Here is a 137,502-nt window from a genome sequence, read left to right as displayed (position 1 = left end):
AACTACGGTCAAGTTTCTCATTTTTTTTCCCAGTTATCCACTCCAGCTATCAGATAGTTCACCCATGTTTTGTTTTATATAGCAAAATTGTTATCTCGTTTTTGCATAAGTTTTGTTGGGAAATCTGCTCACTGGCATAAATTCAGTTGTCTGAGTTGACCTGAAAAATGGGTCATTTGTTCTGTCATTGTGAATCAGAGCAAAAATTACTGAGATTTCCATCCAGAAGATAAAAAGTACATTTGGAACAGATGGTTATTTTATTTGTTTCTTATACTAGGGCTCCAAAAGAGAGAGAGAGAGAGAAAGAGAGAGAGAAGGAGAAAGAGAGAATGTAGGTCATTCATCATCAACATAGTATACTATGAGTGACTTCAAATTGGGTAATCACCAGCAGGCTGTATTTCTGCATCTTAAAAAGAATTGTCACTTTAATTATTGTCATTCCTAGTCATATGGAATTAGGAACATAAGAAAAAGCCATCAGGATAACTCTTGTTTTCATTCTATCATCAACAAGGCCTTGCTTTCTACTGATTCTTAAGTACAGTACTTGAAATAATAGGTTCTTAAAGCCAGATCGATGTTAAACATTACCAAATCAAGATCTTAATAAAAGTCTGAAAAAATGCTTTGTTTGGAACTGTAGAAAGTTGCAATCATTTGGACATTTTAACAGATTGTTAGTTCACATTAAATTAAAGCAGTCAGCAGCACTTAAGCAGAGTCATTCATACTTTTTATCTAGTTTATTAAGGTCACATGCCAGTTTTCCCATGGAAATCCTATTACTGTCACCATAATTAATGTTTCTTTCTGAAGATGACATATGTAACAGACAGTATTTTGGAGGTCAAAGGCTAGCTGAAAAAATACAACATTATATATGAGGAATTAAAAATATACTTATCATTTTAATGTCTCTGTCCAAACATATTGTGACATTAGATTTAGAATGCCTTATGTAATGTTGATAATCTTGTTTTAAAACAAGAAAGATATATTGTACTTTAGGGGATAGAAAAGAACACCAGACATAGCCATCAAAATAAGGTTCACTATAACCAAAATGTGCATTTGGGACTTTTTAAACTTAGAAACCAAGGAATAATAATAATAATAATAATAATAATAATAATAATAATAACAATAACAATAACAATAACAATAACAATAACAATAACAATAACAATAACAACAATAATAATAATAATAATAATAATAATAATAATAATAATAATAGTTTATTAGAATTGTATGCCGCCCCTGTCCGAAGACTCGGAGGAAGTAAATGACCAGAGGGAATTTCTTCATTTTCCCTTGAAAGGCTAGAACTGGGAAGGCTCCAGTAAACATGAAAAGGGAAAATCAGGACAGAAAAACAGTACTACTTCACAAATCACAAAATTTGAACCAAAAGATATGATGGCCACAAACATGGACAGCTTTAGAAGAGAATTAAATAGATTTATGTTGAAGACTATCAAGAGCTATGAAGTTGAAACTGGATTATATTGCTCCAGGTTTAGAGAAAATGCATAACTCATTACTAGTTGCCAAGAACCCAATTATTTAGTCAATATCAATCTTGTTGAGATCTTATACATGGTCGGACACAGGATACTAGATAAGACTAGATTAGGGATGATTTTCTGTTTTTATATTTTACTGGAGGAAAAAAACTCTCCAAATTACCTTTGAACATGGCTTTCATTGAACTTTAGCATCTCATGTCAGTTATTATATTTAAGAGAATTGTGTCACCAAGCTGGAAAGCTATTACAAAGTAGAGATGAGCAATAATTTTATTTGTTTGTTATGAGATAAGAGTATATCTCACTCTAGTCTAGATCCCAATGAAATCCGTGGAAATCATTGCAACAAGCTTTGAAAGAATGAATAAGGAGAGGACAGAGCACCATTAATATTGATAACAGGAATCATTGTATCTCTCCATTTCTATGTTGTTCAGACTACACCCATAATAGTGCAACAAGTTCTGGCTATGACATTTAAAGAAAGCCACTGACATATTAACATGTCCACAGTAGAAAAAAGGTAGTATAAAGTATAAAAGATCTGGAAGAAAAACATATGAGGAATAGTTGGTTCACTAGATACATTGAGCTGGGACAAGAAAAGACTGCAGGGATGTATGACTGTTTTCATACATCTAAAGATCAGAAGATGTTCTAAGTTGTCCAAGAACACACAATTCAAGGTGTTGGTTATCACCAGACTATTTGAGGGACCGTCTTTGCCTACCCCCAGACTAGATGATCTTCAATCCCCCCCCACCCACCCCCACACACCAATTTTATTATAGTGGATTTGTTTGCATGCATATATCAGTTAGATGAACCATTATGCCTATCCACAGTGTTTCTAGGTGTGAGATTTCCTTCTATTATCTAGCATCGTAGTCTCTGTGGGTTCCATTGACAACCTGTTCAAGAGGGTGAAGCCAAATTTACTGCAGCCTCTAAAAGGAGATTCCTTGACAAGAAATGGCTACTTGCATGCACTTCTTCAGATTGAGCCAGGAGTGGTATGACTTCAGACCACCTCATCTGGCTGATTGGGTTACAGAAAGATAAAAGCAAATGGAAGAAAATGAGTTGAAAGGCAAAAAAAATGGGAGAAGATGGAAGGAAAGATAAAAGCAACAAGATCACAGAAGATGACTTAATAGAAAACAAGAAAAAAGGGGTCTCTATTGGTACTATCTTGTGCTGTGCTTTGTTACTGTATACTATATACGCATATCAAATAAACATCCTAATATTGGAGTAAAGATTGGCTAAGGTTTGTGCTAAAAAAAAACATCCTTTGCACTGTCCCTTTTGGAAAAGGGTGACAACTCCCCATATGCCACATGCCTTATAAATGACCTTTGTGTTGCAGCTCAGTCTCTTTCCCTGGGGATTATAGGCTTAATTTATTAGCATCTGCATACATTCAATCTCTATTTTTGTATTTGCTTTGGAAAGGGAAACAGCAATTTCAGAATGAGACAGGCTGGAACATAACCAGAAAAAAAAATATTCATTTTTTTTCACATCTCATTTCAACTGGAAGCCAATCCTGTTGCATTCCTCTGAGCTGAAATCCTTTTCAGTGGTGATATGTGGCCCAACACAATCTTTTTTTATTCCTGTTATCCAGGCAGAATGAGTAGATTCTGGAAGATTTTTAAGTCAGCAGAATAGGATACAGTTCTAGCGTCAGATGGAAACTGCATAATTTGGCCCCTACACACCCAAGAGAAAATGGCAGCCCTGGCCAAAATGCCAGGAGGCACAGCTATGGTCATTTGTCATCTATTAGCATGGAGGTCTTCAAAGTAGCATCTTGAGGTGCTTACCCAATGAATGTAAGATCTTAGTTGTGTGACTAACTTGAAGGAGGGCAAGTGGCTTGTGTACTCTTGTCTCAACCTATTGTTTTATTTGGTTTTTGTAATCTAACCAATTGTACCATTTCCCCCAGATCTTATAGAATTCCATTTCTTCCTTATCTTGTAGTTCAATAGTCAATTTATTCATTTCTGCGCATTCAAGTATTTTTGTAATTATTGCTGAGCTTGGAGGAACCTTTTCATTTTTCCAATATTGGTCGTAGCTGATTATAGCTGCTGTGTTATATTGAGAATGAGATATTGACTACTTTTGACTGCTTTTGTCCATTCCTATCGTACCCAATGATTTTCCAGAACCTCTGGTATGACATCAAGTGCACCAATCGCTATTGTCCTCTCTATTACTTTCTTCTTCCACAGTCATTCAATCTTTATTTCAAGCAGTTTTCCTAGTTCTTTGTTCGTTCCATCTCCAGCTCTTTCCACCTCAATTATACATCTGGTACTTACTTCTTTGTAACTATAATAGAATGATGTCTGGTTTACTCTGGGATAAACATTTATCAGCTTGTATTTGGATGTCCTAAGAATCTCAACCACTGTATTCTGAAACCCTTTTAATATTGTCTCTTTGCAGATTCTCAATCATCCAGGTCATAGTTGTCCTAAAGATGCTTTTCCAAAAGACAGCTGGACTTTCTGGGGGCTTTTCTTTGAAAAAGTTTCACTTTCAGAACTGAAGAATCTTCTTGGATGAGAAGTGAAACACTTTCAAATAAACAAACCAAGAAAGTCCAGTTCTCTTTTGAAAAAACACCTTGGGTTTGTTTTTTTAAAAAATATTGTGATTCCACCAATTATTTGATTGCGGGTGAATTGTTATTGCTATTAAAGGATGGTATATAAACATATAAATATAGCAGTCAATGATGGAATTACAGAGGGACATTTTTTGTCTTCTCAAAACACCTTTGTCTGCAAGTACCAGAAAAGCTGAAATAGTTATCAAGAACGATGATGTAACCTTTTTTAAAAAACAAAAAGCTTATGTTTTCATAACAATTCCTGATCCGCCTCTTGCTCTTTGTATTTTTTCCTTACTAGCAAGAAAACAAAAATTGAAGCATGCTATCCAGAATATAAGAGACGTGCACATAATATTTACAATATTGTAAATCTTGGAAGTAGTGGCTGTCTCTAAAGGAAGAAAATATACTGGGAACTGCACTTGTGTTTGCTGTGGGCCAATGTCTTTGACAATGAAAAATAATGCTCTTTCTTATAAGCTTGTTCTTGTTGCCATTTCTGAGGCTTTTCATTTCTCTGGAAATGACATGGAATTGATATTTTCAAGTAAGCCCTCAAAAGAGAACGAACATGCTTCATGTGTTGAAGTTGCAAAAGACATATTTTGAAGTGGGCAGCGAGCTATAGCAGAGCAAATTGATGCCTGGCTCCTGGGACAAAAACATGGAAAAATGTCTGCTGCTAGCTGACAGATCCCAGAGAAAAAACATCTGTTAAGGCTTCACGTGATTGATAAGTGCTATTCTGTTGGTAGGTTCCTTCGTGGGTATGTGCTCAGGCACTTCTTGATTCTGCCAGCTTGAAGGAAGAGAAGAGGAGAAATCAAGGGCAGCTAGTGTTAATGCAGGAAAATAAAAGCAATTATCAAATATGATGAGACGGATCTATGAGTTTTTCTCCTTATTTATTACTTATTACCTTATTTTCTTATTTCTTTTGCCACAAGCACCAACTCTTTTACATACAATCCATATATGACATGAAGGAGAGAGTGAGGTTATAGAGTTTTTTTGAAAAATTAAACTAATAAATTAGAATAGAATTTATTGGACACACAAGGAATTTGTCTTTGGTGCATATGCTCTCAGTGTACATAAAGGAAAATATACATTTGTCAAGAATCACAAGAAAATGTTCTTGCATCTAGTTGTCTTGGTGTACAGTGCTCTGTAGTGACGTTTTGAGGGTAGGAGTTGAAACAGTTTATGTCCAGGATGCGAGGGGTCAGTAAATATTTTCACAGCCCTCTTTTTGACTTGTGCAGTATACAGGTCCTCAATGGAAGGCAGATTGGCAGCAATTGTTTTTTTCTGCAGTTCTGATTATTATTATTAGCTTTCCAGCCAGGCAGAAAGAACGTTCAAGCGTGGAATTAGCCTGAAGTATTGCACAACTGCAAAAGAGCTAAATGGATTCATGCTCCCTCACCCCCACAAAGTTCCTTGGAGTCTTATCTAATTGTTCCCAGGAACAAGCTGCCAGGTCAAGGAGATTTCTGTATTATAGGCAGAGCACAATAAAACAGTTAACTCAAACTCTCTGTGTGGGTCTGGTTGTTTGTACTTCAGAGAAAAGACAGAAAAGCAACTAAATATTTTTCTTCTTAGTGTTTTCCTGCAAGTACAAGTTCCGATCCCCCCCCCCCCCAAATCAATCAGAGGTTGAATGGCTTAGTCGCACAATCCTGATGTTGTGGGCTGAAAGAATTATTGTCCCAAAGACAATAATGCCAGCTTCTATCGCTAAAGTGAGACTAGAACTCATCAGCTTCTAGTTTTAAGCCTGGTTCCTTAACCACTAACCCAAATTGGCTCTATGTAAAGGTTTCTATAAGTATATGTAAAGTCAAGAGTTCCATTTAAGGAGAAAGTTATTTAATTTTTAAGAAAGATATATAGACAAAAGTAATACTGTATGTATGCAGGCAGTTATATCTGGAAGATTATAATTTTAACTCCCCTAAATTATGAGACACGGCCAATGCCTATTCCTGAAACCAAGGAAAAGTGATGTTGTATTCCATAGGCAGGAAGAGATATTGTATAAAATGCACATTGTTGGAAATGAGGGACATTGCTTTTCTATGAAATCATATGAGCTGGAAATTGTTTTCCAGAGCCTGCATGTGGAAGCAATTTTATTTGTTATAAAAAGAAAAGATAAAGATATGCCTCTGGATACGCATTTATTTCACACGAGGGGTATAAAGATTTATCATGTGTGACTGGGCAGATGTTTTGCATTTGTGAATTAAAAGTGAATTGCCAGTCTCTCAAACAGAATTTGGCAGCTGTTTCAAGTGAATCTACTCCAAGTTCTTGCAAGATTTCATGAGAAAATGATACAGTCCTGTGAGACTTGAAGTGAGATATCTGTGCACTTGTGCAAGACCACTGAAATGTCAGTAATTTGGGGGTGTAGTCAGATTTTAGACATTCAGAAGTATTCTAAAAATTAAGACTGTGGTGGTGCAGTTGTTGACTACCAGCAATTTGAGTTTCCCCTGCTCAAGGTTGACTCAGCCTTCCATACTTCCAAGGTCGGAAAAATGAGGACACAGGTTGTTGGGGGCAATACACTGACTCAGTAAACTGTTTAGAGGAGGGTTTTAAAGCACTGTTTTTATTTATTTATTTGTTTGTTTGTTTGTTTGTCCAATACACAAATACATAGGAAGAAAAATAGACATGTGATAATATATAAGAGGGTGAAAGTGAACTTAGAGGAGAGGATATATGAAAGGAAGAGAATATATAAGATAGGTGAAAGAAAGGAAAGACAATTGGACAGGGGACAAAAGGCACACCAGTGCACTTATGTACGCCCCTTACTGGCCTCTTAGGAACCTGGAGAGGTCAATCATGGAGAGTCTAAGGGAGAAGTGTTGGGGGTTAGGGGTTGACACAAGTGAGTCAGGTAATGAGTTCCACGCTTTGATAACTCGATTGTTAAAATCATATTTTTTACAGTCAAGTTTGGAGCGGTTCGTATTAAGTTTGAATCTGTTGCGTGCTCTTGTGTTATTGCGGTTGAAGCTGAAGTAGTCATTGTAGGACATTGTAGCATATGATCTTGTGGGCAATACTCAAATCATGTTTTAGGTGCCGTAGTTCTAGGCTTTCTAGGCCCAGGATTGTTAGTCTATTTTCGTAGGATATTCTGTTTCGAGTGGAGGAGTGAAGGGCTCTTCTGGTGAAATATCTTTGGACAATTTCAAGGGTGTTGATGTCTGAGATGTGGTATGGGCAGGGCCGCCATCAGGAATTTTGGGGCTCCATACAGCCTAAGTGTCTGCCCCCCCCCGCCATTTTAAAACTACTTTTTTTAAGTTTTTAAGAAGATGTTAGATAATCATCTGAAAATAGCTGTAAATAAAACCCGATGTTCCCAGAATTAACTTTATTTATAAGATTATGATAGCAACAACTTGACCTTAGTTTTACTGGAACTATAGAATAATCATAATAACCGCTGATGTTACAGGCCGTATAACTATATAAAGAAGGAACTGTGAGGATAACAGTTCAAAAGGGACGGGGGTGGTGTTTGTTATGTTGTGTTGTTTTGTTGCTTGTCTTATAAAATGCAAATACAAAATTTAAACAAACAAATAAGTATATTGTAAAATGATAGATTATGTACTATCTTATTTTTTTAATGTTTACATAATAACTACTTTTTTAAAAAAAAATCATCTGTCTGAAGTAGTGTAGGATTCCTGCCTAAGCAGGGGGTTGGACTAGAAGACCTCCAAGGTGCCTTCCCATTGTTATTCTATTCTAATTATCCAGGGGGTTGTGTAGTTATCAGTGGTATTAAAATAGGAGCTGTTAAAAAAACCCCAAATACAATTTCATATTGCTTCACATCTCAATATCCTTTTCGATCTAGTTTTTACGCCCATCGGTGAACGCAGGTCTGAACGAGCCCGTGGTATCCAAGTTAATTTCAAAGTACACTGCTCAAAAAAAAGTGAAGGGAACACTTAAACAACACAATATAAACTCCAAGTTGTCAATCAGCGTTGCTTCCTAAGTGGACAGTTTGATTTCACAGAAGTTTGATTTACTTGGAGTTATATTGTGTTGTTTAAGTGTTTCCTTTATTTTTTTGAGCAGTGTAGATAGAGCAGGAGGTCTCCAATCTTGGTGACTTTAAGACTTGCGGACTTCAACTCCTAGAGTTCCTCAGCCAGCGAAGCTGCCTGGGGAACTCTGGGAGTTGAAGTCCGCAAGTCTTAAAGTCGGCAAGGTTGGAGACCCTCTGATAATACAGGGATTCTATCGTTGTATAAGTCAGTGTTTCCCAACCTTTTTTGAGCCGCGGCACATTATTCATATTTTCAAAATCCTGGGGAACATTGAAAGGGAGGGGCGGGGGGGGGGGCGGGCTAAAGAAAAGTTTGGACAAAAAACCCCTCTCTCTGCCTCCCTTTCGCTCTATTTCTCCCTCTTTCTCTCTTTTCCTTCCTTCCCTTCTTTCTCTCTCCATCCCTCTTTCTTTCTTTCTTTCTCTCTTTTTTGCTCTCTTTCTCTCTCCCTCCTTCTCTTCCTCTGTCTTTCTCTCTCCCTTGCTCTCTCTCTCTCTGTCTCCCTTGCTATCTCTTTCTTGCTTTTTTCTCTCTCTCTTTCACTGTCTTGCTATATGTCTCTTTCTTTCTCTTTGCCTCTCTTGCTATCTCTCTTTCTTTCTCTCTCTGTCTCTCTTTCTTTCCCTCTCTCTCTGCCTCTCTTGCTATGTCTCTCTTTTTCTCTTGCTATGTCTCTTTCTTTTTCTCTCTCTCTGCCTCTCTTGCTAAGTCTCTCTTTTTCTCTTGCCATGTCTCTCTTTCTTTCTCTCTCTCTCTTTTTCTCTTGCTATGTCTCTCTTTTTCTCTTGCTATGTCTCTCTTTCTTTTTCTCTCTCTGCCTCTCTTGCTATGTCTCTCTTTTTTTCTCTCTCTCTCTGCCTCTCTTGCTAAGTCTCTCTTTTTCTCTTGCTATGTCTCTCTTTCTTTCTTTCTCTCTCTCTCTGCCTCTCTTGCTAAGTCTCTCTTTTTCTCTTGCTATGTCTCTCTTTCTTTTTCTCTCTCTCTTTTTCTCTTGCTATGTCTCTCTTTTTCTCTTGCTATGTCTCTCTTTCTTTCTCTCTCTCTGCCTCTCTTGCTAAGTCTCTCTTTTTCTCTTGCTATGTCTCTCTTTCTTTCTCTCTCTCTCTCTCTGCCTCTCTTGCTAAGTCTCTCTTTCTTTTTCTCTCTCTCTGCCTCTCTTGCTATGTCTCTCTTTCTTTCTCTCTCTCTCTGCCTCTCTTGCTAAGTCTCTCTTTTTCTCTTGCTATGTCTCTCTTTCTTTTTCTCTCTCTCTGCCTCTCTTGCTATGCCTCTCTTTTTCTCTTGCTATGTCTCTCTTTCTTTTTCTCTCTCTCTGCCTCTCTTGCTATGTCTCTCTTTTTCTCTTGTTATGTCTCTCTTTCTTTCTTTCTTTCTCTCTCTCTCTGCCTCTCTTGCGATGTCTCTCTTTTTCTCTTGCTATGTCTCTCTTTCTTTTTCTCTCTCTCTGCCTCTATTGCTATGTCTCTCTTTTTCTCTTGCTATGTCTCTCTTTCTTTTTCTCTCTCTCTGCCTCTCTTGCTATGACTCTCTTTTTCTCTTGCTATGTCTCTCTTTCTTTCTCTCTCTCTCTGCCTCTCTTGCTATGTCTCTCTTTTTCTCTTGCTATGTCTCTCTTTCTTTTTCTCTCTCTCTGCCTCTCTTGCTAAGTCTCTCTTTTTCTCTTGCTATGTCTCTCTTTCTTTTTCTCTCTCTCTGCCTCTCTTGCTATGTCTCTCTTTCTCTCTCTCTTTCTCTATCTCTCTTTCTCTGCCTCTCTTGCTGTCTTTCTTTCTTGCTCTGTCTCTCTTTCTCTGCCTCTCTTGCTATGTCTCTCTTTCTCTCTCTCTCTGCCTCTCTTATATGTCTCTCTTTCTTTCTCTCTCTCTCTCAGCTGACTGCAAGCGGGAGCCCTGACGGCGGCAGCTGGACGTGCTACTGGACACCGTATATGCCAGGCCCGTAGCGCCAGCATGTACGACATCCAGCAGCACGTCCAACCGCCACGTCAGGGCTCCCGCTTGCAGTCAGCTGAGAGAGAGAGAGAGAGAGCGCTCCCTCTCGCCGCCGCCATCTCCCCGCGACTGCCTGCGGCCGCTGCAGCCACCCCCCTCCTACCGTCAGTGCCCTCCCACCGGGCCACAAAGGACACTTGCCACTGACACCAGGAAAGCTCCAGCTGGGCGGGGCGCTGCCGGTACTTCCGTCCTGGGGCTCCCGCTCGCAGCTGTCCCCCGGCTTCTGCTCGATGCCGCGGTTTTCGGCGCTCTCCTGCTGGGCCCCAAAGAAGGAAGGTGGGGAAAAGGCGCGAAGAATGAAGCTCTCCTTCTTCCTGCCTTCCTTCTTTGGGGCCCAGCAGGAGAGCGCCGAAAACCGCGGCATCGAGCAGGAGCGCACCGGTTGGGAAACGCTGGTATAAGTTACAACCGGGTTCTGAAGACCAGCCCCACACGACAACAAACCTCCCTTCTTTTGCTTTGGGAAGGCGCCTCGAGTTTCCCTCACGTCCATTCATCCGGGTTATTTTTCTTTTACCGAAGGGAAGCTCTGATTGACGGCGTTAACTCACTGCGGGGCCCCTCTAATCACCGGGCCCGGTACGGGACTTTCAGTAGTACCTGTCTATCGGCGGCCCTGGGTATGGGTTCCAGATGAGCAGTAGTCCAGGATGGGTCTGGCAAAAGTTTTGTAGGCTCTTGTGATTAATATGAGATTGCCTGAGCAGAAGCTGCGTAGGATCAGGTTAACAACTCTAGAAGCTTTTTTGGCGATATTGTTGCAGTGGCCTTTAACACTTAGGTCATTCGATAACCCCTGTGAAGCATTATATAAGTCTAAGTGCCATTGCTATTGCTATTAATGTTTTGAGTTTGCCAATGGCATTTTTAAAAGTGTCAGACAGCCCAGTGACCAAGGGTTACATATTTAGACCTTTAAAAAAAATTGAAAAAAGCTTTTTTTATTTTTCTCCACAAAGAAAACCATACATAGCAAAACGTATACCTTCAATAGTAAATCATATGTTTATACAATATCAAACTATCTTAAATCGCAATTCAAATGTCCAATTATTCAGTCTGTCCAAAAAAGAACAAAAATATATCTCAAAAACTAATTTTAATTAAACAGACTAGCCAATTTTTCTCTCTTTTCCTTTCTAGTAATCACATTCTTAAAACTTAATTTCTATTTTCACTCTATTTTAATTTCATTTTCAGTATATGTTATTTATTTAATGCTGCCTCCTTTTCTATATTTGTCACTGAGTTATCACAATCATATTTCTCATTTCTTTTTATTTTTTTTATATTAGTTTAACATTAAAAACTTTATCTATTTTCTTTTTCAACCAATTCATAAAATTTCTCCCAAAATTTATAAAACTCCGAGTCTTCCTTATCTTTAATTTTCATTGTCAATCTATTCATTTCCGCACAGTCCATTATCTTTTTTAATACTTCTCTTTCCACTGGTATTCTGCTCAATTTCCAGTTTTGTGCATATACAATTCTAGCGGCTCTTACTATGTGTACAATTAAATATGATTCTTCTTTATTAATTTTTTCTGGCAATATGCCCAATAAGAATATTTCAGAATTTAAGTCAATACTTTATTTTAGGATCTTTTCATCTGTATTTTAATTTCTATCCAATATTTTTTGGCTTCCATGCAAGTCTACCACATATGCTAAAAAGAGCTGGGTATTTGATTACATTTCCAGCACTTCATCAATTTGTTCTTGAATGTTTTGGCTATCCTCTCTGGGGACATAGGCCATCTGTAAAACATCTTTTACATATTTTCTTTAAATGCTGTTGCCATTGTCATTTTATAATTCCTTTCCCATAGTTGCTGCCACATATTTACATCTATTGTATGTCCTATATGTCTCATCCATTTTATCATCATCTCTTTCACTTGTTCAAATTCAAGTTCAATAAAAATAGTTATAAAGTTTCTTTATCAGCTTTTCATCTGTTGATGGCAAAATTCCATCTAATTCTGTCTTTTCCAAATTAATTCTTTCTATTTTATTTATTTATTTATTTATTTATTTATTATTCATTCATTCATTCATTCATTCATTCATTTTATTGTATTTATATGCCGCACACTCCAAAATGGACTCTGAGTGACTATTCTTTTTACTATCCTTTTCTAGTCTTGCTTGTAATTGCATCTTCAAATCCATTTTATGTCCTGATCCTCCAGTTCAGTTGTGGACTTCAAATATCATTCAACTTGGGTGCATCAAACTCTCTATTATAGATATTTTTGAACAATATTTAGATTTTATTTTTCCCAAACTAAAAATAATGAGTTCCTTATGTTATGTCTCTTTCCTCCCTACCAATTAAATGTGTGCCATCCAATTTGTAAATCATGTCTTCTAGTATTAAAAGTCTCTTGTTTCTAAGCAAAATCCATTCCTTAATCTACGTCATTGCTGTTGTCTGTTAATAATAATAATAATAATAATAATAATAATAATAATAATAATTATTATTATTATTATTATTATTATTATTAATTAGATTTGTATGCCGCCCCTCTCCGAAGACTTGGGGCAGCTCACAACATAACATCAATACAATATAAATACAAATCTAATGTTAAAAAATTAAAAAACTAATTTAAAACACATTGTTATAAAAAACTTATGTACTACACAATCATACACACTCAAACCAACTGAAAAAAGGAGGGGGAGATTAATCCCCCCATGCCTGGCGGCAAAGGTGAGTCTTCAACATTTTACTGAAGGCAAGGAGGGTAGGGGCAGTTCGAATCTCCAGGGGGAGTTGATTCCAGAGGGCCAGGGCTGCCACAGAGAAGGCTCTTCCCCTGGGTTCCGCCAGATGGCATTGTTTTGTTGATGGGACCCAGAGAAGGCCAACTCTGTGGGACGTAATCTAATACAGCTTCCAATTAGGGAGGCCAAAGCCACCTCTTATTCTTTCATCTTGTAACATTTTCAAGCTTATCCTCAGTCTTTTCCCTTGCCAAATAAATTTCATCATAATTTTATTAGTCTCATTAAAGAGACTTATCAGATACAGGTATTATTTAATGGTATTCAAACCCTTTTACAGGAAATTAAATGCATGGAGCTCTGCATTTTAGATGTCTAAATACAATTCATTAATTTTAGGAGGTATCCAGACCCTGGAACTTTTTGGCTAGCTACAACCAACTTAAGATAATTAAGTGGTGTGGAATTTAAAGAGGGATAAAGTAGAGAAAGATGGATAGACAACTAAGAGATGGATAACAAATGTCCAATCAATTATAAATGTGTTTTTAAAAAACCCTTTTGTATGTTTGGAGCTTCTGAGATTATCTGAAATTGTTTTGTATATATGAGTTCAACAATTTCTTCCTTAATTATGCTAGATAGGTTTTTCCCCTGAAATGGGTATTTTGAAAGCTGAAATGGACTGGAGATTGCAATGCATGATTACATTGTTTTTGAGTCCCAATGTTAAATTTGTGTACATTAATTCTTTTGCACAGTTTGGCCTATTTATCCCATGTAGAACCCAGAAGGTCTTTGCAGGGAGACTAGTACATACTTGGAACTCTTGAAGGATAAGTAGGAGGTCAGTGAAATAAATACCCAAGATAAGTGAAACTGTCCAAACATCTGACTATCTACAATACACCAGAAAAGGAAGGCTGGATATAATTTTTCTTCCTATCATCTTTTGTTTGCTTGCTGTGTGTCTAGATATGTGTTTTCCTAGAAATTGCTTCATTGAGAGGTGAACAGCTGGTTGCATGATACCCTGGACAAAAATTCCCCTGAGTTAAAATAAGGTTGTTTTTTAGGGTTTTAGAAAACTATGCAGTCTAGTTTAGATATGCCAGTTATTTGCTTGAGGGTTTATTAAGACAGTTTCTGTGGGCGGGTAGACAAGGAAAAATAGGGATTAAAATATACTGTTTCCTGTATCCTAGACTTCAACTTAATTTTAGTATACAGTATTTATCCCTATTGAGTAAATATAGCTTGAGCAAAATTCTTTGTGAGGGTTATTTAGTTGCAGCTTGATATTAGTTGATTGACTATGTTTCTCAGTGAAGTCGTTTCAGAAGGCCAGGGAGTCTTACAGTAATGTTGGGGGGTGCAAAGTTCAATTATTCTTTATTTCTTCTGAAATATCCAAATTGATTTGTCAAAATTCATTTCTATGATATCATTTATGTATGTATGTATGTATGTATGTATTTATGTATTTATTTATTTATTTATTTATTTATTTATTTATTTATTTATTTATTTATTTATTTATTTATTTATTTATTTATTTATTTATTTATTTATTTATTCAACTTCTATTATAGTTCTCAAAACCCTGTACAGCTACGTTTCTGTAAAACAATGTAGCTTTTCTGGCACACCAGACTGTACTCAAGCTTATACAAATAAATAGTGATACAATTTATTTATTTTAAGATTTACAAGGCAACCAAATAATGTGACTTTTGGCAATGTACCACATAAACAAACAAGTAATAAAATAAACAAAAAAGCTCCTCACTATATCACAGGATGCAATACAATATGGTAAATAAAAATCCAAAATAGTGACCAAGGACATACAAAACAGACAACAATGGACTCTTACTCCATTGGCTCCTTATGTTGGGAGAACAATCAGGTCTTAAAAAGCTTTCCTAAAGGTGAGCTGAGTTAAGGCCTGTTGTATATCTGGGGGAGATCTACTGTAGAAGACTTATGATAGTAACTTAAGTCACATAACATACTGCTCTAAGATGAATTAGTCAATGTAATAAGTAATTCAGCATCTTGTGGAACTCAGCCATTGTCTGTGAGATGAATCAGGGCAATATATTAAGCCATTTTATGATATAGTTGGACATAGGAATTGTGTCTTATTAGCCCAGTTATGAGTTATTGTGTTGTGTCAATTTGGCAGTGGGCTATCTGTATAGAAATGTAGTCACAAAATCAAACTTCCAAATAGGAATAGACAATCAAGGATCTCATTGTTGTACACTTGCCAGTGTCATGTTTTTTGGGAGATGTGCAGTCATATAAATATTATAAATAATTAAACAAACATTTCCAGTCCAAGGCTTTTCTAAAATGGACCTGGGAGTTGGAAGCCACATTCAACAAGCAAAGAGCTGCACTTAAAAGCTGGAGATGGCTAGAGAAAAGCAAGAAGGACAAAATAGCAAGTGAGGGGGAAAGGAGTGGTGGAGAACATAAGAATAATAATTTAATAATTTATTAGATTTGTATGCCGCCCCCTCTCTGAAGACTCGGGGCAGCTCACAACATTAACGGCAATACAATACAATATTACAATAATGTTTAAAAAATCAATAAACTAATTTAAAACACATTATCATAAAAAACCATCAACTACACAATCATACACACTCAGTCCAACTAGTCATAATACAGAAATCAGAAAGGGGGGGGCATTAATCCCCCCACGCCTGGCGACAAGGGTGAGTCTTCAGCATTTTGCAGAAGGCGAGGAGGGTACGGGCAGTTTGAATCTCCAGGGGGAGTTGATTCCAGAGGGTCGGGGCCGCCACAGAGAAGGCTTTTCCCCTGGGTCCTGCCAGATGACATTGTTTAGTGGACGGGACCCGGAGAAGGCCAACTCTGTGGGACCTAATCAGCCGCTGGGTCTCGTATTCTGGTCCGATGCCATGTAGGATTTTATAGGTCATTACCAACACTTTGAATTGTGACCGGAAACTGATCGGCAGCCAGTGCAGGCCGCGGATACATTGAAAGAAGCAGACAGCCATATGCCTCCAAAAGGTCTGGGAAAAGGGAAGGAAAATAACAGGCAGACTAGTATAAGGTTCTGTCACCATTTCCCAGTTCATATTTTTATATTATTATAATTCAAATCAAAGTTCAGTTGTTCCAGATCAGGCATATATCCTTTACATGGGGGTGGGAGGGAGGGGGGGAGAGAGAGAGAGAGAGAGAGAGAGAGAATGGGAATATGAATATTTTGTCAACATTCAGGGCACTTGAAAAGAACAAATAAATATACTTCAAAAGATGAAAGGATCAGTTCCAAAACATTTTACATGATAATATTCATTTTTAGTCTGAAATGCAAAACATACTAGATATTTTTCATTTGTTAATTTTATTTCCCTGCTCCCCCAATGCTAACCATTATCCATTCAGAAGACTGGAAATTATCTCTGAACAGTTTGCTACTATAGCATTTTGCATGACAAATAGTAAAGACATCCCTCCCTCAAAAAACTATTGGAGGGCCTGCACTGCCCAACATTTAGGCAATCAGAAGTAGCATCGACTGAGAGAAGTGAATCTCTCTCCCTCCTTCCCTCCCTCCCTCTCTCTCTCTCTCTCTCTCACACACACACACACACATACACCACATACAAGATTTTTCAAAGGCACTCAAAAGCACCTTTTGGAGCAGATTCTGAATATTTGAAAGGGTCGGCAGTGAGGAAATGAGTCATACACTGTTTCATTTCTTCTTAATAATCTCTGGGACATGAAAATGTTCTGTTACCCAAAGCAGTCAACATATTATTAGATAGTAGCTGGGGTAGAACTGAAACAGCAAAGCTGAATTAATTAATTAATCAATCTATCTATCTATCTATCTATCTATCTATCTATCTATCTATCTATCTATCTATTTATTTACTTGGTTGGTTGGTTGGTTGGTTGGTTGGTTAGTCCCATACATAATAATACACAATGAAGGTTATAGTGGATATACTTGAAATGAAATATATCAAGGAGAGAATAGAGGAGAAAATATAGGAATAAAATATATCAATGACAGCATAGAAGAATAGATATAGGGATAGAAGAGAAGAGATATGAGATACAGGAGGGACAATAGGACAGGGGATGGAAGACACACTAGTGCACTTATGTACGCTCCTTATTCCCAAACTTAGTTTATTAGTATCATATCAGTACTGTAATATACATACATAACATCACTACTGCACTACTCTAGTTGCTGGAGTAATTCCGGGTGTAATTCTGTTTTTAAAGCCCTGCATGACTCAGGACTGGGTTACCTGAAAGGCTCTCTTTTTTCAAGAGTTTCTACCTGTCCAATCTGATCCAACAGATTAGGCAGGCTGCATACCCCATCAGCCAGAGTGTCAACTTGTGAGAACTAGATGGGCTTTTTCTGCTGTAGCCCCTGCCTTATGGTATGCATTCCCCTTGGTGATTAGAATGACTCCAATCATCTTGACTTTTTGCAAAACTTTAAAAAACTTGACTATGTACCCAGGCCTGGGATCGGAATGTGCGAAGAGTCCAGTTAGTTGGCTTTATAATTTAGTTGATTTATCATCAAGGCTGCTGTTGGTACTTATTTATTTTGTGGGTGCTTTTATTGCTTTATTTTTTTTAATTTTTATTAAATGTTTTATAATTTTAGAATGGTGAGCTGCCCAGAGTTTTTGGGTTGAATTGGCTGGCTATAGAAATGGAATAAATACATTTGAACAAAAACTTTGCAATTTTGTACTAAATGTAAATTCAAAGGAGAAAGTGAAGCATACCCTGTGCTCCATTTAGCAGGGGCAATAACAACTGATTTCAGGATGATTGGTCTGTTCCTTCATAAGCTGAGAGATCTTTCCCAGCGTACTACTCTGCAAAGGTGTAGGGAGGACGGCTGGTCCCAAATGCAGGTGGGAATCCACTGGACCAATAGAGTGATCACCTCTTTAGCAAAAGCCACCAAGTTATGGTCAGCTAATCACCCTTCTATCTCAGTGTTTAACATGCAATCTAATATGAAACCTATATGAAAGCCTTGCAGAACAAGACATATAACATTGAATAGTCTCTTTTCACTGTTGTGACTTACATTTTATTAGGATTCTAGCAAACCCTCCTATAAGTGCTATATAATTTTATATTGTCATATAACATGTCATATAAAATTAGAATACGGACATATTTTTAAATATGCAGGAAAACAATAAAGAGGGCATGGGGAAATGGATGTTAAATATGAGATTGGGAGCAATCAAGTACACAAGAAAATATTTTCATTTAATAAAGACTCAGCTAGAATGTAGACTATTATTCCTCCCATCCATAAGACACCAATGGTGGTTCAGATTAGTAGTGGGCAATTAAATGTGCACAAAAACTTCTACAGCTTCTACCAGAGTCCCTGGAACAAAGGCAGTGAAGGGCTCCCAAAATTTTTACTACCACACTGTAAGCGTGGCTTATGCAGGATGCCCTGCATTTTCTTTCAACATCTTTCAGTGCAAATTGGGTGCTCTGGGATGGTGCTCCATTTTCATAACCCCACTGTGTTCCACTCCGTCCAGGCATCAACCCACCCCTGAACACAGCCCTTATGCAACCCAGGCAGTCTGTACTTCACAATGAAGCTGCCATCAGCATTTCATTAGCTCGCTCTTTTGAGAAGCTGATCAATGATGCCAACAGCTCCTGACAATTTGTCTCACTCAGATTCTTAAATTATCAACAATGAAAAATAATAATCACAACAATAGTGGGGGGGGGGAATCTCTGCCCCCGTGATGGCTACCTTTCCATCAGCAGGCAATTGTTAGCATAAACAAAAAGTGTTTGTTGATCATTTGACAAAGCAAATACTCCCAAGGTTAGGTAGGTTATGCAATGTATTTCTGAAGATAGCTGTATTTTGTTATCAACTCAGATGGCTGACATCGCACCTGTTGTTTCCAAAAAGCCATAGAGGAAATCCTATAATATTCTCAGCTATTGTATTACAAACCTTGAGATATGTAAGACCTCCATAAAGCCCCAATGACAGATTGTTGAATTAAAAATAGACTCAAAACCACATAACCCGACTAACTTATAAGTTGCAAATGGAAGACATTCATGAAGTGCATGGCAGTGATTGGTGTGACTGATAGTGGATGTCTGGCTGACCTTGCTACGCAGCTGCAGCTTGCTTTCAAGGAGTCAGCAAGAAAGACAAACAAATTAGTAGGGATCTAAAAACAGAAATATTATTTTACTAAGTGTATGTCCTCATGAGTGCTCCTTTCACTGATGCTTTAGTCTCCAACTAAAGATACTGAGAAGAAACAATAAAGATAAATCTTTGCTTTGTTGACTAAGGGTTATTATAGACATTTAGGTCAAATGAAACCAGATCCCATGATCTCTAAATCTGTTGTGTAAGCCGGTAGAAAACCATGGTCTTGGTTTTTTGTTTGGAACATTGTGCAAAATAAATTAGTTCACCTGAAGAGTACATTCTGCAAAGTTTTCTTTCTACTATTGTATAAAAAGGTCTAGCAATTACTAAAAATGCTTTCAGTGTAGGCCCTTCTCATACATCATTGGTTACACTTTATATTCCCATGTTCCTTGTACTGAACTTCTGGATCAACTGTGCTATAGCTAAACTGAGAACAGTTCTGCTACATTCAGTCCTGAGCGCCTACCAAGAAGATTTCTCATCTGGTTCTTCTGTCTAGATCCTCTGCTTATCACTCTTCTTATTGAAGCCAAAGTGACATGATTCATTGGGTTTCCGCTAACTGCATGAAGAAGCTATGTCATATGGGAGTGTGAGGTGAAAAAGGAGTCCCTGTGTATAAGTGCTCTCAGATGCATTTATACCATACCAAAGCTCATTGAAAAGAGGCTTTCTTTCACTGACTGCAGCAGAGATGTTGAAATAAGCTTAACGCTCACAAAATATTTATTGCTGCTTGTAATTGTAATCAGCAATTCTACTAGTTCCTTGTTGTTGTTGTTATTATTATTATTATTATTATTATTATTATTATTATTATTATTATTTATTAGATTTGTATGCCGCCCCTCTACGGAGATTCGGAGCGGCTCACAACAACAAAACAATGGTTAAAACAATTTAAAACCCTTAATATAAAAAAAATCATACGTCTCATACAAACCATACGTAAAGCGGAAACAGCCAAGGGGAATCAATGTTTCAATTGTTTCAATGTTTCAATCAATTGTTTTCAATGCTACCCCCAGCTAGTTCTTAAATCAAATTTAGAAATCCTAATTCCAATTGCAGTGGATGTGTAATAGGGCCAGGGTGATGCTTAGGGCCCCAGAAAACCAGATTAATTTTTCCTCTGTTCCTTGCCTTTCCCACCCCTACAAAGAAAGCAGGCTACACTGGCTGGTTCCCATGTGGACTGGTTTACAGTGTCTATCATTTCCCTTTAAGGTTTATTCCCTCCTCTCTAGACTCTGTGTCTTTCCTTTGCTTTCCTGGATGTTTGTTCAGTGTCTGCTCTGATAATGGGCCAAGCAGAAAATGCAGACCTTTCTTCACATAGGTACAGCTGGCAGAATACTTTTAAACTATCCTGTTTTATTTTGCTCTGGATATTCCTTTAATGTTATCCTGTGCTTTTTTTAAACTAGTGGCTAGTTTTATTTGGTTGTTCGACATGCTATGTTTGCCCTTGCTGCTTCTTTCTGTGTTTTTAATTCACTTTGTAAATTGCTGATTGAGCTTCAGCACGCTCAAAATAGAAATAAATGTTTACAATTAAAAAAAAAAAACAAGCGAAGTATGCCTGAGGCAGACCTTGATCAAGTATTGAAATTAAGCTAAAAATGAAACCTATCAAATTTGTATGTACAGTGTTCCCTCGATTTTCGCAGGAGATGCGTTCCGAGACCGCCCGCGAAAGTCGAATTTCCCGCGAAGTAGAGATGCAGAAGTAAATACGCTATTTTTGGCTATGAACAGTATCACAAGCCTTCCCTTAATACTTTAAACCCCTAAATTACCATTTCCCATTCCCTTAAGAACCATTTATTCATCATTATTACTGGTACTCACCATTGAATAAGACAATTAGTGATCCTGATATTTATAAACATAATTATTTATTAACAATAATTATTTTTTTGTTATTTGTTTGCAAAAATTATTAGTTTGGTGATGACGTATGACGTCATCGGGCGGGAAAAATCGTGGTATAGAAAAAACTCGCTAAGTATTTTTTTAATTAATATTTTTTTGAAAAACCGTGGTATAGGCTATTCGCGAAGTTCAAACCCGCGAAAATCGAGGGAACACTGTATACCACTTCTCCATATTATTACATACTCATCTTAATGTTCATGATTCTGAATCTTTTTTTTAATATTTATACTGGTTGATGCCTTCATTTTGCTGCATGTAGATACAAGGATAAAAATTAAATGAAATTACTATTAGGTTCATTTCTCCTTGGAAGACCTCTGCCCTTAAGCTTTGATAATGAAGAGTGTTTTTTTATTTATTTGTTTGTCTCCTGCCTTTATTAATTTTACAAATAACTCAAGGCAGCAAACATATCCCATGCATCTTCCTCTTCCTATTTTCCCCACAACAACCCTATGAGGTTGTACTAAGAATGAGTGGCTGGCCCATGGTCCTCCAGTTGCCTTACATGGCAAAGGCAGGACTTGAACTCATGGCTTCCTCCTGCTTGCTAGCCTAGTGCCTAGGCGGAACCAAACTGATTCTAATAAAGGATAAATATAGGATGATAATTTTGCCAACTATTTTGTATATAATAGAAAAGATGTATTTTCACCCAGTGATTTAAAAACCTACACAATTGGATTGTGAGAATTGTTTATACATTCTAGTGAGATGAGAAGTTAAACTATGAATGTTTATGGCAGTGATTAAAAATAGTCTAGGAAAAATAACAGAGCATCTGACGTCACAATAGGATTGCCTACTTCAAACAACGTACTGTCACTACTTTGCTAAAAGTTATGATTTATTAGAGATGCATCCCAGGCTGTTTTAGCTGTACACAAGATTGTAGGACTGTATGTAAGATTACATATACTTTGTTCACAATAATGAGGCAGAGAGAAAAAAGCTATTTTGCAATAAAGATGAGGTTCTTTTAAGTTCAAAACCAAAAATGATTCCTTCATTTATCATCTTATTAATTTTCTAGTGTAGATCTATAGAAACTACCACATATTTGCAATCTATAAGAGCTGTAATACCTATCTGAAGCCAGGGAATCTGATAATAAGAGCAATCTGATCTTTCATTTCTCCCAGATCCCAACTATCATTCTTGGTCACAAAAAAAACCCTTCTTCTGATTATGAGCTATAGCCATACTTTATTATGTCAAATCACTTGCAGTCTGCCTGTATAACAACTGGTTTGTGTATAATATGTGTTCAATTTCTTAAAAGCTAATTTCTCAGTATGTAATTTTCAAGGTACTTTTCAATATCTTTCCATTTCTGAAAATATCTTATTTCTCCAAAGCAATATAGGGTGTTGTCATTTTCCCTCATTGTATAACTCTCAACGATAGAATGAAAAGCATGACATATATACAAACTTCTTACCAACTTCTTCATGAAGAAGGCACGAGGCCACAACTCAGCCACTAAGATTCTGGCAGAAGTCTCCTTTTTGTAATGGCAGGTCCACGTTGATGCTGATGAGTCGGTAGAAAGGCTTTGTTTGTGTAACTGCTTTGTGTTGTGTGGTGTTTTGGGATGTTTTGTTAAAAGCAGTTTTAAGGCTTGTGAGAAGGACACTTTCCAACTATTTGCTTGAAACCAGGCAGCCACAACTGGTCTTTTTCTGATGAGCTGGGCCTTCTTTGCCTTAATTACAGAATGAGGAACACAAGTATTTGGACAATAATCCATTAAAGTTTGTTGCAGGAAAATCCAGAAGCACACACAGATTCAGCTGGATTCATTAACTTCATTGTAAAGATAATAATAGATGAATTTACAATACCATTAGTAGAGTTCTTCTTCAAGCAGTTACAGACAGCACAGAAGAGTTAGTTTCATTTCAGCAGTGTTCAGAATGGAAGAGTACAGAGTAAAGACTGAGCCTTGCCCAGCTTCAAGCTTCTCAGTTTCGATTCTCTGCATGGACTCAGAAATGGCTAGCTCCCACTGGCTGACTCAGTTGCTATGCCTATTCATTGGCAAACCTTGTTAACATGGCTCTCCCAGTCACAAATATTCTAACATAACCCCTGCTTATGGAAAGCTTGTAACATATCAATGGTCTTATGGAAAGAGATTGCTTAGTCTAATATAGTGTTACTTACAAAAGCACAATCAATACCCCAAATGCAGTTTTCTAAGAAATCCTTGGAATTGAACAAAAGAGGAAGAGAAACCATTAGACTCAAGTGCACCATATGATTTAACTTAGCAGTTGCACTTCCATTAAACCCAGGAGAGTGGGGTGGGTGCTTCTTTCTGGCCAGAGACAAAGCTTTATTTACTTATTTGGTTTCCAGGAGCTGCAGGGAATGTAGCATTGACACAAACAGGTCAGCAGCAGATGGGCAGTCAAAATGTTCAGTCTATTAATTATCTTTTTTAAAATGCAGGAAACTCATGCTGGCCCATTTCACCAGAGAAGTCCATGAGGATTTCAGCAGGGTGCAAAAAAGCACCAGGGAATCCTATACAGCTTTGGGTTGTCTCACTCCTTTGCTTTGACCTGAGGGCAAGGCTTCTTCTTCTTCCCTCTCAGATCTATATGCACTTTGCCTTTCCACTCCATCTGTCTCCAGTTTGGATGAACGCTCCAACAATGTAGCTGTTTAGGTGCCTTGCTTCATTGAGTATGACTCAGTGAAGCAAGGCACCTAAACAGCTACATAGCATCCACCTGATCATAGCAGCTTCTTGATTTCAGGAAGAAAAGCAGTTATCATATTAAGAACTAAACACAAAACCCTGAGCAGGTCACCTTACGCTAAGCATTATTCTGGCTGTTTTCCTTTCTTTTAATAACAGGAAATCTGTCCATCCTTTCCCCAGAATCATGAAAAAGCAGAGTCTGCTGGAGTTGGTTGGCTGATAAATTTAAAATAATAATTAAAATAAGTTATACCACTTAGATCTGTAATATACTATGCCAATACATGATGACATCATAGATTCTTGGGAAGAACTTGATCAGTATGAAGGTGAATATCAGCTAAAGAACTGACATCTGTGACTGCACATTGTTATGAAGAGAGAACTATAATACAAATGTTTGAACATTGGAAAATAATTTATCTATATTGAAATATCATTGAAAATGATTTACAGACCAAAGGGGATTCATTACCAGAAATAAAATATTCAGGGATTTAGAATTGGAAGAGATCAGAAAAAGATGTGGAAATGAGAGAAAACAATAGTAGAATAGTAGAAAAAAATTCAGATAATAATTGAAAAAAATAAAGAAGCTAATATGAACTATAGAAATTATAAGTTAGAAGATGTAATAACAACAGAACCAGGCCGGCACTGAAACAGCCAATGAACAGATTCCCCAACAAGAAAATTTAAAAGAGAAAATTATGCAGAATTATCAATAGAAAAGCAAAGCATTGGAAGCAATGCCTCAAGGACCTGGCACCTAATATATAAGAAAAATGTAAACAGAAAGAGCTTGGCTGCCATTATATCCTTAGGAGTAAACTGAAAGTAGGGGAGACAAATTCTTCCTTCCTTCCTTCCTTCCTTCCTTCCTTCCTTCCTTCCTTCCTTCCTTCCTTTCTTCCTTCCTTCTTTATCAAACATGTATAGGATAGCAGTTTGTATAAACATAATATAAGTAAAAAGTAATGATAAAAAGGACAATAGGACAGTAGGATAAGGACAGTAGGCACAATGGTGCGCATATGCATGCCCTTTACAGACCTCTTAGAAACGAGGAGCGGACAATTGTAGACAATCCAAGGTTAAAATTTTTGGGGTCAGGTAGTGCATTCCAGGTATTGATCACTCTATTGCTGAAGTCATATTTTCTGCAGGTGAGTTTAGAGTGGTTTACATTTAGTTTGAATCTATTATGTACTTGTGTATTGCTGCGGTTAAATACTGCAGGTGAAATGGTGTTGAATGCTTTCTGAGGCCATGATTTGAATTATCTGGATACTGTGTTGTCACTTGTCAGTAGGAGATATCCTCTAGATGGGCAAAAATGAGCAGGGGGTCGGTCCCTTTCAATTTAAATGAATGAATGAATTTATCCAAAGCATGATAATCTTGATCAAGAGGGCTCAATGAATGATGAATGGAGACGTAAGAACTTCAGATAAAGACCTATGCATTCTGCCAGGAAGAAGAGTGTTACTTTAATGAGTCCTGTTAAAATATCTTTAAAAAACCAAAACATTATCTCATACAGCTCATGGCCTTTATTTTCCATATACTGGCTGCACATTGAAGAAAAGATCCTCACAATAATTTCACAATAGAAGCAATGTATACAAAAAAGGTGTTGCACTAGGAAGGATGAGTTCAAGCTGAATGTTGAGAGCATTTTGTCAGGATTAATAAACTTCAATGTGTCCAGAAAAAGAAACCAGTCAGGAAAATTAAAAGTCTGGTACCACTAATTACTTTAGGAGGAAAAGATGGGTATGCATTCGTTTAGAGAAAAGGTGATGGCAGACAGATATGATCACATATGATATGATCATTCAAAGTGTTGGTTATGACCTATAAAGCACTTCATGGCATCGGACCAGAATATCTTCGAGACCGCCTTCTGCCGCACGAATCCCAGCGACCGATTAGGTCCCACAGAGTTGGCTTTCTCTGGGTCCTGTTGACTAAACAATGTCATCAGGCGGGTCCCAGGGGAAGAGCCTTCTCTGTGGTGGCCCCGACCCTCTGGAACCAGCTCCCCCCTGAGATTAGAACTGCCCTCACCCTCCTTGCCTTCCGTAAACTCCTTAAAACTCACCTCTGCCGTCAGGCATGGGGGAATTGAGGCATTCCCCCTCCCTCCCCCTGGGACTATATAATTTATGTATGGTGTGTCTGTGTGTATGTCTGGTTTAATAATGGGTTTTTAAAATGTTTTTTAAATTTATTAGATTTGTTATGAATTGTCTTATTGTATGCTGTGAGCCACCCCGAGTCTACAGAGAGGGGCGGCATACAAATCTAATAAATAAATAAATAAATAAATAAATCATCACTGTTTTCAAGGCCCGTCATATAGCAGACAGGGCAGAAGTGTTCAAAGATGTTCTTGAAGACAGGACAAGAAAGAATTTAAATTAAAAGAAAGTAGATTTCAGTTGTAAATCTAATGGTAAAAGCTGCTCAACAAAAGAACAGTCTTACTCTAGTGAGAGGGTGAACGTGTCCAGATATATGCAGAGCTGCACAGGAGGATTAGATAAGGCATACCAGAATATAATGTGGAAATTAATGAACCAGATAAAGGATGAAGACACGTTTGTAGAAAACAATGGTTTTACTCTTCAGTGCAAAATATCTTCTGCTTCAGTCTTCTATATACAGGAACTGTATTAGTTTATTTAGCCTCAGAGTCCAAAGCAATCGGGCATAGCTTACTTACAAGTAGATACTAAACCAATCCAGGTTTCTAACAGATACTAAACCAATCCAGGTTTCTTTGTATCACGGCTACTACTCTATTTATTTTACTTATTTATTTTTATTTATTAGATTTGTATGCTGTCCCTCTCCATAGACTCAATATTTAACTCATGCTCAAACTGTTCCCGCCAGCCAACTAACAACTACCACCATCAACAGCTAACAACAGCAGACAGAAAGAATGGTGAAGTTGATTTGAATCTTATAATGCTCTGGCCCAATCAGGTTGCAGTTCATGCCCTATGACTCAGCATTAACATGCTTACATTCTACTGTTTACCTTATATGGTAATACAATGAAATATCACCCAGGATTGCTAATCCTGACAGAACTCTCCTTAAATATTTCTACCCTCCCCCCCACACCAAAAATAAATAAATTAGCAATTATCGGGGGTAGAAGACTTTGCTCTTTCTTAAACTGTTGAAATTTGGTCTGTGAATTTAGTCTTCTGTGTCCGATTGCTTTGGACTCTGAGGCTAAATAAACTAATCAACATGCTCCTGGTGCTCTTGATATTCTGGCTCTCTAAAAACCAGCAAACTTCAGATTCAATGTTCTATTCCATTCTATTCTATTCTATGTTCTTGGCCACTTTAAGCCTGGCAGAATTAAACTCCCAGAATTCCTCATCCAGCAAAGAGTTCAATTCTGGGAGTTGAAGTCTGCCAGGCTTAAAGCGGCCAAGATTGGTAACCCCTGTTCTATTCTATAGTATGTTCCAAACATCACGTTCTTATGTTTTCATGGCCATCTCCAAATACTTGGAATGTTAGCAGTAAGTGATTCTTTTCATAATTCAACTGTGCAGTCTATTATTTATTTATTCTCCAAAAAGGAAGGCTTCTTAAATATTTGATGTCACAGGCTTCAGAATCTGTGCTGTCTCTAATGTGGTTGTCCTTGATTATTGCAAGATCCATGGTGGGCTGTAGCTACAAGGGTGTTTTAATGTATCTATCCTGGCTATAGTTCTCCACTGGAATCAATGCAACACTGAGATTAATTTTTATTGGGACATGATTTTATAGACCCTGATTGTAAGATGAAGTTCTCAGGTTCAGTCTTGGAGATTCCCAGCACATGAGAAAAAAAATTCTGCTTGACATAGACATTACTGGGTCGTTTAAACAAATGATAACATATAAGACATTCTTAATTCCAGGTCAGGTCAAAAAGTATTTTAATTTCAACAATTGTCCCTCCTATATCTCATACAGAGTCTACGGAGAGAGGCGACATACAAATCTAAATAATAATAATAATAATAATAATAATAATAATAATAATAATAATAATATATCTTCTCTTCTATACCTATATCTTTTTCTGCTATTCTCTCATAGTTATATTTCACTGCTTTATTTTCTCCTCTATTCCCCTTTAATACATTCTACCTGATTATATCCTCTATAACCCTCATTGTGTATTATTGTGTATTGGACAAACAAACAAACAAACAAATAATAATTTTTGATTGTCATATGGGATATTCCACAGGACTGATCACTTCTTTCAAATCTTCTCTACATCCCCTGGAATTTATGCATTCAAGAATAAACAATATGGTATTTTATCATCCTAGCAGGCAAAAACAATCTGTACTTTCACTGCTCCATAGGAGGACACGCTGTCCTGCTGATGACACAGTTAAAATAAAGGTGCCACCGAAACACCGAATGCACTGGAAATGCACTCAGGTTGAGCTGACCTACATCTCAGCTGGAATCAGTAGCTTTCCCTGCTTTGATCACCCTACTTTCAACTTCAAAAGAACAGCAGCAATGTTGTCAAAAAGCCAGAATAGAGGCAAGATTCTGGATCTGATTGCCATGAAATCTTTAGCATATATTGTATACATCCAGGGCATTTTAGTGCTCAAAACTGTAGGCTGTGCTATGTTTAGTTCCTAACTTTTCCAGATAGCGCAATCTCTCCTAACCTATCTCCCCCCCAGGACAGAATTATAATAACCCCACATTGACTGGGAATTAGGAGAGTCATAATCCAATGCAGGGATGAAATTCACCAGGTTCTAACAGATTCTGGAGAACCAGTAGCGGAAATTTTGAGCAGCAAATGCCACCTCTGGCTGGCCCCAGAATGGGGTGGGAATGTAGATATTGCAATATCCTTTCCCCAGGAGTGGAGAGGGAATGGAGATTTTGCAGTATCCTTCCCCTGCCATGGCCACCAAGCCACGCCCACAGAACCGGTAGTTAAAACATTTGGATTTCACCACTGATCTATGTATGTGGATAGCACAAGGTTGGAGAAGACTGGGCAAAGCTGGAGTGAGCACAAGGAGAAGGACAGACTTCAGTCAGGATTCTTGGAAATATATTAATATGTTTTTGTTAACTTCTTTGAATTTGGTTTGGAAAAAAAACCTACTAAAGGGTAAATTAGAACTAATAGTCTACTTAAAAGTAGAATATTTTTTAAAAACCAATAAGCATAAAGTTTAAAAAGTAAAATTGTTGAACATGAAATCTGATTATCTGTTTTAAAATTTGATGTTTGGGTTTATTGGATTACCTCCAGCATTGTCCACAAAACAATAAGATTAACAGCCAAAGTTAAAAGTAAAAGGTGGAATGGAGTTATTTTCACTCCATTCTGTTTTTCTGCTGCAACATTCCAGTACAGTGATCCCCCGGTTATTGCGTCCCCAACCATTGCGAACAGGGTAATTTGCGAATTTTGAACCCGGAAGTCAAAATACCATCTACGCATGCGTGCCCTTTTTTCTATGGGCACGCATGCGTAGATGGCGCCGGGCAGATCAGCTGCTGGGCGGCTTCCCTGGGTCTTCCCCCTCTTGCTGGCGGGAGGGTGAAGCCCCCCCCCCAGCACCCGCTCGCCCGCCCTTCGCCCGGCCACCCGCTCGCCCACCTGCTCGCCCTTCGCCCGGCCGGCTCCGATCGTTTTGAAGCAGGCGCGCCGTTCTCCGCTGACTCCTAGCGAACTTCCCCGCTTTAGAAGTCAGCGGAGAACAGCGCGCCTGCTTTAAAACGATCGGAGCTTTCCAATGAGTCCTGAAGACAAACGTCAAACTTCCGTGTTTGTCTTTGGGACTCATTGGAAAGCCGCGCCGGTGTTTTAAAACGTCGCCGCCGACATGGGGGGCTTGCTAGCACCCCCCCAAACCCGGGTTGGGGGTTCGGGGGGTGCTAGCGAGCCCCCCATGTCGGCGGCGACGTTGTAAAACACCCGCGCCCCCAATCTTCGGCTCCTCGCTAGCGCTGCGGAAGTTAAAAACACCATCTGCACATGCGCAGATGGTGTTTTTACTTCTGCAGCGCTACTTCGCGAAAACCCGCTCGTTGCGGGGGGTCCTGGAACGGAACCCTCACAACGAGCGGGGGATCACTGTATTCTGAAAGACCGGAAGGGTTCTTCAGTGGAAAGTAATTTTAAGCGTTTGTTGAGAAAATCACCTGCCATTCCCTTGTTGTGATAGATAGCATCTAATAGAGAGAGAGTCTGACCCTAATTCAACTTATTTGATAACAGGATTTCAAATTAAAAAATGCTTTCAATTTTATAAAAAAGAATAAAAGCAGAAGTGAAGCTAGAGTGCAGAGAAAAACGAAACAATATAAATACATAGCAATTGTACAGCCAAACATTTCCTAAGCCATAGTGAAGGTTATTTGGTTATGATTTAGTGTAATATGCAAATACAATCATGCAAAAGGAGGCAGGAATTTCTTCAGGGGGTCAAAATAGTCAAGATGGTGGGCCTGGCTGTGCAACGGAAGCCCCCCACTTTTTTTTTACATCCATCACATATAAATGCATGTTTTAAAAAAAGATCAGAACTTCAATTTTGCAGAGGTGACTGCTGTTTTTTTCTGCTCCTTTATTCCTGCAGATTCTGCCGATCGCCTCCGAATCTGCAGGAATAGCGCCGGCGGACTTACCCGCCGGCGGCGTTTGCGGGAGGGGCCGGGAAGACACCGGACCCCATGGCGGCCGCCATCTTTGTTCTCGGGCAAAGTCTCGCGACGCAAGACTTCGCCCGAGAGTTGGGCCTGCCTAGGCCCGGCTGCTGATTGGTCCGGGCGGGGTTTGCTCGCCCTATTTAAGGGCGGGCAGGCCCGAGGCTCTGCCTTTTCGCCCGGACCATCGCCCCGAGCAGACACCCGCCCGCCCTCCCTATTTTACAGTGTGCTAAGGTGGGTCGCCCCTAGGGGGGCCGAATGGGAATTTTTTGCGGTTCTGCCTGTTCGCAGGGCCGTTTTTTCGCCCATTCCACACTGGGATGATGGATGTGCGGTTAGGGGGTGCTTGCACTTATTAGGCTGATTGGCTTACCTTTGGTCATTTGGGTAGGCAGGTTAGGGGCGGAAAACTGGGTGGTGGTCTAGCAACTGGTGTTCTCCCTTGGGCATCTTTGGGGATGATTGACAGGTTCTCTCCAAGCTTGTGGTGGAAGCGACCTAAGCAGTTGGGGGGAACCTGTCTTTGGGTCACGCACCTTTAAGTCCCCTGTTAGGGGTTAGCCGGCGTGACCCCCCTCATGCAAGGCATGGCAGGGTCTCAGGTGAGGGAGGGGTCCCTCACCTGGACTAGCATCGAGCTACGGCCATAAGTTGCCCAGGAAGTTTATGTGACGTAACTTTTCCGCCCCGGAAGCAATTGTTTGACCCTGCAGGTCCATTGTTTGGGTCATAGTTGTTATGCAAATTTTATGCTAATTTATGCTAATTTATTTGAATAAATTATGCTAATTTAATTTAATAAAAATGACCCAGTTAAATCCAGCTCTTGTGTCCGTGTCGTTACTCCGCCTCTCCTGCAATAGGGGAGCAGGAAAAAACCCATAGCAGTCATCTCTGCAAGTCTGAAGTCCTGATCCTCCCCCCCCCTTCCCAAGGCGATAGACATAATGCCCCAGATGGATATCTATCGTATCTATGAGCTTGGACTCCCCACCATCAAAGACTGAAACCTAGAAGTAAGGAAGAACTTCCTGACGGTCAGAGCGATCAACCTGCCTGTGGAGGTTGTGAACTCCCCAACTCTGGACACTTTCAAGAGGAGATTGGACTGCCATTTGGCTGGGATGCTTTAGGATTCCTGCTCAGGCAGGGGGTTGGACTTGATGACCTGCATGGTCCCTTTCAACTCTAACAATAAATAAATAAATAAATAAAATTATATCCCCATATATTTAAATAGAAGCTACTCAGAAATTCTGACTTTTTCTTTCCATTCAGCATATAAATATCAGGAGATTGTCATAAGTTCAAATAGTATAATTGCCCAATATGTGTTCTAACAACTTCTTTAATACCTTTAATATCCGTAAACTTCAATGCCAAAATGTTAAGAAATCTCAGTAGGGCATATTCAGCACAGTCTCTCTCATATAAAGTCTGCAATGGAAACTTACCTTTTCCAAATACGATGAACACATAAGCCTAAGGACTGAATGCAGGATTGCTGAGATCAGGGCTATTCTAGGGTGGACAAGTTATGTCCTGCTGATAGGAAAGGATTAATGAGCTGGTCGGCTCATTCGTTGCAATTAGAAACAACACTCACTATTCTGGGGCTATTTTGATGGCAAGAAGCTCAACAACAGCTTATCAGAACCCATCTACTTGTAAGGCTTCATGTGAAATGAAGGGATGTTGTAAAAATATAGGATGATAAAATCAGGGACAAGCACTCAAGTGGTGGGTCTTCTTTTGGAAGGCAAATGGGTGTTGTATTAACTGGCACACAGGCATTTTCAGAGAGAGTAGATTTAGGAAACAGACCCAGCAGGAATTGGGGCTAGAGGCAGCTTGCACTAAGCTCAGGTTGCAGCTGTTATTTTGATTGCTACAGGGAACAAGAAGATCTATGAATTGGTATAAATGAGTAGTATGTGTGTTGTTTAAACTGTTTTTTTTTTAATTTTAATTTGGATTTTAGAATTTTTTTGGGTTTTCCCCCCCTTGACTTCTTTTTATTATTGTTATTATAATTTTATACTGTTGTGAGCTGCCCTGAGTCCTTTGGGATTGGGCGGCATAGAAGTCAAATTAAATAAATAAACCTAGGAAGTGCTGCACCAAGAACCTCCCCCCCCCAAAAAAATGGGGGGGGGATGCCAAGGAAAAGGATGTACCCTTTGTACATGTTTTATTATGATTGGAAGTCCTTGTTCTTCATGCTTCCATGTTTTTGGCAAGGAAGAGCTTTATCAAAATAACCAATATTGTCCAGTAGCTTTTTTTCCAATTCATGGTCCTCAATCAGATGCTTCAAGAAAAGAGCAATCAAGTTAGGGAATGCCAATGGTTTTGCAAAAAACAATGATGCAAATGCAGGTGTTATTGTTTAACTCTTACCAATGAGGCTTAAGAAGAGTGAATGCAAACATGGCAAAAGACAGGCAATGAAATTGATGAAAGACCTTTAAGTTCTACCAGTAAAGATTGATGAGACCTATATAATCAATTCTTGTAGAAAAGTATTTTAATAAAATGCATCAAATATTGAGTATATGTTTGTTTGTTTGTGTGTGTGTGTGTGTGTTTAATAACTCTGTTTGACAAAAGTCTATTTAAAAAATCTAAATTAAAAAAGCCCTCATTGCAATTATGCATCTATGAAACAATTTTACAAAAAGCAGATATTTCTTATTTCTTCCAAACTAATGTTATCGAAAGTCACAACTTACCATTAGGTTTTCTATGCATTCAGTTGAAATGAATGAAAGAGGCACGAAAAAACTCATTTGACTGGCACTTTCACAATGCTTTATTCTACTTTTATTCTGCAAAAATTCCCATCAAACAGTAGCAGGATTATGCTGTAAAATGGGAGCCCTCATGATGACTATTTAAGAAACAATAGCACTGCTAATAAATTCAGTGGTAAATCAGAATTTATAATGTTTGATTTCACAATTGACATGACCAAGACAAAAATAAAAAATAAAATAAACATATTATTCCGAAGTGAAAAGGACTATAAGCCAAAAATTTCCCCCAAGAAAATTCAAATGTTATTATTCTGAATATAGGTTTTTAATTGGTAGATAATAAAACAATAGGCAAAGATTTAGATCAGTGGTTCTCAACCTTTCTAATGCCATGATCCCAAACCATAAGTCTAGCCCCAATTCTCCCAACAGAGATTTAAGCTGATTGGCAGGAAGGTCAGAGGGACACCCCCCCACCCCCCGTAAACACCTGATTGGTCAGATTGTAAAAATATGTTCCAAGGCACCAGAATAGCCTTAGTTTGTCTTTTCCCATGGTCTTAGGCAACCCCTGTGAAATGGCCATTCGACCCCCAAGGGGGTCCCGACGCCCAGGTTGAGAACCACTGATTTAGATGATTTCCTGAGAATGAATCATAATTCCATGAGACATACTTCCATTGTATTTCCACCTTTACAGTTCCCCATTCTGTAATCCCATAAGTACAACTAAATCTTGGCTCTTTTTGATTTTTAAATAGATCTTATGGTGCAAAATGAAATTCAATTACTTAAGGATTTGTCTGCACTACAACTTCATATGCTGCTATTTCAACTACTTAACTGGATGCCAAATTAAGAAAAATTACATGAAGTTTCTGCAAATTTCCAATTTTTAATCTGGTTTTTGATTCTCTCCGCTATTGTGTACCCCCCCCCCCCCCCGAATCTGTGCACCACTTCTATTAGTGTGAGAGTTATTCACTCATGTGAATTAAAAACTGCCAAGAAAAAGAACCTTAGAAACAAGTGTATCTATACCTACGTATTCTCTGAAATGACAATACTTTTCTCCATAATTATTTTTCATTTCTCCATTTTGCATTTTTACTTCAGAAAAATTAAGACCCTGAGAAATACTTAAGTTGAAAACTTGCAAAATATCAGTACCTTTTCAATGGAAAAATGAAAAAAAAAAAACAGAAATAAGAGAACAAACTGCACTTCAGTCACCTGATCCCATCTTCAGACTGATGAGCACCCTTAATTTTTTTTTAAAAGACAGCATCTGAAGGTCCTATAGATGCCATTGGCTTTTGGAATTTGTTCTATATGTACTGGGCCACACATGCATTATTGTGAATTATTGTGTCAATGGCAAGCTGGTCCAACACCACTTCTCTGTGTTGATGCTGCAGGCATGCTGACCAGTTGTCAGATGTCATCTTGATCACGCCAAGCCTGGCTTCATTTCTTCTTTTTGTGAATACATCTGAGGATATCTCAGATCAATCCAGAAATAGAGAATTGAGGAAGTATTGAAAAGAGAAAGCAGCACGGAGGCTGCTATTTTAGTTCAATATACCACGTTTAAACTAGGGCAAGATTGATGTATTTGAACAAAGCTGGTATAAGTGAGCTAGGAGCCACCTGATACATCATGGATAAATTATGTGGGCAAAATTCATGCAGTCCACTTTCCAATGCTCTTCTGTTCCTGTTACAAGTTGAAAGCTAAACTAGAGGAGTGATTTTATGAAGGAAATAATAAAAAGGACACACACACACACTCACAATTCTAAAACACTTCATTTTATAATCAATATTTTTCTTTACATAAACAGAAACACGCCAATATTTTGTGCGAAAAAATATTTTAAATAAACTTTGCTTATTCTTAATCTGTGTACATTCTGATATACATATGTAACAAGGTTTATGGCACCATTACTAGAACCAGAAAGGGGGAAGAGGGGAATAATTGCTTTTGTTGTATTCCTGCTTCTATATCAAGCCAGTAATCTTTGCACTATTTCTTTAAAAAAATAGTATTATTACTGGGTAGCCTGCAATAATTGGTTTGAACACTCAAAATAAAAATGCTTTCCATCCCCCAAAACTATTATTGCACAAGAAGCCAATAAAGGCATATGGCATAAAATGGTCAAGTCCCTTGGTGTTTAATGTCCTACCCCTCCTACCCACGACCCAAATAGAAAAATAGTACCAGAAGATGAAACATAGGAGGAAATAAAAAGGTGTTCTCTAGCCAGAAGGCTGAGATGTGATTTGCAAATAATTTAAGCTGCTCTGATCATCTTTGCACCAGCAAGCATTTTCATTAGGTTTTCTTTAGTAAAGTCTTTGCAAACTCAAGGCCTGTGGATCTAATCTTTTTGCTATTATTTTGGCTGGTTGTGTCATTATTCTTTTTTTAAAAAATAATATAGCTTTCCTCAGTCTATGAACCTGCACAGACTATTTAGTCATAATCTCTACAAGTAGCTGAACCACCCACCCCCTCAAAAAACAAAAACCCTAAATAATATCCAGGGAGGGGTTTTTTTCCCTCTTAAACATCCACTTTTAAAAGCTGCTTTCTTTTTAAGCCTTTCTCCTTCTTTCATTCCTTTGAGAATTGATTTGCAATGGCATTCTGCGCAAAATCTGTGACGTCTTTCAAAATAGAAGTTGTTTTAAAAAATAATCTTTCTCTAGTAAAAGAAGCTGAAAAGAAAAAAAATGTCCATCCTCCCCAGTTTGCGTAAAGTTTGGGGGGGGAGGAACCCTGTCCTGTGGTTCTTTGCTGTCACACAACAGTCTCAACCCCAATCAGCTTTGGCGTAAGAATTCGTGGTGTGACTCCATTGTTCAGATCTTCTTCAAATTCCAATAACTGCCCCATGAAATTAAGATTGGGAGAAATGATTGGTCGCTTGCCTTTGACAAACTTGTAGGCATCTGTCATAGTCATCCTTGTGTGCTTCATAAGGTACGCAATGACAATGGTGGCGGAACGAGACACCCCAGCCTGGCAGTGGATAAGAAGACCCTTCCCGCATTGATGAGCTTCCTCTGAAAAGATCAAAAACAAAAGAAGCTATTGACTTTAATATAGAAAAGATCATTGGAAGAGATCAAGACATAACTTCATAATGCAATCCACAGCTTAACATTTCATTGGCCCAATTTTACACTGGGAAGTAGGAGGGGGAGGAGGGAAGAGGAACAAGAATTGGACATTGTTCCGCTTCACTCTGCCCTTCCCATACCTGATTTGTTTTTGCTAATGCACAAATCTATATAGCAGTGTTTTTCAACATGGTCAGGTGTGAGGCATGGTCAGGTGTGCCGTGGGGAAATTAAACATGGGTCCCCAAACTACCATTCCTGCCAGGATATCCCTTTTGTGTTCATTGAAACAGGCCCAGTTTCACACTAAGTGAGTATAAATGCACTTAGAAACTATATTATTAACTATATGTATAATATGTACTGTGTTGGAGTGTCAGTTTGGTTGGTGGTGTGCCCCAGGATTTTGTAAATGTAAAAAATGTGCTGCGGCTCAAAAAAGGTTGACAATCACTGATATATAGGGTCGAATACATTCAAAGGATAGGTAGGAGGAACATTTAATATTTTAGCAACAAAGGAGAAGTTAAAGAAACCCAGAAAGAATTTGTCGGCACTTTTTTTCTTCATTGTACAGAGTGAAGAAATCGAAGCTCCAAAATTCATGGCTTTGCTCGTATTCAGAGAGTCTAATCAACACAGAAATTTACGATTTAAGATTTAATTGGATTTGTATGCCGCCCCTCTCTGAGGACTCAGGGTGGCATGTACAGAAAAAAAAAGAAACAGTAATAACAATCCAATTAAAAATACGTTAAAAAACAATCTTTAAAATTCTAATTAAAAAAAACCTATCAATACCATTCATTTAACAATCAAACTAAAGCATTCATTGGTCAGGGGGGAAGATCTAAGGAACCCCAGGCCTGGCGGCAAAGATGAGTTTTTAAACTCTTTCGGAAGGCGAGGAGAAAGGGGGCAGTACGAATCTCCGGGGAGAGCTTATTCCAGAGAGCCGGGCCCCCCACAGAGAAGGCTCTTCCACTAGGTCCCGCCAGCCGACATTGTTTGGCCAACGGAACCCTGAGGAGACCAACTCTGTGGGACCTCGTCAGTCACTGGGATTTGTGCGGCAGAAGGCGGTCTTGGAGATAGTCTGGTCCTTTGCCATGCAGGGCTTTATAGGTCATAACCAACACTTTGAATTGTGTCCGGAAACAGATCGGTAGCCAATTCAGTCCGTGGAGTGATTACGAGATATGGGCATATCTTGGAAAGTCCAAAACTTCTCACACAGCTGCATTTTGGACAAGCTGTGCATTTATATGAATCAGCACTGCTGCTTATGAAGGATCCAAACAGTCCAAAGTTCATAAACCCTTGAGAAATGTGTGTTTTGCTTCCCTCTGTTCCCAGGAAGCAATTCTAAAGCTTTGTTGGAAAATATGGCCTAGAAAAATCCATTTGCTTCTCTTTTCTCCAAGACTTTTTGTTTAAGAACATTTCTGTTATTACAACCTCCCTTGAAATTTCATTAGAGTCTTGCTGATAAGTGAATGGCAGGCATATTTTAGGTGTTAGATATACTGAAAAGTCATGGATTGTTTTGGCTTTTTTTTCTCAGGGCCTGATAGCCATATGTATTGTAACTTGAAAGAATTCAACCAACTTTTTAAAAAGGAATTGGGAACCTTCAGCTTTGACATTTCTCTCAGTACACACTTCTCGGGATATTTTATCACTGGCTGTGTTGCTTCAAGACACTAATGCAATAGTATTTTAAAAGTTCCCCACCTTTCTTTTATTATTTTCACGGTCTTCATATGAATCATATGCCTAAAACTATCCTACACACTTGAATATGTACAAGTCAGCAATGCAAAGTATTGGCAAAAAGGCCACTGTCTAAAATGCTCAATCATGAAATTGCCAGACTTACATAAAATGTAGTAGGGAAATTTTATTTAAGCATTAAAAGTGTAAAGAGGCCAAGGGCAAAATCTGAAACCATGACTTATTTCTTTCCAATTTGTCACTATAATTATTTTCTAATGTTGGTGTCAGAAGCAAACTTGAAATCAAAACGTGATCTAGAAGAGATTACGTAAAATTTAAATAAACAATGAAGGTCGGTACCCTCATACAGAATATGCATCTTTTGATTGAAATAAGAATCTTTGCTTGCTACTATTTCAGTGGTTTCATATAAGTTAATATAAAGGAAGTTATACTGTACACTACTGGGGGGGGGGATGTTTTTGAGATTGGATATATTCTCATATCTTCTCAGAAAGTCATCATCCAAATATCTGGACTCTCTTTTGGCAGTGTTCAAAACCTAATTTGAAATGGGAAAAACCCTACCACTCTTTTTATTCTATCTCATATAGTGCATTTCTAAGAGAGAAGCAATACCAATACAACTGGGACCTTTTATTGGCTAGATTTGTCTCTGGAAAAAGACACATAAATTCAATATGGCAATTCCTTGTAATATTCAAAATTATCCTAAAGAAATTTACCAACAAAACAAGGTGGGGTGGGGGAACCCAGACCAAGATTGTCTGCAGCTTTGGCTAATTCAGAAAAATAGCACTGATAGGCTTTAAGAAATGTCATTGTTCTGCAAGTAGTAATTAATGTGATTAATATATTAACATCTGCCCACCTTATCAGATCTGGACAGACTTTCTCTGCCATGACATCTGCCTTATGGAACAAATTCCCCTCCCCCACCATCACAAAGTGATATCATCTCCATTCTTAATGTCTATGGAGATTCTCAGCCATCCAGGTCATGGTTGCCCCAAACCTTTTCAAGAGGCAAGTGAACTTTCTGGTTTCTCTTTGAAGATGTTTTGCTTCTCATCCAAGAAGCTTCCTCAGCTGAAGAAGCTTTTTGAATGAGAAGCTCGACGTCTTCAAAGAAAAATCAGAAAGTCCAGCTACATCTTGAAAAAGTACCTTTGGGACATCTCCATCCTTACTTATTTTCTGGAAGTTACTCAATACTTGGCTCTGCCATCAGCCTTGGTAGTCCCAGGTAAGAACTGGAGGTAGTTCCTTTAGGGCAGTTAACATCTATTCTGTTTATTTATTATTTTGTTTATTAATTGGATTTGTATGGGTCTTATGATTTTTAAAACTTTTTTAAAAACAATTTCTGTTTTTCATTCATCAATTTATCATTAAATTTGTTTGCTGCCCATCTCACCTTGAGGTGCCTTTTTAAACAATGTTATATATGAAAACATGTATTTAATAAAAATAAAACACTATACAAACACAAATTATCAACTAGGGAGGGAGGATGAGGAGAAGGAGGTGGGATGTGTTATTTATCAACCATGTAGTAATATCCTTCTTATATACCACCCAGAGTTTTGAGAGATGAGTGCCTCCCTCCCACCCCACACACACAGACATGCCAAGCAACTTTTGTGGTTATAAAGCTAAACCCTGGAATGCCCTTCCAAGTTGAACAGTGCCATAAACAATACAGAGCTTGTTAGTTAAGATTAAAAAAAGAAGGGCAATTCTATTTTATGGCACTCAAAGTCTTTATCTGCCAGTTAAACAATAAATAATCTGTTGGCATGTTGAGTTTCCTAAAACTAGAAATTTGCTGCTCATTTCCTCTGTAACGAAGAGTTACAGCACATTTAAGTCCCTGTGTCGTAATAGTCCGGTGTAAACGGGGCAAGGCTTGGATGGTTAGATAAGGCCAAAGTTGTTATTTTGCTATATGGGCTCTAGAAAAATTGCTTTGGACTGGAAGTGCAACAAATCTTTAGCTGATGCAAATCTCATCCTGGTGCCAGCACAAAGGGAATAGACTAATTTTATTTAGCAATAGGACTATTAAGCTGTTAAACAAGAATTGTGCAACCTATGAGATTTAAAAAGAGACCCCTTTGAACTGAGAATTGGAGAAGAAAGAGAAAAAGAACTAAAGGTTAACAATGACTTTAAGCTTGATATCATCTCCAATGATGAAAACAAAAAATAAGATAAGGAAGAAAAGATGAACTCAGAAAAGAATGAATGCTTTTAATGACAAAAGTGAAAAGAGAAAAGAACTAAAGGACAATAATGACTTTAATGAGCTTAATATAATATCTCCAATGATGAAAACAGAGGAGGAGAAGAAGATAAGGAAGAATGGAAACTCGGAAAATAATGTCATTTGCCATGTGTTTTAATGACAAAAGGAATGGGTTCTTTTTATTTTTATTTGTTTTTCTTTCTTCCTCCTTTTTTACTTATCTTACAATATTATTATGGTACATGAATAGTGATTAGTGAGTTGAAAGATTGGCTGTTCAAAATGAAATTGCAAATTTAAATCAATGGAGGAAAATATATTTTTAAAGTTATTATTGTTGTATAAGTTGTTTATAATGTTAATGATCTATGAATTTTACTTAAATCAATCAAATTAGTGAATTAATAAGATGATCATTTTCTATTTTCTTTTTTATTATTAGATTATAGTATAAGGATATAAAACATTGTTAATCTTTTATTTTACAGTAGATAGATGTACTTCTACTAAGGGAATTTATAATACAATTGTTTGAAGTAAGCATAAATGGCACAATCAATGTGTTTACGTATAAAGGTTTCCTAATAAATGATTTGAATAATTTACAATGTATAAATGTGAGTAAACCGCAATGTAAGAATTATGATGACTTTGATGTTACTGATGTAAATTAAGATACAAAAAAACCAGTACTGTTGTTAATATGAGACCATAAGATAAGGTGAAAGATACATTCTGATTTTTTATTGGGTGTATAGAAATGTGGTTGGGGGAGAGAATAAAGATAAGTTGAGATATTAAACAAGGAGAGGAAGCAATGAGGCCCAAAATTAAGAAGCACAAGAAATAACAATTAGCTGTGCAATTAAGCTGTAGCAGCAAATTTGGAATAAAATTGAACTGGTTGGTGATAGTCCCGAGAGACAAAACTGGGATAAGGTAGCACGAGTTAAAATACATGTATCAAAAGTCAAGATTTAAATATATTAGGAGATTTTGAAAAAAAGTGGGATGATTATGATAGTAAGAGTTAGAGAAATATTTTAATCTGTTATGTAATGATAATAGAATTATCCATTTAGGGAAAGATTTAGTGGGTGAATGGAAAGTAGGAAGGAAGGAGAGAAAGGGGAGAGAGTAGAGAAAGAGTAGGAGAAAGGAGGAGAATGAGAAGGGAATGATAGTAGAAGGAGGGAGAAGGAGTAAGAAAGTAGGTAGCAAAGGCGGAATACCCGCTTGAGATAGAAAGAGGGAAATAGAGAGAAGAAAGATGGATGCAGATGAGATAATATAAAGCAAACCTGGAATATGATCTAGTTTATTGTATTTGGATAATGATGTATGTGTATTAAGATGTATTGAAAGTATATGAAGTTATATGTTGAATTTGGGGGGAAAAGAACTATGCAATCTACTGTATTACAGATCAACAAAAGAGTCTTCTGAGACAAAACTACAAAAAAAAGGCATACTATTTACAGAAAGATCAAATCTATGCTTATTTAGTATTCCCATCAATTCCATTTTTATGCCCTAAATTGAACCTCACGAGGAAGTAGTGAGGGAAGCTGAAGGATTTGACCAATTTAATCAATTTTTCCCAACCTTGTGGCTGTCTGAGTGAATAGGGCTTCAACTGACATAGTCTTCAGCTAGCATGGGCAATGGTCATGCTAGCTGAAGGATTGAGGAAGTTGATGTTTAAGACATCTGGCACCCATTGGAAAACACTGTGTCAACTTACCTGGGGGAGTGGAACATATACGTTTTGGTTTCCACTGATAAAATAGCTGCAAGCATTTCAGCTCGATATTATTAAAGGTTCTGGAAGCAGATCATTGTACCTTTTAACATTCTGTCCAAACCCAACATTCTTTTGAGAGATGCATGCAGATGAAAGAGTACATAGCTTTGTATTTTGCAAAATTATCCTTCTTTCTTAAATTCTATTCTGGGGGAATGTCACCAGAAGACATCCGTAATAAAGGACAAGCAGTTATCATACCATTGTTGCATAAAGTGGCTAAACAGCAGCCCTGTCTGATCAAAGGAAGGCCAAGGAAGCACCCATCTAGCCCAGCATCTACATTTCCATAATCCTGAAGTGTTTGTTCACAGTTGCCTTTTAGCAGCTGGTATTCTTGTGACATGCTGCTTTTCATCTTGGAAGTAATAAAACCCTATTGCATTTAATCACCGAGACCTCTATTCTCCATGAATGTGTATCAACACCGCTGGGAATCTGTGGCCATAATCAGTGAACCAGATTCAACAATTTAACCAAGCACTACGCTTTTAATAGTGTGACTACAATTTCCCAGCTTCTATAATATTGAGTTTATGAAGGCAAAGTCCATCTTGAGGTGTTCTTTTCTCAGATCTCTAATCACCTGCACTGGATTGCTGTTTCTAAGATAACCTGTCAATTGATAACCTGTCAATATCCCTATGAGTCTCTCAAAAACTGATACGTTGTTCCTTTGAGAGTGTGAGAATACAGAGAAGGGATATGAACAAACATCTGAAGCATGGTGTTAATAAAGATAGACCACAATTCCTTATCAAACATGTGTTTTACCCCCCCGAAAAAGAGTATCTCTACCCTAATGAATAGAAACCTACAGGAAAAAGGGTGAATACTATAACCCCCTCAGAGAGGGTCTGCAACTTGGGCGTCCTCCTCAATCCACAACTCACATTAGAGAAACATCTTTCAGCTGTGGCGAGGGGGGCGTTTGCCCAGGTTCGCCTGGTGCACCAGTTGCGGCCCTATTTGGACTGGGAGTCGCTGCTCACAGTCACTCATGCCCTCATCACCTCGAGGCTCGACTACTGTAATGCTCTCTACATGGGGCTACCTTTGAAAAGCGTTCGGAAACTTCAGATCGTGCAGAATGCAGCTGCGAGAGCAATCATGGGCTTCCCCAAATATGTCTATGTTACACCAACACTCCGCAGTCTGCATTGGTTGCCGATCAGTTTCCGGTCACAATTCAAAGTGTTGGTTATGACCTATAAAGCCCTTCATGGCACTGGACCAGATTATCTCTGGGACCGCCTTCTGCTGCACGAATCCCAGCGACCAGTTAGGTCCCACAGAGTGGGCCTTCTCCGGGTCCCATCAACTAAACAATGCGGAGAGGGGCGGCATACAAATCTAAATAATAAATAAAATAAATACAATAAATAAAGAGCCTTCTCTGTGGCGGCCCCAGCCCTCTGGAACCAACTCCCCCCAGAGATTAGAATTGCCCCCACCCTCCTCGCCTTTCGTAAGCTTCTTAAAACCCACCTTTGCCGTCAGGCATGGGGGAACTGAGATACTCTTTCCCCCTAGGCCTTTACAATTTACGCATGGTATATTTGTATGTATGTTTGGTTTTATAAATAAGGGTTTTTTAGTTGTTTTAATATTGGATTGTTACATGCTGTTTTTTATCACTGTTGTTAGCCGCCCCGAGTCTACGGAGAGGGGCGGCATACAAATCCAATAAATAATAATAATAATAAGTGATCAATTACTTTAGAAATGGAGCCAGAAATTAAAAAAAGAGCTTTTGCCCAGCCAAAGTAACTTCAATCATCCCACCAACTTTCTGGACCAAGAGAAATCTGCTTTATATTTTCCAACCCAGAACTAAAGTCACAACAGCAGCACTTATTTAGAGCAATCTATTCAAACTGGAAACAAGAATAGTTACCAATGAATTCAAAAGCCTCTTCGAAATACTGTCTGAGGTTCTGCTTGTTGCTATCCGTGGCGGGGAGACGTTTGTAGCTGAACAAACCTTTCTCGTAATGGTAGAGAGGGAGGTGAGTGGTGACGTTGATTACGTAGCCGATGTTCAACCTCTGGATCTTCTCCAAGTCCTGAGCATCATGTTCATTGCCGAGATAGAGGAAGGGCAAGATGGGGGTGAGCTCGGCATTCTCAATGTCTGGAGTGGTAGCAATGGACTGAGGTAGTGTACAGGTTACTGCGGCACCTCCACCTCCGCCTTCAGGGCACTCCTGAAGTTGGAGGGAATGATCACAGAGGTTTTCGTGGTTCTGCTTAAAACTGCTAAGTCCACCTGCAACAAGAGGGAAGAGTTGGGTTTTGAATGAGAAAAAAATGGAATTTGGGGGGGAGGGTGTTTGAGCGCTTATGTTGACATATTTAATCCACCAAGCAAAGACAAGAAGTCTATCCTGTATCTCAGTGTTTCCCAACCTTGGCAAATTGAAGATATTTGGATTTCAACTCCCAGAATTCCCCAGCCAGATATCTTCAAGTTGCCAAAGTTGGGAAACACTGCTGTATCTGAAGCTGTAATTTTCATTTGCCACCATGTGCTACAGACTCAAATCAAGGCTGCTCGACAAAGCAAATCATCTTGGATCACAAAGTCCAGATATATATTTGCTTACTATGTCTTTCACTGGTTTGTTAGTGGTTTGTTTTTTCACTTGGTTTTGTTAGTGGGCTCAAGAAACAGAAAATATGCCTCTAAGTTGCAATAGATACTTGTACTCACTTTATATATTTTAAGATACCCCTGGGTTTACAGTGATCCCTCGAGTTTCGCGATCTCGAGCTTCGCGAAACGCTATATCGCGAGTTTTCTACCCGGAAGTAACACCACCATCTGCACGCATGCGTAGATGGTGGAGTTTGCATTACCGCCGGGCAGATCAGCTGCTAGGCGGCCAAAGGAACCTTCCCTGGGTCTTCCCGCCGGCATGGGGGGCTTCCTAGCACCCCCCCGAACCCCCAACCCGGGTTTGGGGGGGTGCTAGGAAGCCCCCCATGCCGGGGGAGACCTTTTAAAACACCCGTGCCGCTTCCCAGCTGAGTCCTGAAGCCAAGCGCAGAAGTTCCAAAGGCGCTTGGCTTCAGGACTCAGCTGGGAAGGGCGCGGCTGTTTGAAAAGGTGGCAGTCGGCCTGGGGGGCTTCCCAGTACCCCCCCCCAACCCTGTCTCCTGCCGCCGGTTTAGCCAGGAGAGGAGCGGCAAAGTGACTTGGAGGAATGGGAAACTCAAACCGCCCAGTTTCAGCTTTCCATTCCTCCACGTCACTTCGCCGCTCCTTCTGGCTGGTGGGGGGGGGGAGTTAGGAAGGTTCTACTTCTCCCCCCCAGCCAAAAACTCAAAGCCTGTCTCCTGCCACACAGTTTAGCCAGGAGAGCAGCGGCGAAGTGACTTGAAGGAATGGGAAACTCAAACCGCCCGGTTTCAGCTTTCCATTCCTCCACGTCACTTTGCCGGGGGAGTCTGGGAGGGAAGATGACGCGCCGGCAGCACAGGGGCGAGGGGTGGGAGGCAAAGCTCTGCGGGTACAGCCCCTTTCGGCCAAGCCTCCCCCCCCCCCGCCAAGCAGCCAGGGAAGCCGAGCCGGGCGTGGAACATCGGCGCGGGAGGCAGGAGACGATCGGGCGACCGGAGCAGCAGCGCCGCCGCCGCCACGCCCGGCTCGGCTTCCCTGGCTGCGTGGCCGGGGAGGCTCGGCTGAAAGTGGCTGGAGCCGCAGAGCTTTGCCTCCCCCCCCCCCCTGTGCCGCCCGCCGCGTCATCTTCCCTCCCAGACAAAAAGGCCACCCTTCGGCTCTGCAGTTCCAGCCCCTTTCGGCCGAGCCCACCCGGCCAAGGAGCCAGGGAAGCCGAGCCGGGCGTGGCGGCGGCGGCTTCCTTCGGGGGCAACGCCAGCAAGAGGGTCTTCGCCCTCTTGCTGGCGTGCGTGGGCGGTGGGGAAGACCCTCAGCTGCTAGGCGGCCCAAGGAATCTCCCATGGGTCTTCCCCACCGCCCACGCACGCCAGCAAGAGGGGGAAGACCCTCTTGCTTGGCGTTGCCCCCGAAGGAAGCCGCCGCCACCACCGCTTCTTCTTCCTTGCGCCCCCGCTGCCTCTCCGCTCTCTTGGGTGGCGGAGCGAAGGAAAACAAGAAGACCCTCTTCTCCAACACGCCCGGAGGAAAGCGGGGGGAAGGGAGGAGAGAGAAGGAAGCCAGGCACGAAGAGTGTCCATGAGGGGAAGAGACCCCCGCGCCGGGCAGGCCCACCGAAGCGGGGAAGAGGGGGCGTGCACCCGGCCTGGCTAGAGCGCTTGATCTGCGGCGGGCGCCTTAAAAGGGGGTGTGGACTCCTGGGAGGCCTTGGCGGTGGAAGGGGACACACTCGAAGCCTCAGCCGCCTGTCATAAGCGTCCTCTGAGGGAAAAAGAAAGAGTCCGAGCTTGCCGTCCGGAAACGTTGAAGCGCCCTCACAAGCAAGAGGGGGAAGACCCATGGAAGGTTGGAACTGCAGAGCCAAAGGGCGGCCTTTTTGTCTGGGAGGGAAGATGACGCGCGGGCGGCACAGGGGCGAGGGGGGGGGGAGGCAAAGCTCTGCGGCTCCAGCCACTTTCAGCCGAGCCTCCCCGGCCACGCAGCCAGGGAAGCCGAGCCGGGCGTGACGGCGGCGGCGCTGCTGCTCCGGTCGCCCGATCGTGTCCTGCCTCCTGCGCCGATGTTCCACGCCCGGCTCGGCTTCCCTGGCTCCGTGGCCGGGGAGGCTTGGCTGAAAGTGGCTGGAGCCGCAGAGCTTTGCCTCCCCCCCCCCCTGTGCCGCCCCGCGCGTCATCTTCCCTCCCAGACAAAAAGGCCACCCTTCGGCTCTGCAGTTCCAGCCCCTTTCGGCCGAGCCCACCCGGCCAAGGAGCCAGGGAAGCCGAGCCGGGCGTGGCGGCGGCGGCTTCCTTCGGGGGCAACGCCAGCAAGAGGGTCTTCGCCCTCTTGCTGGCGTGCGTGGGCGGTGGGGAAGACCCTCAGCTGCTAGGCGGCCCAAGGAATCTCCCATGGGTCTTCCCCACCGCCCACGCACGCCAGCAAGAGGGGGAAGACCCTCTTGCTGGCGTTGCCCCCGAAGGAAGCCGCCGCCACCACCGCTTCTTCTTCCTTGCGCCCCCGCTGCCTCTCCGCTCTCTTGGGTGGCGGAGCGAAGGAAAACAAGAAGACCCTCTTCTCCAACACGCCCGGAGGAAAGCGGGGGGAAGGGAGGAGAGAGAAGGAAGCCAGGCACGAAGAGTGTCCATGAGGGGGAAGAGACCCCCGCGCCGGGCAGGCCCACCGAAGCGGGAAGAGGGGGCGTGCACCCGGGCCTGGCTAGAGCGCTTGATCTGCGGGCGCCTTAAAAGGGGGTGTGGACTCCTGGGAGGCCTTGGCGGTGGAAGGGGACACACTCGAAGCCTCAGCCGCCTGTCATAAGCGTCCTCTGAGGGAAAAAGAAAGAGTCCGAGCTTGCCGTCCGGAAACGTTGAAGCGCCCTCACAAGCAAGAGGGGGAAGACCCATGGAAGGTTGGAACTGCAGAGCCGAAGGGCGGCCTTTTTGTCTGGGAGGGAAGATGACGCGCGGGCGGCACAGGGGCGAGGGGGGGGGGAGGCAAAGCTCTGCGGCTCCAGCCACTTTCAGCCGAGCCTCCCCGGCCACGCAGCCAGGGAAGCCGAGCCGGGCGTGACGGCGGCGGCGCTGCTGCTCCGGTCGCCCGATCGTGTCCTGCCTCCTGCGCCGATGTTCCACGCCCGGCTCGGCTTCCCTGGCTCCGTGGCCGGGGAGGCTTGGCTGAAAGTGGCTGGAGCCGCAGAGCTTTGCCTCCCCCCCCCCTGTGCCGCCTGCGCGTCATCTTCCCTCCCAGACAAAAAGGCCACCCTTCGGCTCTGCAGTTCCAGCCCCTTTCGGCCGAGCCCACCCGGCCAAGGAGCCAGGGAAGCCGAGCCGGGCGTGGCGGCGGCGGCTTCCTTCGGGGGCAACGCCAGCAAGAGGGTCTTCGCCCTCTTGCTGGCGTGCGTGGGCGGTGGGGAAGACCCTCAGCTGCTAGGCGGCCCAAGGAATCTCCCATGGGTCTTCCCCACCGCCCACGCACGCCAGCAAGAGGGGGAAGACCCTCTTGCTGGCGTTGCCCCCGAAGGAAGCCGCCGCCACCACCGCTTCTTCTTCCTTGCGCCCCCGCTGCCTCTCCGCTCTCTTGGGTGGCGGAGCGAAGGAAAACAAAAAGTTTCCCTTTCTGCAGCTCCTGCCTCCCGCCCACCCAAGACAATAAGAGCGGAAGAAGACCCTCTTCTCCAACACGCCCGGAGGAAAGCGGGGGGAAGGGAGGAGAGAGAAGGAAGCCAGGCACGAAGAGTGTCCATGAGGGGGAAGAGACCCCCGCGCCGGGCAGGCCCACCGAAGCGGGAAGAGGGGGCGTGCGCCCGGGCCTGGCTAGAGCGCTTGATCTGCGGGCGCCTTAAAAGGGGGTGTGGACTCCTGGGAGACCTTGGCGGTGGAAGGGGACACACTCGAAGCCTCAGCCGCCTGTCATAAGCGTCCTCTGAGGGAAAAAGAAAGAGTCCGAGCTTGCCATCCGGAAACGTTGAAGCGCCCTCACAAGCAAGAGGGGGAAGACCCATGGAAGGTTCCTTGGGCCGCCTAGCAGCTGATCTGCTCGGCAGCGCAGGCTGCTGCTGCGCTGCCGAGCAGATCAGCTGCTAGGCGGCCCAAGGAACCTTTCATGGGTCTTCCCCTCTTGCTGGCGAGGTGAGCGGGCGGGCAGCGGACAAGTGGCGGGCAGCGGGCTGGCGGTGCGGAAGTAAAAACACCATGGAAAAGTGGCACGCATGCGCAGATGGTGTTTTTACTTCCGCACCGCTATATCGCGAAATTTCGATTATCGCAAGGGGTCCTGGAACGGAACCCTCGCGATAATCGAGGGACTACTTATATGTAATTTTCTGCAGCTGAATAACTTTTCCCACAATCTCTTACACTACAGGAGTTGAATCCAGTATCAAAATTGAAATCAAAATTGAAAGGATGCCTAACTCTGGTCTGTTTGTTGCAAGTCATGGAAACAAATACACATTTGATAACTTTTGCTTTCTTTTTCATTCAAAAGAATTGTGTTTGTGGCTTTCAATGTATGTTTATAACAACATCATATATATTTAACATTTTACATCTGTGGCTTTTTTTACAGTGTTGCTTTATTTCGTTATTGTATGCTGCCCAAAGTCACTTTTGATGAGATAGGTGGCTATATAAATTTGATAAATAAACCAAATAATAAACTTATTGCCTAGTAATAAGCTGCTGTTACCTCATTCGTTGCCTCTATCTCGAAGGAAAAGTAGCCAAGATTTGGCGGGAGTAACTCTGTAATGCTATTGGTTGTTCTAATGTTATGCCGGGTATAAATAACCTGTTAGTTACCTTGGCTGGTGTTCTGTCATCCGACTATGAAAATAAACTTCTGTTCTTCTACGCCGGCTCCGACTTAATATTAACTTATTACTAGGCAGATACACTACAATTTGGATTTCACAATCCAATTGTCTTCCTAATAAAATTCTGCTTCACAAAGAAGAGTTTACTCAAAAAGTGAATTGTTAAAAGACAGGATACACACAAGACTTAACTTTTCTTTTCCTTAATGCCCGAGCAGGCATTCAGTATTGCCTTCTGTTCTCTCTCAGTTGGGACACCAATTCAGAAAAGTAAAAATGTGAAAACTTTCCTCCCTTCAGTCCAAATGACTTTAGCTGAGACTCCCCACCTGCCTGGTTGCCATGGCATTGACACAAAGACATAGAATGACATCAGCTTGGCATGACATCAGCTCTTTGAGTGCAAACAATATAAGAAGCACCACTTTGTTTAAGGGCTGTGTGTTTCAGAGCCCATGATGTAATGCTAACAGGTGGTTGGACCAGCTTTTGCCTCAGAAGGAGGAGGAAAATATAGTTATGGCCCTTCTGAATGTGTAGGAGATTATAGGTGAGGCAGCTACTAACAACAGAAGAATTTCATCTTTAATTAAAGAGACATCCTAGGTCTAGAAATCTTAGAACTACAACACCTAAAACACGATCTAAGTATTGCCCACAAAACCATATGCTGCAACGTCCTGCCTGTCAATGACTACTTCAGCTTCAACCGCAACAACACAAGAGCACGCAACAAATTAAAACTTAATATTAATCGCTCCAAGCTTGACTGTAAAAAATATGACTTTAGCAATCGAGTTGTCGAAGCGTGGAACTCATTACCGGACTCAGTAGTGTCAACCCCTAACCCCCAACATTTCTCCCTTAGACTATCCACGATTGACCTCTCCAGGTTCCTAAGAGGTCAGTAAGGGGCATACATAAGTGCACTAGCCGGCCTTTCATCCCCTGTCCAATTGTCTCTCCTTATCTCATATATCATATATCTTTTCTTCCTTTCATTTATCTTCTCCTCTACTTTTATATCTATTCTTTATATATACGGTAATACTTGATGTCTATCCTCTTTAATATGTATTGTGTATTGGACAAAATAAATAAATAAATAAATAAATTAAATAAATAAAATGCTGCTTCTGGCAAACTGGCAAGTGGACTTTGGAAAATTGCAATACATTTTGCACAAAGTAAAGTCAGCTTAACAGAAGGTCTTATACCTTATACACATATTGAAAATTAAGAACTGGTAAATTAAAGGCAATTGTGCTCCCAAATCATTCTGGAAAGTCCCACTGTTTCATCTACTGTTGCTCTTCTGTGCCAAAATAATTTTTAAAAGTTTAGACATTCACAAACTAAATTCTCAAAGAAAAATACTAAATATGCTAGTCATTACAAAAAACAATTAGTTTGTATTGAAAAGATGAACATTAAGTACTAGGATATAGGTGAGGATATAGTGAGAAGTCAAGAGTTTGATCTTCCTTATAATGTAGTCATTTGCTCAATTCATTTGAAGACCTCCTCCCTTTACTCCCTGTGGGGTTTTGCTATTTTGTTAGCCAACAGAGAAATATGATCAAAATCTACAGTAATTCAACAAAGGCATCTCAGAAAGATCAGATTCTTTTGCTATGGATTCTGTTTAAGCCCTTAAAGGCTTCTTCCTTTCAGTCTGGAGAGAACAATGAGAGAGATATTAAAAATTTCCAAAGACAGGTCAGCAGCACCAAATTGCAGCTTTGGTTTAGCACAGGTGTCAGCAACCTGCTGCTCCAGAGCTGAATGTGTCTCTTTGGGCCCTCTGCTGTGGCTTCTTGTCAGGTGATCCCACCACTGGCTGGCCCTACCCTTCACCCCCCCTCCCAGTCACTCCTCACCTGGCCTGAAAAGGTAAGGGCGACGGTGGGGGATGGAGAAGTGGCCAGGGCAGAGACAGAGAGATACAGAGAGGGGGTAGAGAGAAAGACATAGAGAGATACAGAGAGAGAAAGAGGGGGGAGGGAGGGGGAGGGAGGGAGAGAGAAAGATGTCAAAAGGGTTTTGTGGTTCCCGGTGTTTTTTAACAACTGGTTCCCTGCCCTAATGATCAGCTGGGTAGGCATAGCTTAGGGGGACATGTAACTGGTGGAAATGAATGACGTTAAGTAGGCCAGGCCTACCCAGGTTTTGTGGCTCCTGGTGTTATCTTTTCTGTGGGAAACAGGTCCAAATGGCTCTTTGAGTGTTTAAGGTTGTAGACCCCTGGTTTAACCAAAGGAAATGATTTTTCTTCTCCATATCATGAATATCCTTTTTTTTTTAAACTATGTGCTCTAGTTCTTAGGTATTAGTATGAGTTTTTTCCATTAAAAAAAGCTGTGCTCCTAATGATGGCTTGGTGAGAAAATGCAACCAGAGCACCATCTTTCTACTTGCATAATCAAATGGAAAGCTACACCTGCCCCCGGGTCCACTTGGGTGATTTTTGTTGTTTTTGTTGTTGGGTCTAGAGTAAAAGGCAGGGTCTGTCTCCAAAATGAGGAGCATGTAGGAAAAGCTTCCATGCTACTTAAGAAAACATGGCTGAAAAGTCTGCGGCTTTTTCTAGACACTGCTAACAATCTATCTTCATCATTGGGCAAGTTTTTTGGAGATGCTGTTTATTGTGGTTCAACAACATTTGAGAGTCCGCAGGTTCTCCCTATAAAAAGATTTCAGGCATAACTAATGTAAATGCAAAGCTCTGGTGAGTGTTGTAGCTACTGCTATCCACAAAATTATAGTCTCCTCATCTCAAACATTTTAGACATGGTTAAAGCAAACTCTTAGTATATCTGATCTCTGATACAATAACTTGGGAGATGGGTGATGGATTGTAAGTGCTAGAAAAACCAGGTATTCATATTTCATATTTGAATTTCTGACAAGAGGATGGGGAGGAAGGGAAGGCATTAGGAAGATGGTCGGACAAATGGACAGCACTCTGAGGCAGTAATGGAGTTAAGGGAATAAGACTGGGTAGAAAAAATGGGTGAGTGATATGCAGTAGCAAAGGGGGAGAGGAAAATATTGGGAAGATTGATAGATCAGGCAGGCAGGTGGATATAAGTTGGCAGCAAATGTAATTCTTTTCCTTCACCCTTGCTCTGCCCCAATCCATAGTTCCTGACTGATAAAATACTAAAAGGAAAAGGGATCCTTCAACAATCCCTAAGGCAGTGTTTCTCAACTTTGGCTGTTTGAAGATGTGTGGACTTCAACTCCCAGAATTCCCCAGCCAGCGTTGCTGGCTGGGGAATTCTGGGAGTTGAAGTCCACACATCTTCAAATGGCCAAGGTTGAGAAACACTGCCCTAAGGTTAGTGCTGAGAATGACGGTGCTATCTTTGAAGGGCTGGTAGTCTGACTCAGAATTAACACACCCTTCTTCTACTTTAAAACACTTTAAATTTGAGATTTTTAATTCCTAGTTTGATCTCCAGGATCCTATTTATTTTATGCTTTTCCACTTGATTCACAACCTCTTTTTCCTTAAGGAAACGGAAAGTTAATAATGTTTAACTTTCACATCCATCACATCTGTACTTCTAATGGTTGTGGAGCACAGGAGATGAATAGAAAAAGAAGATAATGAAACTCCCAGAACCAGTGCGTTTTGGTTTTAAAAGTAGGCAAATAAGTATATTTCCATATCATATTATATATGCAAGAGTTGGGCTGAGAATGGAAGTATCGCTGTTCTCAGAAACACATTGATATTCCACTGCAACCATGCAGATGCCCAGAGAAAGGCTGGGGCTTTGGGAGAAGGCTTCAGCCCCAGGTATTCATAGTATCAAACATTTGCAAATTATCGTTGTGGTCTGATCCAAGCAGGGTGGGCTACTGCCTAGACAGTTGGGAACGCAGTGGGGTAGTGAAAATGAAGCTCCACCCCAGAGCATCCAATTTGCACTGAAAGATGTTGAAAAAAAATGCAGGGCGTCCTGCATAAGCCACGCCCACAGTGTGGTAGCCCTTCACTGAATCCAACCCTCCTGTTCACCGCAGTGTCTAATAAAGCATCTGTGATACCTTTTGTAGCCCCCTACTTACAAACATTTCCTGCCAACATACAGGAAATGTTTCCTGTTTAAAATGGTTTACAGTTTATACTCCCAAGGAAGACGTAATAAAATCTTAGATTGTGCAGAAATGGATATGATGACAAGACGGTTGAACAATCAAGAAGAATCAGAATTTTATATTGTTTGGAATAAAGTTTATATATGGATTAATAAAAATAAAAATAAAACTTAAATGATATGGAAATGTTTAAATATACTAGAATATTTTTTTCCTCTTTTTATTTTCTAGTTAGAACATTTGAATTATATAAAACAAAATTCTTCTTTTCATTTAAAGTAGTATGTTGATTTGATGAAATATTAGTATATTCTTTTTCTGTATTAAAATAGACTTCTAAGATAAGTGGGGTAATTGTAACCACAACTAAATGTTAAATGTATGTCGGTTTGTCTTTTTTATGAAAGTTAATAAAGTATTTAAAATAAAATAAAATAAAATGGTTTACAGTTTAAAAATATCCCTACACATCCAGAGTTGAAGCATTCCTTACTCAATATATAAAATGTGACTGGGTTAAAAAATAGCTATCATAAAAAGTATCAATACAGCTGTGTATATGTGTATGCGTATGTGCGTGTTTAGACAGCAGAATAATCATAGCAAGCAATAACTTCAGAAAAGTGTTGCGCAAGAAAACATTCTCAGATGACAAATTCATGAAAACTATAAAATACATGTTCTTTTGTATAATTATGGAGGTCAGACTTTTGTCAGGGACCAGCATATCCATTTATTACAATAACTGCTGGTAAGAAAAATATGGCATCAAATATTGGGGAGAAAGATCTTATCCAAGAGGTTCATTTCAGGACACATCAAAAACACAGCACAGTACTTGTTTCTCTGGCTGTTTTAAATAAAAGGTCATTTCAAGAATCAAATACTGTACATGGTCAAAACTTATTTGGAAAATTGCAATCGCTGTGCTCTTTCTCGGGTTTATTTCTGCTTTGCCCTGTTTAGTATTGCTGTCTAATACCTATACAGCGGAATTCTGTTATTTTTCTCTCAAAGAGTATATATTACTTGGGCTTATATATACAGTATATTCCCATTTACAAAATGCTAAAAATGCGAAGAAGAGGCAGTCTACAGCTAACTGTGCCGGTGCCTGGAGGCTGTTGGGGTCTGGATGGGTGTCAACAGACTCAAACTCAACCCTGATAAGATGGAGTGGCTGTGGATTTTGCCTCCCAAGGACAATTCCATCTGTCCGTCCATCACCCTGGGGGGAGAAGTTATTGATCCCCTCAGAGAGGGTCCACAACTTGGGCGTCCTCCTCGATCCACAGCTCACATTAGAGAAACATCTTTCAGCTGTGGCGAGGGGGGCGTTTGCCCAGGTTCGCCTGGTGCACCAGTTGCGGCCCTATTTGGACCGGGAGTCACTGCTCACAGTCACTCATACCCTCATCACCTCGAGGCTCGACTACTGTAATGCTCTCTACTTGGGGCTACTTTGAAAAGTGTTCGGAAACTTCAGATCGTGCAGAATGCAGCTGTGAGAGCAATCATGGGCTTCCCTAAATATGCCCATGTCACACCAATACTCCACAGTTTGCATTGGTTGCCAATCAGTTTCCGGTCACAATTCAAAGTGTTGGTTATGACCTGTAAAGCCCTTCATGGCACCGGGCCAGATTATCTCAGGGACCACCTTCTGCCGCACAAATCCCAGTGACCAGTTAGGTCCCACAGAGTGGGCCTTCTCCGGGTCCTGTCAACTAAACCATGTCGGTTGGCGGGGCCCAGGGGAAGAGCCTTCTCTGTGGCAGCCCCGGCCCTCTGGAACCAACTCTCCCCAGAGATTAGAATAGCCCCCACCCTCCTTGCCTTTCGTAAGCTCCTCAAAACCCACCTCTGCCATCAGGCATGGGGGAATTACGTTAATCTTTCCCCCTAGGCTTCTACAATTTATGCATGGTATGTTTGTGTGTATGTTTGGTTTTATAACAAGGGTTTTTAGCTGTTTTTAGTATGGGATTTTTACATTATGTTTTTGTCACTGTTGTTAGCTGCCCCGAGTCCACGGAGAGGGGTGGCATACAAATCCAATAAATAAATAAAATAAATAAATAAATAAACTAGCAAGATCACTTTGAGCCATGCTCCACCTGGGAGGAAAGGAGGAATCATTGTCCAAGCAGAATGTGTACGGGAACAGTGAGATGAAATTTCTTAGTGAAATTCAAGATGCTCATTTTCACCTGTAAAGCCCTACCTGGACTTCCTCTTAATTGGAGAAAGGCAGCTCACAAATAATCATGGGACCACGTTTCTCCAATTATCTCTACTCCTCCCATAAAATGAAACATCTTATCTTGTACAATCCTGCAGCCACCCTATCTCTACCACCAATCCCATTCTCTAGAACAGTGATGGCGAACCTATCACATCCTGGACACAAATTGACACCTCACATCCTGGACACAAATTGTTTCAACTCCTACCCTCAAAATGTCGCTACAGACCAAGACAACTAAACACAAGAACAGTTTTTTTCCCAAATGCCATCACGCTACTAAACAAATAATTCCATCAACACTGTCAAACTTTTTACTAAGTCTGCACTTCTATTTCTACAAGTTTTTTCTCATCATTCCTATCCTCCTTTTCCTCCCACTTAGGACTGTATGACTGTAACTTGTTGCTTGTATCCTAAGACTTTTATTAATATTGATTGTTTCTTCATTGCTTATTGGACCCCTATGACAATCATTAAGTGTTGTACCACATGATTCTTGACAAATGTATCTTTTTATTTTATGTACACTGAGAGCATATGCACCAAGACAAATTCCTTGTGTGTCCAATTTACACACTTGACCAATAAAGAATTCTATTCTATTCTATTCTATGGCACAGGTGGCATGTGTGAGCCATATCTGTTGGCACACAAACCATTGCCCTAGGCCAGCTCCAGCACCCATGTGCATGCTGGCCAGCTGATTTTTGGCTTGTGTGGAGGCTCTGGGAGGGTGTTTTCTGCTTCCAGAGGGCCTCCAGGGGACAGGGAGAAAATGTTTACCCTCCCCATGCTGCAGGGAGGCCTTTGGAGCCTAGGGAGGGTGAAAAATGGGCCTACCAGGCTCACCAGAAGTCAGGAAATGGGCCATTTATGGCCTCCAGAGAGCCTCCTTTTGCCCTCTCCAGGCATTGAATTATGGGTGTGAGTACTTTGGATAGAAGAAAACTGGAAGGTCCAATGGGTATAATGAAAACACAATCTTGACACAATCTTTGGCAATGTGTTATTAGCCAGAGAGTGAATCAGAATCATTTCAATATCAGATACCTGTATTTTATAACAAGCAGAACAGTTCACAGGCACAGATGCTTGAATATAGCAATATAAGAAAACGACAGAAATGCCCGTATTCTTTCCAGTTGTCGGTGATGTTATGTAACAAAATAGTACCCACTGTATAAGCAATGACATTATTTCTGGCATTTGTCATTGGCTTCCAGCCTAAAAAACAAGCTAAAAAACTGGTCTATCTGGACATTCCAGAAAGCTCCTATAGATGAACTTTGTCTTTTTAGGCCAGACCGTTGCTAAAAATCATGGGATCTGCCCTGTGTGACATTTTACAGTTGCACTGATTCATTTAACCCAAGGGATTTAATCAACCACTTAGCAATACATTTGGGCTTTCTACCACTTCAGCTATACAGTTTCAGAGTATAAGCAAAGAAATGGCCCAATTTAGTAAACAATTTCAGGATTTGGATAAGATATCATCAGTTTGGTGTATATTAAGCATTCTCCCATATCACCTCTGGTATCCAAAGGCCGTCTTTGGGACATAGATTTCTGACATCATCCTCTGAAGCTAAGGTGGAAGATAGCAAAAGGCTATTTTTAAAAGATAGTAGAGATTTAAAATTCTGATGTGTTGGAAGTGCCTGGAGGAGGACTTTTAGACTGAAGAGTTCTCAACTACCTTCCTGCAATTGAAACAGACAAAAAGCTTACATAATTGGTGTCGGTAGCCTTATAAAGTCAGATTTCCGCCAGCAATTGCTATTGAACATGATAGTTTATTCACAAAAGCTTTCACTTAGATTATCCTCAGAAGCTCTCAGTCAATGCAGCATAGAAGACAGTATCCTGAGACAAAAGACTGGTGAGAATTGGATTTAACTGCCCAGTTACTAAAATACTGATTCAAGTCACAATTCTTAGAGAATTTGTATTAGACACACTGAAGAAGACAATTTTGGAGAATTCTTATGGGTATAATGTAGCAGCTAAAGTATCCCTAGGGACATAAATGGTATATCTTTTACTATCCATTTCTGAAACCTCCTGATTCCCCTTGTTTCCATTAAATCACATCAGGGATTTAATTGAGTCATCTTTTAATTTAATTAAGTCATCAGGGAGAAAACTCTTCCCCTCTGTGCTTACTTTGTAGCAATGCTCTTGTCACAGCTAAAATGAAGCTTCACTCCTGAGATTGTTAGGAAATGTCTCCTTTCCTTATTAGAAGAATGCATAGCAATTGACTAGCCACATTTCTTAACCACAATATATGAAAGCATGCCTGCCTGCCCTCCATCCATCCATCCATCCATCTTATTGATCTGCCCATCTCATAAGCAAGTGACTCTGGTACAATAAAGTGGCATACAAGAAAACCAAAACATTAAATATCTAACATCATTATCATTAACAAATATTAAAAACATTTTAAAACTGTAAAAAAATTAAGCAGGAATAAGAGATCAGAGGATGGAGTAACCTTGTTCAACTACCCTCTGCGGCCCCCAAGTCTTGCTGGCATAACCATGTCTTGAGGAAACTTCATAAATTTAGAAGTGGATAATCTACTAAACATGAGCCAACAATGTGCAGCAGCAGCTAAAAAAGCCAACACAATCCTAAGCTGCATCAACAGGGGAATACACTCCAAGACCAGGGAAGTCATAATACCACTCTACTACGCCCTGGTCCGACCACACCTGGAGTACTGTATTCAGTTCTGGTCACCACACTTCAAGAGAGACATTGAAACTCTGGAGAAGGTGCAAAAAAGAGCAACCAAGATGATTAAGGGATTGGAAACCAAGACTTACGAAGAGAGACTGAGGGAACTGGGCATGGATAGCCTAGAGAAAAGGAGGGCCAGAGCAGACATGATAGCAGTCTACAAGTATATGAGGGGATGTCACAGAGAGGAGGGGATCACTTTATTCTCCAGGGTACCAGAGGGCCAGACGAGGAACAATGGCTGGAAGCTGACCAAGGAGAGATTCAACATGGAGATAAGGAGGAACTTCCTGATGGTCAGAGCGATCAACCAATGGAACAACCTACCAGCGGACGTTGTGAACTCCAACACTCTGGACATTTTTAAGAGAAGATTGAACTGCCACTTGACTGGTGTACTATAGGGTTCCTGCTTGGGCAGGGGATTGAACTCGATGGCCTTCATGGTCCCTTTCAACTCAATCAATCAATCAATCAATCAATCAATAAATAAATAAATAAAAGTGATGGGGCCATCCTTAACTTGTGGGAGGGGGAGGAGGTGGGGGCAGAAGATTCAGCAGTCCTTAAAGGATGTGTATGCCTAGTACTAGTCTATGCTATCTTAACTTAAATCTGTTAGGGTCCACATTCCACTGGATGGAAATGCATACATGTTTTCTCTGGGGAAACATAGGAGCTTGTTTTATTTGCCTTTGTCTTTATCTCTCCACTATTGCAGTTGCTCAGAATAAAATGACACAAGGTGACAGATCTTATTTAAAGCTCTCAGCTGTGAAGCCAACCCATTCCCAGACTATGGGGAGATGTAAAGAAATCAAACATGGCTGTAGTGTATAGAAAAGATGAATTGAAGATGGCTTTACGTCCAGAAACCAATCCTCAAGTATAGAAATCAGCAATCAGTCATTCCCACCCTCACAGGTGTCTGACTGACCAGACAAGGCATATCCGCAAGCAATAGAAGAACCTGTGAAATTGGTTGTGGCTCCTGAATCAATCAGGGCTTCAGATTTATTATAGATCTACCTTGAGAGTGAATAGCAATAGGAAATATAAAGCACTGTATGTCTGAGGTCCCTTAAATTGCTGGATGACCCTTGCTCCTGACACTCCACAAAGAACTGTGTCATTTTCTAGCAAATTACGCTTCATGTGAATAGAATACTTATTGGTAGATGGAAAATAATCCTTCAAGCCAGAGCTATGGTACTTTGTAGTCAATTCAAGACAGCAATAGCATTAGCATTTAGACTTATATATTGCTTCATAGTGCTTTTACAGCCCTCTCTAAGTGGTTTACAGAATCAGCACATTGCCCCCAACAATCTGGGTCCTCATTTTACCCACCACAGAAGGATGGAAGGATGAGTCAACCTTGAACCAGTGGTGAGATTTGAACTGCTGAACTACAGATAGCAGGTAGCTGAAGTAGCCTGCAGTGCTGTACTCTAACCACTGCGCCACCCTGGCTCTTATTTATTTATTTGGTTTTTTTGTTTGTTTGTTTATCTATCTATCTATCTATCTATCTATCTATCTATCTATCATCTATTTATTTAATTAATTTATCAAACATGTATAGGATAGTGGTTTGTATAAAGATAGCTTAAGTAAAAAGTAATGATAAAAGAGAACAATAGAACAGTAGGACAGGAATGGTAGGCACAATGGTGCGCTTATGGATTTTCTAGAAATGTATGTAAAGGTATGTAAATATATTTGCATTATTTTTCTACAGTCATCAGTGGGGTCCATTCGCTTCAAATTGCATTTGAAAAATCCGATCAGAAGAGGGAAAGGGAGTACACAGGAAGAGAGATGATAGTGGCAATCTTGCCTTTTCCCCCCGTGCATAGTACACCATTGTCCTTCAGTTCTTCCAGTTGAAATAATCCTCAAGAATTTGAGCAACCTATGAAACAGTTTCTCCCACAGATCACCAGATAGGACTTTCTTTAATTAATCAGTCTAAGCCATTTCATTCCAGTCCATATCCCAAATCGATAATTTATTAATCAAGTTTATATAGCAGGCCATGATTATAAGCCTATGCTCAGCAATTACCTTGTGGTAAACTGTTAATTTCATGGCTAGCTATTCCAGCAATGTTGTCCAAGGCAGCTCTCAGAATGATTATAAAATTAGGATACTCTCCTGGATGGGATTGTTATTTTCCAGAAATAGAACTGCTCATTTACCTGCTCCTCTTATATAAAATCCAAGTACAAATTCTATGTGAGAATACTTAGAGAGGAATTCTACCTGTCTTAAGCAAGTGTATAATTTATAACTAAGTAATGAACATCTTGAATCTCTGTGGTATTCAATGCAGAGCAATGTAACAAGGTAGCACAAAGCTGTGCAGCAATTGGTAGTTGCTGAATTCACACAAACACACACACACACACACACACACACACCGTCTGCTATGTGATCCAATCAATAGGTTAATCTACAAATCTACGTAAGTCACTCTAGCAGATCCATTTGATCCTTATACAAAATAAGGCTTTAACAATGGCATGGCCAGAGAACTGGTAATCATGGTCCATGTTTAGAAACTTGAAGCAAGCACCCTTATGGTAGAAATAAACAGTTGCTAAAAGACAGGACTGAATCAAGAATTACAGAATGGAAAAAATAGGAAGCCAGAACATATGCATATGTATGAAGGTGCATGTGCAGCTCCAGATGATTGGCAACTGTTACTTCCTGGATTTACTGATCTCGGCTGGGCTCTCCTTTCTTTCCTTGCTGCTGCTGCGTCTGTGCTCCTTGCTTTTTTCCTCTTTCCTCCTTCCTGGCCTCGGACGAGCTTCCCTCTCTCCTGCTTGGCTCCCCTCCATTCTCATGCAGCCACCTCCTGCCTGAGGTGCAAGCAGAAGGAGTGGGTGGAAACGGCGCTGGGAGCATTTATGCTTCTGGTAGCACCCGTTCACCTAGCTACCCAGCCTGAGGCAGGGGGTGCAGGAAACATGAAGCAAATTGCTATCCCAACGAGCGACACTGGTAAGGTTGTAAGTCAAGGACTTAACAGTTCACTTGAACGATGATGATCGTTCAAGCCACTCCCACGTGATCACAAGGCCAGCAAGTCACTCCTTCCCAGTCACATGACCATTAAGCCACACCCACAAAATGTGCCACAATCCCAGTGTGGCAGTAAAATTTTGGCTGCCCATTACAGTGCATATGTATATGTGTATGTGTTGTGGTTAGCTCTGGCCCAGCTCCTGCCCCAAGCAATGTGGAGGTGGAGGTGGGGGAGACATCCACATGCCGCAAGCCTGTTTTGCTTCCAGTAGAATCTGTCTCCTCTGACCAAGGAAACGTGAGTGACAGGGAAGAGGGAAGCTTGGCAGACAGCCCAGGAGGAGATCAATCATCTGTATCATCCCTGGATTCAGAACAAGAATTAATGATACATCCACGCATGCGTAGAGTGATGCATAGGAGACAACAACTGAAGGATTATTACAAGAGAAAATGAGGCCACCTGTGGTTGGGTCGGGGCTGCTGTAATTACTGCTACAGATAAAAGTGCAGCCTGGGGTGTTAGCCTCATGGCAATTTATCTGATACATTGTTTCGTCAAGATCGTGGTTTTTTGCTGTTCAGGGTTGTGTATGTGGACTCTCTGGACTTTAGAATTGAACTCAATTTCCCAGTTATTGGGTGAGCAATTGGATTGCATTTAATCTGTGCCTTGTGTGTATCAGAAAATTCCTTGCTGTTTCTGTTTTTCTGTTTATAAAAATGTTTTGAGTTTTCCTTTTATCATGTGGTGTGTGTCTTCCTGGACTAATTACCCTGTAATTACGGGCGGTTGAAACATGCCGGCAGAATGTATATGTATATGTATATACATGATACTTCTGTGATTCAAGAACAAGCCTTGTATATAGGAACAATAATCATGCCCTCTTGTTTTTTGTTGTTCTTCCTGCTCCATCTGATGCAGTATTTAGCCCTTCTCTTTCGAGTGGGCTGACCTGCTTCCATCTGGCCTTTGTTTTTGCAATTATCAGATTTGTAATCAAATCGTTTTCACTGACTGCATAGGAACTTTCACAAACCAACTCCTCCCATTTACCTACTCCCAAAAGAAGCTTCCAGGATGACTCATTTGTACTACTTTGCAATAATCCTGCGCATTCCATAAATATGCAAGATCCTTCTCCTGTCACCACCCTTTCATCTCCCATATATTTGTTACCTGTAGAAGCCGATTGATAAACAAGCCACATACTAAATGAGTTCATGGACAATCTAAATTGAACTGCAGCCCTTTCTTGATTCTTGAAGTATCTAATGGTTGAGCCATAAACTGTTAAAATTGGAAATAAAATAGAAGTAAATTCAGGACAAGAAAATGATCCAAACTACTATATTCAGATTTTTAACCATCCTGAATGCCACCTGAGCTGATACGTTTGCAAGTCTGATCCGTCTACTTTCCATACATCCTGGGAGAAGTGAAAAAAATTCCCACTGTCAAAGTCAGGAAGCAATGGATTTTGAATGTAAATAAAATCAAAAGCATCCGCATTCTCATGCAGACCTTAGTCAAAACCTGAAGACATACTGTATGCCTCTTAAAATTGAGCAGTATTTGTGTACCATGCAGAAACAAAACCAATTTAAAGCTGAGGAACCGAGAAAATGGACAAAATCAAAATTAATAAATTCCTAGTAATCAGGAAATGTTCTACAGACAGTCCTTCTTTAGTGACTGCCTTATTTAACAACTGCTTGCAGTTTACAGTCATATGGAAAAAGTAACTCTGTGACCAGTCTTCACATTTATCATCTTTGCAGTTCTGTAAGGCAAGGGAAAGCTGAAGTAAGATCATAAATCAGGATATTTCGCTTAGCAACCATTTTGTTTAATTGCTGGTTCCAACTGTGGTCACTAAATGAGGACTACCTGTATATTGTCTGCCCGTATATATGTGCAAATGTAAAAAAGATACACACACACACACATATATATATGAGGCCAAAATAAGGCCAAAATAGATCTATCCTAGTCTCCCTTAATTTTCAAATTCAGCAAAAAAACATGTGACACATACTGATAGAATTGTCGGCTGTCAATAAAAATTAACTGCCTTGGAAATGGCCCTGGGTTGGGCCGAGAGGCAAATAAGGAGCTGTGATGTTCCTTCAATACACCAGGGTGATTAGACACAAAAACATGTAACCTTTCCCTGATGCAGAGCTGAAGGGATTGGATACTGTAGCCTAGAGCAGTGTTTTTCAACCAGTGTGCCGTGGCACACTAGTGTGCCGCGAGACATGGTCAGGTGTGCCGCGAAGCTCAGAGAGAAAGAAAGCAAGAGAGAGAGAAAGAAAACAAGAGAGAAAGAAAGCAAGAGAGAAAGAGAAGAAGAGAAAGAAAGAGAGAGAGAAAGAGAGAGAAAGAAAGCAAGAGAGAGAGAGAGGGAAGGAGAGAGAGAGAAAGACATAGAGGGACGTAGGGAGGGAGAGAGAAAGAGAGCAAAAAAGAGAGGAAGGAAGGAAGAGAAAGAAAGAGGGAGAGAGGGAGAGAGAAAGAAAGAGGAAGGGAGAAAAAGAGGGAGGGAGAAAGGAATAGAGCGAAAGGGAGGAAGAGAGAGAGATAATTTTTTGTCCAAACTTTTTTTAGGGCCCCCCCCCCCGGTTCAATGTGCCCCAGGGTTTTGTAAATGTAAAAAATGTGCCACGGCTCAAAAAAGGTTGAAAATCACTGGCCTAGAGCAGCGTTTCCCAACCGGTGTGCCGCGGCACAGTAGTGTGCCGCGAGACACGGTCAGGTGTGCCGCAGGAAGCTCTAGGTGGGCGGGGCACTGCCAGTGCCGGACCGCCAGTGCCTCCGACCTGGAGCTTCCACTCGCAGCCCGATGCAGCTGTTTCCGGCTGGGCCCCAAAGAAGGAAGGCGGGAAAAAGGAGGCAGGGGCGGGAAGGTCCGGCAGTAGGAGTAAAGGGAGCCGCGGCCGCCCCTGCCTCCCCACGGTGCCTCTGGCCAAACGCGCCCCTGGCTTCTCTGCCCTGCCCCATTGCCCGCCCGATCCGCCCACTCTCCTCCTCCTCCGCCGCCGTCTCCTGTCTTGGGGCGTGATCCGCCCCCTCTCCTTCGCTGCCGGAGAGAGAATGGAAGGCGCCGTTGTCTTCGCCTCCGCCCGCCGGCTCCCCTCGCCCTCCCAGACATCCCCAGCGCCCGGCCACGCGCCGCCTCCCTTTAGCCCAGCCGACCTTTCCCTGCTGCCGTTTTCTCTTCATGGCGCAAAGCCACACAGTCCCGGACTCCCGGATCGCTCGCTTCTCCGGTCAGCAAAGCCATCTGCCCAGGAAAGCGCCGCGCCGCGCTTGCTGGCCGGAAAAGCAAGCGATCCGGGAGTCCGGGACTATGTGGCTTTGCGCCATGAAGAGAAAACGGCAGCAGGGAAAGGTCAGCCGGGCTAACGGGAGGCGGCGCGTGGCCGGGCGCTGGGAACGTCTGGGAGGGCGAGGAGGCTGATGGCTGCTGTTGCCTCTTAGCTGCAGAGCCGGCGGGCGGAGGCGAAGACAACGGCGCCCTCCATTCTCTCTCCAGCTCTCGCTCTCTCTTTCTTTTTCTCTCTGTTGCCGGCATGGTGAACGAGAGAGAAAGAGAGAGAGAGAAAAAGGAGGGGAGAGAGAATGAGAGAGAAAGAAAGAAAGAGAAAGAGAGGGAAAGAAAGCAAGAGAGAGAAAGAGAGGGGGGAAGGAGGGAGAGGGAAAGACATGGAGGGAGAGAAGGAGGGAGAGAGAAAGAGCAAAAAAGAGGAAGAAAGAAAGAGGGATGGAGAGAGAGAAAGAAGGGAAGGAAGAGAGAGAAAGAGGGAGGGAGAAATAGAGTGAAATGGAGGAAGAGATTTTTTTTTTGTCCAAACTTTTCTTTAGCCCCGCCCCCCGGCCCCCCTTCAGTGTTCCCCAGAATTTTGAAAATATTAATAATGTGCCGCGGCTCAAAAAAGGTTGGGAAACACTGGCCTAGAGGATAATTCTCTGCCTTACAAGGCAAAGGTTGCGGGTTCAAGTCCCAGTGGGTATGGCTAGCTGATGAGGCCAAAATAAGGCCGAAATAGATCTATCCAAGTCTCCCTTAATTTTCAAATTCAGAAAAAAAACATATATATACAGGAATGCAGAGATGAGCTGCTAAGGTGGAATGGTGATGTGTGCTCACACCCCTGGCTCTGAGTGGTAGCGGAGTCCAGCATGATTTTGCTACTTCACCTGTGCAGGTAGCAAAATTGCATCCGGAGACACAGGTATGCCCGTGTTTCGGTGCGGTTTTTTGTTTCCGCTCACTGAATCTGGTAGACAGTGTGCTTGAAGAACTCTGGATAGAAGTTTATAACATTGTACAAGAGGCAGCAATTAAAACCATCTCCTTTTAAATAACCATAAGCAAATGCATCATTCTAGATGATGGGGGGAAAGAAATAGAAATACTCAACTGTAATGAAGACAGTCAACTGTATTAGCTAAAAATTCTAGCACCAAATTAAGCAAAATACTATTAGAATGAAGAAAGTTCTGAGCTATTAATCTTTATGACCCTGCAAAGTAATTTTATGATTGCAATGTTGATATTACTTGGAATCTGAAATGTGACCTTGAAGGAAGCATCACCATGTAATCATAGACTTTAAATCAGAATTTTCTTAGCCTGTTTGATAATCCAGCCCTACTAAACATGGCCTCATCCACTACTTTCAGCCAACCATCTAATGTAATTTGATAAACTTTTATCTAAAGTAGTGTTTTTCAAACTATTTATGGAAACTGCAAAAGCACTCCATAGCATTAATTCAGATGAAGTATTTTGCAGAGAGAGTTTCCAATCTTCTTGTGTAAAAGAAGTTTCAACTGCTTTTACATGGTTATTATAATACAGATATTATAATATATCTAATATTATAATATCTGTATTATATAATATTATATGGCTTTATAATACAGAAAAGTTTCAACTGCTTTTATAAAGAGTGAAGGAGAATTCCAAACATTATTCACCTTCTTTCTAATTTCAACTTCGGTACATCAGTTGGCTACATATGAGCTGGCAGTTATATTGGATGGTTCACATTAGCCATAACAATTTTAGGATTGGATTACCTCCTGACCACATACAAAGGACACTGTATTTGAAGTCAGCAGTTACAAATTTTATGCTCACACTTGAGCAATTAATCCGTAACAGGGCATGCCCTTGAGTTTTCAATGTATTAGCGGTGGGAATAAGGAGAGAGGGAGAAAGTAGCTGTCTGGGAGGGAAAAAAACTAAAATATTTTGATAGATCATACCTGTGCGAATACTGCAAACAGAAATAATATTAAATTGTAAAGCTGGAGGCTAGAGGCATCTCTTGTGCTATTTATTTTTTGAAAGAAAAAAATATTTTAATTCAAACCACAGTTGCCTCAATCCACTCATCACTCAGGATCAAAATCCAACCAAATGGAATGTAATCATGACCGTGTGAAAAATTGAGTTTGGAGTGGTTTACCTTGAGTTTGTATCTATTGTTTGCCTTGTATTATTGCTGAAGTAGTTGTTGACAGATAGGACGTTGTAGCAGACAATTTTATGTACTACGCTTAGGTGGTGTAGTTCAAGATTGTCCAAGCCCAAAATTTTCAAGCCTGGTGTCATAAGGTATTCTAGTGTGAGCAGAGGATTGGAGTACTCTACTCGAGAAATACCTCTGGATCTGCTCAATTGTATTAATGTCTGATATACAGTGTGGATTCCAGGCAGACGAGCTGCATTCGAAGATTGGGAACCAGGGACCGATTCTTTGAAAATATATTTTTCTGCAGACCAGAGCGGGTATGATTTTATGTGCTGTCTTGTATTCCTCAGATGGGGCTTTGCTTCTTTGCACGGTCCAGTTTCTGGCACGCTGCGGTTCAGTACCATCTACAGCAGACCTGGGCAAGGGGCGGCCGCATCCGGCCCACCCACTATCTGTGACCAGTCCATGGAGGTCTACTCCAGTGCGAGGATGAAAGAGCACACCGCGTCTGCCAGGACTCCTCCGGGTTCTGCTTTCCGGATGAATCATGAGGAAAGCAGGAACCAGAAGAGTCCCGGCAGACGCGGTGAGCTCTTTTATCCTCACACTGGAGTGGACCCCGACCTCCTACCGAGAGCAGCCGAGCACAGAAATCATGCAAACACTCCAGCGCAGTGACTGTGGCGCACCGTATTGCTGTAAAGCAAACAATTAGGGGTCTGTAGAGTGGTTTTGGGTGTTTAGGTCAGGCCAGGGTCTGGGTCTTTATAGTATAGGGTAGAACAGAGTTAATTATATTAGTCCAGCCCTCTAAAACCCTTCCAATTTCTCATGCGGCCCCATGGCAAAATTAATTGCCCACCCCTGATCTAAAGACTGGAGTTTGGAGATCCCTGACTTGCAATCTTCAAAGTTCTTCTCAAACTCTGTCCCCCCCCCCACCTGCACCCCAGAAAGCTTTGCATAGCATAGATGTATTTGAACCAATAGTAACAAAAGTCTCCTAAAACATTTTTAGGTCTAAAGGGACTTGAGAACCAAAATATTGACAAATCCCAAGATTGCCTTCCCCAATCTATATAGCCTGATATCTTATTTCTTCTGTAACCAACAATTTAGTAGCCAGGAAGATATGAAAGCAATATGAAATCCTAGGTTATTTCCTGTTTTAGCTGGATCTCAGCCTATTATTCTTTCCAATCTGCTTAGCTCTTATTCTTATAAATCAAGCCTCCTTTGACTCAAGCTTGGTTCCTGGTTTTTTGGCAACCACATCGACATTATCTGCCAATACCATTTTCTGTTTCTTTTTTTTTCCCAACTGCTCTGCATCTGGCACATGCTATAGTGGTCTCCCAATGATGTAACCTTGCTTAGCTTTTGGAGATCAGTCAAAGCCAGCGAGATGCTATCATTGAGCTGAGCGCTCAGAGAGTAGGTACAATCAAATATATGGCTATCAAACTATATAAACTCACTTTGTGAGCTACTGTGATGAGGCAAGTAAATGCTACCTAGAATCAGCAGCCCTCTGCCTTTACTCTTCCCCACCTCCCTACTTTATTTTCCAAAATTTATTTATTGATTGTCCAGTCAACAAAGCAGTGGAAGTGATGTGCCGGTGTCTGGGGCCTGGATGGGTGTCAACAGACTCAAACTCAACCCTGATAAGATGGAGTGGCTGTGGGTTCTGCCTCCCAAGGACAATTCCATCTGTCCATCCATAACCCTGGGGGGGAATCATTGACCCCCTCAGAGAGGGTCCGCAACTTGGGCGTCCTCCTCGATCCACAGCTCACATTAGAGAACCATCTTTCAGCTGTGGCGAGGGGGGGGGGTTGGCCAGGTTCGCCTGGTGCACCAGTTGCGGCCCTATTTGGATCGAGAGTCACTGCTCACAGTCACTCATGCCCTCATCACTTTGGGGCTCAACTACTGTAATGCTCTCTTCATGGGGCTACCATTGAAAAGCGTTCGGAAACTTCAGATCATGCAGAATGCAGCTGCAAGAGCAATCATTGGCTTCCCCAAATATGCCCATGTTACACCAACACTCCACAGTCTGCATTGGTTGCCAATCAGTTTCCGGTCACAATTCAAAGTGTTGGTTATGACCTATAAAGCCCTTCATGGCACCGGACCAGATTATCTCAGGGATCGCCTTCTGCTTCACGAATCCCAGCGACCAGTTAGGTCCCACAGAGTGGGCCTTCTCCGGGTCCCGTCAACTAAACAATGTCGCTTGGCGGGACCCAGGGGAAGAGCCTTTTCTGTGGTGGCCCCAGCCCTCTGGAACCAACTCCCCCCAGAGATTAAAATTGCCCCCACCCTCCTTGCCTTTCGTAAGCTGCTTAAAACCCACCTCTGCCGTCAGGCATGGGGGAATTGAGATACTCTTTCCCCCTAGGCCTTTACAATTTTATGCATGGTATGTCTATATGTATGTTTGGTTTTATAATAAGGGTTTTAACTGTTTTAATATTGGATTTTTATATGCTGTTTTTATTATTGTTTTTAGCCGCCCCGAGTCTACGGAGAGGGGCGGCATACAAATCCAATAAATAAATAAATAAATAAATTATTGATGGATTGATTGATTGATTGGACGTAAATGCCGCCCCTCTCCGCGGACTCCTAATGCTCCTTCATTTGCACTAGGAAAGACATAGCAGAAAGCATTGGAATATTTGCATCATCTGAATCCTTTTTTCAGGGACTTTCAACACCGTGGATGAGTTTCTTTCTATACCTGGAATGTCCAAATTTCACACTTTTTTCCTTCTCAGTTTTTAACATTCAGTAAGAATGTTCTTTTCTTAATTCTTGGAGAAAGGGAGAAAATGACTGCAATAAAATCAATTAGGTCAGAATTCCTCCAATAAATATTACATGGTTTTATAATACAGAAAAGTTTCAACTGCTTTTAAAAAGAGTGAAGGAGAATTCACAAGGCAATTCATTAATTTATGCACACGTTTTATTTTAGCTCTCGCTAAAGGCACTCTATCATTTTGCCCAGATTTAGTCAGCGGGAACATACATAGGAAGCGACTTGTGTGAAATATTAATACAGCCATTTGGAGTTTTTATCGCTGATTCGTTCCTTCTTCCAGCCAGCACTGTATTGGTATCTAATTCAACACTCTTTGCCCTTCATTGCAGCCTTGGTTCAGGAACAAAATCAGCAGCTGGTGCTTGTCATGTGGGGGATTACGCAAGCATTAAGACAACACAAAGGGCAACATTCAGAAATTTGGAAAAGGGTCAGAACAAGAAGCCCCTTGGATGAATTTAGCAATCTGGAACTTTTAACACAGTAAATGCTCACTTTTAATGAAATGTAAATATGGCTCCTTTGCTAAAGTTGACAACTTCACTCCCTTTGGGGTTTTTAGCAATGTTTATGCCTGTTCAAAAAAAAATTACAATGTACAGTGATGTTAGAACCGAGATGCACTTTCTCAAATTAAATTTCCATGATGGGTGGATGATGCCCCCGCCCCCAATGCAATGGAAAATGTACAAGTAGAAATACCTGGACAAAGCTACAGCTGTTCTGAAATCAAACAGAGTCAATTCAAGGATGATATAATGTAAGAATCAATACATTATCTTTTAATTCTATCCAACAGCCAGCTGTGCAAACATATTCAATTTCTGTTTGCATAGATAAAAAAACAAGAATTTTCAAGTAGCATTCTTAAGGCAAAAATACCACAACAGGAGCACCAAGCTAGCCGACCAACCTGCCCCAAATCCTGTATTTTCCCTTAATAAGCACAAAACAAAAGCAAGAACTCAGTTTAGATAGTGAACCAATGAGGCATATGATAATGCTAAATAATAACTCTGCCACTTGAGACAAAACAAATTATGTTTATCCAAGAAAAAAAAAACCACAGTATTTCCCTCTCAACAAGCTACTGCCCTTCCTATCACTAGTTAGAATATGTTATGCTATCAAGCTACAGTAACAGCTTAAATAGAAAATAACATGAATGCATGTTTTAATAACACTTTCCAAACTGTAGCCCATATGAAATGAAAAATAATTAAATATTAATTGCAATAAGATGAATGCAGAGTCGAAAATCCCGATAGGATATGTCACCAGCACACAATAAATTGCCATCTGAGTTCTGGCAATAAACATTCCTTAAGTGCTTGGATGAAAATTAAAGAAACCCTGATCTATCAAGTAAAAAGCAACTACCAATAGATCAGTGATGATGAACCCTTTTTCCCTTGGGTATCGAAAGCGCATGTGCACACAATATCGCACCTGCATGAGTGCCCAAACCCATAAGTCCATGCCTCCCTGTCCCCTCCCCGAGGCCCTCTGAGGCCAGAAACAGCCCATTTCCCAATTTCTGGTGGGCCCGATAGTCCTATTTTTCACCATCTCCAGGCTCCATAGGCTTCCATGGAGCTTGGGGAGGGCAAAAATGCCATCCCTCATCCCCCTGAGGCCCTCTGGAAGCTGAAAATGCCCTGCCAGAGATGAAAATTAGCTGGCCGGTGCGCATGTGTGCTGGAGCTGAGCTAGGGCAACAGCTCATGTGCCAGCAGATATGACTCCATGTGCCAGCTGTGGCACCCATGCCATAGGTTCATCATAGATAATTGATAGCACTTCACATGAGGGTAAATGTTCAGCCTGTATTGTCCTATTTAATAAGGGGTAGGGAATGTCTCACAACAGATGATCGTCCCTGAGGGTTACACTTAAAATACAATTCTGAGCATGATTTTACCAAAGTGGTATATCTTGAGGAAGTGCCGGGAGTGTTATTTTTGTTTTTAAATTATTATTATTATTATTATTATTATTATTATTATTATTATTATTATTATTATTTATTGGATTTGTATGCCGCCCCTCTCCATAGGCTCCTTGTGATTAGCTGAGAATTATGGCCATTCCAGTCCCATAAGGCCATAAGATAAGAGATAATTTATCTGGGATATGTTTTAAGCTTCAGTATCTGAACATGGCTATTACCAACAAAGTTTTCCAAATACTGTAGTGGGTTATACTGTATAGAAAACAGAAGTGAGTAGTTCCTGTTTTCATGCTGGTTTTCCAGTCATTCCTATTGTAGTTAATTCCTTTGCCTTAAATTAACATTTCATCTAATTACTCATCACCTTTCTCACTAAAACCCTTGCTTTTTAAGGAATGGGCTAAAAAACCTTGTTATATAATATATATTAATGTCCCTTGCTGTACCAAATGTATACATACAGCCTGCCTAATTCTCCTGCTAGAATCATTTGTCCCTTGTGGCATTCACCACGTTAATTGCTTTTAATTTTATTCTTCCCTCTTCCTGTGCTCTCTTGTTCAAAGTACTCCTATATTTTTTCAGCATATTTTAGCATTACATTGGCACCATTACTAACTCTTAACAATACTGATCAAACTCTCTCAAATTCCAATGAAGAGTGGAGGCCCAGTTAGCATCCACTCATGATGACAATCTAGCATTTAATCATCAGTAACAAAACTTTTGGCAAGGCTTGTATTGAAGAGAGGTGGAAGCAGTGAGGGAATGCTGCTGGTGCAGCCCACTCTATAGAGTGGTAGTAAAATCGAGGGTGCTTGCACAGCTGCTTGTGACTGGTGGGTGTGTGCGCACTCCACGCATGCGCAGAAGCAAAGAAATCGCCAAAATCTCACACGCATCAGCATCCTCATGTGCGATTTGGCTTCCTGTGCCTGTAGAGAAGCCAAAACTCACGCTAAGGCTCACCCGCCCACCACCCATGCGCGCCGGCCTTTGAGAGCGCACTGGTAGCATCGACGAGAGGCAGCCCTTCCCTGGGTGGAAGTACACAGCACCCACCAATCACTTGCCATACTTAAAAAACTAGAAAATATGTTCATGTGTCATTGTAGAAACATGATTCCATAGTCTTTTCCTACAAGTTCTCATTCAATAGGATGAAAGAAAATTCCTTCTGAAATGTTTCTTTCCAAGTAGAGAAATTCTTAATAGTAGGATCCAGTATTCTTCTTGCACTTTCTTGATTACAAGAAAGCTGCTTTATTCAATTGTTAATCAATAATCTATTACTCTACAGGTACTTGACTTAACACATTACAACAAAATCAGAGGGAAAATTTTCAAGGGGTTTCTTCAAGTTGGAATGACTGGGCATCGGAGGGGGGGTCAGTTCTAACTTGCCATGCCACCGTTTTGCTTCTCCTATACTCCGTATGCATTGTGCACTGTGCAACAGTTTGTGCATGCGGCCACATGCACAGGGCTGAAAGCCAAGCTTCTGCGCATGTGCAGAAACTAAAAACAAAATGGCGGTACCTTTGGCGCCATCATTAGAGCTGGTTTGGGGCGTGGCCAGCCAGCGATTGCTCCCAGTTCGGAGAGCGGGTGGGAAATTCCCGCTACCGGTTTTATAGAACCAGTTCGAACCAGGAGCAATTCACTTCTGATGGGCATCCAGGAAGATTGTGGGGTGATAGGAACTGCTTAACACCAGCATCCAACTCAAAAGTATCAACTAAAGAAAACTGAAAGAAAATCTTAAGTCAGTGATGGCGAACCAATGGCACGAGTGTCACAGGTGGCATGCGGAGCCATATCTGCTGGCATGCGAGCTGTTGCCCTGGCTCAGCTCCAATGTGCATGTGTGTGCTGGCCAGCTGATTTTTGGCTTACACAGAGGCTTTGGGAGGGCGTTTTTGGTTTCCAGAGAGTCTCCAGGGCGATGAGGGAGGGCATTTTTATCCTCCCCCAGCTCTAGGGAAGCCTTTGGAGCCTGAGGAGGGCAAAACACGAGCCTACTGGGCCCACCAGAAGTTGAAAGAAGGATGTTTCTGGCCTACAGAGGACCTCTGCGAGGGTGGGGGAAGCTGTTTTCGCCCTCCTCAGGCATTGAATTAGGGTGTGGGCACTCGTGCATGTGTGATAGCGTGTCCACACACTCTTTTGGCACCTGAGGGAAAAAAGGTTCGCCATCACTGTCTTAAGTAGTCTAGAATATAGTAGAAAAACAGAACCATCTTTTACAAAGCAAGAACATTATGATGAAATTGCAAAACAAGTTTCAACACAGCATTATTCTCTTGCGACTAGTTCCAGTGAAAGCACTTGGTTTTTAAACTAGTATGATCTTGAAAGCCTGTGTGTTCTCCATCTCAGTCAAACTACCTGACGTTTGGTAAGATCAGAAGTAGTCACTTCAGAGTTGACAAATCTCAGAAAATTGTTGAGAAAGCAAGTTCTGCTAGAATAAATATGCTGTCATATTAGAAATAGCACACATAAGCAGTTGTCTATACAGAACTGTAGGAAGAAAATGTGATATTCTAATTAAGAAAACCACTAAACAAACCTTTTCCTTTGATTTCAAAAAGTCCCACATTGGTACCTAATAATGAAAGGGGAGGTGCTCTCAAACTACACCACACTACCAAACAAAATAACAACTGCATCAAATCAAACTAAAATTAAAGCCAGTTAGTTGGGATATTCTCAATTATCATATTTCTTTTGTTGCTATGTAGGCTTGTGTTACTTACCAGTCAATAAAATCTCAAATAGAGAGATATGTACTGCAGGTAAATATTTAACATCACATCAATAGATGTGATGTAGTACATAGACAACACATTTGAATTGTCGGTACCAATTATTGGAACCATTATTATATTTATTCACTGAGTTTGTATTACATTTCCCCTCCAGGACCATACCCTTAAGTATTATTTTCTCTAAATTTATTACAATAACATTCCATAAAATAGACTACACTACACTGATAGTGGCCACAATACTATCCAATCCATCTGCCCACTAATAAGGACACATCGATTGTCAGTGACATTCTTAGGACTTCCTATAAAAGATAAACTACCATCTGAGGAAGAAACAATCTGTTATTACCTAATAGACTAGACTAGACTAGACTAGAATAGACTAGACTAGAATAGACTAGAATAGAATAGGCTAGGCTAGATTAAACTAGACTAGAATAGAATAGAATAGACTAGACTAGAATAGAATAGAATAGAATTTTATTGGCCAAGTGTGATTGGACACACAAGGAATTTGTCTTAGTGCATATGCTCTCAGTGTACATAAAAGAAAATATAAGTTTGTCAAGAATCATAAAGTACAACACTTAATAATAATTTGGGTACAAATAAGCAATCCAATCTTATTAGGAACCAGTCAATATAAATTATAAGGATACAAGCAACAAAGTTAGCCATACAGTCATTTGTGGGAGGAGATGGGTGATGGGAATGATGAGAAGTTTAAGACTTGGTAAATAGTTTGACAGTGTTGAGGGAATTATTTGTTTAGTAGAGTGATGGCTTTCGGAGGAAAATTGTTCTTGTGTCTAGTTGTTCTGGTGTGCAGTGCTCTATAGCGTCGTTTTGAGGATAGTAATTGAAGCAGCTTGTGTCCAGGATGTGAGGTGTCTAAATATTTTCACAGTCCTCTTTTTAACTTGGGCAGTATACAGGTCCTCAATGGAAGGCAGGTTGATAGCAATTGTTTTTTCTGCAGTTCTTATTCTATTCGGAAATTAAGTCCCTAGTCAAAGGATTCTGCTACTACATTCTACTATTAGTTCATTTGCACATGCATCAAAGGGGTCAATTTATTACAATAAAAGAACATATGTAATTATTAGTTAGCCCCTAATTATTAGTTAGCATATGTAATTATTAGTTAGCTCCTATAACACCTTATTTAGGGTCCAAATATAGACACTATAGTATATATTTAGGTTATTAGTCTAAATATAGACTAATATTCCAATCATCTGTCTAGGTCATTTGTCAGTGCTACAGGTAAGTTAATAATCAGGACAGATTACTTTTGCTTTATGAAGGGACTATGAGTTATTCAGCAGAGTTGCATAGCAATAGAACAATACTATGCTGCAAATGGTTAAAAAAATGATCACAAAACATACAATTTTAGAAGATCCAATACATCTGGAGCTCCTCGGATTGGGGACTGTCAGTTTATGTCACCCAGCATTTTGTCTGTATAATACCATAGTTTTACTATATACTACAGAAACACTATGCTCAGAAAAATAGGAGACAGAATATGAATTTCTCAAATTCATAAAGTAAAGATAGCATAGGACTGCTGCTCAGATAATTAAATAAGAGTTTTTATCTGTACACTCCAGTAGGTAAACTTTTAATACTATTAATAACTCTGTTAATCTGAATCTGAAACATTCTGGCCTTCTGTATGGCTCCAGCATTTCTTTAGACTTAAAACAAAACAAAAATTCCACAAAATGCACCAGACGTCTACAAGAGTGAAAATACACTTGATTGAGGTCACCAGGCAGAGCTGTAAATTAAGCCTGTAACTTAATCAGGAGAGGTGGGGGGGGGGAGGCCAGTAGAGTCTCTCTGATCAGTTTCTCCTCTGTGTGACACTGAACCACTGAAATGGCAACAGCTCAGCCTGCATGACAGGCAGCACCAAACATGGAGAAACATGGTCCTAGGCAAGGAGGGAGGGAGCGGAGACAAACTTGGACAGGGCAGTTAGCAACCAATGTTTACAAACATAAACCAGGAAGATCAGATGGGCCAGCCATAAATTATGACTGGATTGCAGTCAAGAAAGAGTCTCACTCAACATAAAAAGCAGAGCAGCTCCATAGCCCAACTTCAGTTTTAGTTCAATATCTAAAAACAAAAATGGCATCACATGCAGGGCATTAAGAGCTACTGAAGCATGATGGAAAATATTCCATCTGACAAGTGAAATTGAATAACAAACACCTCTCTAACCCCAACGCAAGCACAGAGACTGAAGCAGGGCCTTGTGATAATATGCATCCCTGGTCCAAATCCTACTTCCAAACAAGGCTTTTTCTTGCTATTTTTTTTCCCCAAATTGCAATTTATTTATTTTTTTAAAAAGGACAACATACTACAGAGAAATTAGGAACATTCTTTTTTCCTGCTTGTATTTTTTTCTGCCATCATTAAATTTCAAAAAGGATTCAAACAGCAATTGAGGAAAGAGCGGAGGGAAATAATCTCTCTTTTCTAAAGCATCTGTAGAGTTATGTTTTTGCTAATTTTAGATTCCCAGCTTTACAATACAGACATAGCAGTGTTTTGCTGGGATATGCTTTTACCTCCAATCGGGGATTGGGAAGCTTCAGTGTTTTAACTTTTCAGTAGGTCCTTACTTCTAAAGATTTGGACTCCTGGTTCTCTGTCAGACTTAATACACAAACATACAGTCACCTAGAAATCACAGTGAACTCATGAACTCAAGTTCAGTCTTCTAAAACTCAGGAGTGAATATATGGAACATTATGTGTTTAAAAATATTGTAATTTCCTTTTACTATTCATGGCTTTCAAAATTATTCAAAAATAAGAAGCCATGTCCTGAAATGGAATAACCAGAAGCTAAGAAAGATTGGGATTGTAGCCTGGATAGGACACCACCAGGGAATACCAGAAATGTCGGATCAACTGAAAAGTTGAATAACTTCCCAGAAGGCAATAATGAATCACTTGTTTACTATTGCCCATAAAATTGCAAATACAGACCTATGAAAACACCAAGATTCAGCTTGAATCACACGAGGTTTTTACAAATTACCAAAAATGGGACTGTCATAATTACTGTATTTGTCAATTAAAAGAGAAGATCAGCAGTAAGGTTTTTATGCTCCATATAAAATTAATTTAAAGTTTACTATATTTAAAGAGGTTTTTAATAATTATGACTAATACAATTATGAACCCATAAGCTCCATTTGCTGATTAAGAAGTAATTACTGTTTTCCATGTTCCTTTTTTTCAATATTCCATTTCCATATTCTATTTTCTCCATTCCTTTTTTTCAAAGTGGAAATAAAAAGTATGTAAATGCAAGAACCAATGTTAACATTCCTTAATCTTTGGTCCCTTAAGCAGATTCCCCCAAATTAACTTGAATAAGACCAAATGCCTTTCTCTTGATTACAATCTCTCTCTACAGATCAGGCTTCCCCATCCTAATGTTTTCTGACTGCTTTTGATTCCAGTCTCCAAAATGCTTAGTGACTATGTTTGAGGACTATGGGATGTCTGGAAGGCATCAGGTTGAGAGTGAAGTGACTGTGGACATGCTGCCCTCAGATACACAACATCAAAGTATGAGTCTTTTTCCATTTTCCAAGATAGTTGTGGCCATCTTTCTCACCATTCCAGGAGCAACTAGAGGTAGCAATAGAACTTTGAAGTCCTTTGCTCATACTATCTAGGGGCTGTGACTATCTGGCCTATTCTGCAACACCGCACAACCTTTTCCCAATCAATGCTCTAAAGCTTGTATTTAAAATGCCAATTTAAGAGAATATACAATCCTTGCCCTAGCCATTTTAAGATGAATCAATGTTTGATGACATATCAAAGACTAGCTAGCTTCCCTCCAATGGAGAAAAGAGAGTCCATCCAAGTTTGAATCTATAAGTCACAGTAAAAGCCATTTTAAAAATTGTATTTTCCCTTTTTTATTAATGAATACCTCCTACTTCAGAAGTCAGGCTAGCAAATAATTCCTGTACACAACTAAGAATCCAAGGAACAGGGTGGCATAGAAATTGAATTAATAATAATAAATAATAAATAAACAAGAGCAGAAAAAGAATGAGATCTGCTTATAGATCTTTTCAGGTTTATAACAGAAAATTGAATTTTGATGTTTGATGTTTGATAACATCAAATTCAATTTTCTCCATTAAAAATTCCTGAAGCTTAGCAGGAGAAATTTGGGAGGAGTGTTAGTTAAAATAATTTCAGCTCATTTCCTAAACTGGGGGGAAAAAATCCTGGGCAGATATTGTAAAGGTCCTAAGCACACTTAGAAATAGAGTAATCTTTGGCATCAAAACACAATACTATATAGTATATTTAGGTGTTTTCTTCCCATTTCATCTACAAAATGATGTCTATTTGAGTCTTCGGAGAGGGGCAGCATACAAATCTAATTAATAATAATAATAATAATAATAATAATAATAATAATAATAATAATAATAATAGTTGTTGTTGTTGTTATTATTATTATTATTATTATTATTATTATTATTATTATTGACACAACTGGAAATCTTAGAATACAATTGTTTGTAAATCTTAGAATACAATTGTTTGTAAATCTTAGAATATAATTGTTTGTTCTCAAAGACACCACAACTTTATGAATTTTTACAAAGGGATGTTCTATTTACAAAGGCACAAGGATAACCATCCACTGGCCAAGATACACAGGGCTTGGTCAACAAGATGCTTTCCTAAATTCCTCCTCATGGAACCATTTTGAAGGGGCAAAAAATGAAAAGAAAATCATTCCCGTCCTTAGGAATAGAATAGAATAGAATAGAATAGAATAGAGGAGTTGGAAGGACTTTGGAGGTCTTCTAGACCAACCCCCTGCTTAGGCAGGAAACCCTACACTACTCATTACTTCAGACAAATGGTTATTCAAAATTTTCTTTAAAACTTCCGGTGTTGGAGAACTCACAACTTCTGGAAGCAAACTGTTCCACTGATTAATTGTTCTAACTATCAGGAAATTTCTTCTTACTTCTAAGTTGCTTCTCTCCTTGATTAGTTTCCACCCATTGCTTCTTGTTCTACCAGCAGGTGCTTTGGAGAATAGTTCTCTCTCTTCTTTGTGGCAACCCCAAAATAGAGTGCTATCATGTCTCTCCTAGTCCTTCTTTTCATTAAGCTAGACATACCCAGTTCCTGCAACCATTCTTCATATGTTTTAGCCCCCAGTCTCCTAATCATCTTTGTTGCTTTCCTCTGTACTCTCAACATCCTTTTTGCATCATGAAATGAAATGCATAGGACCAATATACTGCCCTTATAGTAAAGTCACACAATTAAAAATATTCCTGCATGGATTATGCTGCTGTGTAGTTTTGTATATACTGGTCATAAACTCATGAGAAATCTGCAAGATCTATTAGCAGAATTGGATTTTACTTATGGTAACTAAAAAAGTTGTCTCCCATTGGAATACAACTGTTTTGCTAAATACAATCCCCAAAACAATATTTGTTAGAACTTGTCTGCCTTATCAGAATCCTAGCAGACAGCATTGAAAATCTTGAGAAATGAACCTAGCTATGTTCAGTTGCTATCATTAGAAAACAAAATAGCGATATAACCCAACATATCTATTTACAAATCATTTTCCATCCATTCAGTGGGACTCATTAGTAGATGAGATATGCAACTGGAACTGAAGAAGTCTGGTTTACTCAAATTCTGAAAAAGATAATTCATTGTCATCAAACCTTTCTCTAACCTTCCAGGAAGATAATTCAAGCTACCCTCTATCAACAGAGATTCTCAAGGAAATCAAATTCCTATAGAATTTGCAATCGCAATTCCCCATGTGTTATGACAAACATATTAAAAGTGCATTTTCTGATTTTAAAAAAAATAGTCAAGAGGACAGATTACTATGAAGTTTAATTGCAAAGTTCTCACAACTGCACATCTAAACATTATTTTAGCCAGACAGCTTTTCTCCTCTTTTTTGAGTTTTTTGTTTTGTTCTCTTTAAAATGTTCTAAAATGAGTACATCTTTTGACTAAAAACTTTGCGTACTTAGAGCATGCCATTCCTTATTAGTGAATTATGAAATTTCAGTTAACTTCTCTTTCTTATATTAACAAACAACAATGTTTGTTCTCCTTCTTTCTTTTGGCCTTTGAAAGATGCATCACAATGCAAAAGGCAACTTCTTCTTTAATCTCCTGCTTCAAAGCTGCTTAATTTATTTGAAGGTTTACTGCTATTCGTTTCATTAAAAATGCTGAATTTCACAATTTTGATAGTCATTTGTTTGGGGATTGTAAATCCCATTAATTTTAGAGTGACCACTATAACTGATGTAGTCTGAAGGCAACCTATGAAACTTACCTCATTAAAGTAGTATTTTTTCAAGTGAATACATTTACAATGAACCATGACAATATTTTAATAAACTATCATTTGATTTTGAAGTTGCACAGCTGCCTTAGACCTATCTATTCCAAATCAGCCTATAAGAGGTAATCTCCATTTCCTACCATTGTTTTCTATGTGATTTGAAGATTTTATGTGCACCCCTGCCTATATAATCACTTAGAATTGAAGCCCAAGAGACAGACTTTTGAAATCCTTATTACTCCTAAGTCCAGCTTCTTCAAATCAGGCTTCAAAATATGAATGTGTAAATTTTGTGAAGATTCTCTTAAGAGCACTGATCTATCATGTTGCAAGTTATAAATATTGTGAATAAATTACTAAAGCAATCAGATACAATACTACACAATTTTAATACATTGTTTGGGATGAATTTATATTTTGTAGTTTTAGTTTTGTCCAGAAACCACTCTGATTGCTTATGACAAAAAGGGCATAATGATGATAAAATACAATACCCCAATATTTTACATTGGAGATCTTCGCATTTGTATTATGCTACCATAAATTATGTTATAAAAACAAGCAATAGAACAAATGTTTCTTTAATTATGCTTTTAGTTAATAAGCATGGAAGTAACTAATCAGCAGATATTTTCTATTACATAACTGAGTCAATAACCAACAAACCTGAATATGTGTGTATGTATATGTATAAACACACACACATAGTGCACTGCACACAAACGTCAATAACATCTCTCTGCTATTTATTAAAATAGCTCTTTTTTCAGGCTTCTGTCCAAATCTGAGAAAAAAGGGCCAGTATTTTAAAAAAACCAATTGATTAAATGCAACTCTTAATGTAAAAGTATTTTTGTTGTTCAAGTTTCACAGAGGTCTGAGAAAAGTTGAGCTACTTTAATGAATAGCAGAGATGAACTGCAGTTATTTCAGGTCTGAAATGTATATTTCAAATCATTTTGAGGCATGTATACATCACTAAACTGTAAGAGAGATTATAGTATGTATCTTTATATCTGTTTTGAATTCCAGGCCATTAAATCCCAGGCTTAATAAAGTATGTTACAAAATAAACTCTTTTAGACCACTAACCTAACAGGGGAAGAGCCTTCTCTGTGGCGGCCCCGGCCCTCTGGAATCAACTCCCCCCCAGAGATTAGAACTGCCCCCACCCTCCTTCACAAATTACTTAAGACCCACCTGTATCGCCAGGCATGGGGGAACTGAGACACCTCCTCCAGGCGTTTACATTTTATGTATGGTATGCGTGTGTTGCATGGTTTTTAAATGATGGGTTTTTAAACTGTTTTTTAATATTAGATTTGTTTCCATTGTAACATTGTTATTATTGTTGTTGTGAGCTGCCCCGAGTCTTCGGAGAGGGGCGGCATACAAATCTAATAAATTATTATTATTATTATTATTATTATTATTATTATTATTATTATTATTATTATTATTAACCATGCTATGAGCCCTTCAGAAGCCAGGAGGAAAAGGTACCCCAAAGGGAAGTATGAACTTCCTCCTTTGTCCCTGCCATGTGCAACAGTTCCTCTTCCTAGCAACAGGGAGCTCCAGAAATGACGAAACAGATGTACTTTGAGATCTTTAGATGGAATCCTGTTCCTGGTCCTTTCTATTAACATTACCACTGAAAACTATTATAAATAATAGTTTTATATTGTTTATATTTTGCCTTCCCATGGAACACAGAAACTCTAGAATATTTCTGGATTGGTGTGACCTCTTTTAAACATCACTCTATTTAAAAGAAAGTAAGGAACAGTACGTGTGTGTAGGAATGGGTAACCCAGACATATTTAGCTTGGCTCAGATCTTGAATCCAGAGGAGAAAATAGCAGATTAGCAGTGTACGTACCTTTGAGAACCAGCGGTTCTTTGCCTTCCCTCTTGAGAGATTCCAGCACTATGTGCAGTGGCTGTGAAGGCATTACTCTGCTTGGCTCATTGGTGTTTTCATCATAAACAACTATTTCTTTGGAAAAGATTCTTTTAAAGGAGTCCTTGCCTTCCCTGCAAGAGATCAAGTCCAAGACAGTGATCTTGCCCTGCTGAAGCCTTCTCCTACTAATCTTATCAGAGCAATTGATGTGAACGGCCCCTTGGATGTGGCTTTTGTTGTACTCCATGAAAGGCCGGCAATCAATGATGACTGGGCCTTGGTGGCTTTTGTTGCATTTGGTCATCTTTTTTGCCAGGTCATTGGGATGGATGGTTTTAATGCTCGCCAGTTGCTTTGTTGGACCTGAGACTGGACTCCCCACGCCACCGGATGGACTCAGCAGGCTAGAGTTCTCATTGTTGTTGACCATTTGGTTTGCCGAGCAAGTCGTCAAGGTTCCTATGCTGGCAGAGATGCTGCTGGTGCTGGCTTGGGTTTGGGCCTGATTGTCCTTGTCGTATGTTGCCACAGTGCAACAACTGGCGCTGCTGCATCCACAACTCAAGGAGCGGGCAGAGCCGTTGGATGAGGGCATATACGTCAGATTAGCAGCCTTGATGGACACAACAGCCGTGCTGAGGAGACTCACAGGGTTTTCACTGGCAGAGGAAGAAGAGTCAAGGTAGCTGGAATCTAAGCAAAGGTTGAGATCCTGAGGTCTTACAGGCCTGGAGAGTGCCACTACAACCCTGTCGTCTAGTGGAGAAGGAGGCATGAGGAGGCTGAGACTGGGAAGCCAAAGGAACTCAAGCTCTCTCTGTTAAAAAGAATAGAAAAGGAGAAACATAGAAACATAGAAGACTGACGGCAGAAAAAGACCTCATGGTCCATCTAGTCTGCCCTTATACTATTTCCTGTATTTTTATCTTAGGATGGATATATGTTTATCCCAGGCATGTTTGAATTCAGTTACTGTCAATTTACCAACCACGTCTGCTGGAAGTTTGTTCCAAGCATCTACTACTCTTTCAGTAAAAAAATATTTTCTCGTGTTGCTTTTGATCTTTCCCCCAACTAACTTCAGATTGTGTCCCCTTGTTCTTGTGTTCTCTTTCCTATTAAAAACACTTCCCTCCTGAACCTTATTTAACCCTTTGACATATTTAAATGTTTCGATCATGCCCCCCCTTTTCTTTTTGTCCTCCAGACTATACAGATTGAGTTCATTAAGTCTTTCCTGATATGTTTTATGCTTAAGACCTACCACCATTCAAAAGGTAAGTTACACATTACAAAAGGTAAGTTGTCTGTAATGTACAAGCTTTCATTCTTAGACTTGTGTGGGAGTCTCCCTTAACACTGATGGTTCCAAAAGCTGTTTGCAATTGGTAAAAGTAAAAAACAACAGCAAAAAAACCCCAAGCAAATCATTAGCAGTTACAATCAATTAGCAAAGAAAGATTAGACAACTGAAGATGTATTACTGTTTAGCTAATTTAGAGTGTAAATGAATCATAAAATCCTTCATCCCAACCTCTGTGGAACTGCAGAAGTGACAGAGTGTAATTCCTTGCAAGTTAAGACTTTATACTATGTTCATGTAGGCACAGGGATGGCATTTACTACAGAATATCCCCTTGATCTCACAGTTAAACCTTAAGAGTAATATAAATGCATATATCTGAGAGTAAATAATATGTCCCAGACACCAAATGGAGTTATTGACTACATTTTTTGCTTTGAAAATAAGCCAACCACAATAACTTCTTGCTCTCTCATTCATTAAAAGAAAGAAAAATAAAACTCTTTTGGTTTTGAATTTATTGTGTTATTTTTAATTTGATAATCTACACAAGCACATTAAAAAAGAAAAAAATAGAGGTGTGGCAAATAAATTAACCTAACACATCTTACTTTAGTAGACAACCTACCACAGTATCTATGGAGCAAGTAGCAGACAACCCCTACAAGGAAATACTGCTAAGAAAGATCCCAGACTTTCTCTACCTAATCCATAAATGAAAGCTATTAATATGAAGATCACATCTCAAGAAAGCCAGAAAAATAAATCTGAGCATGCCAGAAAATGTTGCAACTTTTCTTTAAAGACAGTTTCAAAATTGCCAAGAACAGAGGATGTATCAATACATTGTCTAGCAATGAAAACAATCATTGAAATGAAAGAGGATTTTTTAAAATTAAAAAAATGGGAAGATGTCATGCATCTCTTATGAGTGGAACTGCTATTTTAGAACTGTTCTTTAGTCAGATGCTAATGCAATAATTTAATGACAGCTCTGGAACATCCAAGCCTCAAGGTACCTAAACTCTTCTGGATATTGCTGAACATATCACATAGCTTGAAATTATGCATCTTAATAGGAAAAAAACACCCTAAACCTTATTACCTTGAAAGTTCATGTCTTACTTATATTAGCTTTTAAAGCACTGCTGAGTGACCAATTACATTGGCACCTGGCTCAGTCTAATTGAAAGAGGTCAAAAATGTCAGATTTTTTTAAAGGTTACCACATCACCTTCCAAGTCTCTGGAACTTGAAAACTTAATCATACTTATGGGTAACCGATTCCCATTTAAGTCATAAGAGCTGAAGTACAGAGTAAGGTTCAAACCAAAAGTAAGAGCAATTGTCCTCATTTTCTCCTAAAGGGCAGTACCTCAAAAATGATTATTTAAGGAGGCATGTGGTTTTTTTTAAGGAAAAGGTAATTATTCGGTATTCGTCTTCTAAAATCATCGCATCCTCTTCACCAGCAGCGTGGGGCCCCTATCCTAAGACAACAGTCGGGATAACTAATGTTCTCCTCTCCTTGCAGAGGGGGAGGGAGCGTTTGCAGGATGAATTTAAATCGCTGCCGCAAAAAAAAGGACAAAATAATCCGTCATCCGGGCGGAAAGCAGCAGCCCCCAAAACGCTACGCAGAGGCAAGAAATCAGAAATATCACAGAAGCAGCTTTTCTTTTTTAACCCCTCTTTCTCCTCCCGCCCGCTCCTTTGTGGAAAAGGCAAATCTCGGTGCGCGCAAATGTGCGCCTCGGGCACTTCAAGGAATGAGAAGGCAGCAAGGGCGCGGGGAAAGAGAAGGGACCCACAGAAAGGCAAAAAAACCCAGTAGTTTGTAAAATAAAACCAATTTTTTAATAAAAAAAAAACCAGGAGCGTGCCATGATTTTTATAACCGAGTCAGATGTGGCATTGGAAGAGGGTTTTTAAAACATCCGAAGAACATCTCATAAGAAGGTTGACTCATCCTTCCATCTTTACGAGTTGGGTAAAATGAGGACCCAGATTGTTGGGGGGGGGGGGTATGCCGATTCTGTCAACCGCTTAGAGAGGGTTGTAAAAGCAGTGTGAAGTGGTGTACTGTATAAGTCTAAATGCTATCGCTCTATCGGGAGGCCAAAGATTAGACCATAGCCCTTTCTCCCTATGCAAAAAAAAAAAAAAAAAAGCTACCCGGGCAGCTCTTGCGTCTCTGCAGCAGAGGCAGTTCCCAGTTCCCAGCCAAACCGCGAAGTCGGTGTGTTGCGATGGCAGAAAATCGCAGCCAACAAAATTAAGAACAACAACGGCTCCTGCTACTACTACTGTGTCTCGGGCTCCTCTAATAGTTCCCACAGGTCCCCAGGAAAGGAGAAGACGTCCCCTCCGGAAGGATGAATGGCAAAGATGCTGTGAAGCTCGATGCCTCTTATGCACCCCATCTCTCCCCCCCCCCACAACACCAACACCACCACCCGACACTGCAGCAATCCCAAACGAGCACAGCTCGCTTTCGTCCGACTCATTCGGTGTATATCCGCTACAGAGAGAGAGGAAGAGAGAGAGAGAAACGACGCCGGGAGTTAGGAATGGGGTTAGGAAGAGAGGCAGCGAGCGCTCTCATTTTTATCGACCCAAACACTCTCTCACTCTCACTCTCTCTCTCTCTTTCTCTCTCTCTCTCTCTATCTATCTATCTATCTTTCTCTCTATCATTCTCTCTCTCTCTCTTTCTCTATCTCTCTATCTCTTTCTCTCTCTATCATTCTCTCTTTCTTTCTCTCTCTCTTTATCTATCTCTCTATCTCTGTATCATTATCTTTCTCTCTCTTTCTTTCTTTCTCTCTCTTTCTTTATTTCTCTATCTTTCTCTCTATCATTCTCTATCTTTCTCTCTATCATTCTCTCTCTTTCTCTCTTTTTCTCTCTTTTTCTCTCTCTCTTTCTCTCTCTCTCTCTTTCTCTATCTATCTCTTTCTCTCTCTATCATTCTCTCTCTTTCTTTCTCTCTTTCTCTATCGATCTATCTCTTTATCTCTCTATCATTCTCTTTCTCTCTTTATCTATCTTTCTCTCTATCATTCTCTCTATCATTTTCTCTCTCTCTCTCTCTCCCTCTCCCTCTCTTTTCGAAGCTTCACAGTTGTCTACATAAACACGCAGGCACCCGGTTCCCCTCCGCTAAGGGAAAAAAAAGTCACCTACTCACTTCATCAAACGGAAGACTCTCCTCCAGCACCCGGCGCGCGGCTGCGGTGATCGACGGATCCACATCAAGCCCCTCGCTCGCTTAGCTCCATTGATCCTCCAGCCGCTGCAACAGACTTACTTTCTCTTTTGCTACCCAGTCAAAAAATGTTAAAAGGTTCGAAAAGGGGCCGAGGCGGTAAGAAAGAGACGGACGGGGCCTTCGCCCAATAGGCGCTCTCTCCCGGAGGCTGGCTTGTTTTGGTTTTGTTTCTTTCTCCGCCCTCTCGCGGAGATGCCAATGATTGGGAGGGAACGAGTAAAGTGGGCGGAGCCGGCGACTTGCCCTCTCATCTCTTTTGAGGGACGTTTTGGTCGCAGTCGCTCCGGGGCTTTCTGTGTTATAACCTGCGGAGCGAGTGATGTCATTGGAGGCCAATCAAAAGCTCCGGCGGGCCAGCCTCAGCCGGAGAGGAGCAGTGGCAGCTGCTCCCTGTTTTACATGTAAACTTTAGCGGGAGGATGTGGTTTAACCCTTTCCCGCGCAGAGTTGTCAGTCGCGCTCTTTAAACGACTCCCCCCCCCTCTCAAAGTGGCTCGGCTGACCTAGTCTCCCGCCTTCTCCTCCTTCTCTTTTGCGTTTACAAGAGGTTCGCCGTTATTTTCTCGTGTCCACTACTCCAGTGTTTCCCAACCTTGGCAACTTGAAGATATTTGGACTTCAACTCCCAGAATTCCCCAGCCAGCGTTCGCTGGCTGGGGAATTCTGGGAGTTGAAGTCCAAATATCTTCAAGTTGCCAAGATTGGGAAACACTGCACTACTCTCCCTTTAAGATCTCCCTCCCTCCCACTCTTTCAGTGAATGAATGACTGGGTGAATGAGAATCTCTCAACTACTCAGTTCTTCTTATCCAACCATAACGGAGCCCCTCGCTTGAATGACTATTTGTTTTTCATTTGGAACTGCCCAGCAGAAACAAGAAATCATTTTGCTCTTATCTCTTATCTTCAATCTGCCACTGCTTGAAAGATAGGTAGCAAGAGGAAGAGACCAGGTTCCCCTCAGAATCCTTTAATTATGCTTAGGGATCACCGCGGAGGAGGATGCAGTGTGAGGTTTGAAGGCAGTGCAACAGAAGAAACCGGAGCCTGTCAAAGAGCAAACAAAACTACACCGTAGTTAATAAGATCTCAAGGAAGAACTGAAAATAACAATGCACCTTGCAGTTTTGAGAAATGGGCAAAGAACGCTTCCTGTTCTCAGATTTCACCAGACCTATGAGGACTACTAGAATGAAACCATTGACGTCTTCTGCCTCATGCATCCCAACGGCTGGTTAGGTCCCACAGAGTCGGCCTTCTTCAGGTCCCGTCAGCCAGACAATGTCATCTGGCGGGTCCTAGGGGAAGAGCCTTCTCTGTGGTGGCCCCACCCCTTTGGAATGTACTCCCTCCAGAAAAACTACCCCCTCCCTCCTAGTCTTTCGCAAAGCTTTGAAGACTTATCTCTGGTAGCAGGCATGGGGCCATGAGCGGTGAGATTGGCTCCAGCCGATTCTGTGAGTGTGACTGGATTGGATGAATGTGGACAACTGTGTCAGGATAGATGGGGGTTTTTCATAAATTTTCTTAGTTTTGTAGTATTTTTAAAAAAATTAGATTTCTACACATTTTATTGTATTTATTATGCTGAATGCCATCCGGATCTGTTGAGAAGGGCGGCATAGAAGTCTAATTAATAAATAGTAATTAGCTTTTCAGAGATTACTATGATTTGTTTATATTTGAGACAGAAAAGGTAGATTTCGATAGTCCCAACTTATTTGGATTCTATTAACTAGCCTTGAACTGGGGAACCATTCCAGGCTAGCTCCCTGTAGATCAGGGGTCTCCAACCTTGGCCACTTTAAGACTTGTGGACTTCAACTCCACAAGTCTTAAAGTGGCCAAGGTTGGAGACCCCTGCTGTAGATGACCACCTTGTGAATGTCATATAAAAAGTGTAAGGAAGCCACATTTAGCCTCATTTCTTCCAGATGTGTTGGGACAACTAGTGTTATTCCCCAAAAGCATGGTCCCTGGACTATCAGATCAGATATCTGAGGAATATTAGTCATTATGAAACATTAATTCAGGATAATGGGTCAAGTCAAATATGGCACCCTCAGCTATATTTGCGCCCCATTTTGGAAGGTTACATTTCAAATCTGGTAATATATTTTTCTTCTTAAATCCACTATAAAACTATTTATTTATTCATCCATTCATCCGTCCGTTCATTCGTTTGATTTGATTTGATTTGATTTGATTTAATTTGTATGCCGCCCCTCTCCGCAGACTCGGGGCGGTTCATAGCAGTGATAAAAAAATATACAATAACAAATCTAATATTAATAGACTAAAATAACAATTTAACATTAAAAGCCTAAAAAATCCCATTATTTAAAAGACATACAAGCAAACATACCATACATAAAACTACATAGGCAAGGGGATTCATTTGCAATGAATCATTGCAATGATTCATTTAATCATGGTTACAAGAAAGGTCATAAAATGGGGCAAAATTCACTTAACGAAAGTTTTATTTAGCAACTTACTTAGTAGATTTATAGTGCATTTGCAAAACAATGATGAAGAAACAAATAATTCTGTCTTAACTATCTGAGGTTATTTCTCCCAAATGATATAATTTAAAAACAAATGTTATCATACAAATGGGGGACCTACAATCTTCCAATTTTTGTGTACTGTAATGTCCATCTCCCCTTTTTATGTTGCTAAGTAAAACTTTCGTTAAGTGAATTTTGCCCCATTTTATGACCTTTCTTGTAACCATGGTTAAATGAATCACTGTAATTGTTAAGTGAGTAACACAGTTGTTATGAGAATCTTCCCCATAGACTTTGCTTGTTAGAAAGTCACAAAAGGGATCACATGACCCCAGGACACTGCAACTGTCATAAATATGAATCAGTTGCTAAGTGTCCAAATGAATGCTGCAATGGTCATAAGTGTGAAAAATGGTCTTAAGTCACTTTTTTCAGTGCTGTTGTAATTTTGAACTTCACTAAATGAACCTGTAGTGATTCAAGACTACTTTAGCATCATTATTCCTATTCTGGCCACTTTTATGTTTGTGAAATGCATTTTAACCTAAACAAGTGCAAAGTTATGCATATCGGGGCAAAGAACCCCAATTATACCTACCAACTGATAGGGACCAAGAAAGGGATCTTAAGATTTTGGTGGACAGTTCAATGAAGATAATAATAATAATTTATTAGATTTGTATGCCACCCCTCTCCGAAGACTCCGAAGATGTCAACCCAGTGCGCAGCAGCCGTAAAAAAAGCAAATTCCATGCTTGGCATGATTAGGAAGGGAATCGAAAATAAGTCAGTAAGAGTTGTATTGCCTCTGTACAAATTGATGGTGAGACCACACTTGGAGTACTGTGTACAGTTCTGGTCCCCTCACCTCAAGAAGGATATAATGGAACTGGAAAAAGGTGCAAAAAAGGGCAATAAGGATGATCAAAGAAATGGAGCACCTCCCTTATGAAACCAGGTTGCAACACCTTGGTCTATTCAGCCTTGAAAGATGGCGTTTAAGGGGGGACTTGATCGAAGTGTATAAAATCATTCATGGGATAGAAAAGAGAAAAATTATTTTCTCCAGCACACAATACTAGGACGAGGGGGCACTCCCTAAAGCTCATAGGTAAGAAAGCGAGGACAAATAAAGGGAAATATTTCTTCACCCAGAGGGTCGTTGGTTTATGGAATTCACTTCCAGAAGAGGTCGTGACAGCTGTCTGTCTTGATAGTTTCAAGGCAGGATTAGACAGATTCATGGATGCCAAGTGTATCCGTGGTTATTGAAATGGATGTTCTTGTACTGCCTCTATGTTGGTTGAGGCAGGCAGGATTCCCTTGAGTACCATTTGTTGGGGGTAAAGGGAAAGGGAGGGTTTTGCCTTCTCCTTCTGCTCAAGATCCCCATGTACAATTGGTGGGTCACTCTGTGACACAGAATGCTGGACTTGATGGGCTTTGGCCTGATTCAGCATGGCTCTTCTTATGTTCTCATGAAAAGTCCAAAAGTAGATCTTGATACAGTACTCTCACCTACTGCTTCTTCCTACCAATTTTTAATCATTAACCCAAAGTGTCTAACCTGATATTTGCATATAGGTCAGGGATGAATAACTTCTTTAGGCTGAGCACTACAGATGAATATACACAGGAACTATATTTCAAATAGTACAGTTGAGAAAGGGCAAGAAATAGGTGGAGCCCAATAGGCAAAACCTAACTTTGACTTCATTATATTTACATTTAATACAGATTACTTTATAATAAATAGTTAATATTCCCATGTTCTACTTCAATAATTTTTTTCTCTCCATATTCATTATATTGCATTCAATCATATAATTTGGTGGCCAGTTTTATAAATCTCTGTACTCCATAGCTAAGACTTTCCAAAGTTAAAGTGAGGCTGATGCTTCTGATACTGACCTTGGAGAAAATCACTGACAATTTTATTCCATTTATTTGCCTAATTTCCCCTTTAAATGCAGTCTTTAAGCAATGACCATAATTGATGTCTGCCAACCATGAATTAATGCTGTGCTGTTCAGAGGAATCTTTTCTTTAGTTGATCTTTAATCTCCTCCCAATTTAATTGGATGACCCTGAACTCAAGTACAATGAAAGAAGACGTTTTTATCTACAGCTTGAATCCTTTTATAAATCTCTATGCTTTCCGCCTTTAACTGTCTTTATTTTTTTTTCCTAATCAAAAAGTCCTCCGCGCATTAGCCTTTCCTTGCAGCAAATATGCTTTGATGAGTCTCTGACCCTTTGATTGCGATAATTCAGCATGTGAAATGATGAACTGTAGTGGTGCAACGTGAAGAGAAAAAAGAAAATAAAGCCTGCAATTTATACAGACCTTACTCTGTACCTTACAGATGGTTCTTCACTTTCATTCCTTTAGGAATTATGTCAGGCTGCTTTTATCCTGCTTTTATTATTTTTTTATAAATTACTCAAGGTGGTGAACATGCCCAATATTCCTTCCTCCTTTCATTTTCCCCACAACAACCCTGTGGGGTGAGTACGGCTGAGAGAGAGACAGACAGACAGGTTAATTCTCTGCCTTACAAGGCAGACATATATGCATACAGTGGTACCTCTACTTACGAACTTAATTCATTCCATGACCAGGTTCTTAAGTAGAAAAGTTTGTAAGAAGAAGCAATTTTTCCCGTAGAAATCAATGTAAAAGCAAACAATGCGTGTCATTGGGGAAACCACAGGGAGGGTGGAGGCCCTTGTTTCCTCCCAGGAGATTCCTAGGAAGGCCCAATGGAGGCTTCTCCCTGCCTTTTCCAGCCCCGTTTCCTCCCAGGAGATTCCTACAGAGGCCCCACAGAGGCTTCTCCCTGCCTTTTCTAGCCCTGTTTCCTCCCAGGAGATTCCTAGGAAGGCCCCATGGAAGCTTCTCACTGCCTTTTCCAGTTACAGTTTTGGAGGCTCAGGTTTGTAAGTAGAAAATGGTTCTTGAGAAGAAGCAAAAAAATCTTGAACACTCGGTTCTTATTTAGAAAAGTTCGTAGAGGTGTTCTGTACCACTGTATTTGATACAGGAAGGAAAGAGTGCTTACAACAGCCAGGTAGAGCTTAATGGGATAAATAGTTCATTATTTCTATTGCAGTCTTATATTCCCAGTGATATATATCTCTCATTGTTCCTTAAGCTCAAAGGCAGCTCCCGTAATCATGCTATGATAGAAGACATGGGAACACAGCATTCTTTTCATTCTCTAAGCGTGGCTGCTGCAGAGAGGCTTAGGTTGAATCCATTGGACCTTGGAAACATGGGGCTGCCTTAATGAATCACACACAAGATGATGCACTTAAGATCCCAAGCCTTTGAAAACATATCTTCCAGACTTACCGTATTTTCCGGCGTATAAGACGACTTTTTAACCCCTGAAAATCTTTTCCAAAGTGGGGGGTCGTCTTGTACGCCGGATATAGGACAGTGGCGCCGATATTTGCGATCGCTGGGAGGGGCGAGAACACCGCCTCCCAGCTGGGCGAGCCTGCGCTGCGCTCAGGCTCGCCCACACGCTGCCTTTGGCAGCACAAGCGTGCCTGTCCGGCCGGGGAAGAATCGCCCCAGCCGGACGTCAGTTTCAGCTGGGGGGGGGCCAGAACACCGCCTCCCAGCTGGGCGAGCCTGCGCTCCGCTCAGACTCGCCCACACGCTGCCTTTGGCAGCACAAGCGTGCCTGTCCGGCCGGGGAAGAATCGCCCCGGCCGGACATCAGTTTCAGCTGGGGGGGGCCAGAACACCGCCTCCCAGCTGGGCGAGCCTGCGCTCCGCTCAGACTCGCCCACACGCTGCCTTCGGCAGCACAAGCGTGCCTGTCCGGCCGGGGAAGAATCGCCCCGGCCGGATGTCAGTTTCAGCTGGGGGGGGCCAGAACACCGCCTCCCAGCTGGGCGAGCCTGCGCTCCGCTCAGACTCGCCCACACGCTGCCTTTGGCAGCACAAGCGTGCCTGTCCGGCCGGGGAAGAATCGCCCCGACCGGACGTCAGTTTCAGCTGGGGGGGCGCGAACACCGCCTCCCAGCTGGGCGAGCCTGAACGGAGCGCAGGCTCGCTCACACGCTGCCTGTCCGGCCGGGGAAGAATCGCCCCGGCCGGACGTCAGTTTCAGCTGGGGGGGGGCGCGAACACCGCCTCCCAGCTGGGCGAGCCTGAACGGAGCGCAGGCTCGCTCAAACGCTGCCTGTCTGGCCGGGGAAGAATCGCTCCGGCCGGACGTCAGTTTCAGCTGGGGGGGCGCGAACACCGCCTCCCAGCTGGGCGAGCCTGCGCAAAGCGCAGGCTCGCCCACACGCCGCCGTCCGTGCCTCAGTTCCGTGAGAGAGGGGGGGAGAGAAAGAGATAGCAAGAGAGGGAGAGAGAGGGGGGGTTAGCAACAGAGGGACAGAGAGAAAGAGAGAGGGGGGATAGCAACAGAGGGAGAAAGAGAAGGAGAAAGAGAGAGGGAGAGGGGGCAGAAAGAGAAAGAAAGAGATAGCAAGAGAGGGAGAGAGAGGGGGGGTTAGCAACAGAGGGACAGAGAGAAAGAGAGAGGGGGGATAGCAACAGAGGGAGAAAGAGAAGGAGAAAGAGAGAGGGAGAGGGGGCAGAAAGAGAAAGAAAGAGATAGCAAGAGAGGGAGAGAGAGGGGGGGTTAGCAACAGAGGGACAGAGAGAAAGAGAGAGGGGGGATAGCAACAGAGGGAGAAAGAGAAGGAGAAAGAGAGAGGGAGAGGGGGCAGAAAGAGAAAGAAAGAGATAGCAAGAGAGGGAGAGGGAGAAAGATAGAGGGGGGAAAGCAACAGAGGGAGAGAGAGAAAGAGAGAGGGAGAGAGGGGGGAAAGAAAGAGAGAAAGAGATAGCAAGAGAGGGAGAGAGAGAAAGAGAGAGGGAGAGAAAGAGATGGCAAGAGAGGGAGAGAAAGATAGAGGGGAGATAGCAACAGAGGGAGAGAGAAAGAGAGAGGGAGAGAGGGGGGAAAGAAAGAGAGAAAGAGAGAGCAAAAGAGGGGGAGAGAGAAAGAGAGAGGGAGAGAAAGAGATGGCAAGAGAGGGAGAGAGAGAGGGAGAGAGGGGAGACAGAAAGAGAGAGAAAGAGATAGTAAGAGAAGGAGAGAGGGGGGGAGAGAAAGAGAGAAAGCAAAAAAAAAAAGAGAGAAAGAGAGATAGCAAGAAAGAAAGAGAGGGAGAGAGAGGGGGAGAGAGAAAGACTTTGATCTTTTCCCCAGGTATTTTTGTATCTACTTGACCAACATTATTAGTGGTTGCAAAATTGAATGTATGAACTTGTTCATTTCAATAAAAAGAGCCAGGGAAATGATTGAATGTTAAACTGGATGCATTTATTTCTGCCTGTTTGTATTTGTTCTTATGTTTAACCATTGAAAATGTACTTTTCCTCCAAAAAGAATCATCTTTTCATATTTCTTAGGCAACATTTTAAAATAACTTTAAAAGCTGAGGTCATATTATTCACCCTGCTCTGTATCATAGCACACTGCACAGTACTGAAAATTGGCAGGGTCACTAATGGTAAACCCGACAAGTTAAAATCTGTTTAAGTGACATTGCAAGAGGATAAAGACAAGTGCGGAAAGAGGAAAAAATGGATGGGCTGTTTGGATTGCGATATCATGATATCACATACAGATTCTCATTCCATAATAGATTCTCACATAGGTGTCAGCATGCTGCATGTTAGACTGAAAGATACCTGCAGAATAGATGGTAGGAGAAAGGAAAATAGCCAGGTTCACCTTTTTGTGTTGACAAATTATGATGAGTTATAATAATAAACTTAATTGTGGTGAGGAGAAATATGAGAGGCAGACAAGACAGATAGACAGAGACATATGGAGAGATAGACAGAAGAGTGCTCCCACTTGGCTCTCTCTCTCTAAATAATTCATTCATAATTTTAACAATAAGATCTTCATCATTAGTAATTAAAATATTGTGTTATCATGTTCAGAAATGATTTTTTTCTCAATGCAAGTACATCATAGACCTAGACTCAGTCAGGTCTATGATGTACAGAAGAGGGGTAGCCTTATACGGCGAGTATATCTCAAATTCTATATTTTAACTGGAAAAGTTAGGGGGTCGTCTTATACGCCCAGTCGTCTTATACGCCGGAAAATACGGTAATCTGAAATTCAGTCTTAAATCCATATTGTCCACGAGTGGAATATCACCAGGGGTGACATTCAAAAAATTTCCCTACCAGTTCTGTGGACATGGCTTGGTGGACCTGATAGAGAAAAGATACTGCAAAATCTCCATTCCCTTCCCACCCCACTCTGGGGCCAGCCAGAGTGGTATTTGCCAATACTCCAAACTATTCAAAATTTTCACTACCGATTCTCCAGAACCTTTCAGAACCTGCTGACAACAAAGATTCTTTACTGACAGCAAAGAGGTAATGAGAAAAAGTAGAGAACTCCATGCTAAAGTCTGTCCCACAGGCATCCAATTGTGTGATTGATTATTGCCAGAAAGGGGAAAGGTTGATCAAAGGGTGTATTAACAAAGGGATAGAATCAAGATCAAATGAAGTGTTAATACCATTTTATAATGCCTTGGTAAGGCCACACTTGGAATACTGCATTCAGTTCTGGTTACCACGATGTGAAAAGGATGTGGGGACTCTAGAAGGAGTACAGAGAAGAGCAACAAAGATGATTAGGAGACGAGGCTAAAACATGAAGAACAGTTGCAGGAACTGGATATGTCTATTTAATGAAAAGAAAGACTATGGGAGAAATGATAGCAGTGTTCCAATATCTCAGGGGCTGCCACAAACAAGAGGGAGTGAACCTGTTCTCCAAAGTTCCTGAAGGTAGGACGAGAAGCAATGGGTGGAAAGTAATCAAGGAGAGAAGCAACTTAGAACTAAGGAGAAATTTCCCGACAGTTAGAACAATTATTCCCTGGAACAGCTTGCCTCCTGAAGTTGTGAATGCTCCAACACTGGAAGTTTTTAAGAAGAAGTTGGATAACCATTTGTCTGGAGTGGTGTATAGCCGCCCCAAGTATACGGAGAGGGGCGGCATACAAATCTAATAAATAAATAAAATAAATAAATGGTTTCCTTCCTAAGCAGGGGCTTGGACTAAAAGACCTCCAGGGTCCCTTCCAACTTTGTTGTTGTTGCTGTTGTTGTTGCTGTTGTTGTTAAATAGTTGTCTGAACAAAAGAGAAACTATTAGCTCACAGATGGCCAGACATAGATTTTTCCAACTATAGTTGGCTCACATATTACTAGAATAGATCCTAAATTTTGTCTTCAACTAATCCAATAACAATCCCTTAAACTGGATCCTACAATGTTGATATACAAACATTAATTGTAATAAAACATGCCACTAATAACTGTATAGAAGGAGGAGCCCATGTTTTATATTTGTAAGGGAAAAAACCCAGAAGAAAACAGATGTAGGACTTTGCTATAGTATTGAGGAGTCCCTTACAGAAAGAGAAATATAAATAGTTTACATGCCTAGTCATTTTAAATAAACACATGTTGTTGTACAGCTCAACATTTCAAGTCAGTTTATAAATAACAAATATAACACAAACTTTTTTTAAAAAAAACCTTCCCAGAAAGCTGGAAGATTTGGAAAAAAATTCAAAATTGCCACCAAAAACCAGGGGAAATTAAGATGTTTGTGTATGAGCATGATATTTTAGACTTACATGTATTTCAGGAAACATGATGAAAAGCCTGGCAAAAATTACGTTCAGTTATCTTAAGTGAAAATGTTAACAAATGTGTGTTCTGTATAGATTTCTCTTTATAAATTTCATAGCATCAACCTTAGTTTTCAGAACTAATCCACCCTCTTTAATTCTCTTTCCTTTTTATTTTATTTTATTTGTTTATTTTTCAAACATATACAAGATAGCTGGTATAGGTATTTATTTATTTATTTATTTATTTATTTATTTATTGTTTGTTTGTTTGTTTGAGTTTAAAGGGACCATGAAGGCCATCGAATTCAACCCCCTGCCCAAGCAGGAACCCTATAGTACACCAGTCAAGTGGCAGTTCAATCTTCTCTTAAAAATGTCCAGAGTGTTGGAGTTCACAACGTCCGCTGGTTGGTTGTTCCATTGGTTGATCGCTCTGACCGTCAGGAAGTTCCTCCTTATCTCCATGTTGAATCTCTCCTTGGTCAGCTTCCAGCCATTGTTCCTCGTCCGGCCCTCTGGTGCCCTGAAGAATAAAGTGATCCCCTCCTCTCTGTGACATCCCCTCGTATACTTGTAGACTGCTATGAATATACATACATGTATATACAAACATATATTCCTATCATATAAATGTATCATCCTCTTTAATAGTTAAAATATTCTCAGTATATCTATGCAAAGGAATTGTTAGGATAGGGGGATCATGAACACAGTTTATGGGAGTCGGTGGCTATAATAAATTTAAGTAAATACATTTAAGTGGGATATTTCTTTCCATAATCATTTTGCTGCTATTTTTTTTTAAACCACACTATGTGGAAGAAGTAGTTATGACCTTATCTCACTCAGTTAGCCTAAATAATGATAGAGGAATGAAAAGAAAGGATGGGACAATCATTTTTATTTGAATGTGGGTTTTTTTAAAGTATGCCTCAAATAAGTGACAATGACTACAACTCACGCAACCAACTAGTATTTTGTGGATCTGGAATTTGAATCTAAGACCAAGTTCCTATAAATGGATTGTTTCCAAATCAGTTGGAGGCTTTTTTAGGGACTTCAGTATATTTAGAAGGCTGATAAAAGCAGCCAATCATTGCAGTTCCAGGGTAAGTTTTATTGTCTTTACTACTGTGTGATGATCACTGCACACTTGAGAAGTCTGTATAGGATTTCCTAGACAGATAGACAGACGCTACATCTGAACTTGGCAACTTGGTGTCCTTTGACATGCTAGCTGGAGCATGTGGGAATCATAATCCAAACATATGAAAGGCATTAGAATGTCTACTCTTTCATTTCATTTTCACCCTAAATTTTCACCCTGAGTATGGGAAGTCCTACAGCATCTGGAAGAGTCAGCTTTAGGAAAAGAGGGCCAAATGTCATATTGTATTTCTCTCTCCAGTGGTTGCAAGTTAAACATCTAGAACTCAAGAGTTGTGATTGTACCACACCCTGAACTATATAAGCCCATTTTATTCTACTGTGTTGTGCTTGTTTACCCTTTAACTTCATTGTGTGGTTCAAAATCAGTTTAGTTAACTTATATCAACTATAAGTAAATTGATGTGAAATAAGCACAGTGTTCTATATGAAGATTACCATGTTACACTATTGGGAAACAAAGAGATAAATATTTCCAGAACAAAGTAGCCTTGTTTACACATTGGCCTGCCTCAATCACAACACCAAATTCTGACTTTTTTATTTTTGCATTATAAGCTTAAGGCTTTGTCTTAAGCTTATAATGTATCCCTTCTCTTCCTTAATGTGGCCATACAGAGATTTTAAAATTGTTTCTATTTCCAGGTGTCTAGTCTGTTTCCCCAAAAGCTGACAATCTTACACAGCTTCACAAAGTGCAAGCACGTTTTGCTGCTTATCTTCCCTTAGCACATACCTTTTGATACTAATCATGATAGTGGTGAGAACCATCCTGACTAGCCATTAATAACTGTTTTTCATCAGAAACCTGGTCTTAAAATACTGCCACAGACTCAAATATATGCTAAGATTGTTCCCACAGGGAAGTTAGGCAAAGCCATCTGCTATGAATTGTATAAACCATAAAGATTACCCAAAATTGTCTGGATGTTCACTGCATCAGTCATTCATGTCATGTAAAGCAACAAAGTCTTAACAAGATTTTTCCCATCCCCACTCTTATTTATTTAGTTGTTTATTTGTTTGTTTAGTTATTTAGTTATTTAGTTATTTAGTTATTTAGTTATTTAGTTATTTAGTTATTTAGTTATTTAGTTATTTATTTAGTTATTTAGTTATTTAGTTATTTAGTTATTTAGTTATTTAGTTATTTAGTTATTTAGTTATTTAGTTATCTAGTTATTTAGTTATTTAGTTATTTAGTTATTTAGTTATTTATCAGATTTGTATGCCACCCCTCTTCGTAGACTTGGGGCGGCTAACAACAATAATAATACAATGTAAACAAATCTAATACTTAAGTTAATTAAAAAACTCCAATTTAAGAAACCAATCATACATACAGACATACCATACATAAATTTTATAAGCCTAGGGGGAAGGGAAAGTCTCAATTCCCCCATGACTGATGACAGAGGTGGGTTTTAAGGAGCTTTCGAAAGGCAAGGAGGGTGGGGGCAACTCTGATATCTGGGAGGAGTTGGTTCCAAAGGGTGGGGGCCGCCACAGAGAAGGCTCTTCCCCTGGGTCCCGCCAAACAACATTGTTTAGTTGACAGGACCCGGAGCTGGCCAACTCTGTGAGACCTAACTGGTCTTCCCCTCCCCCACCCTGAATCCAAATCAGGTTGATTCAGGTTGCTGTTAATAATAGCAGTTCCACTTCAAGATATTCTGTTTTACTTTGAAAAAGGAACATCAGTATTCCTAACATGACTTCCTCTTTGACCATCTCCCTTCTTAAAACTGAATATGCACATTACTGTGATTCATACATGCAAAAAGAAGAAAGTAATAGAAGATGATATTAAATGGAAACTGTTTATGAGACTCATCAGAAAGGTTTATACTAAGACTATTTTGACTTCTTTCCTGACATGACAAATTCATTCTTCCATTTCTTCTTTAAATTATTTTTGAAGTTTTTGATCTACTGAGGATTAAATTTGCACGTGATTTTGCTTGCCGAAGCTCATGTTTTTAATCCACAGTAATTATCTAATCCTTGCAGGTTTAGCAAGGAATTCCTTTAGTAAACATATAGGAGGCAATGGGGAAAAGGAAGCAAAGGGAAATACGTGAGAAGGGTTAGAAATTCAGAGTCAGAAGATAGATTAGGAGAATACTTAAGCCTTAGCCCAAAGATTATTTTACTAAGCAAAGCTGCCCGATGCTTAAATGATTAATTTAAGTGACCTTTGGTTAGAACAATCAGTTCATTTACCTAAAAGGGTAAATATTCTTTTGTATAAGCAATTCCAAAAAAACAGTTCCTAGAAATGGATCCACTGGAAAAGTTGATTTTTTTAAAAGAAAATGCATTTGCTTCTCTGAAGATCATACCCAGGCAAGGTTAGATCAGTCAAACAAGATGGCATCTTCACAACTCTGTCCAATTGGGGATCAAAAAACCCCCCAAGATGGTAGCCATGGCCATGTGACCAAAGCCCTGCTCTTTTTTTCACATGTATGCCATGTACAGTGCAACAAAACATGGGTTTGATTCAGAGGTGGGTTCCTCTGGTTCGAAACTGGTTTAGACAGTATCGCCCGATCTGGTAGCAACCCACTGATGACATCATTATCAATGCCAGTTCATGTGCATCACCATCTTTTATTGTGATTTTTTTTGTGCATTTTTTCCTGTTTGGATGGTTTCACCTCTTCCTCTGCTTGAAAAAGGGTCCTCCCGCCCACTGCCAGGTTAATACTAAGTTTTATTTCTTCACCCGAAGCACAGCTGATCAGCTCCTCAGCTGTGTTTCGGGCTGATTCCTGCTACTGAGCATGCACCAAAGTCAAATTTTATTTATTTATTTATTTTTATTTATTTATTTTGTCCAAAACACAATGAGGTTACAGGGATATACACATAGTACATCAATCAATGGGCTAATAGAGAAGATGTAGGAATAATATAGTAGAATAGAGATAGAGAGATAGTGATAGAAGAAATATATATAGATATATTTAGAGAGATATATAGTGATAGAAGAAAAAGATAGAGAGTTATAGAAGAGACAATAGGACAGGGGACAGGAGGCACACTAGTGTACTTATGCACGACCCTTACTGACCTCTTAGGAATCTGGAGAGGTCAACCGTGGATAGTCTAAGGGTAAAATGTTGGGAGTTAGGGGATGACACTACGGAGTCCGGTAATGAGTTCCACGCTTCGACAACTCGATTGCTAAAGTCATATTTTTTACAGTCAAGTTTGGAGTGGTTAATATTGAGCTTGTATCTGTTGTGTGCTCTTGTGTTGTTGTGGTTGAAGCTGAAGTAGTCATTGACAGGTAGGACGTTGCAGCATATGATCTTGTAAGCAATACTTAGATCATGTTTAAGGCATCGGAGTTCAAGGCTTTCAAGGTCCAGGATTGAAAGTCTAGTTTCGTAGGGTATTCCGTTTCTGGTGGAGGAGTGAAAGGCTCTTCTGGTGAAGTATCTTTGGACATTTTCAAGGGTGTTAATGTCCAATATGCTGTATGTGTTCCAAGCAGATGAGCTGTATTTGAGGATGGGTCTGGTGAAAGTTTTGTAAGCTCTGGTGAGGAGTGTGAGATTGCTGGAACAGAAGCTACGCAGGATTAGATTAACAATTCCTGAAGCCTTTTTGCTGATGTTGTTGCAGTGGACTTTGGCGCTAAGGACATTTGATAGTAGTATTGCATGAAACGTCGCAATACGAACCGGTGGGGGACGTAAGTAGAACCTACCCCTGGTTTGATTGTGTACTTGCAAATACTATGTTGACCTTTTGATTCTCTGGACAAACCTCTGTACTTCCATTAAGGCATCTGGCTGTGATTACTCCAACCAAACTATTCTTTGCCCAGCATCAGACAGCTGCACAGTTATGGGAAGAAAGGTGGCTACTTTGAGGTGTTGCAGACAGATGCTCCATTGGCAGAAGGAACTTTTTGCTTTAAATACAAGCTGCTACTCAGTCATCTTCTTTACATGGTGAGCTTAGTGTAAATTTCTTGCTTGTAAAATCATAGAGACCTGGAAGTTTTCCTTGTAATATGTTCTATGTAGAAAAAAATATAACATGCTACTAATGTAAGAATGCTGGGAGAGGGGAAAGAGGGGGAGAGAAGGGGGGACAACAACATCATTAATTCACTGTCCTTGCTCAAACTATCATAAACCTTCTCAGCCCATCTCCAAATATAATAAATTACTTGCAGCTACTCTGCTTCTATATTCATTTTCATACTTTGGATTCTATGTAATTCATTAAAGAATAAAATGTGTGCTGTAAGCTATGATTGAGAGCTATAAACCAGTTAAGCCACCTCTTTCTTTGAAAGACCTGCTAAGATCACAAAAGCCTAGGTAAAATATCAGAGCCAAGACATACAGAGAAACAACAGTTTTCCAAATGAAGAATTAGACCACCTTCTAAACTCTATCAAGTCCCAGCATTTCAACCAAACAAAAATAGCACTCCCAAAAGATCAGTGATGTCTTCAATGTACTGTAGCTGAGTCAGAAGTCAGCTCAACAACCATGGACAGTCTGAGATCACATAAGTGTAACTGATACTTGAGTGAAGTGAGGACCCCATGTGGCAGTACCCTGATCTGATGACTCCCTGCTAGACACTTAGATATACAGTACATAAACTTTAAGATGGATCTCTCTTTTCTGAGACATAATTACACGACTGCGCAATCTGACCAAGGATATTTATTTGCAGTTAAATCCTATTTGTCCTTATTCTAAAATGAGATAATCTTCTATGAATCATAGTACTTGGAACACTATTGATTTTTTAAAAATAAATTTTCTATTTTATTATATAAAAATAGTATTACCTTTAGAGAAAGGCTAAACAATATAGCAAAAACACCATCCCCTGACAAATAATGGAATAAGATTTTTGCAGTTTCTTTTTGATACATATTTATAGGGGAAACTATTTCTTGAGAAGAGGGTCTAACCCTGAGGTGAAATCCAGCAGGATCTGACAGGTTCTGAAGAACCGGTAGCAGAAATTTTGAGTAATCCACTCATATGTATTCAAACCAGTCTATATCTCTCAATACAATACATACATTACAGCTTACAAATACATTAAACTATCATCAAACACACAGAGCTTACTACATCAGTCACAGTGAATCAGCAGAAAAAACAGAGATCAGAGAGAGGGAATCATGTTTCTGTCTCCCTCTTGTGGCAATTTGCAACACTACCTCTTAAAGCTATAGTACTGTACTTCAATACAAACACTTCAAGCGCCCTGTTCATCAGATCCCACAGAGTTGGCCTTCTTCAAGTCCCATCAGCGAAGCAATGTTGCCTGGCGGGGCCTAGGGGAAGGGCCTTCTCTATGGTGGCTCCAGTCCTTTGGAACCTACTCCCTCCAGAGATTTGCACTGCTCCCGCACTCCCGGCCTTTCAAAAGGTTTTAAAAACACACCTTTGCCTGCAGGTCTGGGGTCGTTGACCACTGACACTCTGCTCCAGACGAATAGTATGACTGTGATGAGATGAAGTCAATTGAATGGTTTAAAATCTTTTGGGTGTTAAGATTAAGTTTTAAATGTTTGGATTTCCAAATGTAGCTTTTAGGTTTGGATTTTATAACTGTCTATTTTGTATTCTTTTTATGCTGTAAGCCATCCTGAGTCCCTTGGAGAAGGGCGGCCTAGAAATCCAATCCATCCATCCATCCATCCATCCATCCATACATACATACATACATACATACATACATACATACATACATACATAGTTAGCTTGTTTATATAATGCAAACTCAACTGTCTTGTACAGAGTACTAACAATTCTTCTCCCAGAGTTCGGTGGGAATGGGGATTTTGTAGTATCCTCCCCCTGCCATGCCCACCAAGCCATGCCCACAAAACTGGTAATTTAAAAAAATTAGATTTCACCACTGATCTAACCTACCTTCTGGGATAGATTGGAAAGGGCTCTATAGTGATAGTAATGTTTTTTTATATATATAAGAGGAGCTTCTACTTCTGGGTTCTCTAGATCAAAGTCATAAAATTTAATGGGATATTAACCATTCAATAATGCTAGAATAAAACCTTTGGCTGTTTATTTCACTCCCTCCAATTTTCTATTGAAATATGTGGGCTGATAGAATCCTTGAAATTATTTACTGCTGTATTAAGCTGAATTTATTTGTTTGTTTGTTTATTATTTAAATTTATAGGCCACCCAACTCCTTCCGGACACTGAGGAGAGTACAACAATTTAAAAACAATATAAAAAACAATTAAAGCACCCTGTTTCTCATGCCATTCTTAACTGCAGGATAATCCAGAATGAGTCATATTGAACTATAAAAGAGAGATGTGTATATCTTCTAGTATATTAATTTATACTGTTTGCATTTCGATGATTGCCTTGCTGCTTATAAAATAATTTGTGTCCATGGGACAGTTCACTAGTAATCCTTATTTCAAATGTCTTATCTATGTTTGTTTTGTAATCTCTTTGGTACATCTATAGATAGAATGATGCTTTCATATTTTTATCACTAGTGGTAAATTTATATTGATCAGATGTTACAGATTTTTTATTCCTTAGGTTACGCATTTCCTTGGGACTGAGTCAGATTGAATTCAGGCAGCCTTCAGTTTCGAACAAATACATTCAGTCACCTTTCCCCCTGAATCCTGTTCATCAGCAATTCCCACTAAGATCAAGGGGTTCATTCTTAGATCATCGTACACAGATGGCTTCTCCAACCTGGTTCCTTCCAGATGTGTAAGGTTTACATCTAGTTTAACTAGCAGCAGGATATACACATCATTCCAGTTTAGCAATCCAAATCTCAACTATCAAATGCCCTGTCCTACACATTGGGAAGAAGAATCTGAACTCCAAGTACGAACTGAATAATCAAATTATCACAGATAATCCCCACTCGGTTAAAGACCTCGGTATACTAATAACAAAAGATTTAAGTGCCAAAGCCCACTGCAATAATATAGCCAAGAAGGCTTCAAGAGTTGTAAATCTAATCCTACATAGCTTCTGCTCTGGCAATCTCGCACTACTTACCAGAGCTTACAAAACTTTTGCCAGACCCATCCTCGAATACAGATCATCTGTTTGGAACCCATATCGCATCTCAGACATTAACACTCTTGAAAATGTCCAAAGATACTTCACCAGAAGAACCCTTCACTCCTCCACTCAAAATAGAATACCCTATGAGACTACACTTTCAATCCTGGGCCTAGAAAGTTTAGAACTAAGATGCCTTAAACAAGATCTAAGTATTGCCCACAAGATCATATGCTGCAACGTCCTGCCTGTCGGCGACTACTTCAGTTTCAACCACAACAACACAAGAGCACACAACAGATTTAAACATAATATTAACCGCTCCAAACTTGACTGTAAAAAATATGACTTCAGTAACCGAGTTGTCGAAACGTGGAATTCATTACCGGACTCCATAGTGTCATCCCCAAACCCTCAACACTTTACCCTTAGATTATCTACGGTTGACCTATCCAGATTCCTAAGAGGTCAGTAAGGGGCGAGTACAAGTGCACTAGAGTGCCTTCCGTCCCCTGTCCTATTGCTCTCCTATATCTCCTATACCTTTCTTCTATTCCTATATCTCTTCTTCTATTCTTTCATTGATATGTTCTATTACTATATCTTCTTTTCTATTACTTCTTAGATATATTTTACTATGAGTATCTCCTCTATAACCTTCATCATGTATTTTACTATGTGTATATACATATATACCCACTAAAACCCTCATTGTGTATTGGACAAAATAAATAAATAAAATAAATCTTTATACCTGTGATGTACACACTTCTGGATAGTGCCATAATTGGGTGAAACTCATATATAGAGTCCCTCTCATGTAAAGCATGCTGACTGGAGCATTCTGGGAGTTGATGTCCACATGTCTTAAAGTTGCTAAAGCTAAGAAACACTATTTTAAAATATGGAAATTTAGAAGATACCATACGAGTTCACGGAGAGGGGCGGCATACAAATCTAAATAATAAAATAAAATAAATAAATAAATAAATTTTGTCCCAAGTCACCCAGCACCTTTTTCAGACAACATGACTAAGGAAGCTGCTTACCAGGGCAAATATGTCATCCCCAGACTACTGTGCACTCTAAAGATTGACTCAGTCAAATGTAGAGCAGTCATGTTTGACATTCTCTCAGCTGCCACTTTAACATCCTGGCTTCTATTGGTTTGCTGCTGCCCTTTCATTCATAAAAGAAATCAGAAAACCCTGGGGGCCCATTTGAGATTGACCTCACTTCAGATGGAGCCAGGGGACAAGCCTGAGGACATAACTAGTGATGGGCGAATCGAACCCGCACAATTCGGGTCCGTACCGAATTTTGCGGTGTTCAGTATGCCGAACACGAACCCGAATTTTTTTCAAAGTTCGGGCAAAGTTCGGTGTCGTGTTTGGCGTTCGGAGCTTTGACGTCACCAGCGGATTGCTAAGTACACCAAGGTGATCACTTCCTGGATTCCATGGAATCCAGGAAGTGATCACCTTGGCGTCCTTAGCAAACTGCCGGTGATATCAAAGCTCTGCCCCGGAATCTCTTCGTGGGAGGGATTCCCCAGCTCCTTCAAAGGGAGGCCTCCACGTAAAAATAAACATTGTTATTTTTACGAAAAAGGACGCCACAGCGGCGCTGCAAGCAAAGGACGGTCCTTTCACATAAAAATAAACATGTTTATTTTTACGTGAAAGGACCGCCCTTTGCTTGCATGGAATCCAGGAAGTGATCACCTTGGTGTCCTTAGCAACCTGCCACTGACATCAAAGCTCCACCCCCGTAATCTCTTCATGGGAGGGATTCCCCATTCGGGTTCGGGTTCAGTTCGTGTTCGGCCGAATTTTGCGTAAAGTTCGTCCGAACTTGCCGAACCCGAACACCGTTGGGTTCACCCATCACTAGACATAACCCTCTTTGTGAAAAACAGGACAAGGGAGAGGTGGAATGCCTAGTTGTCACTAGGCTTCTCCAACAATTCATTTATGTTTGAAAAGCAAGGATAGAAGGATAATACCCAGTTAATATTTTCCATATTTTTGGCATGGAACACTGATTAGGGCAGTTAAGTCTCTGAATGGCCATTAGGAAGTTTCAGGCTAAAATTAAGCTCTTGCATTACAATGCTGACAGAACACTGTAACCATAGTTCCCTCTAAGCTGAGCAGTGAGCAATTGCTCACTTAAAAATCATCATCAACTCAGAGTTTTCCAAACCTGCCCAGAAGCCGAGAGGGAAAGAGTGAGAGGGAAGGAGAGAGAGAGGAAGAGAGAGAAACAGATAGAAAAAAGAGAGGAAGGAAAAGAGAAAGAAAAAGAATGGGAGTAAGGAAGAGAGAAAGAAAATCAAAATCTAGTTTGAAACTAGCTCAACTATTTAAGTGGCATTTTGATATTGATAGAGTTGCCCTATTATGAGCTCACTGTTATAGACACACAGTACAGTATTTTATTTTGAAATTCTCTGAGGCAAAACAGGGTGATTTATTTATTTATTTATTTATTATTTCTGTGCCGCCCAGTCCCAAAGGGACTGCCGCTCAGACACTATACTTTTCCGCCCACCCCCCCAAAAAAAATTAGAGGGAACACTGACTGTAACATATACAGTACTGTATAGCCTTGCCCCAATTAATGGTGGTGCATGAATTAATTTTAGAACATTGAGATACAGAGAATCCAAGGTTTTTTTTTCCCCTTCTCTTTATAGTCACATTTCAGAGGTTTCCTCCACCACTGGAGTGCAGAAGACGTGCGAAAATTTCTGAATTTTAAAAACTTGATTCTTTTATTGCAACAGAGCAAAAGGTAACGGTTAGAGGAATATAACAAGACAACAACATGGCCGTGCCTGGCAGCTATTTATACCCCTCGCTGCCAGGCTCAGCCAACCAATCAACTTACAGTATTTTTCCACCCAAGGAATATGGGGCGGGTACAAGGCCTAACTGTCCTCTGGACACAACACTGCCAACTTGAAGAAAACCATGTGCATGAGTAACAGAACAGAAACTTGAGAAGAAACAGGCCTTGGGATGGAAGACTAATCTGGGCCTTGTGACCATGTTTTATTAATGTCGTAATATCCAGAACCATGTAGGAGCACCTGGTTTTGCCTGTTTGTGCCTAGGTGGATCAGACTCACACCCATCAACACTGCCTTCTCCATCAGAGCAAAACGGTAAGCGGTACTTAATAAAGTGCTGATGTAGCATCTTTGTCATTGGGCTGAGGTAAAACAATCCCCTGCTTGTAACAGGAGACCTTTACAAACCCAACTCAGGCATAATAACCTAATCCTACATAGCTTCTGCTCTGACACTCTCACACTACTTACCAGAGCTTACAAAACTTTTGCCAGACCCATCCTCGAATACAGCTCATCTGTTTGGAACCCATATCGCATCTCAGACATTAACACCCTTGAAAATGTCCAAAGATACTTCACCAGAAGAGCCCTTCACTCCTCCACTTGAAATAGAATACCCTACGAGACTAGACTTTCAATCCTGGGCCTAGAAAGTTTAGAACTAAGACGCCTTAAACAAGATCTAAGTATTGCCCACAAGATCATATGCTGCAACGTCCTGCCTGTCGGCGACTACTTCAGCTTCAACCACAACAACACACGAGCACACAACAGATTTAAACGTAATATTAACTGCTCCAAACTTGACTGTAAAAAATATAACTTCAGTAACCGAGTTGTCGAAGCGTGGAACTCATTACCGGACTCCATAGTGTCATCCCCAAACCCCCAACACTTTACACTTAGATTATCTATGGTTGACCTACCCAGATTCCTAAGAGGTCAGTAAGGGGCGAGTACAAGTGCACTAGAGTGCCTTCCGTCCCCTGTCCTATTGCTCTCCTATATCTCCTATATACCTTTCTTCTATTCCTATATCTCTTCTTCTATTCTTTCATTGATATGTTCTATTACTATATCTTCTTTTCTATTCTTTCTTAGATATATTTTACTATGAGTATCTCCTCTATAACCTTCATCATGTATTTTACTATGTGTATATAGATATATACCCACTAAAACCCTTATTGTTTATTGGACTAAATAAATAAATAAATAAATAAATAAATAAATAAATAAATAAATAAATAAATAAATAAATAAATAAATAAATAAATAAATAAATAAATAAATAAATAAATAAATAAATAAATAAATAAATAAATAAATAAATAAATAAATAAATAAATAAATAAATAAATAAATAAATAAATAAATAAATAAATAATGTTAATTATATGCATTGTCCCTCATGCATCCTTCAGTATGTTTCCTCATTTCGCTGGTGATAAAAGACTCCCCTCTCACCTTCGTTTACTTCTCCTCGTGGAGTCACCAGTCTAGAAATCAGCTCAGATGAACATGCTTTTCTCATACTCCATTATATGTAGGACAGTTAGGTATCATATTCATAAGTGCTTTTGCCATGACTAGTCTCTGTCCCTTGATTTCACAATTGAAAAGATAACTTGTATTTTTTTCAAATGTTGCTGTTCCGTTGCTGTCTGCTACTGTCAAATCAAAACCACCAACTGCCAGTCTGTTGAAATGTTTCGTGGTGGAGTAACAACCTGTGGAAGTGAGAGAAACCCTCAATATCTTAAGATGCAAACAGTTATGACAGTAGAGAGACAGACTCTGGAATTCTTCAGCTTGTTATGTTGTATATAGGAGATATTCCTGTCATCTCCCAGCTAGTCCTACGGTTAGGCAGAGAATGTCAACTATTAAAACTGTTAAAACAAGATGCATTCAAGTTCCACCTTAGCCCCGAAAGCCAGCTGGGTGACGTTGGGCATAACATCCTGTGATTTTATTATTTCTTTATCCTAACCACTTTCTTTTTCCCTTTACTTTGTTTTCTCTTGCAAATATTTAAAGTTGAATATATTTTTCATATCTACCACAATTCACCTATAGCAGTGATGGCGAACCTTTTTTGGTTCATGTGTTAAGTGACCAGATGTCCCGGTTTCAGCGGGACAGTCACGCTTTTTTGTCCCATGTCCTGCGCCCTTTGAAAAATGTCCTGCTTTTTTTCCTCCCAAACAGCCCCCTTGGGAAGAGGCTGCAGAGAGGGGATTACGGGCTCTCCGCTGCTGCCTTGCCCTCCCTGCCCCAACCCAGCTTGGCCGACGGTCTCTGCGTGGACCTCGGAGCTGCCCCGAGTCTTTGGAGAGGGGCGGCATACAAATCTAATAAATTATTATTATTATTATTATTATTATTATTATTATTATTATTATTAATTACTTCAGGCCAGCTGTGCAGGCAAGAGGATTTGCCATGACTGGGGAGGAGCTTAAGGGCCAGCCCATCCTCTGCTGGCTGCTCTTCCTTCCCAGCCCCCCCCCCCCGCTCCAAAGAGGAAGACCAGCTGCGTGGGTGAGTAACGGGGCAGCAGAACTAGGGGGGGGGTCATCCTTCCATTCCCCCCCTCCCGCAGCTGGCCTTCTGTATCGGTCTTGAGCCGGGCGGGGTGTGTGAAAGAGCAATGGAGGAACTTGGAGGGCGGGTCAGGGGGCTGTCCGGATCCGCTGGGCAGAGACTCCATGGGAGAAGAGAAGCACCTGTTGAGCCTTTGGAACTGCTTCACCCCTCTGCCTCCTCTCCCACCTTCGCCTCCACCCGGGCACCATTGGGGCAAGGAAGAGAGAGAGAAAGAAAGAAAGAGAGAAAAGAGAGGAAGAGAGAAAAAGAAAGAAAGAAAGGGAGTGAGAGGGAAAGAGAAATAGAATGGGAGGAAGAGAAAGAGAGAGTGAGGGAAGGAGGGAGGGAGAAAGAAAGACAGATAGAGGGAGGAAGGAACAGAGAGAGAAAGAGAGAACAAAAAAGAGAGGAAGGAAGGAAGAGAGAAAGAAAGAGGGACAGAGAGAGAAAGAAACAGGAAGGGAGGGGGAGAGAGAGAAAGAGAGAGAAAGGAATGAGGGAAGAGAGAGCGAGAGGGAGATTTGTTTTTTTTGCTAATTTTTTTTGGCTACATTTTGTTAGGGGCCCCCCACCTCAATAGTGTCCCTCTTTCCCAATCTTAAAATCTGGTCATTTTATTCATGTGACAAAACGGGGGAGCATGGGGGGGGGCACAAGCACATGTGCCCACACTCATAATTCCATGCAGCCCCCTGTGCATGTATCTGTGACAAACCCTCCCCCAATGATGGCACACCCATTTTTCACTCTTCAGAGCATTTCTAGGAGTCGGTCCCCACCCCCGAAGACCCTCCAGAGGCCAGAAACGGCCTGTGTTCCCAACTTGAAATGGACCATTTCTGGCTTCTGGGGGGGGAAGCCATTTTCACCCTCCCCAGGCTCCTAAAAAGACTCTGCAGCTTGAGAACAACAAAAACGGGCCTTCCACACAGCCCTTTGGAGACTAGAAAAAGCCTGTTTCCCGACTCCCAGGGGGCCCAGAAGATCCAAAAATCAGCCGGCTGGGGCACACATGCACACCAGACCTGAGCTTGTGTGCCCACTGATATGGCCCTGCCTGCCCCTTGTGGCACACATGCCAGAGGTTTGCATCCGAAATGATATGCAAGATTGTCCATAGTTTCTTTCTTAACCTTCATTTGTATGCATGTATTCACCACATGTTATTCCTTTATTACATAAAACATGATTTTTTAAAAATCATTTTGCTGCACTATTTTCCCTACATGCATTTCTTTACTTCTTTAATTTTTCTCCTTTTCCCTTTGTTCATAAACCCTACCCCTGATCTTGTCCAAACAGAATTCATATACTAGAAGGAAAACAATCACAATATTATGCAAACAGTCAGATCCAATAAATGAAAACATCTGCGAATGAAAGAAAATTAAGGCAACCTGAGCAGTTAAGGGTACATTGCTGCTGGAAGTCCTATTAACTCAGCAAAAATGAGAAATGGTCAATTTTTTTACCAAAAACCCTCTCATCTCTACTCCTTCAAATAACTTACTGGTAGTAAGATTATATATATAATCTATATATAGCTCTTTAGGCAATATCTTACGAAATAAAGAGTTGTAATTTGAAATGAAAATGAAGAAATTTTGTCAATATCTTTTTGTAGGTGAGGTCTCCAGAACTGAACACAGTATTCCAAATGTGGTCTCACCAGCGCTCTATATAATAATACTCAGAACTGAGTATTGTATTGGCAGTTCTGTGTTAGCAAAAACTTCAGAAGAGAAGGATTTAGGGGTAGTGATTTCTGACAGTCTCAAAATGGGTGAGCAGTGTGGTCGGGCAGTAGGAAAAGCAAGTAGGATGATTGGCTGCATAGCTAGAGGTATAACAAGCAGGAAGAGGGAGATTATGATCCCGCTATATAGAGTGCTGGTGAGACCACATTTGGAATGCTGTGTTCAGTTCTGGAGACCTCACATACAAAAAGATATTGACAAAATTGAATGGGTCCAAAGACGGGCTACAAGAATAGTGGAAGGTCTTAAGCATAAAACGTATCAGGAAAGACTTAATGAACTCAATCTGTATAGTCTGGAGGACAGAAGGAAAAGGGGGGACATGATCGAAACATTTAAATATGTTAAAGGGTTAAATAAGGTTCAGGAGGGAAGTGTTTTTAATAGGAAAGTGAACACAAGAACAAGGGGACACAATCTGAAGTTAGTTGGGGGAAAGATCAAAAGCAACGTGAGAAAATATTATTTTACTGAAAGAGTAGTAGATCCTTGGAACAAACTTCCAGCAGATGTGGTTGGTAAATCCACAGTAACTGAATTTAAACATGTCTGGGATAAACATATATCCAATGTAAGATAAAATACAGGAGGGCAGACTAGATGGACCATGAGGTCTTTTTCTGCCGTCAGTCTTCTATGTTTTTATGAAATGCAAGGCTTTTCTTAAGTTGTATTATATTATTATACTATCATTGTAATCCTTATTGTTTATATTTATAGTAGCTGAATGGAACCGACTTTCTGAATGTTTATTTGCATTACATGGTGTCTTAGCTGGATGTAAACCTAGGCAAGATATGAATCAGTCAGTTTCACTTCAGTGAACAGGAAGCTTCAATTAAGGTATTCACTCAGGTAAGGACAGATCAGCAGCTGCTGTGTTACATGCAAACAATGCTCAAAATGTTGAAACAAGTGCAATTTCTCTGTCGTTTTTCCATAGTTAACTGTAACTTAAAGAGGAGTGAGATAGCAGGCTGCAATTTTATACTTTCAGAGAAGATTGGATTGGATGGAACTATAATTCTACTTGCGAAGTGGAACATTCTACTTCAGATAATTCCTCTTCTCTACAAAATATTCCATGGTTATTGGAGAGGATTAAAAGTAGGATTGATCAGCAGTATGGCCAGGGCATATTAGAAAATGCTTTAAATTAATAGAATCCAATGCTCCGGTGGGCCAAAGGTGAAGAATACTCGAGGCAGGTTCAAAGACGGTCCCTTTATTTAGCTCTTTTTGGAAAGTGACATTCAGCAGGGAACGCGTCTGCTGTCAATGAGAAAAGCCGCTCTATTTATACTTTTGCAGCTCGCGCCAAAAGGAACTGTCATGCGTCTGAACCGATCAGACGCGACCTCTTGTTATTTACATTTTCTGCCCGGAGACAGCTTTGTACAAGGATTTAACTATTTACATAGGATTCAACAAAAGGCACAATCTAAATTCTGTGTTCAATTTACATTGATCCTGGCGTTAGCTTGGGTATCCCCCCCTTTTTTTTATTTTCAATGGGAGGGAAAATTTAAAGCAGGGGGAGACAGACTGGTGTCCTCCAGGTGCTTTGGCCCATGACTTTCTTAAATCACAGTGTAGAGTCCAAAGCCAGGAATATGAGAAATGTAAATCAAAACATCTGGTTAGAGCCCTGAGAGCTGATTTTATTCAGTACATGTGGCAGAATCAGTATTTACCTACTGTATATGCCAGTGATGGTGAACCTTTTTTTTGCTTGGGTGCCGAAAGAGTGTGCGTGTGCACTATCGCACATGCGATAGTGCATAAGGGGTGTGCATAAGTGCACTAGCATGCCTCCCGTCCCCTGTCCTATTGCCTTTCCTATTGTCTCTCCTATGGTCTCTCCTATTGTCTCTCCTATATCTCATATATCATATCTACTACTCTTCTATTCTAATCCTCTTATACTGCTCTCATAATATCCTTCTATTCTCTAATTGATATATTCTATTCCTAAATTTTCACTTCTTTCTCTAATACATTTTACTTGAGTATAACCTCTATATATATACCCACTAAAACCCTCATTGTGTATTGGAATAAATAGATAAGTAAGTAAGTAAGTAAGTAAGTAAGTAAGTAAGTAAGTAAGTAAGTAAGTAAGTAAGTAAGTAAGTAAATAAATAAATAAATAAATAAATAAATAAATAAATAAATACATACGCAAGTGCCCACACACATAATCCAATGTTTGGGGAAGGCGAAAACAGCTTCCCGCACTCTCTGGAGGCGCTCAGGAGGCTGGAAGCAGCCTGTTTCCCAACTTCTGGTGGGCCCATAGGCTTGTGTTTCACCCTCCTCAGGCTCCAAAGGCTTCCCTGGAGCCGGGAGAGGCTAAAAATGCCCTACCCTATCCGCCAGAGGCTCTCTAGAAGCCAAAAATGCCCTCCCAGAGCCTCTGTGTGAGCCAAAAATCAGCTGGCCAGCACACACATGCATGATGGAGCTGAGCTAGGGCTCCGCATGCCACCTGTGGTACCTGAGCCATAGGTTCACCATCACTGGTATATATTGTGGGTTAAACAATGCAAAGCCCTTTCTTACATGAAATGGAGGCGTTCAGCCATTGCTGAGCTGCAAATTGAGGTGCGCAAAACATGCACTTCCATCACGATGCGAATCGGTGAAGAAGGTAAGTAGAACCCGCCCCTGGTTGTAGCTGAGCTACTTCGTGGAATTGTTTGAAACAACAGAAGGAAAATGGAAAGAACGGCTCATTTGGTTTCTCACCTTGGAGAAAGAGTAGTGAATCACTGTAAAAAGGAATTACTTCATAACAGTGAATTCTGTCAATTAAGTATGCATTATGAGGACATATACTGCAGTATGTCTGTCATCAGTTATAAGACAGCAAGAAAAATGGTTTTTTTAATACTTGGATTTAACTGTGATGAATTTCTGCATTCAGTCTGGAGTGTCTCACTATGGAAGAGGAATTTCTCCCCCATTTTTCTAATTTACTTAGTCTAACATGCACATAAAAACTTTTTGACAAATCTAAAGCTTGTCCACCTTTCTGTGGTAAAAAGCACTGTCCAACTGCAGGTTTTGATTTAACTTGTACTTTAGTCTTAAATTATCTTAATTTTTAATCATACTTTTTAAAATACTTTATATTTTAAATACTTCAGATTTTTGAAAATCTGAAATAATGTATTTTGAAGTAAAGAAGTTGGGTTACTTTTTGTTCTCTTTGGTTGAAACATAAATATATATTTATTACAGCTTTTGGCCAACCAACACATACAATAAATACCACGAGTTGAGTATCATTCTTAAAATGCTGGCTTAATAATAGCTGCAGAAACCAGGCTGCCAAAGAACAAGTGGCTGGACACCATCAAAGCTGACATCAGCCAGAGCTTAGAACAACTCAAAGAAGTACTGCAAAATTGGAAGACATGGAGCGACTTGGCCTATAGACTTTGCTTCAGACACTGAGTGGATAACATTATGATTTTACGAACATTACGTGAACAACAGCTAAATTTCCTTTCAATAACATATTAAACATTTAAAAAAGTTTCTCAAGTTGAAAGCTGGTTTGGTCTAGTGATTAAGGCACCAGGCTAGAATCAGAGAGTTTGTGAGAAAATAAAAGGGAGAAGTATTCGATATGCATGTTCAGAGCCTTGAGTTATTTATAAAACTAATAAAGGCAGGATATAAATAAATACAATAAATATGGAACATAAATAAAACCTCAAATGTGGTAGCTGAATACGTTCTTGCTTTGTATCATGATGAAGGATATAGAATAGAAGAAAAGCTATCGTTTCCAAGGCCCCAGAGTCCTAATAAGTAATGGCATTAGGGCAGTGGTGGTGAACCTTTTTTTCCTTGTGTGCCGAAAGAGCATGTGTGTGAGCTATTGTGTGCCCACACCCATAATTCAATGCCTGGGAGATTGAAAACAGCTTCCCCCCAAGGCCTTTTTCTCAATTTCTGGTGGGCCCAGTAGACTCGTATTTTGCCCTCCCCAGGCTCCAAAGGCTTCCTGAAGCTGGGGGAGTGTAAAAATGCTCTCCCCATCCTCTTGGAGGTTCTCTGGAAGCCAAAAACGCCCTCCCAGAGCCTCTGTGCAAGCCAAAAATCAACCTGCTGGCACACACATGGACATTGGAGCTGAGCTAGGGCAACAGCTCACGTGCCAGCAGATATGGCTCCGCATGCCAACTGTGGCACCAGTGCCATAGGTTTGCCATCACTGCATTAGGGTGTTGATACTTGAAAATCTCCTCCCTAAGAAGGATAAGTAATAATTTAAAATGAGCTTTTGTGAAGGAATTCCTCCCTTATTAATCTTTGATTACAGGTAAGTCCTCAGCTTACAATAATTCATTTACTGAAAATTCAAAGTTGCAACACCACTGAAAAAAGTGACTTATGATTGGTTTTCACACTCACAACCATTGCAGCATCGCCCATGGTCACATGGTCAAAATTCAGGTGCTTGGCAACTGGCATGTATTTATGACAGCTGTAGTGCCCGAGAGTCATGTGATCACCATTTGTCACATGGTGACAGCTGGCTTCTGACAATAAAAATCAATGATGGAAGCCAGATTTGTTTAATGAATGCATAATTCACTGAACAACTGCAGTGCTTCACTTAACAACTGTGACAACAAAGGTCATAAAATGGGGCAAAATTCACTTAACAATTGCTTTGTTTATCAATGGAAACTTTGGACTAGGTTATAATATTATATTATTGTGATACTACTGCCTGTAGTACAGTTCTTGGTCTAAAGGAATCATACACTTGGTTATATTTTTTGTTAATCTTAAATCCACTTGTGACTTGACGTCTTCTATTTGCCATGCATGTCAAAGCAGAAATCAACATAAAACAACTTCCCTTTATCATCTCAGATAGCAGCACATGATTCTCGTGTATCTATTTCCTTTTTTAATAGGAAATGAGAACAACCACAATTTGTGAAACAATATTTTTTTGCTCGGGGGTGGGGGAAGGGAGGGACAAAATGACAAGTTTCCTCAAGCTGAAGACGTGATGCATAAAACACATTTCAGGATTGCAGAATAAATGCAGTAATTTTCCTGATAATGACCCAGTAAGCCAGGCATCTGGCTGTTTTGTATGGATCTCAAATGGCCACTCCTAATGGCACACTATCAACAAAAACAATGGTGTGAAACTATAAAAGCCATTAATTTATATAAACATATATAAATTCTTTACAATTTATACCTGTGATCTAGAACAGTAAGGGGGGAATACTAAATTTAAAAGAAAAAAAATAAAGCCTTCTGTTTGATTAGTCTCTACCTCTGCTATTTTGTCTTGTTTCCTTTGCTGAAAATTGCCTTTTAAGGTTTTTATTATACCGTTCTTGTGTTTTGAAATATGTATGACTATATTCTACTTGGCCATTAAACCAGTGTTTTAAAATGACTTCTTTATTTATGAGCTTTAAAGGAAAATACCTTATTTGAAATGGGCTCCCAGCTCTCTCTTACAAGAATGCTCAGCAGCGTATCAGCTGTCTATTTCAGACTATGGTACTATTACATAAGTCTTTGACTTATGGGAGTGGTATTTGGGAGTGGTACTTCTGTTACTAAACGGGACTGTTGTTAAGTGAGCCACACAATTTAATTATCTTTTTTTGCAATGGTTGTTAATCAACCGTTCACTTAATCATCCTGGTTGTTAAATGAATCACAAATTCAGCAAATTCAGTTTACCTCCATTGACTTCACTTGACTGTTTACTGAAAGCCAACCAGGAAAGTTGTAAATGGAGATCATGTTGCCCCACGACACTCCAACTGTCATAAATGCATGTCAGTTGCCTAGCAAACCACATTTTGATAACTTGACCATGGGGACACTCTGACAACTACCGTGTTTCCCCGAAAATAAGACACTGTCTTATCTTAATTTTTTGCTCCCAAAGTTGTGCTACGTCTTATTTTCGGGGCGTGCCTTATATTTCTCAAATAAGACAAATTCACAGGCAGAAAAGCTGACACCCCCAAAGAAAGTGTACCATACGGTACACTGATTACAGTACGGTACCTGTCAGTATGGCACCCACACACACAAACAACGGCACTTATATGGTACAACGGTATACTCCCGCTATTGCAGCTTCCGGCCACCAGAGGAACTACAGTCTACGCACTGTAGTGGAGACTGTAATGGCTGTGAGACAGCAGCAGACTGTGTCTGCTGTACTGGACGGTACAAAGCGATGGAAGGGGCCAGCAGGGGATGCCATATTATTACGGTACCGTTATGAACAGCTTTGAATGGTACCGTATGTTTTTCCACCGTACCGTATGTAAACTTGACTACGCCTTATTTTCAGGGGGGTGCCTTATATTAGCAAATTCTGCAAAACCTCTGACATGCCTTACTTTCGGGTACGTCTTATTTTCGGGGAAACAGGGTATAAGTGTAAGGACCAGTCTTAGGTTACTTTTTTCAGTACTAGTATAACTTCAAACAGTTGCTTAATGTTATAAATTGAGGAAGTTAAACTAAGTTGACCCATAGTTCAAATAGGAAAGCAAGTTGTTGTTGTTTTTCATTTGTTTATACAGCTTGAACGTTGAGGATGCAGATTAGATGTTTTGTTTGATTGTCTTCAAAATGCATCATGCTGTGTGCTGGATGCCTTACCCTCCCAGTGCGTATTTACTTGGAAGTAAGTACTTCTGGAGTTGGTAGAACATTCTGAAGTAATTGTGGCCAGAACCACATCCTTTTGTATATACAGTATATATATGGGATACTTCCTTTATGAGATTCTCCTAGGTGATGGTTTGCTTACTGTTTGTGTAACTTGCTGCTGTTATAACTTCCTTAAACAATATATTGTCTTCCTATGGGGTACTAAGGATTTTTGAATGTGACTTACTTAACTGAATTACTTAAACTGTGGCACCTATTACAATAATTATAGAAATGTGCTAAGATTCAAGGGAGGTTCCCTGGATCCCACTTGAGGCCTCCCAGAATATTGTACCTGCCCTATTTAACAACTTAATCTGTTGAGAGAGAGAGAGACTGAGAGACAGACAGAGAGAGAGACAGAAAGAGAGAGAGAGAGAGAACGAGACTGAGAGGGGGGGGAGAAAGAGAGTGCTGGCATACTTTGCCTTTGGCTTATTTGCTCACTGGCACTCAGGATAAAGAGGACATCAGGCCAGAAAGTCCTGTAATCATTCCTGAGGATATATTCTTTGTTGGGTGGGAGTGAACTAGTACTGGGCTGCAGCACACCTATTGGGATTCCCCATCTCTGTTTGCGCCTCCCGACCGGCCGACAGCTCCCCGGCTGTTTCAGAAGGTGACAGCCAGGCAGTGGTGCTTCTCCCCATTCTCTCAAACCCGAACCTGAACTTTTGCCAAACTTTTGGAAAAGTTTGGGTTCGGGTTCGGTGTACCGAACTTCGCAAAGTTCAGTACGACCCGAACTTTGGGGGTTCAGTTCGCCCAACACTAGTGTTGACATAAAAATGGAAATTGTGGAGATTTTTTTAAAAAAAAATACAAAAAAAAGGATGCAGGCAGCACACAAAACCATGCACCCCACCTGGTGTTCAAATGGCTGGGGGCCGCTGGATTATGGAGTTCTTCTTCACAAAAGTATAATACTTGGTGCAGAAAGTACCTGGTGTTAAGGAAGAGATTGAGTTAAAATGGGCAAGCTTTTGTGTCTTTCCTCATAAGATTAATTTCAGATTTCAGTCTTTCTGAGAATGAGCTGCCTCACCTTGGAAATTCTCCAGAGTACAGTAATCATTGTTGCTTGTCTCAGACAGCAGCTGCTGGAAGCCAGAAAGTGATTTTAACTGGTTGGTAGATAACTCAGAAAAGTCAGATATATGTAACTGTAAACCAATCTGCTGACTTCAAGAGCAAAAATCATCTTGTTACTTAGCATCAGCACTCCATGGGGAACCCTGAATCCCAGCTATTTGGAGATCCTGAACCAGATTGGAACCAGGTCAGATCTGCCCTGGAGGGGCATGAAGAACAGAGGCACTAGTTGGTAAGTCTATGGGGGTTTGCAACAGAATCATCTTCCACAGCTGCTGGCTGAATGGCTGATGCTGGCACCCTGGGTGGGGACCCAAGGTGCCAGCATCAGCCATTCAACCAGCAGCTGTGGAAGATGATTCTGTTGCCATTAGCTAGAACGGCCATGAACGGAGACTAGGAAGAATTGAGAGCAGATCTACACAAATAATATACTCAAAAGGAAGAAAAGGGATTTGGAAAAACTTTATTCATTCGTTGGTTCATTCATTCATTCATTCATTCATTCATTCTTTCATTTATTTATTTATTTATTTATTTATTATTTATTAAATTTGTATGCCACCCTTCTCCGAAGATTTGGGGCGACTCACAAGATACAATATAAAGCAATGCATACAAACAAATCCAATTAGTTAAAAATCTACAAGCTAAAAACCCAATACAGTGATCCCTCGATTATCGCGAGGGTTCCGTTCCAAGACCCCTCGCGATAATCGATTTTTTGCGATATAGTGGTGCGGAAGTAAAAACACCATCTGCGCATGCGCGCCCTTTTTTCCATGGCCGCGCATGCGCAGATGGTGTTTTTACTTCTGCACCTGGGAAGACCCAGGGAAGGTTCATTCGGCCGCCCAGCAGCTGATCTGCTCGGCAGCGCTGCAGCAGCGAGGAGCCGAAGATCGGGGTTTCCCCTTTGCGTGGGCGGTGGGGAAGACCCAGGGAAGGTTGCGCTGCCCACGCAAAGGGGAAACCCCGATCTTCAGCTCCTCGCTGCTGCGGCGCTGCCGAGCAGATCAGCTGCTGGGCGGTCGAAGGAACCTTCCCTGGGTCTTCCCCGCCACCCACGCAAAGGGGAAACCCCGATCTTCAGCTCCTCGCTGCTGCCCGCCCGCCGCTCGCCCGCCGCCCGCCGCTCGAGAGCAAGAGGGGGAGAATAGAGAAAGAGAGAGAAGGAAAGAAAGAGATGAGAGAGGGAGGAAGAGAGTGTGAGAGAGGAAGAAGCAAGATAGAGAAAGAGAGAAAGAAAGATGAGAAAGGAAGAGAGTGACGTCATCGGGTGGGAAAATATTTTTAATTAATATTTTTTGAAAAATCGCGATATAGCGTTTCGCGAAGATCGGGATCGCGAAAATCGAGGGATCACTGTATATTAAAATCAATCAACCAATTCAATCACAACCATACATCACATTTAGTAGTCAGGGGTCTAAGTCTAATTGCCTCAGGCCTGGCAACATAAGTGAGTCTTGAGACTCTTGTGGAAGGCGAGGAGGGTGGGGGCAGTGTAAATCTCTGGAGGGAGCTGATTCCAGAGGGCCAGAACTGCCACAGAGAAGGCTCTTCCCCTAGGCCCCACCAAACGACATTGTCTGTTTGAAAGGACCTGGAGAAGGGATTCATGCAGCAGAACATGGTCCCATAAGTAATCTGGTCTGATGACATGTAGAGTTTTGTAGGTCATCACCAACATTTTGAATTGTGTCCGGAAAACAACCAGTGCAGTCCGTGGAGTGTTGAAGAAACATGGGTGTATCTGGGAAGATCCATGACTTCTGCATGATTTGAAGTTTCTGAACACTCTTCAGAGGTAGCTCCATGTAGAGAGCATTGCAGTAGTCGAACCTCACGGTGATAAGGGCATGAGTGACTGTGAGCAAAGACTCCCTGTCCAGATAGGGCCGCAACTGGTGCACGAGGCCAACCTGGGCTAACGCTCCCCTCGCAACAGGCAAAAGATTATGTTCTAAAGTCATCTGTGGGTCGAGGAGGATGCCCAAGTTGCAGACCCTCTCTGAGGGGAGTCAATAATTTCCTCCCCAGGGTAATGAAAGGACAGGTGGGATTGTCCTTGGGAGCCAAAACCCACAGCCACTCTGTCTTGTCAGGGTTAAGTTTGAGCTTGTTGGCACCCATCCAGACCCCAACAGCCTCCAGACACTGGCACAACACTTCCACTGCTTCACCAAATGGACACAGCGTGGAGATGTACAACTGGGTGTCATTGGCGTACTGAAGACAACTCACCCCATGTCCTTGGATGATCTCATCCAGTGGTTTCATGAAGATATTAAACATCAGGGGGGAGAGGACCGACCCTTGAGGAACTCCACAAGGGAGGAACCTAGGGGTTGACCTCTGACACCCCACTAACACCAACTGCGACCAACCAGAGTGGTAGGAGGAGAACCACCATAAAACGGTGCCTCCCACTCCCAACCCCTCCAGTCAGTGCAGAAGGATACCATGGTCAATAGAATCGAAAGCCACTGAGAAGTCAAGAAGCACCAGGATAGAGGATAAACCCCTATCCCAGGCCCACCAAAGATCATCCATCAGCACGACCAAAGCAGTTTCCATGCTGTATCTGGGCCTGAATCCTGACTGTTGAGGGCCTAGATAATTGGCTTCATCCAAGGACCGCTGGAGCTGGAGCTGGAGCGACACCACCTTCTCAACAACCTTCCCCATAAAGGGGAGGTTGGAGACCGGACAATAGTTATTAAGTACTTCTGGGTCCAGGGAAGGCTTCTTGATGAGGGGTGCATGAGTGCTTCCTTGTAGGGAGTCGGGAAGGACACCCCCCTCAAAGAAGCGTTGCCAATCTCCTGGGCCCAGCTCTATGTCACCTCCCTGCTGGCCAAGACCAGCCAAGAGGGACATGGATCCAGGTGGCAGAACTCACAGCTCCAATGGCCTTGTCCACTTCATCAAGTGTCACCAGATCAAACTTCCCCCAAATAGATGGACTAGGACAAAAGATAAAAGTACAAAAGGTGCAAATTTAGAATATTTGTTTATGGCATTTGGACAGAAATGTATAATTACATATTTTTTGATATTATGGTATATGTATGGATGTTTGTGTAAAGTTGGTGAAAAAATAAAAAATAAAAAAATTAATACATAAATCAATATAAAGAGGAAAGACTACACTTGTAATTGCATCTTAGTGTTATTTTTGCATACTTGAAGAAGAAAAAAATAAAGCCAAAGTGTGCTGTGGTGTCACATGTTAGAGAGAAACCACTTCCTTCCCTATGTGCGTGTTAGAGGTGTAGGCTGCTGAATTTTCAATACCAATATCATACACTGACATCAAAACCTCAAATGTCACTCTGCGCCAAAAATAATGTTCATAATCTAATGCGTATGTGCTTACAGCGTCTGTTTACACAAGCTAAACATTTATTTATGTAATTCTTGCTATATGGCAATGCATTGTGCTTCAGCAATAAAATCAATGTACCATTGTACTCAGACTATTTCTTGTGGCGTTTAAGAAACATAGACTTTCAAAGCCAACTCTTCTCCCTCAAGGTTAAACTCATGATAAGTCTGGATTGTTTGAATTGTTGTACAAACCCAACCCAGATGGCTTAAAACCATCAGGTAGCATGTAGCATAAATGTCCTTATCCTGGATGTCTATAATGCTATCAACCTTGTCGGATGGAATCTGGACATTTTAGAGTATATTCTACACAACAGAAGAGACTTATTGTGAGCCAGCCTAAAATAGGCAGTCAATTTACATTTCACAGAAATCTCTACCAAGCTTTATCTAACAGGAATGTCTTTGCTATGACAGATTCTAATACATATGTGAATATATGTTAGCAAATACAGTGGCACCTCTACCTAAGAAAGCCTCTACTTATGAACTTTTCTAGAAAAGAACCAGGTGTTCAAAATTGTTTTGCCTCCTCTAAAGAACCATTTTCCACTTACAAACCCGAGCCTCTGAAACTGTAACTGGAAAAGGCAGGGAGAAGCCTCCGTGGGGCCTCTCTAGGAATCACCTGGGAGGAAACAGGGCCAGAAAAAGAAATTGGTTTCCCCAATTGCATGCATGATTTGCTTTTACATTGATTCCTACGGGAAAAGTGACTTCTTCTTACAAACTTTTCTACTTAAGAACCTGGTCACGGAACAAATTAAGTTCATAAGTAGGGGTACCACTATACTATGAAATTATACAAATTATAGGAAAGATCTGAGATTCAGTTACTAATTACACCATAAATCCAAAACACTTTACCATAATATTGATAAGAAAAAGAGTCCTCGGAGAGGGGCGGCATAGAAATCCAATTAAAACTTAAACTTAAAACTTATATTTGTTTCCATAAGAACATATGTTTACATGGCAAGGTGGAAGAACTTACCTTGTATTTTACACTTGCCCAGGAACATTCAAGATACATGATAAAAGAATAAGAATAAATAAACGGTTGCTGAGCAACTAAATCAGCAGCGTGAAAAAAATCTTTGTATATAAAATGATATAGCCATGTGTGCTATATTTTCCTCCATTGAAGCAGCTTATAGATAAACCTGGAAAAAAGGGTCTGGGTGTATGAGAAAGCACTGTACTCATGTGTCCATACATTTCAAACAATACCTTCTGAAACATTTTCCAGAGCAAGCCTTGCCCTAATGAAAAACCACATTTCTGTTCTATTTATTAGAATGTTTAAGAGGTTAAAAACAAATGAATGACTGAGACTGTCAATAGACCGAGCACAGAAAGGATTCTGAGCATCTATTACTGAAATATTCTTTCAATGGGTTTCAGACTTGATGTTGCTGTTGATAAAATAAGCAGTGAAGATTATTTTAAAGCTTTTTTGCTCTAAGACAGACCAGGAAAAATTACCATATTTTTCAGAGTATAAGACATGCTTCTCCCCCCCAAAAAAGTGGGTGGAAAAGTCTGTGTGACCTATACAGCTAATGTTGCTGAAGCTCCACCCATCTGCCAGCCCCAACTCTTTGGCTGTTTTTGGCCTCTGCACATCACGTTTTGGGCCGCACCACACTCCATCTAAGCTGTGGGCAGGGGTGGACTACTGCCCGGATGGGGGGGGGACGCAGCGGGGTAGCGAAAATGGATCTCCACCCCAGAGCACCCAATTTGCACTGAAAGATGTTGAAAGAAAATGCAGGGTGTCCTGCATAAGCCACGCCCACAGTGTGGTAGTAAAAATTTTGGTAGCCCTTCACTGGCTGTGGGAATGACCACATCACATTGCCGCTGATCACTGCATCCGCACATTGTGTTTTTGGCCTCCACCCATTAATTTTTTGGCCTTCTTACGACCCATTTTTGGCCCCCACACATCACATTTTTGGCTGGCTCCAGGTGGCAGGGAACCCCACCACCTGCAACCAATAAAAAATGCAGAGGCCAAAAATGGGGCGTGCGGAGGCCGGAAACACAACAGGCAGATGTCGAAAATGTGGTACGCAGAGACAGCTATCAGAGGGGGCAATGGGCTATGGCAATCACTACAGCCTGGAACAGCTAATTGGAGATATTCCAGAAGGCTAACTGCCAATCAGCTTTTTCGTGCTGAATCAGGCTGCGATAACATGCTGAAACTGACCAGGCTGTTTGTTGTTTGACACTAGCCAGATGAATACAGATGGATGTTTCTTGTTTTTCTCCAGAAAAACTAACGTGTGTCTTATACTCTGGAGCATCTTATACTCTAAAAAATACAGCAATTTATACATGCATAGGTGAAAAGAATAAAACATCCACCTTATGTTGTGGTTGGCTCTGGCCCAGCTCCTGCCCCAGAGAATGAGGAGGTGGATGCAGGGGAAAATTCAACGTGTCACAGGCCTGTGTTATTGCCTAAAGAATCAGTTCAGAGTTTAGTTTCCTCGGACGAAGAAGAAGGTGGGAGTGACTCGGCAGAGGAGGGCTTGGCACACAGCCAAGGTAGTCAATCTTCCTTACTTTCTATAGCTTCAGATGATGACATTTTGGGCCCACACAAGCGCAGAATTATGCGTAGAAGAGACCAAGTAAGAACATATTACAAGAAATAAGGGAGGCCATCTGTGTTTGGGTGGGGCTCCAGTAATTAGGGCTGCTGCTATAAATAGCAGCATGTGGGTTTGGCCATTGTGGAAGAATATCTGTTGCAGTTTCATCAGGAATCTTGTGTGCTGGACTTTGTTGCTTTTTCATGCCTTTGAAACCAAAGCAGAGCAGCATGTGTGTGTGTCTCACTTTGTTGGAAGAAGAAGGGGTGTGAAGTTTCTCCACAGCTGCTGGGTAAGTACTTAATGACTGCTTAAGGGAAATTGTACAGACTACCTGGTTGTTTTGGGAAGAGTGCTCTTTGCAATACAAAAAGAGTGCTTAGTTTATTTTGACTTTTGTGATAAAGAACATTGTTTTGAATTTTCAAAAGTGTGTGTGTCTGAAATTTGTATCCTTGAATTTTTGGGAGGCTCCTATCAGAGAGCCCAGCAGAACACCTTACTGCTTTTATGTTTGTGAAAAAAGGCAGTGTTTAAATGGATTATTTCCACTGAAACATTTTTGTAATCACTTAATATAATTTTCCAGTTGTTCTGTCTGGGTCACTCCGGAAACCAATACCAACCCAAAAAGAGAAGCCAGACACACCGGTAAAAGGCAAAGGCAGTTTATAAAATTCAAGAAAAACACAGGTAACAGAAAATGTCCTTACAAACAGGAAAACGTTGTATCTTCAAATATATCCACAAAGGCAAAAGTCCATGCAGCAATACAGGATTCTTGCTGCCATGTCGAGGCTGTAGATAGCAGACCTACACCTCCCACGGGTCTTCTAACTGCTGGGCCACAAGCCAGGAACAGAGACGTCGAGAACAAAGCAGGACACCATAACTCCAACTGATAACACTCCACATGGCTTCAAGGGCTTGCCTGCCTTTTAAACCCTGCTAAGGAGGACCACACCCAAGCCCAGCTGTTCCTAATTCAGGGCTGATAATACTGCTTTAATTGCTCCTTTCTTTGATCTGAACGTCTCTGTCGCATGTCAATGACGGCTTGTGCTTCATCACCTAATGACTCCAAGCTACTGGCTGGGGAGAGGCCACCCCCCCCCCGGGGGCTCTCATGCTGTTCTCCTTCGTCCCATTCCTGACTTTCCTCTCCCCTGTCCGACTGTTCTGCCCCCTCCTCTTCGCTGTCATCCTCCTCCAGGCATGGAGCCAGCAGAGACACAGCCGGTCCCTGAGCAGCCTCAGGCTGAACCACAACACCAGTAATATCCACTTAATGTCTATAATCACAGGAGTAGACAATTTCCCTAGTCTTATTTTATTACGCAGGAATCTGCCATAATCATGCTATCTAACATTTGGAAGCAAAACAATTATTTTCAAATCTGCATTTTAAATGAACTTACATAAGAACATAAGAAGAGCCATGCTGAATCAGGCCAAAGCCCATCGAGTCCAGCATTCTGTGTCACACAGTGGCCCACCAATTGTCCATGGGGATCTTGAGCAGAAAGAGAAGGCAAAACCCTCCCTTTTCGTTGACCCCCAACAAATGGTACTCAAGGGAATCCTGCTTGCCTTAACCAACATAGAGGCGGCACATGGACATCCATTTCAATAACCACCGATACACTTGGCATCCATGAATCTGTCTAATCCTACCTTGAAGCTACCAAGGCTGACAGCTGTCGCGACCTCTTCTGGAAGTGAATTCCATAAACCAACGAAGCCTCTGGGTGAAGAGATATTTCCCTTTAGTTGTCCTTGTTTTCTTACCTATGAGCTTTAGGGAGTGCCCCCTCATCCTAGTATTGTGTGATAGAGAAAATAATTTTTCTCTATCAACCTTTTCTATCCCATGCATGATTTTATACACTTCGATCAAGTCACCCCTTAAACGCCGTCTTTCAAGGCTGAAGAGACCAACCTGGTATAATAAAGGAGGTGTTCCATTTCCTTGATCATACTTGTTGCCCTTTTTTGCACTTCTTGTCAGGCCAAAGCCATTTTAGTTTGGGCCCTTGGCCTGCCACACTTTATAGCATTTTAATGTGCATTCTTCATTGTGGGAAATTGCGAGGGAGAATTGCATGAGGGCTATCTGTATGTAGCCATAACAAATCCTTTCTAGAAAGTCAGGGTCATTCTTTATCTTCACATTCCTGCACCAGCACGGAAGGAGATTGGTGGATCTGCCAGGCTGGCAGACATTGGTCAATGTAGTGAACTTGGGGGTGTGGGGACAAGGGCTTAAACTTTCAACTGACTTCAGATTCGCGATTCATCCAGATGTGTCAACATGGCTCTGTTAATAAATTGGAACTTTGAGAAAGCAATTGCCTCAGACTCTGATTGAAATTTAGATGCTACTTGGAACCTTGATGCTTCTTCAATTAAAGCAATCCCCAAACAAATGTGTTAAGCCTGTGACATATTTAAAATATATTTTTTCATTTTTTTAAACCCTTTCCATTCAGAAAAGGATAGAAAATCACAGTATCTTTTCATTATTGGCATCACCACATATGTCCTTCCAGTCCATTTTTATTTGGTCCCAATCCAGTTAAGATTCCTATACTCAAATAAACAGAGCATTTTAATGAAAAGATACCACGTGTTCTGCCAGCATGTCTCAACCGCCCGTAATTACAGGGTAATTAGTCTAGGAAGACACACACAACACGATAAAAGGAAAACCCAAAATGTTTTATAAACAGAAAAACAGAAACAGCTCCCTTTTTAAATGTCAAAGGGATTTTCTGGTACACACAAGGCACAGGTTAAATGCAATCCAATTGATCACCCAATAACTGGGAAATTGAGTCCAATTCTAAAGTCCAGATCCAAATACAATCCTGATCAGCAAAAACCACTATCTTGATGAAACAATGAATCAGATAAACTGCCATGAGGCTAAAACACCAGGCTGCACTTTTATCTGTAGCACTAATTACAGCAGCCCCACCCAAACACAGATGGCCTCATTTTCTCTTGTAATAATCCTTCAGTTGTTGTCTCCATGCATCACTCTATGCATGTGTGGATGTGTCATTAATTCTTGTTCAGAATCCAGGGATGATACAGATGACTGATCTCCTCCTGGGCTGTCTGCCAAACTCCCCTCTTCCCTGTCACTCATGCTTCCTTGGTCAGAGGAGAGTTCGTCGGCAGATTCTACTGGGAGCAAAACAGGCCTGCGGCATGTGGATGTCTTCTCCACCTCCACCTCCACATTCCTTGGGGCAGGAGCTAGGCCAGAGCTAACCACAACACCACGTCTATGTAAAACACTAGGCTTAGGAATGCAGAACAAATGTGATCGACATACTGTGAGCAAACTTAATTTTGTAGTAGAATACTGTGGATATTTTTGAATGTTTTGGTAATTCTTCAGTTATTACCTCTGAACTAAGTATGTGGTTTCTTTCCTTCTTCCTTCCTTTTATTTATATTCAGAATCCTTCTGTACAGGAAGAGAATAACTATACAAATAAATAAAACCAAAGTGAGAATAAGGCTACTATGTCTGGTTATAAAAATCCAGATGACCCTTAGAAGACCACCCAACAACTCATGTTCTGCTTCTTTTTGGCTGCCATATTGTTTTTACTCCAGCTTTCTAAAAATGCACAATAGATTATGCTCTCTCCCCCTCTCTTATTGGAAAATAGGCCAGATTTGCAGTTATCATATCGAGAAAGGATGCCAATCCTTTGATCATCATAAGGAGGAAGGATGCCAATCTTAGTGGATCTGCTTTTCTTGGTGGGCAACTCCATGTTTCTCCAGAAACACAGGAGCAAGATATGGAAAAGTAGTGTTCTCTCAACCCAGAGAAACATTTAAATCTTTCTCTTACACTAGTATGGCCATAAAACTGAATGATTGATAAGATCATTGACAATTACCCTTCTGCTGCATTTAGCTTTAAAGTTTTTGTTTTGATTCTCTCTGACTACCCTGTTTTAAACAGATCCCATTAGATGGTAGTATTTTTAGCAAGTGACCCAGAGGCACTTTGTACAAAGGGCATCCTATGAATACCCAGATTGATTGATTGGCTTTTTTTTTTTTTTTTTTTTTTTTGCTGAAAAGCTGAAGCTGATGTTAATAGCTTTTGCTTGCAGGTCACCAAGAGTCGTAGAGCAAATGCCATCAATGTCCTTCCATGAGAAAATGAGCCTCATTTCTTACACGCTCAGTCATAACATGCTTCTCTGTCTTGGAATTTGTTATCTTCTCCCAAGGTGCGGTTGGTGACCCACCTCAAAGGAAGAATGCATTTCTCAAAAATTTCAAAGTTATAAATATGTTCATAAATCTCCAAAAGATGTAGATTTTCACTGGTAATACCATGTTTTCCCGAAAATAAGACACTGTCTTATATTAATTTTTGCTCCAAAAGTTGTGCTACGTCTTATTTTCGAGGGGTGCCTTATATTTCTCAAATAAGACAAATTCACAGGCAGAAAAGCTGACACCCCCAAAGAAAGTGTACCGTACGGTACACTAATTACAGTACGGTACCTGTCAGTATGGCACACACACAAACACAAACAACGGCACTTATATGGTACAATGGTATACTCCCACTATTGCAGCTTCCAGCCACCAAAGGAACTACAGTCTATGCACTGTAGTGGAGACTGTAATGGCGGTGAGACAGCAGCAGACTGTGTCTGCTGTACTGGACGGTACAAAGCGATGGAAGGGACCAGCAGGGGACGGTACGGCTATGAACAGCTTTGAATGGTTCCGTATGTTTTTCCACCGTACCGTATGTAAACTTGACTACGCCTTATTTTCGGGGGTGCCTTATGTTAGCAAATTCTGCAAAACCTCTGACATGCCTTACTTTCGGGGTACGTCTTATTTTCGGGGAAACAGGGTAGCTGTTGCAAATTTGAAGAATGTATTTTTGCTCAGACTGAAGCCTGAATAGTTATAAACTTAAACTGTCCTGGCACGAGTGTACCAATATTGTCAGTTGTACAGGTAGACCTCAAATTATGACCACAACTGAGCCTAAGATTTATGTTGCTAATTGAAACATTTGTTAAGGGAGTTTGCCCCATTTTATGACCTTTCTTGCAAGAATCATTAAATAAGTCATTGCATTTGCCAAGTTACTAACATGGTTGTTAAGTAACTCTGGATTCCCCATTGACTTTACTTGTCAGGTGGTTACAAAAGCTGATCACATGATCCTGGAATATTGCAACCATCATAAATATGAACCAATTTCAAGCACCATGGAGATACTACAAGGTTGTAAACGTAAAAAAAGGTCACAAGTCACTTTTTTCAGTGCCTTGTGAGTTTGAACAGTCATTAAATGAACTGTTGTAAATTTAGGACTACCTGTATAGAAAATATAGAGGCACTGAAATTAATATATTTCTACATGAACATTTTGTCTTAACTAATATAAGATTAACTTAATTGTGGAATCTTTGGTGTTCTCTAAGTTGGTTGTTTTCTTACAGGAGCTTTGTTACCAGACTAGGAAACACCTTTGGTACCCAAAATATTATCTAATCTGGTAACAAAACATTAGCAAGAAAATAACCAAGTCAACCCTGAACTACACATATTCTTTTCCACTGATTAACTTAACTTCCTGGGTCATTGCTCTAAAGAATACCCAGCAACCTAACTGTCAACTTGACCACAACGAAGGATCTTTTCAAAAATTGGATTCTGGGTTTTTAACTAGTATCTTTTTCACATATTTTCTCATATTGCAGGCTCTGGGATGTACTGTATATATTATAGACTTCCTACAGCATATTAAGCAATGAAACATATAACCATGGCTTCTTTCATGAACCGAAAATGGCTCAATTTGCCCTAAGTTATCTACACTCTGTTTTTGAATCTGTAATAGCTCATTTACATTGTAATATAATATAGTGAAGAAGCCCAGTCATTGCCTGTGCATAGAATGTGGTATAGCAGTAGGTCTCTACATAAGAATGAAATTTTGGAAAGGATTACCAATTGTTGTCCCATGTTTGTATTTTCTTTAAAAATATATTTAATCAAGTACAATTTAACTAGAAATCCCACTAAGATTAATTAGTGACCATAAAAAATATAGCTGGATGTTGTAATCTTGCTTTGGCATGTAAATGAACAAGCTACATTCGAAATATTAATGCAGAAGATTTTTTTAAAAAAGCAATACACAGAAAGCTATTATTGAAGGACAGACCAAACCTGTTACTGTGACTTTTGCTCACATTTCAAATGTCTTAGCTATTTGAAAAACATGAAAAATGTATGTGTATATTTATTTACACAAAATGCAAGTTCTTCTGCTTTGAACATACGTAGCCTCCAGGAACACAGATACTTTGATATAGTATTGTATTGAAGGCCTAAGGCATGGTTATGTAAAACAAGACATTCCGCATTGCATTAAAAGCTGTTCAGCAACAGATTTATTTCCAAACCCTGACTGGGTTACTTCAAATGAGGATGACTTCATAACTTTCTGTCTCTGAGTGCTATTTTAGCTCTTTTTGCCCCAGTTACCTTTTTTTTTTTTTTTGGCATTAGCAAGAATCAATGCTTATTCTGAAAATGTCTCTATGAAAATATTTGGGTGGAGATTCTTAAACTACCAGTCATTTTTATCTCCCTCCAGGGAAATCTTAAGCAACTACAATGTGAGGAAGAGAAACAGGGCAGGCACAGAAATTGTTAAAAATTGATCAAGTTCAACTTCTCCAAAGTGGATCTAATTACTGTGGAAATGATTATATCTTTTTACTCTATAATTGAAATTATATGGACTGCTTTTTACTGAATTTAGTGTGTTAGAAGATAACAGTGTAGGTTGTTTAATCCCAATTGTTGCTATTAACACAGATACGAGGGTGGGAAATAAAAGATTAGTTTTGGAGTGAGATCAGTAGTCTTTAAATATTAAAGAAATATTACTGCAATGACCTCTTTATCAAGGATGATGAAAATTCAGGATTGCTTGTAAATTGTTCTGGGAAAAGATCTGAAGAGTTTTATCACAAAGCAAAATATAAATATTTATATATGGATTGAGCATAGTTGAAGCTCATAATTGGAACACCTTCAGGAGACAAAGTTGACAAAGTAATGGCATAAATGTTTTTAAGATGAATGAGTTTTTAAAAATGCATATGGCATATTGAATCAAGGATAAATAGTGATAGCAATTGGGAAGTCAATAAACTTCAGCCGTAGGAGAAACTTTAGATACCGGTATATATTTTTTTTAATTGTCAGGAGGCGGTTAAACAATCAAGAAGATTCAGAATTTTATGATATTTGGCAGAAGGTATATATTTGGTGGGATAAAAAGACAAAGACATAATGTTTATTGTTATATCATTTTAAAAATTGAACTTTATATAATATATATATTAGACTGTGGTTACTTATAATATAAATGTAATCTCTCTTTCTCTTATCTTCTTTATTTGTATCTGATATAATTTACAAATTAAAAATTTCTATTATATATTTTTAGATAAATTTTTATGTAGCGTGTTATAATAGATATTTTACATTTTTTTTTTTTAGATGGTGTTAAATAATAATAAGATCTTTCTTTTTTCTGTACTATGAAGACTTCTATTTTAAGTGGAGCGGCTGTAGCTCCATTAAATGTTATATGTTGTGTTTGTCGTGTATGTTTATGATAATTAATAAAGATATTTTTTTTAAAAAAATGAATTGTCAGGAGTGTGTGTGTAAATTTTGCATTTCTTCAGACAGATAGCGTAGCTGCAGCGGTGTTTCAAAATGGCACCTGAAAGTGATGTACGTTACAAGCAGTATGTCATCATTGAATTTCTCACTGTGAAGAAAGAAACTGTTGGGAACATTCACAAAGGTTTGTGTACAGTTTATGGAGAATCTGCATGGATCTGAATGGATGCCATTCATGGAAGACATTTTGAGGATGATGAAGAGGTGATTTGCACAGTGCAGAAATGGCTTCGTGACCAGAACAAGGAGTGGTACCGACAGGCCATACACACCCTTGTGTCTCACTGGAGGAAGGCCATAGAACGGGATGGAGATTAGGTGGAAAAATAAGGAGTTCAATAAATAATTGTTGAAGAAAAAATGTGGTGCATTACTTTCTGGGCAACCCTTGTACTTTAGTCACCTACAGCCTCATATGTCATTGAAAATCTTGAACTTGGATCAATAGTTGATTCAATTGTTTTATAACAAAAGATTCTAATCATGGTCTTTCAATCCAATGCTCTCTATCTAGATCAGTGTTTCCTAACCTTGGCAACTTTAAGATATCTGGACTTCAACTCCCAGAATTCCCCAGCCAGCATTCGCTGGCTGGGGAATTCTGGGAGTTGAAGTCCAAATATCTTCAAGTTGCCAAGGTTGGGAAACACTGATCTAGATTAGATTAGATTAGATTTATTGGATTTATATGCTGCCCCCCTCCGCAAACTCTGGGCGGCTCACAACAATAATAAAAAACAGTACATAATAACAAATCCAATGCCCACCAATCTAATTACAGTTTAAAATTAATAAATTCATAAAAACAATCCCAATGTATATAAAAACAGACACACAGTCAATCAATCAATGGCAAAACAACATGGGCAAGGGGGAGATGTTTAGTTCCCCCATGCCTGACGGCAGAGGTGGGTCTTAAGGAGTTTACGAAAGGCAGGGAGGGTGGGGGCAATCCTAATCTCAGGGGGGAGCTGGTTCCAGAGGGTCGGGGCCCCCACAGAGAAGGCTTTTCCCCTGGGTCCCGCCAGACGGCATTGTTTGGTTGACGGGACCCAGAGAAGGCCGACTCTGTGGGACCTAACCGGTCGCTGGGATTCGTGCGGCAGGAGGCGGTCCCGAGGATATCTAGATAGAGAAAGGAACTAAATATTAACTTAAGTATTAACTAAAATTAATACTTTATGTGAAAGATGAAGCAGATTTTTCTCTTTTGTGCCAAAAGACAAGGTCGGAGGCAATGCATGTTTTGTTAAAAAATTAAAAGAAAATTCCCAACAAGAACTATACAGAACTGCCTCAAGAAGTAATATAGGACTTCTATAAGTAAATCCAATACAGTAAATCCAAAACTGAGCAAGTCTTGAGGTTTATGATTTTGTGATCAGCTTTCACAAACCGTTATGTATAAATAACAACATGGAAAAGAAAGAGCTGGAAACCACTTTAGAAATTGCTTAGTCAAGCTTGCAAGCTATTAAGGTCTATCCAGAGAAAATAGTTGTTTTTAGAAGATGGCATTGAAATGCTTTCTGAAAATATCATGCCCCCATTCACCGTGACTTTGAATGTCAAATAAACTCTACTGAAGGGAAGTAGAAAATACAGTTTTCGCAATGTATCCTAAAAGCGTTTATAGCCTTTAGAGAAAAAGCACAAATATGTTATGATTGTTTTAACCCATTATGGTCTTTTCGGTAAACAACCAAGATGAGGTATACAGGATCTGTCAAAACAAGATTCTTAGAAGTCTTGTGGATTTTAAATGAGAATTATTAAGCATCTATTCTAGGAAAAGTGTGAGAAAGATAAGCAAGGAGCTTGGAAGCTAAATCCTGTGAAAAATGGTTAAGGGAACTCAGTTTATTTAGCTTAAAGAAATAATTGCTATGGGGAAAAAATGATAACCATCACGCAATACTTGAAAGGTTCTCACAGGGAAGATGACTTGGATTTATTTATATAGAGTTGTGGTAGCACAGTGGTTAGAGTGCAGTACTGCAGGCTACTTCTGTTGATCACTGGCTGCCAGAAGTTTGGCAGTTCGAATCTCACCAGGCTCAAGGTTGACTCAGCCTTCCATCTTTCCGAGGAGGGCAAAATGAGGACCCAGATTGTTGGGGGCAATATGCGGACTCTGTAAATCGCTTACAGAGGGCTGTCAAGCACTGTGAAGCAGTATATAAATCTAAGTGCTATTGCTATTGCTATTTTCCATAGTAGTCATAGAACCAGAATTAATGTCATCTGGCGGGACCCAGGGGAAGAGCCTTCTCTGTGGCAGCCCCAGCCCTCTGGAATCAACTCCCCCCCAGAGATTAGAACTGCCCCCACTCTCCTTGCCTTTCAAAAGCTTCTAAAGACCCACCTATGTTGCCAGGCACGGGGAAATTAATATACCCCTAGCTACTATGGTTTTATGTATGGATTGTTAGGTTGTGTGATTGTTTTTCTTTTTATAATGAGGGTTTTAAATTGTTTTTAATATTAGATTTGAACATGTTGTATTGTTGTTGTGAGCCGCTCCGAATCCCCGGAGAGTGGCAGCATACAATTCTAATAAATTGTT

The 137,502-nt window shown here is 40.6% G+C and overlaps 1 protein-coding gene across 2 annotated transcripts; it reads right to left on the bottom strand.

Moving 5' to 3' along the window:
* Positions 1–35,140: 35,140 nt before the first annotated feature.
* DUSP10 (dual specificity phosphatase 10) lies at positions 35,141–88,023 on the bottom strand. 2 transcript variants are annotated; one of them, XM_070734375.1, is made up of 4 exons: positions 87,669–88,023; positions 83,152–83,992; positions 44,169–44,540; positions 35,141–36,425 (listed from the first exon to the last, which is right to left on the bottom strand). In XM_070734375.1, the coding sequence occupies exons 2-4, from the start codon at positions 83,948–83,950 to the stop codon at positions 36,160–36,162; spliced, it is 1,437 nt and encodes a 478-aa protein (XP_070590476.1). In that variant the 5' UTR covers positions 83,951–83,992; positions 87,669–88,023; the 3' UTR covers positions 35,141–36,159. The 2 variants fall into 2 exon arrangements, with proteins under 2 accessions (XP_070590476.1, XP_070590477.1); XM_070734376.1 differs by having other exon boundaries at positions 87,665–87,987.
* Between the last annotated feature and the right edge of the window lie 49,479 nt (positions 88,024–137,502).

This window comes from Erythrolamprus reginae, chromosome 1 (genome assembly GCF_031021105.1).
Source record: "Erythrolamprus reginae isolate rEryReg1 chromosome 1, rEryReg1.hap1, whole genome shotgun sequence".
In the NCBI taxonomy this organism is placed as follows: domain Eukaryota; kingdom Metazoa; phylum Chordata; class Lepidosauria; order Squamata; family Dipsadidae; genus Erythrolamprus; species Erythrolamprus reginae.
The sequence above is the reverse complement of the archived record's forward strand: the minus strand, read 5'-3'. Positions and strand labels throughout refer to the sequence as shown.

Bases quoted from the DNA above. Each gene is read 5' to 3' on its own strand.
- DUSP10 (XM_070734375.1), bottom strand. From the start codon at position 83,950: ATGCCTCCTTCTCCACTAGACGACAGGGTTGTAGTGGCACTCTCCAGG. The intron at 44,541-83,151 runs GTACGTACACTG...CTCTTGTTGCAG, and splicing joins AGAACCGCTGGTTCTCAAAG to GTGGACTTAGCAGTTTTAAG. The intron at 36,426-44,168 runs GTAACTATTCTT...TGATCTTTTCAG, and splicing joins AGAGGCTTTTGAATTCATTG to AGGAAGCTCATCAATGCGGG.